This window comes from Bos indicus x Bos taurus, chromosome 2, assembly GCF_003369695.1.
Source record: "Bos indicus x Bos taurus breed Angus x Brahman F1 hybrid chromosome 2, Bos_hybrid_MaternalHap_v2.0, whole genome shotgun sequence".
In the NCBI taxonomy this organism is placed as follows: Eukaryota; Metazoa; Chordata; class Mammalia; order Artiodactyla; family Bovidae; genus Bos; species Bos indicus x Bos taurus.
Window position 1 is genome coordinate 8,628,822 of NC_040077.1, and position 121,896 is coordinate 8,750,717.

At 37.6% G+C, this 121,896-nt stretch overlaps 1 protein-coding gene, 1 long non-coding RNA gene and 1 pseudogene across 3 annotated transcripts; 1 reads left to right on the plus strand and 2 right to left on the minus strand.

Annotated features, from left to right (window-relative positions):
- Positions 1–5,529: 5,529 nt before the first annotated feature.
- Positions 5,530–13,326, minus strand: LOC113901441. Its single transcript, XR_003513443.1, has 3 exons — positions 12,850–13,326; positions 12,070–12,139; positions 5,530–6,141 (listed from the first exon to the last, which is right to left on the minus strand). It is a non-coding gene; the product is annotated as an uncharacterized LOC113901441 (long non-coding RNA).
- On the plus strand, positions 12,033–109,523 carry TFPI (tissue factor pathway inhibitor). Of its 2 annotated transcripts, XM_027555761.1 has the most exons (8): positions 12,033–12,260; positions 61,195–61,329; positions 72,544–72,741; positions 86,367–86,411; positions 89,601–89,777; positions 90,849–90,944; positions 108,315–108,494; positions 109,392–109,523. In XM_027555761.1, the coding sequence occupies exons 2-8, from the start codon at positions 61,221–61,223 to the stop codon at positions 109,499–109,501; spliced, it is 915 nt and encodes a 304-aa protein (XP_027411562.1). In that variant the 5' UTR covers positions 12,033–12,260; positions 61,195–61,220; the 3' UTR covers positions 109,502–109,523. The 2 variants fall into 2 exon arrangements, with proteins under 2 accessions (XP_027411562.1, XP_027411570.1); XM_027555769.1 differs by lacking the exon at positions 108,315–108,494 and having other exon boundaries at positions 12,086–12,260.
- On the minus strand, positions 69,127–70,088 carry LOC113901434 (annotated as a pseudogene).
- Positions 109,524–121,896: the final 12,373 nt, after the last annotated feature.

Genomic DNA, 121,896 nt, shown 5'->3' on the forward strand with positions numbered 1-121,896 from the left:
TCGGGGTCGTCAGGGGCCAGCTTGCCTGCCAATGGACCAGACCCAGCGGCCGCAACTGGGACCTTTTTGTCCCTGGTCTCCTCCTGACGCAGACAACTGGCCAGAGTGCCCCGATGAGTAAGGAACAAGAGACTTTATTGACCTCTCTCCCCTTCCCACTCTCTTTCCTCTCCTTAACCTTGCCTATCCTTTCCCATTTTTCTAGTCCCCCAGTCCTGGAAGGAGGAATCTGGTCAAAGGGCCTCAGCCTGAACTGAGCATTGGAGATTACCTCCTCTTGGCAGAGAAGTCGAATTCTGGTTCTGTTCTGGTCTGATTTCTGGTAGGGCCAAATTCCAGTCCTCCCTTCTCTGGAGGCTCAGGGTAAAGTCCCATAACATCTGGGTATCTGCAGGTGGCAGGAGACGTCTCTAAGGCCACACCTTTTGCCCCCCTCTCCCTCCTCCTCCCCCTTCTTCTTTCAACCTGGCTTCCTTTCTGCGCTTTGAAATGTTTGAAGACCTGAGATATTTTCATTTACTCTGTTAGTACTGGGATCTGAAATTCTGTGTCTTTATAGGAGGCTTTCTGAGAGAATGTATTCTTGTATTTAAGGGAGTGTCTGATGAGGACTGCCAGGTCTAGATGTGTGTTTTAGCTCTGTGTTCTGTGTTGTGATTTTTGATGGCCATTTGGCTTTGTCTGGCTACCATTTGACCTAGACCTGCCGCCATTCTGTTAGAACTTGCTTTTCTTTCCCTGTGCCTTGAGACCAGGGCTCTAGCTCTGTTCTCAGGAACACTTATCTAGACCATCTCTAACCCTTGAGACTGAGGAAAAATGGGGAAAAGCCTTTAAAAGATTTATTTATTCCAACTGTTTTTTATAAACTAGTAAATTTTATATTGTACTATCTAATTCATGACTAAAACTTAGAAAATGAAGCTAGATCTTGCACTGTGGCTGTCTAAATATGTCTTGGTATGTCTTTGTCTGTGGGTAATAGTTTTTAGGTTAATTTGTAAATGAGCTCTATTTAATTGGCTTTCAAAAAGGTAAGTGCTTACAAATCAAATAATTCTGAATTAAACAATAAATTCCCGGTTCATGTGAACTGGGAAATATTCAGTATTAAATACCTGATATTAATGTTTGTTTGTTGATCTATCTAATATAGACATGTCTTAGAGTAATTAACATTAAGTAGAATATTCTCACTGTACCTAGGTTTAATATAAGTTAAATATTATCATATCAGTTACAAGTTTGTCAACAAGGACATCACCTCCAGTGAAGAAACTTCTAAAAAAAATGTAGATGAGATGTGAGCTTTTAGATAAGCTCTATTAAGAATAATTATTCTTTAGGAATATCTGCCTAAAATAGTCTCTCCAGATTGGCATAACTTGAATTTCTAAGGGTTGTGCTAAGTGTGCTAAGTGTTAGAAGCCTATTGAATAGTTAGGTCACTTCCAAATAAAATAAGGTTTTGAAACATTTACTACTAAACACTAATTTCCTTTTACAGAGAAACAAAGAGATTTGGGACTATAAGTGAATAATGTTTGGCGCCATCCTAAAATGTTCTAAGAAAGCAAGATTTTTAGAAATTATCACTGGTATTTATGCTCACCAATCTATACAATGCTAATATAAAAGTTAGTTCTTGGTTACTAAAGGAAAGTAGGAAGTGTGTCTTCAGTTAAAAGAGAAAAAAAAGGTATTAAAGAATACTAAAAAAAGTTATGCATGATCAGGATTTTCCAAAATTGGATTATAATCAGTTAGTTAAATGGATTTTGTTAGGAATGACACAGCCATAAGAAAACTGGTTAGAGCCAATTAGGTCCAAGACGGCGGAGCTGACTTTCACTAGACCTTGAGCCTTGGTATTTACACCGGTTGTGACATATCAACAGGCGAAATGATACACCATTCAATGTCGACTAAATCTGACGAAATGTTCTAAACCCTTTTAATCGATCTTGTTGATAAAACTTCCTAAGTCGAATTCTTTTGAAGTGTTTTTGACCTCTAGTTAACTTTGAGGTGCTTCAGAGGGCCCCTAAAGCATCCCAAAGAGAGATATTAAACTGTGTTTATTTGGTTGGTTAAATTACATGAAAAAGATTATCAAATGAGTAATAAATCCGCTCATGTTATAAGGTATGGTAAAATTTCTAATACAGATATCCTAAAAATTATACGGAGTTCTTAACATTCTGATATGTCCCTGTATTCTAATGGAAAACCTGATGACTTCACAAAAGTTAACAAAGGACTGAAGGAACCAGCGAATATGGTTATAACTTTTATGGTTTCTGTCTGAAAAATTACAGGTTTGAATCTCATGTTTTCCGGGAGTAGGGAAAACCTTCCTCTCAAACTAATTTGCCAATACTTTGGTAAAATTATACATTAAAGCAAAACAATTATATTTTCTCTCTGACTCCTCCAGAAATTGGAAACTCTTAGGTTTCCAGTAAGTTTATCAAATGAATTAGGAAGGTTATCTAACAGGTAGAAAAATCTCAAGGAATTTTTGAGACCTTAAAAAGGAAAGAATTCACTTAGATTTGTTAGGCAAAATCTGTGATAAGCCTTTGGTGTGAGTTTCCCAGCCCTGCCTTATTTTAAAAGTTCAGTCTGAGACTCTATACATGTATCAGCAAAATAAAGAGTCTATGATCAATTATGGTTATATAAGTCATCAGACCAAAATTAGTGAGAACAGACCTATTTTGCAAACAAAGTAGCCTTAATTGGGTTATAGTTGATAAAAAATGAGGGTAATTTTAGGGAGAAAAAGATGTTTCAATAAATGTTAAACCCCAGTTTGTTAATGGAGGTCTGCATCTAGTAAGACTCATTTCTTGGATAGTTCTTTGCTGTTATGTGATATTAATGTAAAATTTAATTGAATTTTAAAGAACACCCTGTTTGTTTCTGAAGCTTATCTCAGTAATCTATCTTTGTGATGAAGATCAGATGCCTCATGACCTGCAATAAGGACTGGAAAAAGACATAATTTAAGGGACTGTCTCCAACCTGGAGGGAAAGACTTTTTATCAGGAAAAAACTACACTACACCAGGATGAGAAGACAGCGACATCAGAGGTAGACAGCTTGCCCAAGGTGTTGGACCTGGTTCGTATGATCGTTTATAATATTTTCTTGACTTCTCAGACCTTTGCATATAAATCAAATCTTTTTCTATCATAGGCCTGATCCCATGCTAGTTTTAGAAATTAATCCAATTTGGGTTTGTGGCCAAATACCTGTGTCTCGTTCTGGGTTACCTTGGTAAATTTCTCTACAAGACTTTATCTGGTTGGCCCTGAAAAAATTTACTTAAAAAAAAATATATAGTCATATTCAGGTCACTGTGATATAACTAGATGAGATCCCCTCACCAGGCCAATTAATAATGCCTGCTCTGACTCTGGCCATAAATTTGAGCTTTTTTCTATTACTTAAGCTCAGTCAGAGCAACAAGAAAAGTTTCAACAAAGGAGAAAAAAAATCTCCCACAATTATGAGATGGATATATACAGATAACACCAGGCCATGGTAATGTAGGTTTCAAGTCTCCTCTGTGTTGGAAAAGTTGGCTTACAGCTCAATATTCAGAAAACTAAAATCATGGCATCTGGTTCCATCACTTCATGGCAAATAGATGGGAAAACAGTGGAAACAGTGTCAGACTTTATTTTGGGGGGCTCCAAAATCACTGCAATGGTGACTGCAGCCATGAAATTAAAAGACGCTTACTGCTTGGAAGGAAATTTATGACCAACCTAGATGGCATATTAAAAAGCAGAGACATTACTTTGCCAAAAACGGTCCATCTAGTCAAGGCTATGATTTTTCCAGTAGTCATGTATGGATGTGAGAGTTGGACTTTGAAGAGAGCTGAGCACCAAAGAATTGATGCTTTTGGACTGTGGTGTTGGAAAAGACTCTTGAGTATCCCTGGGACCTCAAAGAGATCCAACCAATCCATTCTAAAGGAGATCAGTCCTGGGTGTTATTTGGAAGGAATGAGGCTAAAGCTGAAACTCCAGTACTTTGGCCACTTCATGTGAAGAGTTGACTCATTGGAAAATACTCTGATGCTGGGAGGGATTGGGGGCAGGAGGAGAAGGGCCCTCGAAGTGGTCCCCCTTCCTGCAACATTACTATACCGACAAAGGTCTGTCTTGTTAAAGTTATGGCTTTTCCAATAGTCATTTATGGATGTGAAATTTGGATCATAAAAAAACTGAGCATTGAAGAATTGATACTTTTGAACTGTGGTGTTGGAGAAGACTCTTGAGAGTCCCTTGGACTGCATGGAGATCCAACCAGTCTGTCCTAAAGGAAATCAGTCCTGAATATTCATTGGAAGGACTGATGCTGATGCAGAACCTCCAGTATTTTGGCCACCTGTTGTAAAGAACTGACTCATTGGAAAAGACCCTGATGCTGGGCAAGATTTATGGCAGGAGGAGAAGGGGTAGACAGAGGATGAGAAGGTTAGATTGCATCATCGACTCTTTGGACCTGAGTTTATGCAAACCCTGCGAGTTGGTGATGGACAGGGAAGCCTGTCGTGCTGCAGTTCATGGGGTCGCCAAAAGTTAGACATGTCTGAGCAACTGAACTGAACTGAAGTCCTTTATATGTATACTTATATGTATTAATATATATGTATTAATCTATTTACTACTTATCAATCCTTGGAACGTTTACTATTATTATATTAGGGGAAAAAAGAAACTGAGGCCCAAATAGTTTAAATAATTAAGTAAACTTGCAAAGTTAGTAAGTAGCTGAGGCAGGGTTTACAGCCTAGCAGTCTTTAATAGTCAGTTTCCCAGTCGTGTGTGTGTATGACTTTGTGACCCCATGGACTGTGGCCTGCCAGGCTCCTCTGTCCATGGAATTTTAAAGCTGCAATACTGGAGTTGGGTTGCCATTTCCTATTCCAAGGCATCTTCCTGACTCAAGGATGAAACCTGAGTTTCTTTTATCCCCTGCATTGACAAGCAGATTCTTTATCTCTGTGCCATTGTTGCAGTCACGTGTTCTGGGAAACAAACTCACTCAGAAGGACAATGCAGATAGTGGAGTGCAGTTTATTACACCAGGGGGTTCCAAGGCAGAGTCTCCTCTTAGCCAAGGACTCTGACCAGTGTTTCTGAAAACCTTATATACCCTAAGTGTACGTGCCCAAACCCACCTCCCCAAATTCCCTGAAACTAGTCTGAACAAAGGAAAAGAAAGATACAATCAAAATTAACCCATGATTCATATGCCTTAAGCCTAGGTAGTTAACAGTGGACAATTATCAATAGGCCTGTGGTCATACCCCCAATAAGCATAATAGAATTTATTATTCTATTCGGTTACACAGATAATTAGGGTATTCTTTTAGGAAACAGAGAGTCTGGGTACGAGCCCTGGGGCTCTTCCATCCAGGGGGCCTGGTTTTCCAGTTGGTATGTCATTTCCATAGATACTGGGCATCTAGCTCAAAGTCCACAGTCTGGCCCAAGATGGAGTCCTGCTTTCAAGATGGAGCCTGTTCTGTCTGTTTCCTCCTTCATTCCCCGCTCTTGATGCTCTTAACTCATAGTATGAGCAGCATTCATAGTGATATATTGCACCCTGACTCTCCGACCTCCAATTTGGGAAAACTACACCAACCTTTGTGTTACAAAGTTCATAATACATCGTAAAATAAAGGGTCCACAAAGCAGAACTATCAAGGCAACTATAACAATGGTTTATATGGTTTTCCATCAAACACCCTTCACCCAAGATAGGATTGAAGTCCAAAAAGGAGGATTATTATCAGACATAACTTTTACCTGACCTTTCATGTCATCTAGGGTGGCTGATATATAGCCAGATAAATTAGGAATATATATACAACATTCAACTTTAATCATAGCACAGGTCCCTCTTTGTATTGAAACTATGGTTAGTTTCAAGATGATACCAGCAAGTCCTTGTAGCAGCAGTTGATTGTAGAGCTTCATCTCTGTTTCTTCTTTAAGATGATCTTGCTTTCACGAGGATCAGTGGGGTCCTGTTGTGTAGTCTGCTCCGCGTCCTCTGGGTCTGCGTGGTATGCTCTCTTCACCCTCATGTGGTGGATCCAGGGAGTGACACCTGCAACTTTAAGTGCAGTAGGGCTGGTTAGAACAACAGTATATGGACCCTTCCAATGTGGGGCCAAAGAGTCGTATTTCCAGCCCTTGATCACACCTGATCCCTGAGCATAAATTTGTGAATCTGTTCCCCAAGAGGGAACGGCACCCTTTCTTATACAAACTTAGTTACCTGATTTATTACCTTACCCAGTTGTTCCATCTGCTGTGAAATCTCATCTCCCCTTATCTGAGGCAAATTTGTTGGCACCTGTTTTATTATGGGAGGGGGCCTCCCGTACACAATTTTGTACAGAGAAGAGCCATGGGACTGTGGGGTCATCCTGAGTCTGAGCAGAGCCATCAGAAACAAGTCCACCCAGGAACAGTCAGTCTCTAAGATCCACTTGGAGACTGTCTCTTTAAGTGTCCAGTTGGTTCCTTCCACCGTCCCAGAACTCTGGGGCCTATATGCTGTATGTAATTTCCACTTGATGTTTAAAGTTTTGCTTACTTGTTATGCTAAATCAGCTACTAAATCCGGGCCATTGTCCGATCCAATGCTGGTAGGAAATCCCAATCTGGGAACTATCTCCCTAAGCAGGCACCAGGCTACTTTTGATGCTCTTTCAGTGCGGGTAGGAAAAGCTTCCTCCCATCCCGAGAACGTATATACCATGACCAGCATGTAACGGTAGTGTCAGTGAGGTTTCATTTCAGTGAAGTCCACTTCCAGGCGTTCAAAAGGCAGCATGCCTTTTACCTGAATCCCTGGAGGTTTCTGTCTGTGCCGAGAGGCAGCATTGACCTGTGAGCAGGCAGTGCAGTTCTGAGATATTGTCCTGCATAGGGAAGAGAGGCGGGGAACCAAGAAATATTTTCAAATTAGCTCTTCCAGTTTCTCATGGCCTAGATGGGTCGCTTGGTGTGTTTGGCTTACCAGAGTGGGTGGCAGCTCCTCCGGTACCAAGAATTTGCCACTTGGCAATTCCCACCATCCCTTTTCAGTCTTGATGGCCCCTTCTGCTTTGGCTAGTCGCTTTTGGGCTGCAGTGTATTTTGGAGAGTCTAGCGTTAGCTCAGGTAGCTCCGCCAATATAAGAGCTTTAATAGGGGCTTCACTTGTCACCCCCAAGCCCTCGGCTGCTTGTTTAGTAGCCTTATCTGCCAGTCTGTTCCCTGAGCCCAGGGGGTATCCTCTTTTTGACGTCCTCAGCAGTGTATGACTGCAACCCTTTCTGGTTCCCAGGAAGCATCTAATAGTGTCTTAATTTCTTCCTTATTTTTAATATCTTTTTCAATAGCTGTCAAAGGCCTCTCTCCTTATACCGAGCCCTGTAGCGTGGCAAAAGCATACCTGGAGTCTATGTAAATGTTTGTCTTCTTACCTTGTGACAGCTGGAGGGCCTGGATTAGAGCATATAGTTTGGCCTGTTGAGCGGGCCAGTGTGATGACAGAGCTACCCTCAACGATGGTTTCTTCCATGACTACTGTATATCCTGCCAATCACTGTCCTTGTTTCACCAGGCTGGTGCCATTGGTGTACAGGACCCAGTCTGTGTCCAGGATTGGCTGGTCTCTCAAGTCAGGTCTGCTGGCATATTTCCTTGCAATCTTGTGAGGGCCCACCTTCTCCCACAAGAAATGAGTGGCCAGATTCAGGGCCTGACAAGGCTCAGTAGTAACATAGGGGTTCTCACATAACAGTCCCTGATATTGAGTAATCTGGGATGTCGACAGCCATTTATGGGGGTCCCCTCACAGGAGAGTGTTGAGCTCATGTGGGACTTTTACGAACAAATCTTGGCCCAAAGTCAGCTGGGTTGCCTCCCAGACCAGTAAGGCAACTGCAGTAACTGCCCATAAGCATCCCAGCCACCTAGTGGCAATATTGTCCAGCTGATTAGAGATAAGTCACTGGTCAGTCCCATGTCCCCATAATCTGGGACAATACTCCCATAGCTACCTTGTCCTTTTTAGTCACGTAAAGTGTAAACGGCTTAGCAAGGTCTGGCAGGCCCAGGGCAGGTGCTGATGTAATTGTACAGGGTTTGAGTTCTATTACCAGTGGGATTTGTTTTGCAAGCCTGGGTGCGAGGGTGGGGGGTGGGGGGTTGGTTGTCTTCTACACAGACGTGAAGGAATTATTGAGTTAACTCTCTCTCTCAACTGTTTAGCCTGTCCGGTTTCCCTTCCTGGAGATCGTGCAACCTGCATTCATCTTGAGGGGTTACTGAGGGGAAGAATAAATAGGTGGTTGGGCCCACTCAAACAGTGTGTCTTTCGTGGGGGGAAAGGTCACTTGTGCCCCCAATTTAGACAGAAAGTCCCTTCCTAACAAAGGTACTGGGCATTTAGGGATGTATAAAAATTCATGAGTCACTTGGTGTCCCCACATTTGATATTTTCAGGGTAGGCTAGAGACTGGCGACCCACTCCAGTACTCTTGCTTGGAAAATCCCATGGACAGAGGAGCCTGGTAGGCTGCAGTCCATGGGGTGGCTAAGAGTCGGACACAACTGAGCGATTTCACTTTCACTTTTCACTGTCATGAATTGGAGAAGGAAATGGCAACCCATTCCAGTATTCTTGCCTGGAGAATCCCAGGGATGGGGGAGCCTGGTGGGCTGCCGTCTATGGGGTCGCACAGAGTTGGACACGACTGAAGCAACTTAGCAGCAGCAGCAAGATAATCGTTACTTTAGCAGAGACACAAAGGCTGCATTTATCACCATCTGAGACCCAGCAGCCTCTGGCTGGGTCTATTGGCGTATAAAGTCTACAGGCCTTGAACAGTCTTTTGCAGAACTCAGAGGGTGATTCGCTTTCCCTTTGAATCACTTTGGAGGGTTTTGCAATACTCATAGCTTTTGGGGGACCCCCTCAAAATAGTCATCCGACTATTAGTCGGGTGTGGAGACTAATAGTCTAATAGACTAACAGTCAATCTCCAGGTGGCCCCTCTCTTCGGTGTACAGTCCCACTTGGGCCTCTCCTCTGGGGTGGCTCGTTCTGCCCACCGCTGCGGGTTTGCAGTACCCTCAGGTGCCATTTCTCTTAACCATTTTCTGGCCTCAGTTAGGATCCTGTGTCTTTCCTCAGTGCTGAAAAGGGAGACTAGTAGTTGGATTATGTCATCCTATACAGGATGGTGGGTTTGAAAAATAGTCACCGTTAGCCTAATCATGGCTTGTGGCTCCCCCGAGTACAGTGGAGCGTGTCTCTGCCAGTTTAATGTATCCATAGAGGAAAATGCCTGGCAATAATATAGGCTACAGGGGGCAGATGGTAGGGCCCCATGCGTCCTGAACTAGAGGCTGTTGTAGCTCTCTGAGGGGCATCTGTAGTGGGGTTCTTTCCCCCTGTTCCTTGGCGGAGCGCAGCCTCTGTCTAATTGCTGTGTTTTCTTCCCCCTTCCCATCAGTACTCATCGGGAGAGGGGCATACAATCTAGGCGGTCCAGCTGAGGTGGAATTCTGAGGGTATTGACCAGAGGTCTCCATTGCTGGGATTGGAGCCTGCCAAAAGGGCGGCTCTACGAACTCCGGGAGAGCTGGTGGAAGAGCAGTGGCTGCTGCAGGAACTTCACCTGGCCCTGGATTGGGCAGTAAGGCGGCCTCCGGTCCTGGTGGAGCACTGGGAGGCGGGCGCGTCATTATCCAGTATGGGGGAGGGGTCAGGTCATCCCCTTCCAAATCCTGTAGAATTTTCCTTTTGATCATCAGTCAAATTTTTGTGCCATTAATATTTTCCCTTTCCCTTCTGGATACAGAACCTTGTCCAAGTAGGAGGGTCTTGAGCTAACCCTAGCCGTGAATCAGTATATGGATATTGATCCAGGTGTCCCGGCTCTCTTACTGTATAGACTGCTTCCACTATTTGTAAGTTCATGGTGTCCTCTGGTGGCCATCCTACTCCCATAGGGGGCCATTCGACCTCACAGAGTATGTGGAGGCGGTTAGGCTTCATCTTCACCCCATAGTCTCCTCCAAATCCCTTCTTTAAATTTTTAATTATGCACTCCAATATAGTTACCTTAGATTCACTTCCCCCCATCTTGCTTACCTTCTCGGGCCTTCTACTTTTCCTTTTCGTTCTGTCTACGAAGGTCTCAGTACCCTATGTACGTCTGATATTTCCACTCAGTGACACTTAAATTGCCGTTCTGCCTCCTTCCTAATTGGGGTGAGAAGAGTTACCTGCCAGATCCCAGAGGGAGAAGGGGGACCAGCGTGTCTTCACCTGCCAGTCAGCACAGCCGAACCAGAACACCACGTGATCCAAGACTGTTTCTCCCTTAACTTTTAAAGTTCGTTCTGCCTTGGTGGGCTTGATCAAGTGCAGATGAAAATGCAGATGGGTTAAATATCTCATGTCCCAGGCCATCTCTGGAAAAGCCAATTTGTACTCACTTATGTATCCCCCTTCTTCTAGCCTGACAATTCCAAGAGGGTCAAGAATTTCATAGCAGATGGGACACCTCCTTGGGGAGGGCAGAATATAAGCACACAAAAACCAAGTTTCTTCTCCTAAAAATCCCCTGGCAATTGCTTGGTCATAAATTTCCCCAAGATGGCATGGACACCACCTCCTAAATGACCTTCACAAATTTCCTTCCTAAGCCCTAACACTCTTGTCAACCTGTGTACCAAGCAATCATTGCCACCTGCCTATTCCAGGCTCCTGTGGTCTGTGCCCCTTCTAATCCCTCCCAGGGGAGTGGTCAGGCCCCCTCTTCCACCCTGCTGGGTGGGTTCCTCCTCACTTGAATGCTCAGTTCCCCTGCTGCCGTCCACTACCTGCTAACGTGAAAAGTCCGGGCATTGAGAAGTAGAATCCTTCCAGAAGGGCGAGGCGCCTTCCCCCTTCTAGAAGATTCGAGTTGCAAGGCCTCAGAGTAGTCCCAAAGGGGACTTGTCTCCTCAAAGTGAGGAGTTTCCCAACCAATGCACCAATGTTGTAGCCATGCATTCTGGGAAACAAACTCACTCAGAAGAACAATGCAGATAGTGGAGTGCAGTTTATTGCACTGGCGGGCCCAAGGCAGAATCTCCTCTTAGCCAAGGACTCTGACCAGTTTTTCTGAAAACCTTATATACCTTAAGTGTATGTGCCCAAACTCACCTCCCCAAATTCCCTGAAACTAGTCTGAACAAAGGAAAAGAAAGATACAATCAAAGTTAACCCGTGATTCATATGCCTTAAGCCTAGGTAGTTAACAGTGGACACTTATCAATAGGCCTGTGGTCATACCCCAATAAGTATAATAGAAGTTATGATTCTATTCGGTTACACAGATAATTAGGGTATTATTTTAGGAAACAGAGAGTCTAGGTAGGAGCCCTGGGCTCTTCCATCCAGGGGGCCTGGTTTTCCAGTTGGTATGTCATTTCCATAGATACTGGGCATCTAGCTCAAAGTCCACAGTCACCCAGATGGAGTCCTGCTTTCAAGATGGAGCCTGTTCTGTTTCTTCCTTTACCACCTGGGAAGCCCATCAGTCTACAACTGACAATACATTACATCAGCTCTCTAATCAAAGGGAATTTCAGCAGCCCTCAGATTTTTCCATAAATATAATGAGAATGTAGATGAAATAACTAGAAGAGAAATAAAGTGCTAAAAAGGCTCGCTTTATTAAGTAACAATGTAATGACAAATACGTAAAATTTTAGAAATATATAGCACAAGGGGGGAAAAGTGGATTTTTAAAACTAATTACAAAAAGAATCTTGGAAATAAAAGAAATAGTAATTTTGAAATCTTAGTGTCAGCTGATTCCTTTGTTTCCTCCATAATAGAAAAGGCTTTTGAATAGTTTGGCGAAATTAGCTTAAAAAGAGTTGCAGTGACCTAAACAGGAAGCCTGGCTGTTTCCAGCTGCGGGTGTTCTCCGAGGCTCTTTGCTCCAATAGACGGGAGCGACTTTGGGCTGGATAAAAGTCAAATTCTTACCTCGCCCTTTCACTGCAGGCAGGATCAGATTGCATTTCTTTCATTATTCTCCACGCCCCAGTTTCTCCATCTGTTTAAAAGAAGAAGTAGACAAGATAAATTCTCTCTTCGTTGCCTGGAAGGGAAAACAAAATGAACTCAATTCTGCTTTGAAAAAATCTTTCTAAGAACTTTCTTCAGAGATATTACTCGTGAGTACCTGGCAATAAATAACCTTTATTTCTTTTTCTTGGAGGAAAAGCAGGGTGCTGAGAGGCAAAGAGTTGTAGGAGAGGACCATTGTCTATAACCCTACAATGAAAATTGACCCTTCTCTGTAAATAAGTTGATTGTAATGCAAAACTAAATTCTCAGCATTTTGCATTGAATTTTAAGCAAATATATTATTTTTTTTTAAGTTGGTGAGATGTACCATTGTTTATAATTTTAAGCCTGGGTTGGCAGTTCTTTGCTAATTGTGTTTTTATTGGAATTTTCTGAAGATTTCTTTTAACCTTTAAATATTATTTAATCGCATATAAATAAGCACAATAAGACACTGACAGTCTTATGTTTAAAGAAAGTTCTTTCATTGCCATCAATTGCTGATGTTTAAAATAAGGTATAAACAGAATTCCTGTTGTCTATTTCATTCTAGCATTAACTAATCTCAAAATATTAAGGAAATATTTTACAAGTCTCCAAAGACAAAAACTTATATTCTAAGATAGTAAAATAAGAATAAACAGGGTTGTACTATATAAAGTATAATTATGTGAATTAAAGCAATAGATTACATACCTAATATGATGTACTGTCGTATTCTGGTTGCTTATAAAATGATATTAAACTTAGCTTCTGGTAGTAGAGGAAAGCACATAATATAGAAAAACACAACCACAGAACTATAATGAAACAAGAAAATTATTTATGTAAAGTACTTATTTGTATGAGTATTAATGAAAAATGAAAGCCAAGAGCAGTACTGTTCAGGAAAAGAAAAGAAAAGATAAGCAACAGCCACACTGTGACTCAGTGCTCTGGAAATTAGTCACAAAATGACTTGTATGTTTGTGATAATGTAAATATACAGGGCAGAACCCAAGCAGGAAACACGCAGCCCAGAGAGTCATAGTTTATGTGTAAAAGCATAATATTTCTATCAGAGGTTAAAAGTTGTGTCCATTTTGAGATACTGCAGAATTTTTTAAGCTAGCAAAATCTTTCATAAAACAGTTTTAGAATATATATATATATATATATATATATATAATTCCAGTGCATGATAATTTTAAGATGTATAATCTATATTTGATCTAATCTTTAAACTGAAGGGCAAATAATCTCTGAAAATGTATTGGTGTGTGAAATTTTAATTAGGGGTATATGGGTTAATAAAATGATACAAAGTGTCCTTAGGCATCAACAGACACGGAATACTCTTAATATGAATACAGATACTTAACTCTGTAGATCTAAGAATATAATTAACTTTATAGATCTAAGAGTAAAAGTTTAAAATATATACTTTTAACTGGGTTAATAAAATGATACAAAGTGTCCTTAGGCATCAACAGAGACGGAATACTCTTAATATGAATACAGATACTTAACTCTGTAGATCTAAGAATATAATTAACTTTATAGATCTAAGAGTAAAAGTTTAAAATATATACTTTTAACAATTTGAACGGTTATATGGGGAAGCCAAATTTGTCTTATTCAGGTAACCATAAAGTCTTAACAGAGAGCTTTAATGATATGTCTACTATTAATAACTTGGTTCCTTTTTCTATTAGATATGCTCACTTGTGCAAGTTTTGTTTTTTTGTTTTTAATGTACAGTTTTATATCTTTAAGCTTTTGTTTTATCTCCAATATCTAGATCAAAACACCTTTGAGAAATGTGTCTTATTCAAATGCATTATGCCATCAGCTGATGCTTGCTTGTTCATAATTCTAGGCTTTATTTTCTTATTGGTTGTACAACAACTACTTTGCCAGAATATTCTAATATAAACAATATTGCTAAATTTAAAAATAATAATCTTTGAAATGGAAAATTGTTTTGTATCAAACTATAGTTTTCATAAAACTAATTTGCTTCTTCCTAAGAATTAATTACCTGATCTTAGTTATTTACACTATTCAAATTCAAAACATAATTGGACAGATGACAAACTACTAGAGGAAAAAAAGCCAAGATGAAAAGGCTTTATGAATTCCCAGAACACCTAGCAATCTAACCAAACAGCAGATGTACTATAGATTCTTTAGGAATGGTTGGTTTATTAAATTGAGTGTCACAAACTCTTAATACAGATTTCAACTGACATCTCTACTTAATAGAAGAAAAAAATGAAAATAAGCATTGTTGCCCACAAAAGGTGGGGTGGGGGAGGAGAGATAATATGAAAAGGAAAGGAAGGTACTCAGGATAGAGTTTTCAAAAAAATCTTGTTTGTTGGTATAAATTGAACAAATTCAATGATAATATTGATTAAAAATTAGTTAATTGTATCAGCTTATCTTTGCTAGTAGACCAGGTCTAAGAACTGTACTGCAGACCAAATCATCTTTTCTCAATAAAGGCTGTCTTCAGCCACCCTTTTTTTGTTTACCATCTAAAACATTTAACTCTGCTAATTAAATTTGCAGAGTTGTCTTTAAAAAAGTAAACTTTTAAATGTGTTATGTTTTTATAGAAATATTCCAGTACTATAATGATTTCTGATTCTTACCATGTGCATTTGGAGAAACCTGAATTCTAGACTTGAGATGACTATTGAAGTCCTATTTCTGCATATTAAGTCTCACCAAAATGAAGAAAGAATTCAAGCTATTCCAGAGAGTGCTCTTTCTGCTAGACTACCTCTCCTGGGCCTCTGTAACCCTCAATGAGTGCTTTCTTAGAGTGATGTATCATCTCTGTGAGCCCAGTCCTCCTATTACTCTTTTCTCCCTGTCTTCACTTCTCCAAGTAGCAGATGCTTTGTAGAACCAGAACCTAGGATTCAGCTACCAATAGGCTGAGGGCACTCTAGTCATTTCTACTTTTCTTCTTTTCAAAACCAATAAGAAAAACATTGGATGCATGTCAAATCTGCTATATTCATCTCTCCTGGCCTTCCTTTGGGATTCTATGTTCTTTCCTTAGTTGGAACAACAAAATTTTTAAATTATTTTAAAAACAAAAGAGGTCCATGTTCCATAGAAGAAGTCCCAATGCTGCAATATTTCTATCCCAAGTTTTTCTATCTGGTAGACCACTAGTCCTGGGGAGACAGTTCTCTCTGGACTGAATAAATATTTCATGTTATTTATTGGGTTATTTCAACATCAGGAATGTGGAAGTACCCATTAGTATAGCATGATATGATATGATATAATATATCATGATAATATAGCATGATGGTGTTTTTATTGCTAAGCATAGACTACCATTGATCCCCTTCTGTACCACACCCTCAGTGCTGCCACCACACTGCTGTTAACCTCATTTTCTCTCTCCTACTCATGTTTCTCACCAACATCTATCCCATCCTTGAATACTATAAAAACCTATTTTTAAGTAACACCTCATTCTTTACTTTGCAAGGCTTATAAATGGAATCAGTTCAGTTCAGTTCAGTTGCTCAGTCATGTCCAACTCTTTGTGACCCCATGAACTGCAGCACACCAGGCCTCCCTGTCCATCACCAACTCCCGGAGTCCACCCAAACCCATGTCCATCGAGTTGGTGATGCCATCAAACCATCTCATCATCTGTTGTCCCCTTGCCTCCTGCCCTCAATCTTTCCCAGCATCAGGGTCTTTTCCAATGAGTTAGCTCTTCGCATCAGGTGGCCAAAGTATTGGAGTTTCAGCTTTAACATCAGTCCTTCCAATGAATACCCAGGACTGATCTCCTTTAGGATGGACTGGTTGGATCTCCTTGCAGTCCAAGGGAGTCTCAGGAGTCTTCTCCAACACCACAGTTCAAAAGCATCAATTCTTTGGCCTTCAGCTTTCTTTATAGTCCAACTCTCATATCCATACATGACCACTGGAAAAACCATAGTCTTGACTAGACAGACCTTTGTTGGCAAAGTAATGCCTCTGCTTAATCTAGGTTGGTCATAACTTTCCTTCCAAGGAGCAAGCATCTTTTAATTTCATGGCTGCAATCACCATCTGCAGTGATTTTGGAGCCCCAAAAAATAAAGTCTGCCACTGTTCCCACTGTTTCCCTATCTATTTGCCATGAAGTGATGGGACCAGATGCCATGATCTTAGTTTTCTTTATGTTGAGCTTTAAGCCAACCTTTTCACTCTCCTCTTTCACTTTCATCAAGAGGCTCTGTAGTTCTTCACTTTCTGCCATAAGGGTGCTGTGACCTGCATGTCTGAGGTTATTGATATTTCTCCCGGCAATCTTGATTCCAGATTGTGCTTCTTCCAGTCCAGCGTTTCTCATGATGTACTCTGATATAAGTTAAATAAACAGGGTGACAATATACAGCCTTGACATACTCCTTTTCCTATTTGGAACCAGTCTGTTGTTCCACGTCCAGTTTTAATTGTTGCTTCCTGACCTGCATACAGATTTCTCAAGAGGCAGGTCAGGTGGTCCGATATGCCCATCTCTTTCAGAATTTTCCACAGTTTATTGTGATCCACACAGTCAAAGGCTTTGACATTGTCAATAAAGCAGAAATAGATATTTTTCTGGAACTCTCTTGCTTTTTGGATGATCCAGAATATGTTGGCAATTTGATCTCTGGTTCCTCTGCCTTTTCTAAAACCAGCTTGAACATCTGGAAGCTCACGGTTCACGTATTGCGGAAGCCTGGCTTGGAGAATTTTGAGCATTACTTTACTAGCATGTTAGATGAGTGCAATTGTGCGGTAGTTTGAGCATTCTTTAGCATTGCCTTTCTTTGGGAGTGGAATGAAAATTAACCTTTTCCAGTCCTGTAGCCACTGATGAGTTTTCCAAATTTGCTGGCATATTGAGTGTAGCACTTTCACAACATCGTCTTTTAGGATTTGAAATAGCTCAACTGGAATTCCATCACATCCACTAGCTTTGTTCATAGTGATGTTTCCTAAGGCCCACTTGACTTCACATTCCAGGATGTCTGGATCTAGGTGAGTGATCACACCATTGTGGTTATCTGGGTCATGAAATGGAATAAATAGCAGAAATTGGGTGAGTCTCCAGAATAGTGGTGTTTGTTGTAAAATACTGGTAATATTTTTAAAGTTCTTTTACACATAACCTTCAGAGTATCCCAGGAAATAAAGCAAAATGTTTATATTAAAATATCATATGGTGGCTCAGATGGTAAAGAATCCACCTGCAATGCAGGAGACTTGTGTTCAACCTCTGGGTCAGGAAGATCCCCTGGAGAAGGAAATGGCAACCCACTCTAGTGTTCTTGCCTGGAGAATTCCATGGACAGAAGAGATTGGCAGTCTATAGTCCGTGGCGTCTCAGAGTCAGATACAACTAAGCAACTAACACTCTACTGACTCTTTTATGTGCAACTGATTTTAAATATACAGGACTGTAAAATGAATGAACTTCTGATTCATGCTATGGTAATGAATTTGAAATCATTATACTAAGTGAAATAAGCCAGACATAAAAAAAGAACAAATGATGTATAATTCTACTTACAAGGAATTTATCTACAGTAGGCAAATTCATAGAAAAAAAAAAGTAGAATTGAGGTTAACAGAGTCTGGAGGAAGGAATGAATGGTAGGTTATTACTTAATGGATACAGAGTTTCTGCTTGAGGTGATGACTGCAAAAACATATAGGTGTAATTAGTGCCATGAAGTTGTACACTTAAAAATACTTAAAATTGAAAAATGAGTACAAGAAAAATAATATTTTGGTTTTTTTTTCCTGTTTTTCAATATACATAGTTTCTATCATTATGTCTTCAGATTTACTTGTCTTTTCTTCTACGTCCAATGTGTTTATAGTCCCTTCCAGTGTATTTTTCATCTCAAATATTGTTTTCATCTGTGGAAATTCAGTTTGAGTCTCTATCTTCTTTCTCTATTTAACACACTCAATATTTTCTTTAGTTTCTTGAACATATGAGTGTAACTAAAATTTTAGTTTAAATATTCTTGTCTGTTAATTCTATTTTCTGTGTCATTTTGAGCCTTCTAATTATATTTTACTGTTGTTTGTATGTCTTGTAATTTTTATTTGAATGGCTAATATTGTGAATATTATCTTCTTAAGTGCTGCATATGCTGTCTACCAGTAAATAATATTTAGTTTTGTTTTGAGTTACTGTTTAACTATTTGCAAACAGTCTGGTTTTTTGTTATCTCACTGTCAAGCTTTGTTAAGCAGAGTCAGAAAAATGTTTACTCTATGGTTAATTTTCTCCCAGTGCTGAGGAAAAAAAAAAAAAAAACCTTTCTGACTACTCAGTGCACCATGAAGAGGTTTTTGAAATTTAGGGACAAGAAATATTTGCAGCTTTACATGTGTTTTAAGTGTTATTCCCCTTTAACTCATTAAGGTGGTTCTTTACCCAGATTTAAGTGATATTCTCTCATGTGTTCAGTAATAGATATAAAGCTGAAGAGTTGAGGCCATCTGAAGATTTCTGGGTCTCTCTTCCTGTATAGCTCTCTACTCTGTTACTCTGCCATGAATACTCTAGCCACTGTGGCCCCTCCAGAGAATATGCTTTCTACTAAACTCAGGGAGACCACTGGGCAATTCCAGAGCCTCCTCTTCCTGTCTTTGAATGTAGAAATTCCCTTCAGTCAGCGTGCTGGAGCAGATCAGAATGTAGGGCTGAAATCTTGTTTCCCATCCTTATGGGATTACTGCTCTTCACTTACCAGTATTTAATTAGCTCAAATATTATTTAATACATTTTGACTGTTTAATTTTTTTAAGTTGTTTCAGGTGGGAGAATGGAGAAGGCAATGGCATCCCTCTCCAGTACTCTTTGCCTGGAAAATCCCATGGACAGAGGAGACTGGTAGTCTGCAGTCCAGGGGTTGCTAAGAGTTGGACACAACTGAGCGACTTCACTTTCACTTTTCACTTTCATGCATTGGAGAAGGAAATGGCAACCCACTCCAGTGTTCTTGCCTGGAGAATCCCAGGGACGGGGGAGCCTGGTGGGCTGCCCTCTATGGGGTCGCACAGAGTCAGACACGACTGAAGCAGTGCAGCAGCAGCAGCAGCAGATGGGAGAATAAATCCAATGTTAATCCATTATAGCTGAAAGTGGAAGAACTACTTTTCTTTAAATTTTTACTTTATATTGGCATATAGTTGATTTATAAAGTTATGTTTAAGGTATACAAAAAAGTGAATCAGTTATACATATATCTATTCTTTTCCAGATTCTTATCCTATATAGGTTATTACAGAGTATTGAGTAGAGTTACTTGTGCTGTAGAATAGGTTCTTGTTGATTATCTGTTTTCTATTTTATATATATATATACTAAGTGAGTGTCCGTGCTCAGTCATGTCTGATTCTTTGCAACCCCATGGACTATAGCCCACAAGGCTTCTCTGTCCATGGGATTTCCCAGGCAGGGATACTGTAGTGGGTTGCCATTTCCTCCTCCAGGGGATGCTCCCAACCCACGGATCAAATCTGCATCTTCTGTGGCTCCTGCATTGGCAGGTAGATTCTTTACAATTTAAGCCACCTGGGAAGATATATAGTAGAGTGTATATGTTAATCCCAACCTCTTAATTTTATCTCTCCCCCCGAACTTTCCCTTTTGGTAAACAAAAATTTGTTTTCTAAGTCTGTAAGTCTGTTTCTGTTTTGTAAATTAGTTGTATCAGTTTTTTAGATTCCACATATAAGTGATATCATATGATATTTTTCTTTCTGTGACTTACTTCACTTAGCATGATAATCTCTAGGCCCAACCATGTTGCTGCAAATGGTAGCATTTCATTATTTGTTATGACTAATATTGCGTTATATATGTGTACCACATCTTTATCCATTCATCTGTCGAGGGACATTTAGATTGCTTCCACATCCTGGCTATTGTAAATAGTACTGCAGTGAACATTGGAGCAGATGTATCTTTTCAAATTATAGTTTCCTCCAGATAAATGCCTAGGAGTGGGATTGCTGGATCATATGGTATCTCTATTTTTAGTTTTCCAAGGAACCTCTATACTGTTTTCCATAGTGGCTATACCAGTTTACATTCCCATCAGCACTATAGGAGGGTTCCCCACCCTCTCCAGCATTTATTGTTTGTAGATATTTTTGATGGCTGTTCTGACTGACATGAAGTCATACCTCATTGTAGCTTTGATTTGTTTTTCTCTAGTAATTAATATTGAGCATTTTTTCCTGTGCTTTTTGTCCATCTTCCTTGGAGAAATGTCTATTTATATTTTCTGATTGGGCTGTATTTTTTTATATTGAGCTGCATGAGCTCATATATATATATATATATATATATATATATACACATACATATATATGAGCTCTTTTTTATATTGAGCTGAATGAGCCATTTGTCTATTTTGAAGATTGATCCCTTCATGGTCATATCATTTGTAAATATTTTCTCCCATTATGTGGGTTATCTTTCCATTTTGTTCATGATTTCTTTTGCTGTGCAGTGTGGAAGAGCATTTTATTTTTAAATTTATTAATACTCTAAAAAACTAAAAACAAACATAAATAGACATATATTAAGAGCATGTAAACTGTAATTCATTGATTGTCCTGGATAAGGTAAATATTTTTTGCTTGCTATATCTTAGTAACTATGCTAAATGAGTAAATATATTTACATATTTATATAATGAATAAATTCACTATTTCTAAAAATTAATTATTTCATCTCAGATAAACAGTTTGTTTCATTATGATTTTCTGATAACAGTAGCTATTTGGGTGGCTAATATTTTACTCTCTTATTTTAGATGATAAATTAATCCTACTAGCTTAAAACCAATCAAATTGTCACTTGTTCAACAAGTATTTCCAAAGTTGAGTGCTGAGTGTTATTTACCTAGAGCTTCAAGAGTTTTGTAATGAATTTAAGAGTGGCTTTACTGATAGTTTCCTATCACAATTTCTCACAATTATCTTTCCTCCCCTGATTCCTGGATATGTGTACATATTGAAAGTTTGGAAAGTTCATTGACAGCACAAATTAAAACTTTTTTCTTTTTATGAAAGGAAACTTAGTTTCAAGTATTACTTGCTTAATTATATATACAAATTGAGATAAAAAGATAATCCCAAATGGCAAACATTGCAAACAAAGTATATTTAGCATTAGAATTTGTTTTTATAATTATTAACAGTGTGAACATTATTCAAGTTTCTATGCATCTTATTGGTTTTGGGTCTCTTTTGACATAGTTATTCTGTCTATGAGGAAAGGAAACAGGTACACAATAAAGCAATCATTATGGCATGTACATCCAGGCAGTAATGCAGGTTTATAAAAATGAAGAGATAAGCAATAAGCAGTAGAAACACTCAAGCTCTCCTTTCAGTGGCAATAATTTCTTTTCAAGTTTCAGATTTTATATGTTTTTCTCTTAAGGAATTGCTGAAAAATATGCCAGTGGAAGAAAAGTGTTTAACTAGAGAGAATTTAAATTAGCCTCAATTCACATGGCAAGAGAGGGTTCTTTTTTCTATTCGTGGTAAACTTTGGCTGAAATTCCTTTAAATCTATTTAAATTTATTAATTACAGCCCTAAAGAAAGTAAAAGTTTCCTTAGATACCAGTGATTGCCTGCCACTACTATGTCAACCTTGGTCTCCCATCCCCTCTTCCCTGCATTCCATATTACTGTCTCCTTATTCAGAGGACGAAGAGATACAAGTGACACCTATCCTTCTGAATAGAAGCTTCATCTGAAAAGATATGAGTGAATGAGCATTCATGAATGGTCCTCAAAAATGTGTGAGAAAAATATCTGAGCCATGTGTGTATTTGTTCCTTAGGATCTTACACATAACCATGAAAATTGTATCTGAACATGATAATATTCAAGGAAACCAGTAATAGCATTAGGATCAAAAAGAGTGTCAAGTAATAATATATCCTGAAGAAGGCAAGATAAAGATTTCAAAGGCAGATAAACTTGGCATAGGATGAATAAGGGTGGGGGAGAGATGCCTAAGTTATCCTCTGGGTAAGAAACTTTTGAGAAAAGATCTTTTATGAAAAGCCTAGGAGGAGATTAAATTTAAAGCCTCACTTCTATCATTACCATTGAATCAGTCTCTCAGTCATGTCCAACTCTTTGCTACCCCATGGACTGCAGCATGCCAGGCATCCCTGTCCAACACCAACTCCTGGAACTTGCTCAAACTCATGTCCATCAAGTCCAGTGATACCATCCACCCATCTCACCCTCGGTAATCCTCTTCTCTTCCTGCATTCAGTCTTTCCCAGGATCAGGGTCTTTTCAAATGAATCAGTTCTTCGCATCAGGTGGCCAAAGTACTGGAGCTTCAACTTAAGCATCAGGCCTTCCAATGAATATTCAGGATTGATTTCCTTTAGGATGGACTGGTTGGATCTCCTTGCAGTCCCAAGGGACTCTCAAGAGTCTTCTCCAACACCACAGTTCAAAAGCATCAATTACAATTCAAAATTACACTTGAATAAGCAGAATCAATTTTTAACATCTTCCAAGCTGAGCATTAACTGTATACTTCTTTTAATGTTTTTTTGACCAGTACACTGCTGTGTTTGTTTGTTTGTGGCTGCACTGGGTCTTCATTGCTGCATGCAGGCTTTGTCTAGTTGAGGAGGGTGGGGGCTATTCTCTGATAGTGGTGCATGGGCTTCTCATTGCAGTGGCTTTTCTTTTAGTGGAGCACAGGCTTTAGTAGTTGCAGCACACCGGTTTAGTAGTTTTGACTTGCTGGCTGTAGGGCATGTGAGCTGTAGAGCAAAGGCACAGTAGCTGTGGTACTCAAGCTTAGTTGCTCTGCAGCACATAGGGTCTCTACCGCCCAGGGATTGAACCTGTGTCCCCAGCACTGGCAGCAGGATCCTTATTCACTACACCACCATGAAAATCCTAACTATATACTTTTTATATATTAGATCTTTTGCAGGATTAAAAAAAAATGTGTACAGTGTGATAAATTTTAGTCATTTATAAATCAACCTAATTATTAGTATTGAAAGTAATGTAGTACAAAATTAAAACTCTGGTCTTCATTGCAAGAAAATTGCAATCAGTGAAATTAACTAGCCTTTTAACAAGAGCATACAATCGGATTCCTGGTTATGTGTTGGTAGAATTTGGATAGGGGAAAATGGAATGGCAATTTAGAGAAACTAGCTGATTTTTATAAAAATATAAAATAATGAACATTCAATGTGAGGAACCAAGAGAAAACACAACTCTTTATAGGATGCTATAAATAAAAAAATGAAGTGGCAACAGTTTCCTTTCATTCTCTTGAGTCCATAGTTCATTCTTTCATAGGTCTGACATTTTAGTCTGAATGGAAATGCTGAAGATCAACGTGTTAATGGTTCCTGGAAGAATGTGACTCAGCTGCCTGGAGCCCCCCCGTTCCTTTACAATGATGATTCAGAACGTTGAACTCAGGATGTCATCTTAACACATGGGTGTAGTCACCAACAGATGCAGTACGAGTTTTCACTAGAGCACAATCAGAAATTCTCAGGTTTTTCACATTAAGATTTATTTCACTCACAGTTGCACTCACTGAAGAGGGAGAAAATTGATCATTATTGGTTTAACATATTTATTGTACTTAAGTATAAAACTTTAGCTAATATTTGGAATCATAACACTTTCATAGTCAGACACAAAGTTACCTGATCATTTATCTGAAACCAAAATGTTGTAAATATCTAGCCTCGGGCATATTGAGTGTAAATTTTGCTTCTTTTTCCCTCAAGGAAGTGATAGCATGAGAATATTTTGTGGGAAATTCCCATACATGTACTAACATGTTGCTTTCTTTTTCTTATAATACAATTGATACTATCAAAAGCAGATAGTTGAGGAGTGTCCAATATATTTGTCTGAGCAGAGAAAATCTAGGATTGCAAGACTTTAAAAGGAAATGCGGAAGCAGACTTTATCTATTCATCTTTAAAATTTAAAAAAGGTAATATCAACTTGAATTATATGAGCTATGAATCAAGGTCTTAATTAAAACCCTGTTAGGAAGGTCTCAACTGTCTTTCTGTGTCTTTCCAAAATACATATACCTCCTGCTTAAGATGTTACAGTTCCGTCACTCAGTAGTGTCTGACTCTTTGCGACCACATGAACTGCAATACGCCAGGCTTCCCTGTCCATCCGCAACGCCCAGAGCTCGCTCAAACTCATGTCCATGGAGTCAGTGATGCCATCCAACCATCTCATCCTCTGTTGTCCCCTTCTCCCTCTGCCTCCAATATTTCCCAGCATCAAGGTCTTTTCCTATGAGTCAGTTCTTCACATCAGGTGGCCAAAGTATCGGGGTTTCAGCTTCAGCATCAGTCCTTCCAATGAATACACTCAGAATTAATTAATAGATTAATTATGATTAATTATGTAATCAAGAGATTGATGGATGGACATATAAGAGAAACAGTGGCCCTGAAATACCATTTTCTTTTTATTTTATTTTAAACTAATTTATTTATTTTAGTTGGAGGCTAATTACTTTACACCATTGCCATACATTGACATGAATGTGTCATGGGTGTACATGTGTCCCCCATCCTGAACCCCCCTCCCTTCCCATTCCATCCCTCAGGGTTGTCCCAGTGCAACGGCTTTGGGTGCCCTGTTTCATGCATCGAACTTGAACTGGTGATCTATTTCACATATGGTAATATACATGTTTCAATGTTATTCTCTCAAATCATCTCACCCTCGCCTTATCCCACAGAGTCCAAAAGTCTTTTCTTTATATCCGTATCTCTTTTGCTGTCTCGCATATAGGGTCATCGTTACCATCTTTCTAAATTCCATATATATGCATTAATATACTGTATTGGTAATTTTCTTTCTGACTTACTTCACTCTGTATAATAGGCTCCAGTTTCATCCACCTCATTAGAAAGGATTCAAATGTGTTTTTTTAATAGCTGAGTAATATTCCATTGTGTATATGTACCACTGCTTTCTTATCCATTCATCTGCTGATGGATATCTAGGTTGCTTCCATGTCCTGGCTATTAAACTGCTGCGATGAACATTGGGGTACACGTGTCTCTTTCAATTCTGATTTCCTCCTTGTGTATGCCCAGCAGTGGGATTGCTGGGTCCTATGGCATTTCTGCTTCCAATTTTTAAAGGAATCTCTGTGTTGTTCTTCATAGTGGCTATATGAGTTTGCGTTCGCACCAACAGTGTAAGAGGGTTCCCTTTTCTCCACATCCTCTCCAGCATTTATTGTTTGTAGACTTTTTGATAGCAGCCATTCTGACCAGGTGAGATGGTACCTCATTGTGGTTTTAATTTGTATTTCTCTCATAATGAGTGATGTTGAGCATCTTTTCATGTTTGTTAGCCTTCTATATATCTTCTTTGGAGAAATGTCTATTTAATTCTTTGGCCCATTTTTTTTATTGGGTCATTTATTTTTCTGGTATTGATCTGCATGAGCTGCATGTATATTTTTGAGATTAATTCTTTGTCAGTTGCTTAATTTGCTATTATTTTCTCCCATTCTGAAGGCTGTCTTTTCATCTTGCTTATAGTTTCTTTCATTGTGCAAAAGCTTTTAAATTTAATTAGGTTCCATTTGTTTATTTTTGCTTTTATTTCCTTTACTCTGGAGGGTGGGTCATAGAGGATCCTGCTGTGATGTATGTCAGAGAGTGTTTTGTCTATGTTTTCCTCTAGAAGTTTTGTAGTTTCTGGTCTTGCATTTAGATCTTTAATCTGTTTTGAGTTTATTTTTGTGTATGGTGTTAGAAAGTGTTCTAGTTTCATTCTTTCACAGGTGGTTGATCAGTTTTCCCAGCACCACTTGTTAAAGAGATTGTTTTCTCCATTGTATATTCTTGCCTCCTTTGTCACAGATAAGGTGTCCATAGGTTCATGGATTTATCTCTGGGCTTTTAATTTCTATTTATTTCCATTCTCTTATTTCCATTGATCTAAATTCCTGTCTTTGTGCCAGTACCATACTGTCTTGATGACTGTGGCTTTGTAATATAGCATGAAGTCAGGCAGGTTGATTCCTCCAGTTCAAGTCTTCTTTCTCAAGATTGCTTTGGCTATTTGAGGTTTTTTTGTATTTCCATACAAATTGTGAAATGATTTGTTCTAGTTCTGTGAAAAATACTGTTGGTAGCTTGATAGGGATTGCACTGAATATGTAGATTGCTTTGGGTAGTATACTCATTTTCACTATATTGATTCTCCAATCCATTAACATGGTATATTTTTCCATCTATTTATGTCACCTTTGATTTCTTTCACCAGTGTTTTATAGTTTTCTATATATAGGTCTTTTGTTTCTTTAGGTAGATTTATTCCTAATTATTTTATTCCTTTTGTCGCAGTGGTGAATGGAATTGTTTCCTTAATTTCTCTTTTTGTTTTCTCATTGTTAGTGTATAGGAATGCAAGGGATTTCTTTGTATTAATTTTATATCCTATAACTTTACTGTATTCATTGATTAGCTGTAGTAATTTTCTGGTGTTCTCTTTAGGGTTTTCCATGTAGAAGATCATGTCATCTGCAAACAGTGAAAATTTTACTTCTTATTTTCCAATCTGGATTCCTTTTATTTCTTTTTCTTCTCTGATTGCTGTGGCTAAAACTTCCAAAACTATGTTCAACAGTAGTGGTGAAAGTGAGTACCCTTGTCCTGTTCCTGAAAGCATTTAGGGGAAATGCTTTCAATTTTTCACCACTGAGGATAATGTTTGCTGTGGGTTTTTCATACATGGCTTTTATTATGTTGAGGTATATTCCTTCTATGGCTGTTTTCTGGAGGGCTTTTATCATAAATGGATGTTGAATTTTGTTAAAGGCTTTCTCTGCATCTATTGAGATAATCATATAGTTTTTATCTTTTAATTTGTTAATGTGGTGTATCACATTGATTTGTAAATATTGAAGAATCCTTGCATCCCTGTGATAAAGCCCTCTTGGTCATGATGTATGATGTTTTTAATATGTTGTTGGATTCTGTTTGCTAGAATTTTGTTGAGGATTTTTGCATCTATGTTCATCAGTGATATTGGCCTGTAATTTTCTTTTTTGTGGCATCTTTATCTGGTTTTGGTGAAATACCATTTTCTTACCCTACTAAATAATGAATGCCTAGAAAAGCAGAAACAAATGGGAGAAAAAATAGAAGTAGCCAAAGGTCTTATTGTATAATTTTCTTTCTTATTATGGACAGTAATGATAATAGAGAAAAACATAGTAAATATGTTCACAACTGTTCTTTCTTCTCTCACACCAAAATTCATTGTATTTCTTTGTATTTTTTCATTTCATTTGGAATTACTGGCATTAGTAGTTGAGCAGAATTGAATTCTCAGAAATCTCCAGTTTGGTTTAGACATATAATACCATGTTTTGTTTATCCCATCTATTTATTTATATTCCCACTTAAAGGAAAGAAATGAAAACAGCATACTATGAAGATCTTTGCTGTTAAGTAAACTGGATTAGGGGGATTCCCTGATAGCTCAGTTGGTAAATAATCACCTGCAATGCAGGAGACCCCAGTTCAATTCCTGGGTCAGGAAGATCTGCTGGAGAAGGGATAGGCTACCCATTTCGGTATTCTTGGGCTTCCCTGGTAGCTCAGCTGGTAAAGAATCCGTCTGCAATGCGGGAGACCTGGGTTTAATCGCTGGGTTGGGAAGATCCCTTGGGGAAGGGAAAGGCTACCCACTTCAGTATTCTGGCCTGGAGAATTCAGGCCAGAATATACAGTCCATGGGGTTGCAAAGAGTCAGGCACAGCTGAGCGACTTTCACTTTCAAACTTGATTAAATTAAGAGATCAAGTGGGCTTTATCCCAGGGATGCAAGGATTCTTCAATATCCGCAAATCAATCAATGTAATACACCACATTAACAAATTGAAAAATAAAAACCATATGATTATCTCAATAGATGCAGAGAAAGCCTTTGACAAAATTCAACATCCATTTATGATAAAAACTCTCCAGAAAGCAGGAATAGAAGGAACATACCTCAACATAATAAAAGCTATATATGACAAACCCACAGCAAACATTATCCTCAATGGTGAAAAATTGAAAGCATTTCCTCTAAAGTCAGGAACAAGACAAGGGTGCCCACTTTCACCATTACTATTCAACATAGTTTTGGAAGTTTTGGCCACAGCAATCAGAGCAGAAAAAGAAATAAAAGGAATCCAAATTGGAAAAGAAGAAGTAAAACTCTCACTATTTGCAGATGACATGATCCTCTACATAGAAAACCCTAAAGAATCCACCAGAAAATTACTAGAAATAATCAATGACTATAGTAAAGTTGCAGGATATAAAATCAACACACAGAAATCCCTTGCATTCCTATACATTAATAATGAGAAAACAGAAAGAGAAATTAAGGAAACAATTCCATTCACCATTGCAACGGAAAGAATAGAATACTTAGGAATATATCTACCTAAAGAAACTAAAGACCTATATATAGAAAACTATAAAACACTAGTGAAAGAAATCAAAGAGGACACTAATAGATGGAGAAATATACCATGTTCATGGATTGGAAGAATCAATATAGTGAAAACGAGTATACTACCCAAAGCAATCTATAGATTCAATGCAATCCCTATCAAGCTACCAACAGTATTCTTCACAGAGCTAGAACAAATAATTTCACAATTTGTATGGAAATACAAAAAACCTCGAATAGCCAAAGCGATCTTGAGAAAGAAGAATGGAACTGGAGGAATCAACCTACTGACTTCAGGCTCTACTACAAAGCCACAGTTATCAAGACAGTATGGTACTGGCACAAAGACAGAAATATTGATCAATGGAATAAAATAGAAAGCCCAGAGATAAATCCACGCACATATGGACACCTTATCTTTGACAAAGGAGGCAAGAATATACAATGGATTAAAGACAATCTCTTTAACAAGTGGTGCTGGGAAATCTGGTCAACCACTTGTAAAAGAATGAAACTAGACCACTTTCTAACACCAAACACAAAAATAAACTCAAAATGGATTAAAGATCTCAATGTAAGACCAGAAACTATAAAACTCCTAGAGGAGAACATAGGCAAAACACTCTCCGACATACATCACAGCAGGATCCTCTATGACCCACCTCCCAGAATATTGGAAATAAAAGCAAAAATAAACAAATGGGACCTAATTAACCTTAAAAGCTTCTGCACATCAAAGGAAACTATTAGCAAGGTGAAAAGACAGCCTTCAGAATGGGAGAAAATAATAGCAAATGAAGCAACCAACAAACAACTAATCTCCAAAATATACAAGCAACTCCTACAGCTCAACTCCAGAAAAATAAATGACCCAATCAAAAAATGGGCCAAAGAACTAAATAGACATTTCTCCAAAGAAGACATACAGATGGCTAACAAACACATGAAAAGATGCTCAACATCACTCATTATCAGAGAAATGCAAATCAAAACCACTATGAGGTACCATTTCACACCAGTCAGAATGGCTGCGATCCAAAAGTCTACAAATAATAAATGCTGGAGAGGGTGTGGAGAAAAGGGAACCCTCTTACACTGTTGGTGGGAATGCAAACTAGTACAGCCACTATGGAGAACAGTGTGGAGATTCCTTAAAAAACTGGAAATAGAACTGCCTTATGATCCAGCAATCCCACTGCTGGGCATACACACTGAGGAAACCAGAAGGGAAAGAGACACGTGTACCCCAATGTTCATTGCAGCACGTTTATAATAGCCAGGACATGGAAGCAACCTAGATGTCCATCAGCAGATGAATGGATAAGAAAGCAGTGGTACATATACACAATGGAGTATTACTCAGCCATTAAAAAGAATACATTTGAATCAGTTCTAATGAGGTGGATGAAACTGGAGCCTATTATACAGAGTGAAGTAAGCCAGAAGGAAAAACATAAATACAGTATACTAACGCATATATATGGAATTTAGAAAGATGGTAACAATAACCCGGTGTACGAGACAGCAAAAGAGACACTGATGTATAGAACAGTCTTATGGACTCTGTGGGAGAGGGAGAGGGTGGGAAGATTTGGGAGAGTGGCATTGAAATATGTAAAATATCATGTAGGATACGAGTTGCCAGCCCAGGTTCGATGCACAATGCTGGATGCTTGGGGCTGGTGCACTGGGACGACCCAGAGGGATGGTATGGGGAGGGAGGAGGGAGGAGGGTTCGGGATGGGGAACACATGTATACCTGTGGCGGATTCATTTTGATATTTGGCAAAACTAATACAATTATGTAAAGTTTAAAAATAAAATAAAATTAGAAAAAAAAAAAAAAAAGAGTTCCTGTGATGAGAAAAGATGAATTCATTCAAAGAAATGAATGCCTCCTTCTCTTGACAAAATGTCTTATAATATTGTTTATAATTTTATATATTTTGGCTATTGGATTTTCATTGCTGGGCAGGCTTTTCTCAAGTTGCAGGGAGCAGGGACCATTCTTTGGTGTGGTGCATGGTCTTCTCCTTGCATTGGCTTCTCTGTTGCAGAGTACAGGCTCTAGGCTCACAGGCTTCAGTAGCTGTAGCACAGGGGCTCAGTAGTTGTGCTTCTCGGGGTCTAGAGCACAGAATCTAGAACTATTTCTCAGTAGTTGTGGCACAGGGGCTCAATTGCTCTGTGGCATGCGGGATCTTCCCAGACCAGTGATAGAACCCATGTCTCATGCTTTAGCAGGAGAATTCTCTACCACTCAACCATCAGGGAAGCCTGATCTTGCAAATTTAACAGTTTATCTAGACAGAGAAACTTCCCACCTTCGTTCCTAAAGAGTTTTTAGTGGATATGGACAACTATATTTGGAAAATCTTTGACATTATTTCTTTTATTATGTATTTTTATTTCACTTTCCTTTATTCTTTATATTTTATAGTAAAATATTCACTACTCTTTTTGAATTGACTTACAAATTTCATAAATATTTTTACATGTATACATTTCCCCTGTTCTTAACTTTAGGGCTTCCCAGGTAGCACTAGTGGTAAAGAACCCACCTGCCAATGCAAGAGATGCTGGTTCAATCCCTGAATTGGGAAGATCCCCTAGAGGAGGGCATTGGAACCCACTCCAGTGTTCTTGCCTGGAGAATCCCAATAGACAGTGGAGCCTGGGGGGCTACAGTCCATAGGGTTGCAAAGTGTCTAACACAACTGAAGAAACTTAAAAGGCACATTCATAACTTTATCTCTGTACTCACTAGCTCTCTCTTATTTCTTCTCAATTTTCCTTATCCATATCCAGATCTCTCACTCTTTTCTCTAAACTACTAATAAGAATTAATATTCCGTCTTGCCATTTAGAGGGAGATTATTTTCCCTCTTAAAAATATAAACACAAAATTAAAAAATAATAATAATTGGTGAGTTTCTCGACTGACTTTACTTATAGGACTTTGGTCCAGAACAGAGACTAAAAATCCCCTACTATGATTTGATGAATTGCTAATTTCTAGAGAATGTAAATAATCTGAAATTCACTTCAGGGGGAGAAAAGGAAAATATTTGTGAAAATAGTGGGTCTTACTTCAGCTTCCCTGGTGGCTCAGATGGTAAAGAATCTGCTTGCAATACAGGAGACCCAGGTTTAATCCCTGGGTTGGGAAGATCCTCTGAAGAAGAAATGGCAACCCACTCCAGTTTTATTGCCTGGAGAATTCCATGGTCAGAGAATCCCAGCAGGCTACAGTCCAGAGTATTGCAAAAAGTCAGACATGATTGAGGGACTAATACTTGACTTGGGTCTTTCTTAGGCTTGCATTTGCCCTTTTGGGGGGCTGGTCAGAATTCCTGTATTTGAGTTGAAGCTCTGCCAATATGCAAATGAAATACTTGGGGGTGGAAATTAGTTTCTGGGATTCTGATTCCTCATTAAAAGGAAAAAAAAAAAAAAAAAAACCCAGCATATTTCAGATACTTATCCTTGTATTTTATCTCTAGCCATATATAATTCTGTAACCTTGCCTTTCATTTCTTTTTAAAATTTTTTAAAATAAATTTAGTTTACATATGTTGTATGTTATTTGGTCATTAGCATGGAGATATTCACATTTTTCTCCTGGCACTGCTATTTCTTTTCTCTGGTATTTTTTTTTTTTTTAAGTTTTAGTTCTCATAGTATTATAATTGACAAGAAATTAGGCATCCATAATAAACAGCTTTTTAACATATCATTCCTAGAGGAAATTTCCCTGATTTATAAAATCATACCTAACAACAATTTCATTATCCAAAAGATAGAAACTTGTTTTATCGGTGAAATTGTTACACTCTGAAATAAAGATAAATGTTATGATTTGGCCTATTAGCTAACATTAAGGAATCTCACATTGAGCAACTCTCCAGAATTACGACTTCCTTTGAATTACAATTTGATTTGAATTACGAGTCAAATCCAACCGATATTTCCTAAAGGATTGGTCAATCTTTTAGTAAAGATAAATGTTATGATTTGGCCTATTAGCTAACATTAAGGAATCTCACATTGAGCAACTCTCCAGAATTATGACTTCCTTTGAATTACGACTTGATTTGAATTACGAGTCAAATCCAACCGATGTTTCCTAAAGGATTGGTCAATCTTTTAGTAAACACGATTAGAGTCAATAGTCTGCAACTATTTAGGGAGGCTTGGTTTTTTGTTGTTTTGATTGTATTTTATTTTGTTTCCAATATTAATTTACTTAGCATGTTCAGAATGTTTTGATTCATTGTTGCCCATATTTTATCATGAGTTTGGGTATGTTTTTAAGATATAATCTGAAAATCTCACTCTTAAGTATGAAACATCAAGCATTATTTTAATGACAAAAAAATGTTAATGCTAATGGCACCCCACTCTAGTACTCTTGCCTGGAAAATCCCATGGGCAGAGGAGCCTGGTAGGCTGCAGTCCATGGGGTCCCTGAGGGTCGGACACGACTGAGAGACTTCACTTTCATTTTTCACTTTCCTGCATTGGAGAAGGAAATGGCAACCCACTCCAGTGTTCTTGCCTGGAGAATTCCAAGGATGGGGAAGCCTGGTGGGCTCTCGTCTATGGGGTTGCACAGAGTTGGACACGACTGAAGTGACTTAGCAGCAGCAAAAGGGATTTTGGCCTGAGCATTATAGTTATGAAATATTGATGTTATTTCCCCATCTTCCAAGCATCCTCCAATCAAAAACACTGAAAAAATAAAAATTGGTGAATAGCCAGTTTGTGAAAGCAGGAACAGCAAAATAATTGTCAGGTTACATTTGGCTGCCAGAAGGAAAAATCCGTAGCATGAGTAGCTTAAAAATGAGGCCATTTATTAGTTCACATTATACAAAGGACAGAAAATGCTTCAAGATTTGTTCATTCAAAATAGACCTAAGTGCTTTCCAACATTTTTTTTCCATCATTAACAACAGGTCATCTTTATCTTGGAATCATTCACCTCAACATTACAAGGTGGTTGCTCCAGTCATAGGCATCATATACAGACCAAACAAGGGATAGGCGCCAGCACCTGTCCCATATGGCTCCTTTTAGAACAAAGGTCTTTTTCAAAAGTTCCCCAGCCATGGAAGATAGCATGCTTCCTTTCTCATCTCATTGGTCAGAGATTTCTCATATAAAAATATCTAAACCAATGACTATAAGGGAAATGGAATTACCATGATTATGTGGGTTGTGTGTGTGTGTATGCTCAGTTGCTTAGTCATGTCCGACTCTTTGTGACTCCATGGATTGTAGCCCACCAGGAGAAGGAAATGCAACCCACTCCACTGTTCTTGCCTGGAGAATCCCAGGGACGGGGAAGCCTGGTAGGCTGCCGTTTATGGGGTCACACAGAGTCGGACACGACTGAAGCGACTTAGCAGGCTCTTCTGTACATGAATACTAGAATTGGTTGCATTTCCTTCTCCAGGAAATCATCCCTACCTATTCAGTTCAGTTCAGTTCAGTCGCTCAGTCGTGTCTGACTCTTTGCGACCCCATGAATCGCAGCACGCCAGGCCTCCCTGTCCATCACCAACTCCCGGAGTTCACTCAGACTCATGTCCATCGAGTCAGTGATGCCATCCAACCATCTCATCCTGTGTCGTCCCCTTCTCCTCCTGCCCCCAATCCCTCCAAGCATCGAAGTCTTTTCCAGTGAGTCAGCTCTTCGCATGAGGTGGCCAAAGTACTGGAGTTTCAGCTTCAGCATCATTCCCTCCAAAGAAATCCCAGGATTCATCTCCTTCAGAATGGACTGATTGGATCTCCTTGCAGTCCAAGGGACTCTCGAGATTCTTCTCCAACATATTGAATCTGTCTCTTGCATCTCCTGTACTGGCAGGAGGATTTTTTAACATTAGTGCCACCCGGGAAGCCTGAATGGGTTAATGAAGAGTTATTTATAAATTTAGTTCTTAGGTGGGCATGGGCTATCCTTCCCTGGGAACTGGACTTATGAACATACACATCTTACCTGCTATCAAGGAAAAGTGGCAGAGAACAGTTGTTGCATAAGTAAATTAGATGACTGAAACATCTTACAAAGTTGAAAAAAAAAAAAGACAAAAATATATCCATAATCTCACTGACTTAATTCCCTTATTGAAGCATATTTTTTTCTGTATAAACACCACTTTTTGGTTAGTTGATCTCAATGTATACATATATTTTTGTATACAGCTTTTAAAATTCACATTAACCATTATTAATCCCTACTTTGTCTTCTAGTCATTATCAGTACCAACTTAACTTTGTGTAGTATTACATCTGAAAGGTGGATGTGCTGCTGTCTCTGATAATTGTCATAATGTTGCATATCTGCATTGTTTAAAAATATAATATTATTTCCTATTCTAAAAAACAACTTGATTGTGCATTTAGTCATTTTCTTATTTTTAAATTCCCAAGTGTGATAGCACTACCTTAAAGTATCATTTTTTTAACAAAGAAAGTATCACATTTAGGAAAAAATATTAGTTGATGATTAAATAACAAGCCACTTATATACTCCTCTTGACAACATTCCTCAAAGTTCTACCTTTTTTATACTTTTGTTACTTTGTTGTTTGGTTTTTGTCCTTTTCCTCTGTCCAGTTGATAAAATCCAACTCTGAATCCTTCAAAAGCTTAATTTCTGAATCTAGAAGGAAGCGGCACTGAATTTTGAAGACACCAATTACTATGAATTCATAGTTTGGGATTCTAGCAGCTCATAGTCCTTTAAGATTTTCAATATGCCATTTTATTTTACCTAGAGAAAATGTCAAACCCTCACATTTTTAAAAAGTCTACCATTTTTGTTATTTTGAACAGAAAATCTCAACCTCTTCTTCACATAGAAAATTGAATCACAGCAAGAAAATCTTCAGCTTTCTGTCTGCTCTTCAACAACTCTATCACAAAACATATGTACACACACATACCTGAGAATGTATCCTGATTTCCTCCCCACCAAGAAAATCTCATTTTAATAGAAGTTCCTCTTTTCTTCAGGCCAGGGTTAGACCTTCTTCGCTTGTATCCAGGATCTCATTGTTTACAATTTTCTTTTTAGCTTTTGTCTGTGCCTCTCTAGTGGCAGAAATGTATTAAACTATGTTTTCCACAAAAGTTTCCACAAAAGTTTCAAACACCCTCTCTCACTTTTCAGCATAGATTTATAAAATGATATCTTTAATTGCTATGTTCACAGCCTATGTTCCAATTTCTTCCTCAGCTTTTATTCTGCAGTGTTGCAAAGGTAAAGACAATACCATATCACTAAACCCCATGCATGTTTTTTTTCTTTAAATCTTGTACTTGAACCCTCTGTGTTCCAGACATTGTCAACTTGTGACAATATGTTTGTAAAAGCTCTTAGAAAAACACCTGCTTCATATCAAATGCTACATAAGTACTTATGAATCACATCAATTGCATGCACTCCAGAAGTAATTATTTCTGTATTGTTTCTCACATTTATGTCTCCATGGAAATGTCTACCATGAGCTCCATGTCTACATGTTGAGCAACTTATTTCGTGGCTCCAATGAATGTCTCAAAATATTTAAAATACTTCTGCTCTGGATGAAAATATTTATTTAAATATATTATAATTAGTAATACATAGTCATAGTAAAATTTTGCCTAAGATTCATACTATTTTAGTAACACCAAGTAGAATGCTTACTTTTAAATTTTTATTGAGATATACTTTACATATAACATTGTGTAAATTTAAAGTGCATGATGTGTTGATTTGATGTATTTATATATTGCAATATGAATATTACCATAGCATTGACTAACACCTTTATCATGTCACATGATTATCATTTCTTTTTTGTGGTGGGAACAGCTAAGATTTATTCTCTTAGCAACTTTGATGTTTATAACCACTAAGCTGTGCATTAGATCTCCATGACTTATTTATCTACTGGCTAAAAGTTTGCACCCGTAAATAACATCTCCTCAATTTCCCCATCCCCCAGCCTCTACTAACCACCATAAAGTACCTAGTTTAGACTTATACAGATTTATCACTTAGATGAAAACCAAATTTTGTATTTTTTTCTAGATTGTATCAAACACAAATTAAATAGACCATTTCTGGATGGTTTTACTGTTAAAATGTTTATATATTTTTCTCATTGAATAGATGGAAAAAAATAAAACTTCTAAGGTACCTGGAACTTATAAGCTTATTGTAGTCTTGAAGTTATAAGAATATATGGTAGATATTTTTGGATGGAAAAATTAAATTGGTATCATAAAATTATAACTAAATTATTACCCAATACACATAAAATATTCTGTGAATACATTTACTTTACAGTTATTAATAAATATAAAAGACATTGACCGTTTTGTCAATTATGGTGATAAAATATATCACATTTTAATTATGTGTCATAAATAAAGATTCATTTAGACGAAGTAAACAACACATATAATAAGACCTCAAGGGCACAATTGGAATTCCTTGATGACTATGGAATACTTAGGAGAATATAGAGTCCTGAGCAAGGGCAGAGACTGGCCTGTAAACAACTAAGATTACTACTTCAACCCTTCTAATGAGCTCTTGCTATTTGACCTTTTCTGGAAGTCTACACCACACCTCTCTCTATAGACCAGCAGATCATCTGACTGTGTACAGGTATCTACCCCACGGCAAGTCAGCAGTGATCAGATGCTAATGTGACTTCTTTATTGACTAGGAATTTGGAGAGCAGACAATATGAGTAGAGAATATGCACAGGTTTTTTTTTTAGAATTAACGGTGGAGAAAAGAAGAAATAATTAGCTGAATACTGTCATCTTGAACAGAGGTTTAAGTTGTAATTGAAGTTCATTATGTTCCCTTTCATTCATACAGTTTCAATTAATTTTAGTTTATGTGTTTGTTTTAAATTTCTCCAGTGAGTTTTTACTTTAATTTTTGCAGAACCCTTAATTCATTGATTTGTTCCATAAACATTTATTGAGCTCCTATTAGGTACCAGAAAGAACGGATATAATGCTACATTTAAGGACAGAGAAAACAGAGAGTAAGCAAATAAATATATAATGTGTTCAGTTCAATTCAGTTCAATCGCTCAGTCATGTCCGACTCTTTGTGACCCCATGAATCGCAGCACGCCAGGCCTCCCTGTCCATCACCAACTCCCGGAGTTCACTCAAACTCACGTCCATCGAGTCTGTGATACCATCCAGCCATCTCATCCTCTGTCGTCCCCTTCTCCTCCTTCCCCCAATCCCTCCCAGAATCAGAGTCTTTTCCAATGAGTCAACTCTTCGCATGAGGTGGCCAAAGTATTGGAGTTTCAGCTTCAGCATCAGTCCTTCCAAAGAACACCCAGGACTGATCTCCTTTAGGATGGACTGGTTGGATCTCCTTGCAGTCCAAGGGTCTCTGAAGAGTCTTCTCCAACACCACAAGTCAAAAGCATCCATTCTTTGGCGCTCAGCTTTCTTAACAGTCCTACTCTCACATGCATACATGACCACTGGAAAAGCCACAGCCTTGACTAGACGGACCTTTGTTGGCAAAGTAACGTCTCTGCTTTTGAATATGCTATCTAGGTTAGTCATAACTTTCCTTCCGAGGAGTAAGTCTTTTAATTTCATGGCTGCAATCACCATCTGCAGTGATTTCGGAGCCCCCCAAAATAAAGTCTGCCACTGTTTCCACTGTTTCCCCATCTATTTCCCATGAAGTGATGGAACCGGATGCCATGACCTTCGTTTTCTGAATGATGAGCTTTAAGTCAACTTTTTCACGCTCCTCTTTCACTTTCATTAAGAAGCTTTTTAGTTCCTCTTCACTTTCCACCATAAGGGTGGGTGTCATCTGCATATCTGAGGTTATTGATATTTCTCCCGGCAATCTTGATTCCAGCTTTTGCTTCTTCCAGCCCAGCATTTCTCATGATGTACTCTGATATAAGTTAAATAAGCAGGGTGACAATATACAGCCTTGACGTACTCCTTTTCCTATTTGGAACCAGTCTGTTGTTCCATGTCCAGTTCTAACTGTTGCTTCCTGACCTGCATACAAATTTCTCAAGAGGCAGGTCAGGTGGTCTGGTATTCCCATCTCTTGAAGAATTTTCCACAGTTTATTGTGATCCACACAGTCAAAGGCTTTGGCATAGTCAATAAAGCAGAAACAGATGTTTTTCTGAAACTCTCTTGCTTTTTCCATGATCCAGCGGATGTTGGCACTTTGATCTCTGTAGTGGAAAATGCTGTCATTAAAAAAAAAAAAAAAGAAATGGAATAGAATATGTCATAGGGCTGTCTCAAGTGTTCAAGGCAGGATTATGTGATGATATCATTTGAGCAGAGATTTGATACAAAATCAACATACCTATAGATTTATGAGATTGAGTCAGAGCATCATTCCAGCGGTGGAGAGGTAAGGAAATCCTGTGATAGGGATTTACCACAGAATTTCCTCTCTGCTGAAGTCAGGAATGTCTCTACATCTTTTTCTATAGTAGTAATTGTAACTTCTCATTATCCTGAAATCTTGCAGAAATGCTACATCTTAGTTTTCAGACCCCTAGGATAATTTAATAAACTGTATTATGCAAAATTATGAAAAAATTCAATTTTAAAACTCTCAGTAATTTCATACTTAGCCCCCAAAATGACTGGCTGAGGGAACATTATTCTCTAATTTCAAGTTACAAGGAACACATGATTTGCTATTACAGTTGAGGAATGAAGCAGAGAGGGGATTAGGCAAAGCAGTGAGAGTCTGTTTTACCTGCCAAGTCTTTCCTTCTTGTGAACTTTGATACTTTCTTCCTAAAAGAGATTATAGAGAACAGTTTTCCCAAAACACATATCCCCTCTTTGTAAATAACAATAAACATCCAACAAAAACAAATAATTTGGGAGAACTGGGTACTAAGCATCCTTCTTATGTAGGAATGTGGAAGGTCATAGCCAGTACTGTGTCAGTCTTCATTTTAAACAACAAGAAATAGAACATGGTGGCCCGTAATTGTGCAGAAAGGAAAGAACTGGCTTATACATTAGAAACCAAACTCCAGGACTGCTGTATCTCTTCCCACAGTCTAATGCCAAAAGGGAAGTTACCCTTCTTCTGAAACAGATTTACTCACCAAATTTAGAGATACTTAAGAAACTAGGAGGACTCCTGCTATGAACTGAATCGTGTTCCTCCCACGTCAAATTCGTATGTTGAAGCCATAACACCCAATATTATTATATTTGAAAATAGGACTCTTAGGAGATGGTGGCGATGGTGGTTTAGTCGCTAAGTCATGTCTGACTCTTGTGGCCCCATGGACTGTAGCTCACCAGGCTACTCTGTCCATGGGATTTCCAAGGCAAGAACTCTGGATGGGTTGCCATTTCCTTCTCCATTTTATGAGATAATTAATGTTAAATTGAGGTCATAAAAGTGGTGTCCTAATCTGATAGAATTGATGACTATATAAGAAGAAAGAGAGAGTTATTTCTCTCTCGACATACACATAGAGGAAAACCATGTAAGGCCATAGAAGGCAGTTTCTTTAAGCCAAGGAGAGAGCTCTCCCAAGAACCTGATAATACCAATGCCTTGGTCTTGGACTTACCAGCCTCCAGAAGTGTGAGAAATTTGTTTCTCTTGTTGAAGTGGTCTATTGGGTTGGTTAAAAAGCTCATTTGTGTTTTACCATAAAATCTTATGGGAAAACATGAATGAATATTTTGGCCAACTGAGTAGTTCATGATATTGTCTTATGGTAGCCCAGTAGACTAAGATAGCTGCTGTGAGCATTATCCACAAAATCACTTGTATCCTTACCTAACAAAGATCTATCCAAGCCTTTTTGGTTGGTTTGAAGTGATAGCAAAGAAAAACTACCTTGAATTAGGTCTAATTCAGCAATCTTCGGGGCTTTCTTGGTGGCTCAGGTGGTAAAGAATCTGCCTACAGTGCAGAAAACTTGGGTTTGATCCTTAGGTTGGAAAGATCCCCTGCCCTGGAGAATTACATGGACAGAGGAACCTGGTGGGCTCCAGTCCATGGGGTTGCAAAGCATCAGACACAACTAAGCAACTATCATATAGCATTTTTGCCAGACCTCAGACCTGGACTAGGTCATTGATGGTTACTTACCTTAAACACTGAGGCTCTTTTATTCTTTTTTTTTTTTTTTTTAACCAGCTGTCATATGAACATAAACTTGATGTAATAATATTATGATAATAATAATATAATATTGCATGTTCAGAGTTCCCAAAAACCTACAACCACCGACATGGTTTGGAGCATGAGTCCATTGTAAGATGGTAACTGCCTTAAATCAAATGTGCAGTGTCTTTTTGAAATCTTTATTTACTGTTTTTATTACAACAAAGTACACTAATCCACAGAGGGATGTACAAATATAACCTTCACTAATATTTAAATTTTTTTACCAAACCTTTTTTTTTTTTAATCTGACAGTATAAAGTGATAACTAAGGAATTTGCTTTAGACTTAATACATCTACACAACCATTTACAAGCTGTTTTCTTAAAAAAGTTATTTTATCATTTTGAACCACCATTTATTTTCTCTATCAAATGAGGATAAATTAACAACATTCTCCTAGAGGGAGTGTGAAATATAAATGAGAAAGAAACAATAATTAAGGCTCGTTGGAAACTGCTTTTTGTGTTATGATTTAAAGTGACAAACTGTAATTTATCCACCCCCTGGGGAAAAAAGTAGCTTAAAAGTAGGCATCTAGAAAGGAATTCTAAACAAAGACATAATCTACAATGTGAAAATTAATCCCAAATAACTCAAGAGCTGACTATAATTACATGTTTGAAATGAGACTTAAATAAAACAGGAATTTGCTCTTTTCAACTCTGATCTTTAGCCAAGATTTTTAAAATGAATGTATATGTGGTTTATCTTTCTTCTAAAGTTTGGGAACAAAGAGAAAATATGATACTAACAGATTTTCCAAGTACCTCCTTTAGATGATCCTTTGTGTAGGCTTGTTCTAATCTACTTATTCAGGCTTTGACCGATGGGTGAACCTGTGTCCTTTTCCCAGGTATGAGAGGCAGGCCCCTAGTTTTTTCTAAGGTTTATCACATATTCCCTTCTGTATGGTTTGCTAAAGCTTGGGCCAAAAGCCCCTACCCATATATATGGATAGAGTGATGTGGAGATATTTACATAATAATAAGTATAAGCACTAATGAACTGTAGCATTAAAGCTAGTAATAAAAAACATTTAGGCAACATACTGAATCAAAAATTACGACAGTGATCACAGTAAAAACTTGAATTCATCAATTAATTGTACTTGTGGGATTAGCAAAAAAGATAAATCAGGTTTTGTGTTTTTTTTTTTTTTTTTTTGAGAAATCAATTTTTATCCTGCAATTCCCATTGGCGATACTGTCTACTCATTCTTCAGGTCATAATAAAGGTATATTTTAAAAAGAAATAAACGTAGACTAAGTAATTAATACATTTTTAGTTTCCTACATTTCACTCAGTCTTTGTTCCACAAATCTTGCTTATTTAAAGGGTGCTTTGGGACCCTGCCCTGCCTCTGTCACTTACTTGCCACCTAGGTATATGAGGCTGGAAAGCAAATCATGGTATTTCTAACATAAATTCAATATACCTGCCCCATTGGCTGCACATCAATATTGTCAAGGTATAGTAACCTAGTAAATAAGAAACCACTTGAAAAAATAATACATCATTCAGTTCAGTTCAGTCGTTCAGTCGTGTCCGACTCTTTGCGACCCCATGAATTGCAGCACGCCAGGTCTCCCTGTCCATCACCATCTCCCGGAGTTTACTCAAACTCATGTCCATCGAGTTGGTGATGCCATCTAGCCATCTTATCCTCTGTTGTTCCCTTCTCCTGCCCCTGAATAGCTCTCAGAATCAGAGTCTTTTCCAATGAGTCACCTCTTTGCATGAGATGGCTAAAGTATTGGAGTTTCAGCTTCAGCATCAGTCCTTTCAAAGAACACCCAGGACTGATCTCCTTTAGAATGGATTGGTTGGATCTCCTTGCAGTCCAAGGGCCTCTCAAGAGTCTTCTCCAACACCACAGTTGAAAAGCAGCAATTCTTCGGCACTCAGATTTCTTCACAGTCCAACTCTCACATCCATACATGACCACTGGAAAAACCATAGCCTTGACTAGATGGACCTTTGTTGGCAAAGTAATGTCTCTGCTTTTCAATATGTTATCTAGGTTGGTCATAACTTTCCTTCTAAAGAGTAAGCGTCTTTTAATTTCATGGCTGCAGTCACCATCTGCAGTGATTTTGGAGCCCAAAAAATAGTGTGCCACTGTTTCCCCATCTATTTCCCATGAAGTGATGGGACCAGATGCCATGATCTTTGTTTTCTGAATGTTGAGTTTTAAGCCAACCTTTTCACTCTCCTCTTTCACTTTCATCAAGAGGCTTTTTAGTTCCTCTTCACTTTCTGCCATAGGGTGGTGTCATCTGTATATCTGAGGTTATTGATATTTCTCCCAGCAATCTTGGTTCCAGCTTGTGCTTCTTCCAGCCCAGTGTTTCTCATGATGTACTCTGCATATACGTTAAATAAGCAGGGTGACAATATACAGTCTTGATGGACTCCTTTTCCTATTTGGAACCAGTCTGTTGTTCCATGTCCGGTTCTAATTCTTGCTTCCTGACCTCCATATAGGTTTCTCACTGGTATGCCCATCTCTTTCAGAATTTTCCACAGTTTATTGTGATCCACACAGTCAAAGACTTTGGCCTACTGAATAAGGTAGAAATAGATGTTTTTCTGGAACTCTTTTGCTTTTTTGATGATCCAGTGGATGTTGGCAATTTGATCTCTGGTTCCTCTGCCTTTTCTAAAGCCAGCTTGAACAACTGGAAGTTCACGGTTCACATATTGCTGAAGCCTGGCTTGGAGAATTATGAGCATTACTTTACTAGCATGTGAGATTAGTGCAATTGTGTGGTAGTTTGAGCATTCTTTGGCATTGCCTTTCTTTGGGATTAGAATGAAAACTGACCTTTTCCAGTCCTGTGGCCACTGCTGAGTTTTCCAAATTTGCTGGCATATTGAATGCAGCACTTTCACAGCATCATCTTTCAGGATTTGAAATAGCTCAAATGGAATTCCATCACCTCCACTAGCTTTGTTTCGTGGTGATGCTTTCTAAGGCCCACTTGACTTCACATTAAAGGATGTCTGGCTCTAGGTGAGTGATCACACCATCGTGATTATCTGGGTCAGAAGATCTTTTTTGTACAGTTCTTCTGTGTATTCTTGCCACCTCTTCTTAATATCTTCTGCTTCTGTTAGGTCCATACCATTTCCGTCCTTTATTGAGCCCATCTTTGCATGAAGTGTTCCCTTGGTATCTCTAATTTTCTTGAAGAGATCTCTGCTGCTGCTAAGTCACTTCAGTCATGTCTGACTCTGTGCGACCCCACAGACAGCAGCCCACCAGGCTCCCCTGTCCCTGGGATTCTCCAGGCAAGAATACTGGAGTGGGTTGCCATTTCCTCCTCCAGTGAATGAAAGTGAAAAGTGCAAGTGCAGTCACTCAGTCGTGTCCAACTCAGCAATCCCATGGACCGCAGCCTACCAGGCTCCTCTGTCCATGGGATCTTCCAGGCAAGAGTACTGGAGTGGGTTGCCATTGTCTTTCCCATTCTGTTGTTTTCCTCTATTTCTTTGCATTGATCGCTGAGGAAGGCTTTCTTATCTCTCCGTGCTATTCTTTGGAACTCTGCATTCAGATGCTTATATCGTTCCTTTCCTCCTTTGCTTTTTGTTTCTCTTCTTTTCACAGCAATTTGAAAGGCCTCCCCAGACAGCCATTTTGCTTGTTTGCATTTCTTTTCTATGGAAATAGTCTTGATCCCTGTCTCCTGTACAATGTCACTAACCTCTGTCCATAGTTCATCAGGCACTCTATCAGATCTAGTCCCTTAAATCTATTTCTAACTTCCACTGCATAATCATAAGGGTCAGGAGGTGTGGCTGTGAGGAGATAGCCCTCATCCAAGGTAAGGAGTAGCAGCTGCGCTTTACTGGAGCAGCCATGAGGAGATACCCCACGTCCAAGGTAAGAGAAACCCAAGTAGACAGTAAGTGCTGTGAGAGGGCATTAGAGGGAAGACACCCTGAAACCAAATCACAGACAACTAGTCAATCTAATCACATGGACCACAATGTTGTCTAACTCAATGAAACTAAGCCATGGCGTATGGGGCCACCCAAGATGGGCGACTCATGGTGGAGAGATCTGACAGACTGTGACCCACTAGAGAAGGAAAAGGCAAAACACTTCAGTATTCTTGCCTTGAGAATGCCATGAACAGTATGAAAAGGCAAAATGATAGGATACTGAAAGAGGAACTCCCCAGGTCGGTAGGTGCCCAATATGCTACTGGAGATCAGTGGAGAAATAACTTCAGAAAGAATGAAGGGATGGAGCCAAAGCAAAAACAATACCCAGCTGTGGATGTGACTGGTGATAGAAACAAGGTCCGATGCTGTAAAGAGCAATATTGCATAGGAATCTGGAATGTCAGGTCCATGAATCAAGGCAAATTGGAAGTGGTCAAATAAGAGATGGCAAAAGTGAATGTCGACATTCTAGGAATCAGCGAACTGAAAAGGACTGGAATGGGTGAATTTAACTCAGATGACCATTATATCTACTACTGCAGGCAGGAATCCCTCAGAAGAAATGGAGTGGCCATCATGGTCAACAAACGAGTCTGAAATGCAGTACTTGGATGCAATCTCAAAAAAGACAGAATGATCTCTGTTCGTTTCCAAGGCAAACCATTCAATATCACAGTAATCCAAGTCTAGGCCCCAACCAGTAACACTGAAGAAGCTGAAGTTGAACGGTTCTATGAAGACCTACAAGACCTTTTAGAAGTAACACCCAAAAAAGATGTCCTTTTCCTTATAGGGACTGGAATGCAAAAGTAGGAAGTCAAGAAACACCTGGAGTAACAGGCAAATTTGGCCTCGGAATACGGAATGAAGCAGGGCAAAGACTGATAGAGTTTTGCCAAGAAAATGCACTGGTCATAACAAACACCCTCTTCCAACAACACAAGAGAAGACTCTATACATGGACATCACCAGATGGTCAACACCGAAATCAGATGGATTACATTCTTTGCAGACAAAGATGGAGAAGCTCCATAAAGTCAGCAAAAACAAGACCAGGAGCTGACTGTGGCTCACACCATGAACTCCTTATTGCCAAATTCAGACCTAAATTGAAGAAAGTAGGGAAAACCACTAGACCATTCAGGTATGACCTAAATCAAATCCCTTGTGATTATACAGTGGAAGTGAGAAATAGATTTAAGGGCCTAGATCTTATAGATAGAGTGCCTGATGAGCTATGGAATGAGGTTCGTGACATTGTACAGGAGACAGGGATCAAGACCATTCCCATAGAAAAGATATGCAAAAAAGCAAAATGGCTGTCTGGGGAGGCCTTACAAATAGCTGTGAAAAGAAGAGAAGTGAAAAGCAAAGGAGAAAAGGAAAGATAAAAACATCTGAATGCAGAGTTCCAAAGAATAGCAAGAAGAGATAAGAAAGCCTTCTTCAGCGATCAATGCAAAGAAATAGAGGAAAGCAACAGAATGGGAAAGACTAGGGATCTCTTCAAGAAAATCAGAGATACCAAAGGAACATTTCAGGCAAAGATGAGCTCGATAAAGGACAGAAATGGTATGGATCAAACAGAAGCAGAATATATTAAGAAGAGATGGCAGGAATACACAGAAGAACTGTACAAAAAAGATCTTCACGACCCAGATAATCACGATAGTGTGATCACTGACCTAGAGCCAGACATCCTGGAATGTGAAGTCAAGTAGGCCTTAGAAAGCATCACTATGAACAAAGCTAGTGGAGCTGATGGAATTCCAGTTGAACTGTTCCAAATCCTGAAAGATGATGCCGTGAAAGTGCTGCATGCAATATGCCAGCAAATTTGGAAAACTCAGCAGTGGCCACAGGACTGGAAAAGATCAGTTTTCATTCCAGTCCCAAAGAAAGGCAATGCCAAAGAATGCTCAAACTACCACACAATTGCACTCATCTCACACGCTAGTAAAGTAATGCTCAAAATTCTCCAAGCCAGGCTTCAGCAATATGTGAACCGTGAAATTCCTGATGTTCAAGCTTATTTTAGAAAAGGCAGAGGAACCAGAGATCAAATTGCCAACATCCGCTGGATCATGGAAAAAGCAAGAGAGTTCCAGAAAAAAACATCTATTTCTACTTTATTGAGTATGCCAAAGCCTTTGACTGTGTGGATCACAATAAACTGTGGAGAATTCTGAAAGAGATGGGAATACCAGACCACCTGACCTGCCTCTTGAGAAATTTGTATGCAGGTCAGGAAGCAACACTTAGAACTGGACATGGAACAACAGACTGGTTCCAAATAGGAAAAGGAGTTCGTCAAGGCTGTATATTGTCACCCTCTTTATTTAACGTATATGCAGAGTACATCATGAGAAATGCTGGACTGGAAGAAACACAAACTGGAATCAAGATTGCCGGGAGAAATATCAATAACCTCATATATGCAGATGACACCACCCTTATGGCAGAAAGTGAAGAGGAACTCAAAAGCCTCTTGATGAAAGTGAAAGTGGAGAGTGAAAATGTTGGCTTAAAGCTCAACATTCAGAAAATGAAGATCATGGCATCCGGTTCGACCACTTCATGGGAAATAGATGGGGAAACATTGGAAACAGTGTCAGATGTTATTTTTCTGGGCTCCAAAATCACTACAGATGGTGACTGCAGCCATGAAATTAAAAGACACTTACTCCTTGGAAGGAAAGTTATGACCAACCTAGATAGTGTATTCAAAAGCAGAGACATTACTTTGCCAACAAAGGTTCGTCTAGTCAAGGTTTTGGTTTTTCTTGTGGTCATGTATGGATGTGAGAGTTGGACTGTGAAGAAGGCTGAGCGCCAAAGAATTGATGCTTTTGAACTGTGGTGTTGGAGAAGACTCTTGAGAGTCCCTTGGACTGCAAGGAGATCCAACCAGTCCATTCTGAAGGAGATCAGCCCTGGGATTTCTTTGGAAGGAAGGAATCTAAAGCTGAAACTCCAGTACTTTGGCCACCTCATGCGAAGAGTTGACTCATTGGAAAAGACTTTGATGCTGGGAAGGATTGGGGGCAGGAGGAGCAGGGGACGACAGAGGATGAGATGGCTCGATGGCATCGCTGACTCGATGGACGTGAGTCTGAGTGAACTGCGGGAGTTGGTTATGGACAGGGAGGCCTGCCGTGCTGCGATTCATGGGGTCGCAAAGAGTCGAACACGACTGAGCGACTGATCTGATCTGATCTGACCATTATATCTACTACTGCGGGCAGGAATCCCTCAGAAGAAATGGAGTGGCCATCATGGTCAACAAATGAGTCTGAAATGCAGTACTTGGATACAGCCTCAAAAATGACAGAATGATCTCTGTTCATATCCAAGGCAAACCATTCAATATCACAGTAATCCAAGTCTAGGCCCCAACCAGGAATGCTGAAGAAGCTGAAGTTGAACGGTTCTATGAAGACCTACAAAACCTTTAAGAAATAACACCCAAAAAAGATGTCCTTTTCATTATAGTGGACTGGAATGCAAAAGTAGGAAGTCAAGAAACACCTGGGGTAACAGGCAGATTTGGCCTTGGAGTATGGAATGAAGCAGAGCAAACTAATAGAGTTTTGCCAAGAGAACATACTGGTCATAGCAAACACCCTCTTCCCACAACACAAGAGAAGACTCTGTACATGGACATCACCAGATGGTCAACACCGAAATCAGATTGATGATATCCTTTGCAGCCAAAGATGGAGAAGCTCAATATAGTCAGCAAAAACAAGACCGGGAGCTGACTGTGGCTCAGACCATGAACTCCTTATTGCCAAATTCAGACTTAAATTGAAGAAAGTAGGGAAAACCACTAGACCATTCAGGTATGACCTAAATAAATCATTACAAAATGCAAATACTTTGTAATGATATAGCTTTGTACTCTGATGCTGGGAGGGATTGGGGGCAGGAGGAGAAGGGGATGACAGAGGATGAGATGGCTGGATGGCATCACTGACTTCATGGACGTGAGTCTGAGTGAACTCCAGGAGTTGGTGATGGACAGGAAGGCCTGGCGTTCTGTAATTCATGGGGTCACAGAGTCGGACACAACTGAGCGACTGAACTGAACTGAACTGAGTTTTGTTATTCTATTATCACTCTTGAACGTAGTGAATATACCATACTGCCAGAGCCTCAGGAAATTTGATCTTAATTTTAATTGTGGGTCATAAAAAAAAAAATCCTGATGCCAAAATATCCCTTATAGTGATGACTCAATGCCTCAGGCATGTGGAATTTGAGGGGTGGGTAGTTAATAAAGAGACAAAGAAGACTCCGTACTGACTTGTTAAAATTTGGTATCTGGCAAATGTGCAGTTACACAGCCTTAGATCTCTCTTGGGAAACTGCCCAAACATTTGCATTTTCACAGTGTATTTATTTAGAAAATACTTTTTTCCAGAGAAATATCTGGCTCTCAAACCTCTCACTGAGATTATGCAAGTTCAGTAACTATCAGGAACAAGAGTTGGAAGTCTAGTGAGAAATGTATTTAACAAAAATTCATTTATAGACTCTAATTGTTATGAATAGTTTGGAATTTTCAGTTGAAAATACTACTTATAAAAAGTAAATTCAAAACATAAGAAAAGAAATAGAAAACTGTTAGAATCTCAACCGGACTTTTTTCTTCCTCCCCTTACTATAGATTTATGCCTATGTTTCCTTCCTTCATTCATTATCCTTGGTACTAGGGTTCTGCAAATTCACCCAAAATTAGAAACACTCGAGAAAACACAAAGGTTAGAGATAAAAACAGGCTCTAGGTTTTTGTGGGCAGCCCCCCAGGGATCAGCCAAACTGAGTGGACAGAAGCACTAAACATCAAGAAGATACTGACATTAGCCACTGCTGAGTAGAAAATTGGAATTATTTTTCAAGTTACAGTTTTTTATATTTTCCTGGTTGTCATGTTTTGTCTCCCTGTCTTTTCATTAGTGTCAGTTCAGTTCAGTCGCTCAGTTGTGTCCAACTCTTTGCGACCTCATAATCGCAGCACGCCAGGCCTCCCTGTCTATCACCATCTCCCGGAGTTCACTCAAACTCACGTCCATCGAGTCGGTCATGCCATCGAGCCATCTTATCCTCTGTCGGCCCCTCATCCCTCTGCCCCCAATCCCTCCCAGCATCAGGGTCTTTTCCAATGAGTCAACTCTTCACATCAGGTGGCCAAAGTACTGGAGCTTCAGCTTTAGCATCATTCCTTCCAAAGAAATCCCAGGGCTGATCTTTAGAATGGACTGGTTGGATCTCCTTGCAGTCTAAGGGACTCTCAAGAGTCTTTTCCAACACCACAGTTCAAAAGCATCAATTCTTCGGCACTCAGCTTTCTTCACAGTACATCTCTCACATCCATACATGACCACTGGAAAAACCATAGCCTTGACTACAAGGACATTTGTTGGCAAAATAACGTCTCTGCTTTTGAATATGCTATCTAGGTTAGTCATAACTTTCCTTCCGAGGAGTAAGTCTTTTAATTTCATGGCTGTAGTCACCAACTGCAGTGATTTTGGAGCTCCAAAAAATAAAGTCTACCACTGTTTCCACTGTTTCCCCATCTATTTCCCATGAAGTGATGGGACCGGATGCCATGACCTTCGTTTTGTGAATGTTGAGGTTTAAGCCAACTTTTTCACTCTCCTCTTTCACTTTCATCAAGAGGCTTTTGAGTTCCTCTTCACTTTCTGCCGTAAGGGTGGTGTCATCTGCATATCTGAGGTTATTGATATTTCTCCCAGCAATCTTGATTCCAGCTTGTGCTTCTTCCAGCCCAGCGTTTCTCATGATGTACTCTGCATATAAGTTAAATAAGCAGGGTGACTATATACAGCCTTGACATACCCCTTTCCCTGTTTGGAACCAGTCTGTTGTTCCATGTCCAGTTCTAACTGTTGCTTCCTGACCTGCATATAGGTTTCTCAAGAGGCAGGTCAGGTGGTCTGGTATTCCCATCTCTTGAAGAATTTTCCACAGTTTATTGTGATCCACACAGTCAAAGGCTTTGGCATAGTCAATAAAGCAGAAAGAGACGTTTTTCTGGAACTGTCTTGCTTTTTCCATGATCCAGCGGATGTTGGCAATTTGATCTCTGGTTCCTCTGCCTTTTCTAAAACCAGCTTGAACATCTGGAAGTTCACTAGTATACTGCATTAGTTCATTAGTATATTGCAAGAAATAAGCAGCCAAAATGAAATTTCTTTCAGACATGGCCAAGTACTCATTTGCTTAATTTTAAGAGTAAAATTTTTAAAAAGAAGTTCAATGATATGTGATAAAGAAAATCTAAACTTAAAAGTTTAAATTATATAAGAAGCATGATGATAGTATATATGTAAACACGTGATTTTTCCCAGATAAATTTATAAGATGAGAAAATAACAAGACTGTACTCCAAACTAATGTTAGAATAGAATAACTGCCTCCATGTTGTTATATACTTTTCCCAAAATGATGTAGTGAAAATTTAATGCAGCCCTTCCAGCTTACTATGTTCTTCCATTCTTTTTTGAGCTTTTTTGCACTTTGACTCCTGCCTCAAGTTCTCATCTCATTACCATTTCCTTTGAGATGTGCTCGGCCAGTCACCAAAGCTAAATTGCCAACATATTTCTAGCTCCAAAAGACTTTAATTCTTACAGAAACACTCACTTTAGATTAAGATTTGTATGTCTAACCTTTGAACTATTATCAGTCAGTTCAGTCGCTCAATCATGTCTGACTCTTTGCGACTGCATCAACTGCAGCGCGCCAGGCCTCCCTGTCCATCACCAGCTCCCAAAGCTTACTCAACTAATGTCCATCGAGTTAGTGATGCCCTCCACCATTGCATCCTCTGTTTTCCCATTCTACTCCCACCCTTAATCTTTTCCAGCATCAAAGTCTTTTCAAATGAGTCAGCTCTTCACATCAGGTGGCCAAAGTATTGGGGTTACAGCTTCAGCATCAGTCCTTTCAATGAATATTCGAGACTGATATCCTTTAGGATGGATTGACTGGAACTCCTTGCAGTACAAGGCACACTCAAGAGTCTCCTCAAACACCACAGTTCAAAAGCATCAATTCTTCCACACTCAGCCTTCTTTATAGTCCAACTCTCGCATCCATATATGACTACCTGAAAAATCGTAGCCTTGTCTAGATGGACCTTTGTTGGCAAAGTAACGTCTCTGCTTTTTAATATGCTGTCTAGGTTGATCATCTTTTCTTCCAAGGAGCAAGCGTCGTATAATTTCATGTCTGCAGTCACCCTCTGCAGTGATTTTGGAGTTTTGGAGCCCCTGAAAATAGTCTGTCATTGTTTCCATTGTTTCCTCATCTGTTTGCCATGAAGTGATGAGACCAGATGCCATGATGTTAGTTTTCTGAATGTTGAGTTTTAAGCCAACATTTTCACTCTCCTCTTTCAGTTTCATTAAGAGGCTCCGTAGTTCTTCTTTACTTTCTGCCCTTTGGTTGGTGTCATCTGCATATTTGAGGTTATTGATACTTCTCCCAGCTATCTTGATTCCAGCTTGTGCTTCTTCCAGCCCAGCATTTCTCCTGAAGTACTCTGCATATAATTTAAATAAACAGGGTGACAATATACAGCCTTGACGTACTCCTTTTCCTATTTGGAACAAGTCTGTTGATCCATGTCCAGTTCTAACTGTTGCTTCCTGACATGCATACAGATTTATCAGGAGGCAGGTTAGGTGGTCTGGTATTCCCATCTCTTGAAGAATTTTCCACAGTTTATTGTGATCCACACCGTCAAAGGCTTTGGCATAGTCAATAAAGCAGAAATAGATGCTTTTCTGGAACTCTCTTGCTTTTCCCATGATCCAGTGGATGTTGGCAATTTGATCTCTGGTTCCTCTGCCTTTTCTAAAACCAGCTTGAACATCAGGAAGTTCACAGTTCATGTATTGCTGAAGCCTGGCTTGGAGAATTTTGAGCATTACTTTACTAGAGTGTGAGATGAGTACAATTGTGTGGTAGTTTGAGCATTCTTTGGCATTGCCTTTCTTTGGGATTGGAATGAAGACCAACCTTTTCCAATCCTGTGGCCAAGACTGAGTTTTCCAAATTTGCTGGCATATTGAGTGCAGCACTTTCACGGCATCATTCAGGATTTGAAATAGCTCCACTGGAATTCCATCACCTCCACCAGTTTTGTTCGTAGTGATGCTTCCTAAGTCCCACTTGACTTCACACTCCAGGATGTCTGGCTCTAGGTGAATGATCACACCATTGTGATTATCTGGGTTGTGGAGATGTTTTTCTGTACAGCTCTTCTGTGTATTCTTGCTACCTCTTGTTAATAACTTCTGCTTCTGTTAGGTCCACACAGTTTCTGTCCTTTATTGTGCCCATCTTTGCATGAAATGTTCCCTTTGTATCTCTAATTTTCTTGAAGAGATCTCTAGTCATTCCCATTATATTGTTTTCCTCTATTTCTTTGCAGTGATCACTGAGGAAGGCTTTCTTATCTCTTCTTGCTATTCTTTGGAACTCTGCATTCAGATGGATATATCTTTCCTTTTCTCCCTTGCCTTTTATCTCTCTTCTTTTCACAGCAATTTGTAAGGCCTCCTCAGACAACCATTTTGCCTTTTTGGACTTCTTTTTCTTGGGGATTCTCTTGATCACTGCCTCCTGTACAGTGTCACAAACCTCCCTCCATAGTTCTTCAGGCACTCTGTCTATCAGATCTAATCACTTGAATCTATTTGTCACTTCTACTGTATAATTGTAAGGAATTTGATTTAGGTCATACCTGAATGGTTTAGTGGTTTTCCCTACTTTTTTCAATTTAAGTCTGAATTTGGCAATAAGGAGTTCATGATCTGAGCCACAGTCAACTCTCAGTCTTGTTTTTGCTGACTGTATAGAGCTTCTCCATCTTTGGCTGCAAAGAATATCATCAGTCTGATCTTGGTATTGACAATCTGGTGATGTCCATGTGTAGAGTCTTCTCGCGTTGTTGGAAAGGATGTTTGCTATGACCAGTGTGTTCTCTTGGGAAATCTCTATTAGCTTTTGCCCTGCTTCATTCTATACTCCATTGCCAAATTTGCCTGTTACTCCAGGTATTTCTTTACTTCCTAATTTTGCAATTCAGTCCACTATAATGAAAAGGACATCTTTTTTGGATGTTAGTCTAGAAGGTCTGTAGGTCTTCATAGAACCGTTCAACTTCAGCTTCTTCAGCATTCCTGGTTGGGGCATAGACTTGGATACCTATGGTATTGAATGGCTTGCCTTGGAAAAGAACAGTGATCATTCTGTTGCTTTTGAGATTGCATCCAAGTACTGCATTTTGGACTCTTTTATTGACTATGAGTTCTACTCCATTCTTCTAAGGGATTCTTGCCCACAGTAGTAGATATAATGGTCACCTGAGTTAAATTCACCTGTTCCACTCCATTTTAGTTCTCTGATTCCTAAAATGTCGATGTTCACTCTTGCAGTCTCCTGTTTGACCACTTCCAATTTGCCTTGATTCATGAACCCAACATTCCAGGTTCCTATGCAATATTGCTCTTTACAGGATTGAACTTTACTTCCATCAATGGTCACATCCACAACTGGGTGTTGTTTTTGCTTTGGCTGCGTCTCTTCATTCTTTCTGGAGTTATTTCTCCACTGATCTCCATTAGCATATTGGGCACCTACCGACCTGGGGAGTTCATCTCTCAGTGTCCTATATTTTTCCTTTTCATACTGTTCATGGGGTTCTCAAGGCAAGAATAGTGAAGTGGTTTGCTATTCCCTTCTCTAGAAGAAGAAGGGAGAAGAAGCTCAAGAATCAACAGCTTCACATTTTGTCAGAACTCTCCATCATGACAACTACCATTCCTAATCAAATTAGAACAAAAACATCTCTCAGTTTGGGCCTAAGGTCTTTACAAATCAATGCTGTATTTTCAATTTTTAGACTTTCAAAGAGCCTGAGATGGTATTTTCAGTAAAGAATAAGGTCCATGAATATTGTCCTTCCATTTTTACAGTATACCCAAAATGATGTCAAGGATTATTTAGAATGATTATGATAGCTAACAGCTGGAATTAGTTATAATTCTAATGACTCTTCCATTTAATCCTCACACCCTATGAAATAGGTTTTAGTAAAATACCCAGTCTATAAATTAGTAAATAGAGAGAAAGTAATAATAAACATATTGTCAAATTTACATAATTAGTAAGTCATACAACTGGTATTTGAAGCTTTATAGTCTGTGCTGGGTTACTAGAGCTGCCATGAAAAAACTATGACAAAGTGGGTGGCTTAAACAACAGAAATGTATTTTCTCACTGTTCCGGAGGCAATAGAGTTTGAGATCAAGGTATCACTTGCATTGATTTCTTCCAAGGCCTCTCTCCTTTGTTTATTTGTAGTCAGCCTTTCTCGGTGTGTCTGTGTTCTCATCTTTTTTTGTAAAGACACCAGTCATATTGAATTAGGACCCACTCAAAGGACCTCATTTATCCTTAATTATCTCCTCAAAGGCCTTATATCTCCAAATACAGTCACATTCTGAGGCACTACGAGTTAAGATATCAACATATGAATGTGGAGAGGACACAGCTCTGCTCATATTACAGAGCTGGCAAAGAACTTGTGTCCATAATATATAAAGAACTCCTACAACTCAATAATGAAGAGAAAAAGAATCTTAAAAGAAAAAAAAAAAAAAAAAACTCAAGTTATTTGGACAGTAACAGAGGAACTGGTAGTTGTTACTTTTAAAATACGGTACTCAAAGAAGATCTTTTGGAGAGAGGATATCTGACAAGTGTCCTGACTAAAAGGACAGAGCCTTTCATTCTGGAATCTTGTAGAAGAGTATTCCCATGACAAGAAATAAAAAATTTAAAGTACTAAATCTAGAATCAGTATGGTTTGCTCAAGAATCAACAGCTTCAGTTGAACCAAAGGATTAATAGGCAGTTTCCATAAAGTCAAATGATTACCAAAAAAAAAAAAACCTGACAGGAGATAAAGTTCAAAGAGGAGCTGGGAATGACTTACCAGACTCCTTTTCCCTTGTTGAAATGATCTTACCTCATGATGATGGTGGGAATACTGCAAAACATTTCCCAGCTTCTGCTTTGTGTCTTTAACTGCCCTTAATATTGTTCCACTTAGAAAACAATCTCAAATGTACTCTGTCCTGACCAAATTTGCCCCTAATATGCACACTGATCAATACTTACATTAATTCACTAAGTCGTATGACTAGCACAACAGATCACTCAGGATGTAATTGAATCCTCTGTCCACATTCTGTGTATTCAATGACTCAGTTTTATCAATAGTAATTCAAGATATCTGCCCCTTTATCTATAATTCCACTGATAACCCTCTGTTTATAATTTCAATCTGATTTGCAACATTCTAGATATTAATTCCAATTATAATTTTGTCCTCTCAACATCTCTCCATTTTTGTGGATTTTGTTAGTAGAAAAATCATATAATGTTTTTTAAATTTTTCTGGTTTAGAAAATCTGAATTTTTCTTTTCTGTAACATTATCTCTCAAGATATTTTCTAAAAATATTTTATGGGAAAATAGATACTTGACAAGTAAATTTAGAAATGCAGTTCTGTATCTCCCACAGAGGACACCATTGCACATTACCATATTAAGTGTTTGTTGAAAGTCCTATAGTTGAGAAACCTATATAAAAAGTTAAACTTAGATATAAATATATATTGACCTATGAAAACTCTTTTTAATGTAACAACTAATAACATTCTTGCTGAACTGGTATTCTAAGAACATACCTTGACTAAAATGATAAAAATAGATGCTACAAATTATCATTAAAGAGACTATAAAATGTAAGTTATGCAATATAACTATAAGTTATTCTGCAAAGTAAGTAAAATGTGTTAATTCAAATGCATACATTTTTAGAACTGAAATGGAAGTTAAGGACAATCTATTTCAAGTCCTGCATTTTATGAATCAGGTTCATAAACATAAATTTATTTTAAAGGTTACTTAGATTGCTGGCAGTGCTGAACTTAGAACTTCTAGTTTATTGCCCCAGTATATAAATACTGTTTTTATTCCAGGTAAATAATTACATTTATTGTCCACTACTATGTGCCTAGTGTATGCAAAGATATTCTCACAATTTATCTTGGCACTTAACGTTACTTGTGTATAGAATTCAATTGATTGAGCATAAATTCCTTAAGAGTCAAGGCTTTCTATAGTTTTTTGAATATCCCTTAGTGTCTAACATATTATTATATACAACTAGTTACTGACTCAACACATATATGCAATATACTCTTGCTTAAATAACTTCTGATGTCAGATTACAAATTAAATGGGATTTATTAAGAGTGAAGATCCTATTCCTGGTTCACAGCTGATGCCTTCTTGCTGTGACTTTACATGATGGAAGGTACAAGGGATCTCTGTGGGATTTCTTTATAAAAACACTAATCCCTTCCATCATGACCTAATTACCTCTGAAATGCTTCCTAATACCAAAACCTATGAGAGTTAGAATTCTATATCAAGATTTGGGGAAACACAGTCAGACCATAGCATAATCCAACCAACAATGGAATGTTCACATCCTAACCAACAATTTGTATTATCAGTTTTTATTCATCTTAGTTGTAGTATCCCCCACAATAGTGCTAATTTGTATTTTTTGATGAGTAATAATGTTGAGCATCTTCTACTATGCTTATTGGCTATATATATATATAATCTATTGAAAAGTTCCTATACAGTCTTGTTTTGCTGATGTTTTACTTTTATTTTAGGTTTAAGGGCTCATTAACAAAAGAAACCACTTATCACACACAATAATTTTGATATTTAATAGATTGTTTGACGTAATTTCAGTGTGTGTGTATGCTAAGTTGCTTCAGTCATGTCTGACTCTTTGTAACCCTGTGGACCGTAGCCCACCAGGCTCCTCTGTCGATGGGATTCTCCTGGCAAGAAGAGTGGAGTGGGCTGCCATGCTGTTCTTTAGATCTTCTTGACCCAAGGATGAGACTTGTATCTCTTATATCTCCTTCATTGGCAGCAGGTTCTTTATCATTAATGCCACCTGGGAAGCCCAACTTAATTTCAGTATACAATTATTAAAAGAGGAAATGTAGAGACAATAGAGAAAAGTAACAGCACGTACATCCTCAAATTCCGCCATCCAATATCCAGACTTGAACAGTCCTGGGAAGTCCCTTGTTCACACTAATCTGGAGTCCCAGTTGGGAAAATGTTCCAGGCAGTGCATCCACCCCATTGGCAAGACTTCAAATTGCTGTTTGGGGGTTTGCAATGGCTTGTACCCCAGGGCACAACCTGATACTGTCATCAGTTTGCACGCAAAAATGCAGCTCTGGTTTAATTTTAACTTTTACAATGCTGTTTCTCTCACCTTATAAGTCGTAAGACTTCTTAGACCTGCAGGTAGAGGGGGCCGGGAGGAGCTGGCCAGGCCCTGGGGCGTTAAAAGATTCCAAGACCCCCCCCATTTCTTATCTAAAGTGCTGCCTGACTTGCTGTGCTTGCCAGCAGGCTCAGAATGCAGGCAGTGTCCAGGCAGGTCAGAAGCAGGTCAGAGGCCTGATATTGCTGTCCTGTTTCTGAAGCCTGAATAAGACTTCCTCCATTTTAATTTCCTTAACAAATCTTTAATCCATTTTTAATTGCATATTTATTTGTAGTTCTTTATACATTTTCAATATATAATCTTAAGATATATGAATTTCAAATACTTCCTCACAACTTGCCTTTTCAATATCTTAATGATATTTCCTTTGATGAACAGAATGTCTTGATTTTAATGAAATACAGTTATCACTGTTTTATTGTATTTAACCGGTGCTGTCTATATCCTGATTCAAAAATGCTTGCCAACTTCACCATAAATATATTCTCCTGTGTTTTTTCTCCTAGCATTTAATGTTTTACCTTTCACATTTAAATGGTTGAATTCTCTTGAGTAAATTTTTGTGTATGATACTAGATTGGGTAATACATATTTTTAACAGGGCCAGCTAGTAAGACAGTAGAGTGCAGAAAGGTACAAGGATGTATAAGAAGTGAGTCAATTAGTACACAGCTTCAGTTTGGGTTTGTTATTTATCTTGTCACTTTGCAATGTAATGCATCTTGAAATTTAAAAAATAAGTAAATTACAATAACATATAATTAAATCAGTTCTCTCTGATCACCACAAATTGCAATTTTATGAATGTTATAACTTGTCGTACTATATCTTTTCAGTGGTGCACCCAAATCAATCTTCTACATTGCTCTTAGAAATTGTATTATTTAATGCTTTTGGTCACTTTTCAGAAGCAATATTATGGAGAAGAAAGCACTGAAGTAGCAGTTTGCTCACTTGAATTTAAGATCTGTATCAGTCATTAATTAGCTATGGCTTCTTAAATAGCATACTCATAGTTTTTTCTGTTCAACTCCCTTTTTTTCTAGAAGCAATAACCCACTTCTCCTGGGAGCTACACCTATCCACTCCACCCTTAAACTCAGATATTTACATTAATATATGCAGTGTTTTGACATATTCATATTTCCTGACCCTTTTATAGAATCCACCAAATACTTGCTAATCTCCTGTAGCTTTTGACCTCAAGCATATTGGTTAAGCTGTGGGACACTTCCCTATCATTTCTGAGCTCAAGCTTTGTGAACCTAGTCCAGGAAGAAAAGAAGTCATACTGTTTTGACTAGGCCCTTCTTATGCAAATTCCTTCATGTTCATGTTTCCTGTATATTAGCAGTTCCAAGTCCAAAAATTCAAGCAACCATAGATCAGGTAGTACTATAGCATTTACTATTGAAAAAGATCCACATATAAGTGAATCCACATAGTTCAAATCCATATTGGTCAAAGGCCAATGGTGCATATGTATATTTGTGCATACATTTAAATACATATATATATATATGTGTGTGTGTGTGTGTGTGTGTGTGGATTCAAGTACTTTATGATATGATTTAGAAGATATATAGCACTGCTACCAAATATAATTTTTAAATGTGTTAATATTTGCAGTGTCGTGAGAAAATAGATTATCCATTTCACTGGTGATTTTAACGAAGTTTAATGCAAATTGTCATTTATCACTTTACTTATTACTTAAGACTACACTTTAATGATGTATACTGTAGCTGTGATCCACTATAGACATAAACAAAATACTAAATTGTTTTTGATGGAGTATCGGTTCCTGCATTTGTGAACATGTACTGATAACATTGCTGTTTCCTTCCTGATTCCGATGGCAGCAGCGACTGAGAATGTGCATGCATTCTCTTCTTTTCTCTGCCCATGCTGCATGAACATTACACATTTCCTTCCACTTTTGAATACAAAGGAAAAATAGCCTTTAAGTGTGCTTTTCCATTATTTTTTGCTATGGATCTTAAACAATTTTGAAACAGGAAGTCTCACTCTTCTCCTGCAATCTGTTTCCTATAGGCTGTAAATGTGTTGATTTATAACTTAAAGTCACTTTTCTGTGAAACTCTTTTGCATGAGATAACTCCCTAAATTGATGGAGAAAAATTGGGGCAAACAACTGGCTATAATGTTAAGACATTTCTTTTTCAACAGTTCTGTTTGCAATCTCATAGAAAATCTGGTTAGGAAATTGTATAAAAACAGAAATATATTTTAAAGGAAACAAAGATGAACATTTGGAGAAGGCAACGGCACCCCACTCCAGTACTCTTGCCTGGAAAATCCCATGGATGGAGGAGCCTGGTAGGCTGCCATCTATGGGGTTGCACAGAGTCGGACATGAGTGAAGTGACTTAGCAGCAGCAGCAAGATGAACATTTGGAAATGTATTTCTTTTTTGAACATGGTAGTAAAGGGAAAGAGGAATCAGAAATTGAAAGTTTTATTCAAGAAATGATAGAAGATTTCAAATAAAATTAGTTCTGACTCAGAAAAGAATAGTTATGAAAAAGATGTGGCAAATAGAATTACATATGAAATGGATTTTAATACACACTTAGTCATGTTGATTAGCATTACCCATGTCTCAATTATTGCTATTTAAGTGTGTATTTTCAAGACTGAACCATGACCTGTGTATTTGAATATTATTAGCTATATGCTCTGAAAATATGTGTGTCTACAATACTGAATGCTAATCCACATGTTTTAAATATGACTTAAGGAATTTGTGAACAGAGATGTATGAGAATACACATTAAGTGTCATAGAATGTCATAAATGTCAAAGCTATGCTTAAGATTCCTAAGTTGATGTGTATAAATCCACATCAACTCTCTATTCATTAGGTATATCTATGTTTTATATTTCAGACATCTCTGAAATCTTCATTAACATAATGAAGAAAGAACAGATTTTGGGGGTTTCTGTATGTCTGCTGCTTAGCTGTGCTTCTGCCCCTCTCAATGCTGTTCCTGAGGAAGGTGAAGAATATACAAACATTACAGGTAAAATGTTAGAAGCATTCATCCTTTTAATCCAAAAATTAATATATTTTTCTTCATCTTGAAAGAAAAGAAGTTTTATTGAAATGATATTTTTCCAAAACCTTAGTACAAAAAAAAGTCACGTTAGGGAAGAAGACCTCTCATTTCTCAGATTGTATATTAAAACCTGAAGTATCTCTGGAAAATTGCAAGTAAAATGAAATGATATAGATACAGCTCTCTATGAACCTTGATGTCACCTTTGACTGTGAAAAGTGTGAGAAGGAAAAGGAAACAGCAGGCATTGAAGGTTTCAGTTTTTCTCTCCTTCCTGTCTTTATATTCCTCAAACAAGAACTTCTCAGATGAGTCCAATGTGAGAATACAGCCAAGCTGGATACCAGGAGATGGGGATAACAGAAGACAGTTCTACTCCCATAAAGTTCTGTGCTTAAAAATAAAATACAGCTGACTCTTGAGCGATGCAGGAGCTGGTGCACCATCAGTGAAGTAGAGCATCCACGTGTAACTCATATTTAGCCCTCTGTATCCACAATTCCTTTATGTCTGGCGTTCTGCATGCAGATTCAGCCAACCACAGATCATGCACTACTGCAGTACTGACTGTTGAAAAAAAAATCTGTAAAAGTGGGCCAACGCAGATCAAACCTGTGTTGCTCAAGGGTCAGCTGTTCTAACAATAAAGCAATAGAACAAGGAGGAGACTGTGTAGTGATCATTATTATAGATTTATTTCTTTCTTAAAAGCAATATTTTGTGGCAAATTAGTAAATTATTGATAGAAACGTCAACTCATTGTTAATAATGAGAGGCTGAACAAAATGAAAGCTTCTATTCATATGTGTGTTTGTGATGTACAAACGATTTCCACAAATACCTTTTTTATTTCATATCACTTACAGTTGTTTAGTGTGATTTTGTTCAGTGTACTTCCTTTTGATACAGATTGAATAAACACATCTTATGTGCCTGAAACTCTGGTAGATGCTAGGGAATACCTGATGACTGAGACTGGGTTCTCCAAAATGTCATGATTTCACAAGGAAGACAGGTTATTTCAGTACAGTGTAGTAAGTGAAATGATAGAGGCATTCATAGGGTACTGCTGTTGATACAAAGAAGAGGGGGCCTCATCTATACTTGGCTGTCTGAGCGCTTGACCTGGGGAAGTCCAGATGTCCATGCTACACCACTTCAGCCCGCACCCAAGAAGCAGACACTGGGAGCAGACTTGAAGGTCTGCCCCAGCTGGACCCACAGCTTGAACTCCACCCACCCAAGCAAGCCCAGCCTACAGCAGCCCCAGCGGACTGGTAGATGAGAAGCAAACCCAGCTGGGATCAAAAGGGTCGGTCACGTCCTATCCATGTGTGAAAAGCAAAGGCTTATTGTTATATGCCACTAAAAAAAAATATATATTGTTGGGAAAATTTCCTAAAGATGGAATGTTATTTGATAAAGTTAAAAACCATTATGTGTCTTATTAAAGTAGGAATGCCATCACTATGAGATGAGATCTAATCCTTCATTCTGCTCATTTCTCAAAAAAGGGATGGCTAAAATTTTAATATTATGGAGGTAGATAGAGAAGGAATACGGAGATTAAAGTAAATCCTAATAGGAGAAAAGCAGGCAATCCCATTTTAGGAAGTGGGAGGAGAAAGAGTCCACGTGTTCCCAGTATTCACCTAGCCCAAGAAGTTCTCTCAATTAGGCTGAGAAAGTGAATGCCAGTTAATCAGGAGGTTCCTGAAGTTGTTGCTACTGCCACAGTCAGTGAAGAAAACAGAATTAACCCATCAATGTTTAAACCCAAGTTTAAAATCTCTGGGTAAATACAGACCAAATCCAGCTGGATAAGGAAAAACCTTGGTTGTAAAGCCAGATGTGAAGACCACTTAGCTGACTGGCTGCACAGACTTATGCAGTCTTGTTTTTGTTTTATTTTCAATTAATCCTGTGTTAGCAGGATACTTTGTCTGTCTCTGGGCTTCCCTGGTAGCTCAGCTGGTAAAGAATTCACCCTCAATTCCAGAGACCCTGGTTCGATTCCTGGACCAGGAAGTTCCCCTGGAGAAGGGATAGGCTACCCACTCCAGTATTCTTGGGCTTCCCTAGTGGCTCAGCTGGTAAAGAATCTGCCCACAATGTGGGAGACCTGGGTTCGTTCCCTGGGTTGAGAAGATCCCCTGAAGGAGGGCATGGCAACCCACTCCAGTATTCTTTCCTGGAGAGTCTCCATGGACAGAGGAGCCTGCTGGGCTAGAGTCCATGGAGTCCCAAAGAGTCAGACACAACTGAGTGATTAAACACAGTGTCTGTCTCAATTTAATTTTGGAGATATCATCTACATTATGCCATGGTCATGCCATCATTTTATAGAAGTTCAGTGAAATAATGCACTAGTATTTTATTGAAAAACATTACGAGATTTTATGGCTTCTGTCATAAGTCAATAGTAGCCATTTTAAAATTAAGTCAACCAGCAGGGAGGATGAAATAGAAAAACTTCTTGATAAAAAAAAATGACAAAAAAATTGTGGTGAAAACTTTCTTTAAAAAAAAATCCCTTCGGACTAGGAGAGACAAAATTATCAGGGAACATTTAGAGAAAAGCAAGTCTATTTCATAACACTTAGAATCAGATGGGCCTAAGTATGCATTTGTAGTTTGTCATATGGCAGCTTTGCAAAATTAGATGAGTTTATATAAACTCTCTGACTCCCAGTATCCTAATCTATAAATAAGTGATGTAAATAACTACATTCAGATGGCTGTTATGTAAATTGCATAAAAGCAGCTGGCACATTTCCTAGCACAGAGAAGGCAGAATACATGTCTGTGTTCTATCTTTCCAGAGAAACCAGTCTTTTAGTGAGAGAGTCAAGTAGCATGTAGACTCCCAGGCAGTACGTTATCTTAAAGCTCTAGGTTTCCAGACAAATCCCAGGAGGAGGAGGACTCTAACAACCAAGGACTTGACACATCCCTAAATATTACCCTGAGCCCTCCCCTCAGTACCCCGGACCAGGGGGAGGAAGAGTGAAATTGTAATCCTCAGACTCTGAAAAATAAAATGCAAGGAATCAATTATGAACATGATTAAATATGAACCATAATTCTGTTTATTTCATCAAATTAAATTCCTATTACATTGCCCTGTATGTGTTTTCCAGTTGTATGGCCTTAGGTAGATCCTTGTCATAGTCAATGCTTTCTTCAAGTTTCAGGAAGGAAAGTTACTGCTGACCCCCTCAGAGCAGCTTAAGTATCTTATTAAACATGGTCACAGCATCTTGAAGTTCTTTAATATTTATATAAGTAAGTCTGAGTGTCTGCATGAGCCATGAAGTTGGGGCATGGGGTGGAGATCACTGACACTTAATCTTCCGTCACATCTGCCATGACAGCACGGTGCCTGACATATATGATCAGCACACAGTTGTTAACTTTTGAAAAGGTTTATCTAAAGTAAAAAGTGAAAACAAGACAGACTTTCATCCAGTTTTAGTAGTGGCATGGCCTTGTGTTTAAAGGAGCCACGTGATCACTCCCCCAATCAGGAATGATGTTGCTCAAGTGGGAGGTCGCAAGTTCACTGCACAAAAGAATAAAGAATATTCTAATGCAGGATTTGTGTAAGAAATACCATAAAATTTGAATGGTAAAAATGAATAATTAGATAATAATTAGTAAAATATGTTAATCAAATTAATTCTTAGTGCTTTCTTTAAGAAATTGTTATAAAAGCATTACCTGCTTTCATCGTTGAAACCTTTTACAAAGTTATGTGGCAGCCTGGGAGGGAGGGGAGTTTGGGAGAGAATGGATACATGTATATGTATAGGTTGAGTCCCTTTGCTGTCCACCTGAAACTATCAGAACATTGTTAATTGGCCATATCCCAATACAAAATAAAAATTTTTTAGAAAAAGGAAAAACAAGAAAAAAAAAACTATTCTAATTTTTATAAAGTAAAATTTAGAAAAATTTATTGAGTAGAAATTGTAAAACTCAATCTACGTTCTTGATTTAAATATCAATTAAGGAATCTCAGTCACACAGATCTGTGACTGTATCACTCAGTTATTAAGAAGATGTGAGATATCTGATATAAAATTATCTGGGGGTCAGATCTAAAGCCATCACTTAGAGTGTGAACTGAGAAGTTAATTTTTGCAGTATTATTTTATAATTTGCACAGTGGAGATAAAAATGCCTTGTGATTATTAAATAACATAATTGCAAAATGTCCGGCGCACAGTAATCTCCGTGAACCGTTTGCAGTCTTTCCTACCCAGACTCTGCTACTACTGCAGAGCAGTTACCTTTTGTGTGTGTGTGGTGCTCTGCCGCCACCTGGTGGCGCGATTACTAAATAACACGTTGAAAATAGGCTGGTATTTCTATCCTTAAACCATAAAATGTAAACTAAAAATTTGGCATGATGATAAAGAATATCACATATATGAAAAGTCAAAAATATTGGCAATTATCAATGAGAAAAATCTGATAAAAATTATTATAAGAAATAGTTCTCCTACATATACAGTGTATGGCAACTCTGGCGATGCTTTCCACATTGTACAAGCATCCTCTTTAAAGGTGCTTGTCTGAAGCACTGCTGCAATGATTTGGTGTCTGTAAAGTTCCACAATAACTGTAACTTGGGAATCAGGACTATCATATTATATCAGAAGTGCTATAATGTGTTGTGCTGTGCTTAGTCACTCAGTTGTGTCCGACTCTTTGTTACCCCATGGGTACAGCCTGTCAGGCTTCTCTGTCCCTGGGGATTCTCCAGGAAAGAATACTGGAGTGGGTTGCCATGCCCTCCTCCAGGGGATCTTCCCAACCTAGGGATCGAACCCAAGTTTCCTGCATTGTGGGTGGATTCTTTATCATCTGAGACACCGGGGAAGCCCAAGAATACTGGAGTGGGTAGCATATCACTTCTCCAGGGGATCTTCCTGACCCACGAATCAAATCAGGATCTCTTGCATTGCAGGCGGATTCTTTATCAACTGAGCTACCGAGGAAGCCCTAGGAATTTCTGAAATCATGGAATATACCTATACAATTCAAAATGTCAGAATGTTTGTATTCTAGCTCACTTCTCAAAATTATTCACATGGCTTTTGAGATCTGATTATAAGATCAGATCAGATCAGTCTCTCAGTTGTGTCTGACTCTTTGCGACCCCATGAATCGCAGCAGGCCACACCTCCCTGTCCATCACCAACTCCCGGAGTTCACTCAGATTCATGTCCATCGAGTCAGTGACGACATCCAGCCATCTCATCCTCTGTCGTCCCCTTCTCCTTCTGCCCCCAATCCCTCCCAGCATCAGAGTCTTTTCCAATGAGTCAACTCGTTGCATGAGGTGGCCAAAGTACTGGAGTTTCAGCTTTAGCATCATTCCCTCCAAAGAAATCCCAGGGCTGATCTCCTTCAAAATGGACTGGTTGGATCTCCTTGCAGTCCAAGGGACTCTCAAGAGTCTTCTCCAACACCACAGTTCAAAAGCATCAATTCTTCAGCTCTCAGGCTTCTTCACAGTCCAACTCTCACATCCATACATGACCACATGAAAAACCATAGCCTTGACTAGACGAACCTTTGTTGGCAAAGTAATGTCTCTGCTTTTGAACATGCTATCTAGGTTGGTCATAACTTTCCTTCCAAGGAGTAAGTGTCTTTTAATTTCATGGCTGCAGTCACCATCCACAGTGATTTTGGAGCCCCCCAAAATAAAGTCTGACACTGTTTCCACTGTTTCCCCATCTATTTCCCATGAAGTGATGGGACCAGATGCCATGACCTTCGTTTTCTGAATGTTGAGCTTTAAGCCAACTTTTTCACTCTCCACTTTCACCTTCATCAAGAGGCTTTTTAGTTCCTCTTCATTTTCTGCCAATGAGGGTGGTATCATCTGCATATCTGAGGTCACTGATATTTCTCCCGGCAATCTTGATTCCAGCTTGTGTTTCTTCCAGTCCAGCGTTTCTCATAATGTACTCTGCATATAAGTTAAAGAAACAGGGCGACAATATACAGCCTTGACGAACTCCCTTTCCTATTTGGAAACAGTCTGTTGTTCCATGTCCAGTTCTAACTGTTGCTTTCTGACATGCATACAAATTGCTCAAGAGGCAAATCAGGTGGTCTGGTATTCCCATCTCTTTCAGAATTTTCCACAGTTTATTGTGATCCACACAGTCAAAGGCTTTGGCATAGTCAATAAAGCAGAAATAAATGCTTTTCTGGAACTCTCTTGCTTTTCCCATGATCCAGCAGATGTTGGCAATTTGATCTCTGGTTCCTCTGCCTTTTCTAAAACCAGCTTGAACATCAGGAAGTTCACGGTTCACATATTGCTGAAGCCTGGCTTAGAGAATTTTAAGCATTACCTTACTAGCATGTGTGATGAGTGCAATTGTGTGGTAGTTTGAGCATTCTTTGGCATTGCCTTTCTTTGGGATTGGAATGAAAACTGATCTTTTCCAGTCCTGTGGCCACTGCTGAGTTTTCCAAATTTGCTGGCATATTGAGTGCAGCACTTTCACAGCATCATCTTTCAGGATTTGGAACAGCTCAACTGAAATTCTGTCACCTCCACTAGCTTTGTTCATAGTGATGCTTTCTAAGGCCCACTTAGACTTCACATTCCAGGATGTCTGGCTCTAGGTCAGTGATCACACCATCGTGATTATCTGGGTCGTGAAGATCTTTTTTGTATAGTTCTTCTGTGTATTCTTGCCATCTCTTCTTAATATCTTCTGCTTCTGTTAGGTCCATGCCATTTCTGTCCTTTATCGAGCCCATCTTTGCATGAAATCTTCCCTTGGTATCTCTAATTTTCTTGAAGAGATCTCTAGTCTTTCCCATTCTGTTGTTTTCCTCTATTTCTTTGCATTGATCGCTGAAGAAGGCTTTCTTATCTCTTCTTGCTATTCTTTGGAACTCTGCATTCAGATGTTTATATCTTTCCTTTTCTCCTTTGCTTTTTGCTTCTCTTCTTTTCACAGCTATTTGTAAGACCTCCCCAGACAGCCATTTTGCTTTTTTGCATTTCTTTTCCATGGGGATGGTCTTGATCCCTGTCTCCTGTACAATGTCATGAACCTCATTCCATAGCTCATCAGGCACTCTATCTATCAGATCTAGGCTCTTAAATCTATTTCTCACTTCCACTGTATAATCATAAGGGATTTGATTTAGGTCATACCTGAATGGTCTAGTGGTTTTCCCTACTTTCTTCATTTTTTTTTTTTTATTTCAACCATCAATGGCATTTTATTTTGGAAGTTTCTATTCATTCCATAGGTATTAACTTCCTTTCCCTCACTACTCCCTCCTTAAAAAAAATTACAAAGATTAAAAATATATATATATAAACTCTCTTACCTAATTTCTCTTAAGTCTTAGTTTAAAAAAACTTAAGTGGTGCTTCTCCTTTATGAGAACACTGTTTTTTTAAGGAGAACTCACAGTCTGCCTTTATGCTCACTACAGATTTCTACTCCTTCCTGGAGAAAAAATGGTCAGTGCGTCTGCTTCTTTTTAATAAATTCATTTCTCGATTATTACATATTATCATTCCCCACTTGACACCTTCTTAGAAACTTGATTGTTGGATGCATTTTTCATTTGGCAAAAATTCAATGTGGCTTTGTGTGGGATGTCTAAGTGTCAGAAACAGCAGTGTTCATGTTCTGAGAGGAAAAATATATACAGAGATGCATGCAATCCCTGGAAGAACAAATGCAAGAGACTGAAATAGGGGGCGCACACAGTTAAGAGGGCTGATAGACACTACTTGATTTTGAATTCTATGGCTGTCAGCCACTAAAGACTGCAGTGTAGGCCAGAATATAAATTTCTACAAGAGGTTGTTAGGCACTGCGAAATGACAGAGTTGGCTTCACTTTGTTTTAAGTACATAAAGCAGACACACACGAGAAGGAGCAGTGTGGGTCATGTGCAGTGAGCAGCTATCTGTGAAATATCGTGTAAGAACATTTCTGCAAATGCTCAGTCAATGTAGGCACTGGGGAAGAGAAAAGAAGCATCTGATCAAAATACACTTTCATCTCTAACTCACCCAAGACCCCAGACCTCCTCAGTGCCTCAGATTTGCAAGGCCAAAATGAAGTTTAGAGTTATGAGTCATTCTAGGTCATCTGCAAACTGGTTTGTTGGGGCCATCTCCGAAGACCAGGGTGTGGCCGAGAGAGCAGCAAGTCTACCCGGAAGGGTATGCCTTAATGATCTTCACATCGTCCACGGGGCAGTCCTGGGAGTTTGTTTCCACCATTCCAACTCGATTCACCATGCCTGTACCCTGACACACAAGGCCAAAAATGGTATGCTTGCCATCAAGCCGCTGGGTGGGAGCCAGGGTCACAAAGAACCGGCTGCCGTTGGTGTCAGGCCCTGCATTGGCCATTGCGAGAATTCCAGCCCCTGTGAATTTCAAGTCTGGATAAAGTTCATCTTCAAACTGCTTGCCATAGATAGACGCACCACCTCGACCTGTCCCTGTTGGGTCACCTCCCTGGATCATAAAGTCTTTGATGATTCTGTGGAATTTGGTGCCATTGTAGTAACCTCGATGAGCCAATTCAGCGAAGTTCTTACAGGTCTTTGGAGCATCCTTCCAGTACAGCTCCAGCACGATGATCCCCATGCTGGTCTCCAGGTACACGTTGGGCGGCTGCCAAGAGTCTGGAGGAATCGCCGCCATGGCGAGGCTGGCGGAAAACCTACTTTCTTCAATTTAAGTCTGAATTTGGCAATAAGGAGTTCATGGTCTGAGCCACAGTCAGCTCCTGGTCTTGTTTTTGTTGACTGTATAGAGCTTCTCTATCTTTGGCTGCAAATCAATCTGATTTCGGTGTTGACCATCTGGTGATGTCCATGTATAGAGTCTTCTCTTGTGTTGTTGGAAGAGGGTGTTTGTCATGACCAGTGCATTTTCTTGGCAAAACTCTATCAGTCTTTGCCCTGCTTCATTCCATATTCCAAGGCCAAATTTGCCTGTTACTCCAAGTGTTTCTTGACTTCCTACTTTTGCATTCCAGTCCCCTATAATGAAAAGGACATCTTTTTTGGGTGTTAGTTCTAAAAGGTCTTGGAGGTCTTCATAGAACCGTTCAACTTCAGCTTCTTCAGTGTTACTGGTTGGGGCATAGACTTGGATTACTGTGATATTGAATGGTTTGCCTTGGAAATGAACAGCGATCATTCTGTCATTTTTGAGATTGCATCCAAGTACTGCATTTCAGACTCGTTTGTTGACCATGATGGCTACTCCATTTCTTCTGAGGGATTCCTGCCCACAGTAGTAGATATAATGGTCATCTGAGTTAAATTCACCCATTCCAGTCCATTTCAGTTCACTGATTCCTAGAATGTCAACATTCACTCTTGACATCTCTTGTTTGACCACTTCCAATTTGCTTTGATTCATGGACCTGACATTCCAGGTTCCTATGCAATATTGCTCTTTACAGCATCGGACCTTGCTTCTATTACCAGTCACATCCACAGCTGGGCATTGTTTTTGCTTTGGCTCCATCCCTTCATTCTTTCTGGAGTTATTTCTCCACTGATCTCCAGTAGCATATTGGGCACCTACTGACCTGGGGAGTTTCTCTTTCAGGTATCCTATCATTTTGCCTTTTCATACTGTTCATGGGGTTCTCACGGCAATAATACTGAAGTGGTTTGCCATTCCCTTCTCCAGAGGACCACATTCTGTCAGATCTCTCCACCATGACCTGCCCATTTTGGGTTGCCCCACGGGCATGGCTTAGTTTTGTTGAGTTAGACAAGGCTGTGGTCCTAGTGTGATTTCATTGACTAGTTTTCTGTGAGTATGGTTTCAGTGTGTCTGCCCTCTGATGCCCTCTTGCAACACCTACCATCTTACTTGGGTTTCTCTTACCTTGGGCGTGGGTTATCTCTTCAAGGCTGCTCCAGCAAAGCTCAGCCGCTGCTCCTTACCTTGGACGAGGGGTATCTCCTTACCGCCGTCCTTCCTGACCTTCAACGTGGGATAGCTCCTCTATCAGATACTTATAAAACTGATAAGTCAAAATTTGGTCAGCCCTATCTAGAGTAGATAAACATAAAATGATAATTCAGTGACACATGGTGAGCCATCTCTCAGTCAGATGTACCACATAGTGTCTTTGATGCAAAGCCTTCTAACTTCTCACATCTTTCTAACAACTTGGAATGTCAAGTATAAAATTATCAGTCTTTAAGTAAACATAGGAATATAAATAGCATTCACAATTTTGCAAAAATGTATTACTCAGAAAATGCTTTCACTTATTTTTGCATTTGAATGACAATTGTAACTTCAGTGGTAAAGGGAAACTATATATTTTTTATAAGTCATTTTTGTTTATATACAGTTATATATAATACTCTAAAATGCTATTATATATTGATTTCTGTAGAAAGAAGTTCTTGTGCGTATAGTGTAAAAGTGAAAGTCACTCAGTTGTGTCCAACTCTTTGGGACCCCATGGACTATACAGTCCATGGAATTCTCTAGGCCAGAATACTGGAGTGGGTAGCATTTCCCTTTTCCAGGGGATCTTCCCAATCCAGGAATCAAACCAGGGTCTCCCGCATTGCAGGTGGATTCTTTACCAACTGAGCTACCAGGGAAGCCCTTGTGTGTTTACTTTAAGAAAATAAATTATTTGGAATTTATAAGTTACATAAATTTTCCTAATTAGGAAATAGTTTAATGTAGTAAGATATATACACACATATATGAACATAGATACCGTTAATTTTTTTCATAAGACATGAAGTCATGTATCAGCTCTAATATTGTTGCTTTTAAAGACTTGTTTTATATGTAAAGAATGATGCAGCTGTTGATTAGGGAGACATCTCTATGACTCAGTTACATATTGGTCAACTGGTACAAGTTTAAGCAATAATAAGAACCTATTACAAATGTCAACATTTTTCCCTAATAGTTGGTTAATAATCAACAAAGTTTAATAAAGTTGGTAAGATCTGTCTCATTTGGTGAGTTTATATATTTATCTACCTTTTGGATAATTTTCATAGTTTCTTATATCAGCCTGTTTTATTATTGTTGTACTTTTCCTTAAAATTAAAATGTATTGAAAAGGATTACAGTGTTGATGAAGGATTATATGTTGTTCTTTTATTTTTACCTTGTAGATGCTGAGTTGCCTCCACTGAAACCTGTGCATTCATTTTGTGCCATGAGAGTAGATGATGGCCCATGCAAAGCAATGATAAAGAGATTTTTTTTCAATATTCATACTCAACAATGTGAAGAATTTATATATGGAGGATGTAAAGGAAATCAGAATCGATTTGAAACTCTGGAAGAGTGCAAACAAAAATGTACAAGAGGTAGGTTTTTGGAGACACTATCATCCTGAAACCTTTCATAGATTTGATAATTTTAGAAAAAAAAGTTAAACTATTTTAATATTAGAAGGAATCATTTGTTTTACTTTTTCAGCTTTAACAATGACTGTTTTTCATTTTTTGTATCAGTTATTATAAAATACATTAAGCTTATTGTCCTATACACCACTCCATGATGAAGAGGGAAGAAAACCCTTAGGTGTGCAGAACAGACTTTATATCTGCAACACATTAAGTGTAATCCCACCTCTTTAGGGAGCTATGAGTTCACAAGAAATAAATCAGTATTCACAGTGACTTAGACTTTCCTTTTTCAACACGATGATGTCATAGTTGTTTCCATGTCAAGATAATGAATTAATCCATTTTGAGGTTCTCAGTAGTTACTAATCAGAAAATTATAGAAATATATATATATATATATATATATATGTATATATCTCTCTCTCTCTCTAAGAGTTAAATCCTTCTCTTTGGAACCTTGGAATAATGTAGAAAATGTTATCTCCAATGGCTTATTAAGACCTTACTGAACCTGACTTTTCTTTTCATATTTTACTAAGTTATAAGTTTTAAAAGCACATCACATTCTGTTATTAAACTTAATTTAATGCTTTTATTCAATTATATTAAAACTTTTTAAATTCTACAAATTACAATGTTTGATGTGGTTTTCTCTCTTTAGACTAAATTCTGAACAATGACTTGTCCAATTTTATCTCAACTTTATTCTTCTGAATTGAGAGCTACTTGAGAGATAGAAAATCCTGAGTTAGCCTTAATTTCCACAGTTTCTAGACCAGATTTCTGCCTTGCATGTTCTTAGAGTTGACTTACAGTGTAAGTCTATAGATGGTTTCTTTGCTTAACACTGGTGTCTTGTTTTTTGCAAAGCAGGTGGCTTAGCATTTTCACACAGATAATGCTTTCCCAAATCGCTTTTACAAAGCAGCCTTGGCATCGTGATGCTTTTGGCTTGTGGGAAGAATCTCACTTGTCGTGAAAAGAAAGAGCTTTTCTCCCCTGTGATTATTGTATGCTCCTGAGCTGACAGAAAACAAATGATGTGAATGTATTTCTTTATTTCAGAGAGCTTATTTTCCTCTTCTTCTGCATAAATGTGCTGGAAAATGTTGCTAACACAGATTAGGCAGTTAGGTGTTTCTCTGTACACCATACATTTGGGTTTATGATTGCCTGGTCATTGTCCATCCATCACAAAATTCTATACCTTTTCCTCTTCCATACCTACCAAGCATCCTTTTGTATCGAGTATCACTCAAGTTCAGTACCTTGGCTAGAGGTCAGGTTGCCTCATTCTTTGTAATCCTCACTTTCCCATGTAGCAGCCTACTTATTTTCATCAACAGGCCTTTTTCCAGAAATACATATCTATTTAGCTTTTATAATTTAAAAATCACTTATTTCACCATTGTGACAAGTTACCCTTTTTTTTTTTCAGAAATTAATCTAATATAATCATTTTGTTCTTCAGTGAGTGTCCTCCTATAATATTTTCTCAAATACCATAGTAATATAACTATAATAGTTATATTACTATTATATACTATAATAGTTATATTACTATATAATGGTTATATTACTATTATAGTTATATTACTATATAATAGTTAATTACTACCATAGGAATATAACTATATGTCATATGCCCCCATCTCCTTATTATTTCTTCAAATGTCATTGAAATTATTGCTTGAATATCTGAGTAGTTTATATAATAAGCTAAAGTTAAGAATATAGCTGACATATAGAAAAAGAATTACTAAACTTTAAAGAAATTACCTAAGGAGAATATTCCATCTTCAGCTATGATGGAGTAACTGGAGATGAATTTCTCTCCTAATGTAAATAACTAAAAACTGGGAAAAAATGTATGAAGTAATTTTTTTACAGACAGTTATCAAAATGCAGTACATGATTGTGATCTCTGAGAGAAGGGAAACAAGTGAGGTGAGGCTTCCAGTCTCCCCAGTGTTCTCCATGAAGGTACTTCTGCAAAAAACCAAAATGGCTGTCTGAGGAGGACTTACAAATAGCTGTGAAAAGAAGGGAAGCGAAAGCAAAGGAAAAAAGGAAAGATATACTCACTTGAATGCAGAGTTCCAAAGGGAAATGGAAATATTTTACCGGAAGATGCAGTATCTATCATGTACCGCACACACCTTTGCAACTATTCAGGATGAAATCATTAGACATCAGTGTAGAAATGTGTAAGGGGACCCACGAGTTTTCCAAAGTCAGGAGGTCTCTGAGCATAACATTTTAAGAAGACTGATCCAGGGCCACCAAGGGTGAGTTTTATTTGGACTTAAGAAGGATGGATAAAGGGGGCTCTAGTTCTTTTAATTTCTAGAAGTGTAGATGAACTTTCCAAATAGGTGATATCCAGCTTTTTGGAGACAACCCTAAAAGCTATATTCTTACCAACAGAAAGCTGATCATTAGATTAAGAAATAAGCAGAATTATAAAACTGGCATTTGAAAACTACTCACTGATTTTGTGTTAGGCTTTTCATTCTCAAAATATTTTCTTCCTGAAGAACCAGTTCCATGGTGATCCTGTCTCAGAAATGTCCATACTTATTTCTCAATAGGCTTTAAAAAGCTGCACTTGTAAACGTGTGTTTATTATTAAAGCTTAATTTATTTTTTATATAAATAGTGTGTGCTTGTGTGTAGACAGAGAATCATGTGAATGTATCACATAAATGTTGGCTGTTGTTAATGTGAGAATTAAATGGCTGTATCACAGTTTAAAAAAAATAAAACTTTATCTCATTCAATAGAAAAAAAGAGATAAGAAAGCCTTCCTCAGAGATCAGTGCGAACAAACAGAGGAAAACAATAGAATGGGAAAGACTAGGGATCTCTTCAAGAAAATTAGAGATACCAAGGGAACATTACATGCAAAGAAGGGCTCAATAAAGGACAGAAATGTTATGGACCTAACAGAAGCAGAAGATATTAAGAAGAGGTGGCAAGAATACACAGAAGAACTGTACAAAAAAAGATCTTCATGACCCAGATAATCATGATGGTGTGATCACTGACCTAGAGCCAGACATCCTGGAATGTGAAGTCAAGTGGGCCTTAGAAAGCATCACTATGAACAAAGCTAGTGGAGGTGATGGAATTCCAGCTGAGCTACTTCAAATCCTAAAAGATGATGCTGTGAAAGTGCTGCACTCAATATGCCAGCAAATTTGGAAAACTCAGCAGTGGCCACAGGACTGGAAAAGGTCAGTTTTCATTCCAATCCCAAAGAAAGGCAATGCCAAAGAATGCTCAAACTACCGCACAACTGTACTCATCTCACACGCTAGTAAAGTAATGCTCAAAATTCTCCAAGACAGGCTTCAGCAATACATGAACTGTGAACTTCCTGATGTTCAAGGTGGATTTAGAAAAGGCAGAGGAACCAGAGATCAAATTGCAAACATACAATGGATCATAGAAAAAGCAAGAGAGTTCCAGAAAAACATCTATTTATGCTTTATGGATTATGCCAAAGCCTTTGATTGTGTGGATCACAATAAACTGTAGAAAATTCTGAAAGAGCTAGGAATACCAGACCACCTGACCTGCCTCTTGAGAAACCTGTATGCAGGTCAGGAAGCAACAAATAGAACTGGACATGGAACAACAGACTAGTTCCAAATAGGGAAAGGAGTACATCAAGGCTGTATATTGTCACCCTGCTTATTTAACTTCTATGCAGAGTACATCATGAGAAACACTGGGATAGAGGAAGCACAGGCTGGAATCAAGATTGCTGGGAGAAATATTAATAACCTCAAATATCCAGATGACACCACCCTTATGGCAGAAAGTGAAGAACTGAAGAGCCTCTTGATGAAAGTGAAAAAGGAGAGTGAAAAAGTTGGCTTAAAGCTCAACATTCAGAAAACGAAGATCATGGCATCCAGTCCCATCACTTCATGGGAAATAGATGGGGAAACAGTGGAAACAGTGTCAGACTTTATTTTTGGGGGCTCCAAAATCACTGCAGATGGTGATTACAGCCATGAAATTGAAAGACGCTTACTCCTTGAAGGAAAGTTATGACCAACCTAGATAGCATATTGAAAAGCAGAGACATTACTTTGTCAACAAAGGTCCATCTTGTCAAGGCTATGGTTTTTCCAGTGGTCATGTATGGATGTGAGAGCTGGACTATGAAAAAAGCTGAGTGCCAAAGAACTGATGCTTTTGAATTGTGGTGCTGGAGAAGACTCTTGAGAGTCCCTTGGACTGCAAGGAGATCCAACCAGTCCATCCTAAAGGAAATCAGTCCTGAATATTCATTGGAAGGACTGATATTGAAGCTGAAACTCCAATACTTTGGCCACCTGATGCAAAGAGCTGACTCATTTGAGAAGAGCCTGATGCTGGGAAAGATTGAGGGCAGGAGGAGAAGGGGACAGACAGAGGATGAGATGGTTAGATGGCATCACTGACTCAATGGACATAGGTTTGGGTGAACTCCAGAGGCCTGGTGTGCTGTGATTCCTGGAGTCACAAAGAGTTGGACACAACTGAGTGACTGAACTGAACTGATCTTCTGGACCATAGTTAAAAGAGGGAAGTACAAGCATAGCCCACTAATCTCCCTGGTGAAGGATGTGGAGATTGGAGACTGATGTGGTTAGGTTCTGAGGGGGACAGTATGTGAAACAGAATGGACATACAAAGTGAAAAAGCTAAAAATTCTCGATAAGGGTCCCATTGAGTTTGTTGCTGAATAATAAAGCTGCATGTATTTGATGAAATTCCAAGAACTGAGAATGTAATTAAAGGGATTTATAAGTGGAACACCTCCCAGAGCTCCCACAATTAAGAGAAATTTTGCATTTAATTTAGTACTGGAATGAAATTAGACCTAGAGTAAAAGCTACTTTACACTTGCCATAGTGAAGCTTAAACCAAGCCTTTAAAATTCATAATTAACTACTTGCCCAAAAAGCACGTCTTTAATTGCTGTGCTCTGCTGCTCATTTGTGTCCTACCCTTTGCGACCCTATAGACGGCAGTACACCAGGCTTCCCTGTGTTTCACTGGCTCCCGGAACTTGCTCAAACTCTTGTCCATCAAGTCAGTGATGCCATCCAACCATCTCATCCTCTGTGGTCCCCTTCTCCTCCTGACTTCAATTTTTCCCAGCATCAGCTTGTTTTCCAGTGAGTCAACTCTTCACATTGGGTGGCCAAAGTATTGGAGTTTCAGCTTCAGCGTCAGTCCTTCCAATGAATATTCGGGGCTGATTTCCTTTAGGATGGACTGATTTGATATCCTTGCAGTCCTAGAGACTATCAAGAGTCTGCTGCTGTTGCTGTGGCATCACAAATAAAAAGTATCAATTCTTCAGCACTCAGCCTTCTTTGTGGTCAAATTCTCACATCCGTATATGACTAATTAAAAAACCATATGATTTTTTGACAATAAGAACCTTTGTTGGCAAAGTAATGTCTCTGCTTTTTAATATTCTGTCTGGGTTTGTCATAGCTTTTCTTCCAAGCAGCAAGCATCTTTTAATTCCATGGCAACAGTCATCTTCTACAGTGATTTTGGAGCCCAAGAAAACGAAATCTGCCACTGTTTCCATTGTTTCCCCATCTATTTGCCATGATCTTAGTTTTTTGAATGTTGAGTCAGGTTTTTTCACTCCTCTTTCACCTTCATCATGAGGCTCTTTTAGTTCCTCTTTGCTTTCTACCATGAGGGTGGTGTCATCTGCATATCTGAGGTTATTGATATTTCTTCTAGCAATCTTGATCCCAGCTTGTGCTTCATCCAGCCCAGCATTCCATATGATGCACTCTGCATCTACGTTAAATAAGCAGGATGACCATATACAGCATTGACGTACTTCTTTCCCAATTTGCAACCAGCCCGTTATTCGTGCCTGGTTCTAACTGTTGCTTCTTAATCTGCATACAGGTTTCTCAGGAGGCAGTTAAGGCGGTCTGGTATTCTCATCTTTTTAAGAATTTTCCATTCAGTTGTGATCCACACAAAGTGTTTAGCACAGTCAGTGAAGCAGAAGTAGATGTTTTTCTGGAATTTCCTTGCTTTTTTCTACAAACCAACTAATGTTGGCAATTTGACCTTTGGTTCCTCTGCCTTTTCTAAATTCAGCTTTATATCTGGAAGTTCTTGGTTCAGTAGTATGGAAGCCTGGCTTGAAGGTTTTTGAGCATAACCTTGCTAGCATATGATGTGAGTGCAATCGGGCAGTAGTTTGAATATTGTTTGGCATGCTCTTCTTTGGTATTGAAGTGAAAACTGACCTTATCCAGTCCTGTGGCCATTGCTGAGTTTTCCAAATTTGCTGAGATATTGAGTGCATCACTTTAACAGCATCATCTTTGGGGATTTGAAATAGCTCAGCTTGAATTCCATCACCTCTACTAACAGTGTTTGTAGCAATGCTTCCTAAGGCCCACTTGACTTCACACTCCAGAACGTCTGGCTCTAGATGAATGACCACACCATTGTGGCTATCCAGGTTATTAAGACCTTTTTTGTATAGCTCTTCTGTGTATTCTTTCCACCTCTTCTTAATTTCTTCTGCTCTGGTAGGTCCATACCATTTCTGTCCTTTATTGTGCCCATCTTTACTTGAAATATTCCCTTGGTGTCTAATTTTATTGAAGAGATCTCTTGTCTTTCCCATTCTGTTGTTTCCTCCAATTTCTCTGCATTGTTCACTTAAGAAGGCTTTCTTATCTCTCCTTGCTATACTCTGGAACTCTGCATTTAGATGGGTATATCTTTCCTTTTCTCCTTTGCCTTTCTCTTCTCTCCTTTTCTCAGCTATTTTTAAGCCCTCCTCAGAAAACCATTTTGCCTTCTTGCGTTTCTGTTTTCTTGGGGATGCTTTTGATCACCACCTCCTGTACAATGTTATGAACCTCCATCTATAGTTCTTCAGGCACTCTGTCTATCAGATATAATCCCTTGAATCTATTCATCACTTCCACTGTATAATCATAAGGGATTTGATTTAGGTCATACCTGAATGGCCTAGTGGTTTTCCCTACTTCCTTCAATTTGAACCTGAATTTTGCAGTAAGGAGCTGATGATCTGAGCCACAGTCAGCTCCAGGTCTTGTTGTTACTGATTGTATAGAGCTTCTCCATCTTCGGCTGCAAGGAATATAAACAATCTACTTTCAATATTGACCTTTTGATGTGTCTACGTGCAGAGTAGCCTCTTGTGTTGTTGGAGGAGGGTGTTTGCTGTGACTGACAGTAAAACATTCTTTGATGGAAGAAAATAAAATCCAGCAGCCAACAGCATAATATTCAAAAATATCTATATTCCCCCCTTCCCAGAATACTAAGCATTCAAAGATGAAGCAAATTTGATCCATAATTAGGAAAAAAGTACTCAATTCTAACAGACAAAGATGACGTTACTCAACAAGAAATTTAAAATAGCTCTTATAAATATGGTAAAGGAGTTAAAGAAAACAGGAACATAACAAGGAGAAAAGTAGAATATATAAAAGTGAAGTAAATGCACTTTTTTGGTTTGGGAGTGAAAACTGACCATTTTCAGTCCTGTGGCCACTGCTGAGTTTTCCAAATCTGCTAACATATTGAGTGTATCGCTTTGACAGCATTATCTTTTAGGATATGAAATAGCTCAGCTTGAATTCCATCACCTCTACTAACATTGTTTGTATTAATGCTTCCTAAGGCCCACTTGACTTCACACTCCAGGATGTCTGAAAAATACAATGTATAAATAAGAAATCCAAGTCATAGTTCTCAGTCCAGTTGTCACTCAGTCATGTCCAACTCCTTGAAACCCCATGGACCAAAGCACGCCAGGCTTCCCTGTCCATCACCAACTTCCAGAGTTTACTCAAACTCATGCCCATTGAGTCAGTGATGCCATCCAACCATCTCATCCTGTCATCCCTTCTCCTCCCGACTTCAATCTTTCAAAGCATCAGGGTCTTTTCAAATGAGTCAGTTCTTCGCAGCAGGTGGCCAAAGTATTGGAGTTTCAGCTTCAGCATCAGTCCTTCCATTGAGCACCCAGGACTGATCTCCTTTAGGATGGACTGGTTGGATCTCTTTGCAGTCCAAGGGACCCTCAAGAGTCTTCTCCAACACCACAGTTCAAAAGCATCAGTTCTTTTGCACTCAGCTTTCTTTATAATCCAACTCTCACAGCCATACATGACTACTGGAAAAACCATAGCTTTGACTATATGGACCTTTGCTGGCAAAGTAATGTCTCTGCTTTTTAATATACTGTCTAGGTTTCAATGGTCTCCTAAATAAAACAAAATTTCAGCTTCAAAAACTTGAAATATAAGACATAAATCATATTTCTTCTTCAACTTCTATCAATTGTTTCTCTGAAAATTGTCAGGTTCTATGGTTGAATTTCTGCAGTTGAGGTTCTACAGTTGAATTTCTTATAAAATAAGAATTTCACCAGATATACTTAAAGCACATTAGATATTACAGAAGAAAAGATCAGTAAACTTGAGGACAGAACAATAGTAACTTCAAGATGAAGCACACCAAGTGTGAAACCAGCAAGCAACAAACAATATTGCCCAGTAACCCATGAAGCAGAGTCAAGGAGCCCATCAAAGTGTATAATTGGAGTTCTGGCAGTTGGGACAGAAAATATGCAAACAAGAAATTGGCAAAGAATTATCCACATTTTTATGATATCCACATTTCATTTGATGAAAACTTTAACTTTCAGAACTAAGAGCCTTGACAAAATCAATAAAAGAATGAATACAAAGAAAAATAAAGCCATGTCAATGAATCACATTGCTGAAAATTGTGGCTAAAAAGTAAATCATAAAAAAATAAAAATTGTACAATGCTGCAACAAAGACCAAGAGAACACCAATTTCTCATGAAGAAAAAATTCACAAGAGAATAAAATGGAACATCTTTTTTAAAGAGCTAAAGGAAAAAGTAAATTGCCAACTGGTAATTTAGATCTACTAAAAATACTCTTATGATGGAGATAAATAATTTTTTCAGATTATCAATATTTGAGAAAATTCATTGCTAGCAGACTTGCACTATGAGTAATTTTAGAGAACAAAAACAGGAGGGTGAACACAGGAGATTATTGTTGTATGGTTCTGATACTACAGGTGAAAGTAGTATAAATTATTTGAAGTCAAATTGCCAAGAATTAAAGATGCATATTAAAAGTCCCAGAACAGTCACTAAAAATAAAACAAAGAGATATAGAAAACTGACCAGCAGTTAAGGTAAAATTGTTATTAAAATATTCAACCCATTCTAAAAAATACCCAGAAAAACAGGAACTGAATACAGATGTAAAGTAGAAAACAAAGACCTAAGCGTTTTTATGCAAGCATAATGATAACTACATTAAATTTAACAGTATTATCACTCCAAGAAAAGGCTTATAGTAGACAATGTAAAAAAACTAATCATGAACTAACTACATGTTGTCTACAGGAAAGACATTTTATTTTTTTTAATTAAATTTATTTATTTTAATTAGAGGCTAATTACTTTACAATATTGTATTGGTTTTGACATACATCAACATGACTCCACCAGGGGTGTACATGTGTTCCCAATCCTGAACCCCCCTCCCACCTCCCTCCCCATAAAAATATGGACACAGAGGTTAAAAGTTAAAAGATGAAAAAAGATACACCTTGCAAACACAGATCATAAGAATGATTAGTAGAAGTAAACTATAGGACTAGGAATACTGGCAGGAGAAAGGGAAGATATTTTATAGGAATGAGGGTCAATTAATCAAAAAGTCATAACACTCACTGTCTATGTGTATGCTTCAACCTGAAAACTTTCAAAGAAAAAATTGATAGAAGTTAAAGGAGAAATATGATTTATATCTTATATTTATATATGATATATGATTTATATCTTTGAAGCTGAAATTTTGTTTTATTTGGGAGACCATTGAAAATTATGACTTGTAAATTGCCATGCCTGAGAATAAATTCAAGCCAAATATTTCAGAGAATAGGAATTATAAATGTGTTCAGTTTGATATGTATCCTCAGCTGTCCTTTTGCAGATAAAGGTGGTTTATCAGTTGTTTCCAAATATGTATAGTTTTGTGTGGTGCATTTACCAGTGTAATAATAGAGACATAGTAACAAAGTTAATAAGGTAGAAAAAGTTGAAACATAGTTTGCAAATGGTTTCAAAATGGCTTTTGAAATGTTTGTCTTTTGGTTTAGTTGCTTTTTGCCCCATAGCCTGAACAAAACAGTCTCCCCTAGGGACTCAGTGGTAAGAATCCACCTGCCAATACAGAAGACATGGATTCAATCCCTGGGTCAGGAAGATCTCCTAGAGAAGGAAATGGCACCCCACTCCAGGATTCTTATCTGGGAAATCCCATGGACAGAGGAGCCTGGTGGGCTACAGTACAAAATAGTCAGATAAGACTTAGTGACTAAACAACAACAACTAAAATGACATTGAATTTGATTATTAGTTTTTTAAAAAATAAGTGTATTAAGTGTGGAAATTAAAAGAAATAGATGAAATAGATCAAAGTCCCATTTAACTTTTTAGCCAGTCCACCTCTGCAGCAGGGTTGACTGTTTACAATTAAATCATAGACTATAAATTCCTAAAACATCTTTAAAGGCTCTAGTAAGTCTGCTGTTTATACTTATACCAGGGGGGTTTCCCTGGTAGCTCAGCTGGTAAAGAATCTGCCTGCAATGCAGGAGACCTGGATTCAGTCCCTGGGTTGGGAAGATCCACTGGAGGAAGGCATGGCAACCTTAATATTCTTGCTTGGAGAATCCCCATGGAGAGAGGAGCCTGGTGGGCTAGAATCCATGGGGTCGCAAAGAGTCAGAAACGACTTAGCGACTAAGCACAGGTATGCTGTTTATATTAATTACTATTTTATTGGCTAGGCTAACTATGACTTGTGGTTTTTCTTGGGGATTTACATGGGAATTTTCTCCACAGGGAATTAAAGAGTATGTAAATACATTTTCCATTCTCTTAATTTTTAATTTTGTTATTTTATGTTTTATTTCTTTGGAATAGTGAAGACCTACCAAGTAACAAGAATATTCTGTCCATAGAGTCTTTTCCTGTCTAGTTAGAAAATTTCTAGGCTGACTTCAACAAATAAGAAACATTAAAAGTTAGTGTTCAGATTTTACCCTTCCCATTCCCAACAGAAAAGAAAAAGATGAAGACAGAATAGGGCAAAAAATATTTTTTTTTACAGTTGTTAAAATGTATACAATAATTATAGCAGGCTTCCCTTGATAGCTCAGTTGGTAAAGAATCTGGCTGCAATGCAAGACACCCCAGTTCGATTCCTGGGTCTGGAAGATCCACTGGAGAAGTGATGGTCTACCCACTCCAGTATTTATGGGCTTCCCTTGTGGCTCGGCTGGTAAAGAATCAGATAATTGTGAATTAATGTTAATATTCCTAATGAAAAGTTAAAATGTAAATTCATATATATTGGAATTCAAGGAATTACTAAAATAATTAGTAAAACATACTGCTATTACTTCTTACACCATCATTAATAAATGTTATGTTCTGTATACATCTAGGAAAATATCTTTGATAATTAGCTGTAAACCTTATCTATGTTTTCAGGCTACAAGTGGCATAAAAATAAATTGTATGTTCATGGCTGTTCTCAGAATTCTTGAGGATAATTTAAATATACCTATAATACGAATGTGCTAAAACACATTATTTGAATCAGTTACACATATACCAGATGAATTACTCTGACTTAGGATGAAACCAGCGATAACAAGTTCTCTTTTAATATTGTATGAACATTGAGTTCAAGCATCTCTATGACTCTTGTAGCACTCTATATTCTTTCCCTCCTTTCATAAATTAAAAATATGACACAATAGTTGCACATTATATTTTAATGTAAGCTTATTGTGACAATCCACTATCTAAAAACATTAACTAGAGGTTGGTTATTTACAATAAAAAAATTAGATTTTAACATTTAAAATACAATTAGAATTTCACACACACACACACCTTTTTAAAAAAGAGTATTGAATAAAACATAGTAAAGCTCAGAAAAGAGATGAGCCACATCACCTTATCACTCATAGACATTTTACTCTCCAGAGAATAACCTGACTGATCACTGGCTGAAAGGGGTATTTAACCAACTCATACTCATATTCTCTGTCTCTGACCTCTTTTTCCCCCCGACCTTTTATGTCTCTGCTGGTGCTAAGTCACGTCAGTCGTGTCTGACTCCTAGCGACCCCATGGACTGCAGCCCACCAGGCTCCTCCATCCATCTGGCCATCCAAATAGTGATAAACTGCCTTATCCAAAGCTTTTCTGTATAAAACAAATGATTATACAAAAAAACAGTTTCCTAATGTTTATATGAACAAATTAAAACTATATATATCAATTTGAATTTCATTAGCTATCATTTAAACTAGAATTTGGATTCCATACTTGAAATGCAGTGGGTTAAAGACAAATAGCATATTGAAAAGCAGAGACATTACTTTGCCAACAAAGGTCCGTCTAGTCAAGGCTATGATTTTTCCTGTGGTCGTGTATGGATGTGAGAGTTGGACTGTGAAGAAAGCTGAGCGCCGAAAAATTGATGCTTTTGAACTGTGGTGTTGGAGAAGACTCTTGAGAGTCCCTTGGACTGCAAGGAGATCCAATCGGTCCATTCTAAAGGAGATCAGCCCTGGGTGTTCTTTGGAAGGAACGATGCTAAAGCTGAAACTCCAGTACTTTGGCCACCTCATGCGAAGAGTTGACTCATTGGAAAAGACTCTGATGCTGGGAGGGATTGGGGGCGGGAGGAGAAGGGGACGACAGAGGATGAGATGGCTGGATGGCATCACTGACTCGGTGGACGTGAGTCTGGGTGAACTCCGGGAGTTGGTGATGGACAGGGAGGCCTGATGTGCTGTGATTCATGGGGTCACAAAGAATCGGACACGACTGAGCGACTGAACTGAACTGAAAGACAAATAGCAGTGGAGCAATTCCAATTATTCTGTGAGATTAAAACAAAAATGACATCACAGGTATCTTTTGCTTCATTCCTCCTCTGTATTTGGAAATAATAATGAAACTTGTAATTGGATTAAGATAACTGTCAGGAGAAGGAATCAGGAAAGGAGGTAATTCTGGTTCCATTCACCTCTACTCCCATTCCTCTGTAGAAATGAACTGTTTTTACAGGCCAAGTAGGCTGTTTGAATTACTTTCATATTTCACATTATTTTAATAAAGATATATTTTAACCACAGATATTTTGAATAGCAAACTTAATTCACCATGAATTATTATTTTTGTAAATGGGTTAGAATGTTTTAAAATAGTTTTTAAGACATTATTATATTAAAACATAGATGACTTCATGATTATACTGTAATAATTTAACTAATTTAATATCTAGAGAAAATAAAAGGAAATTTATTCATTGACATTCTGTATAAGAATAATTTTCATAGTAATAAATACATCATCCTAGTTGATAAATGGAAAGTCATAACTTTATATAATAAATTGTGATAATTGATACACATATATTGTTTTTCTTGCAGATTATCCAAAGAACACGCGAAAGATGAAAACAACACTGCAAAAAGGTGAATGTTCATTTGTGTGCTCGTTAGTAGCATTTATATAAGGTACTTGGAAATTCAATTCTCAGCTTTCTCTGATAAGAGATTCATCATAAATCCACGTGATTTTTGAAATGGAGTTTTTGTTCAGTGGATATAATAAAAAAAGTAGAAACAATATGCATGATAGTTCATAAGGGAAGACTTAAGCTCTGTGTTTACTCATTCTCATGTGGTGTGCTGTCTGGTATGAGATCAGTAACAATCCGGAGCCACGCATCTGCTATTCTAACATCTCCCAAATAGTGGTTTAGATGTTGCTGTTCCTTCTTTAGTTCTCAGATGTCTCATCCTTTGATAACCTCAGCGCTGTGTGGCTCTAGCAAGTTTCTTTCAGTATTCTCCTGAGTGGATATGCCTTTGAGTTGTCAAAATCTACATGCAAAAAATATGTGGAGATATTTAACAATAAATAATTGCTTCTGTCAACATTATTTAGTGTTTACATATTTTTAATTTGGGGATTTAAGTAATTTTACTTACAGTTTTTAACTAAAAATAATTAAGTTTTGGTGAATATGTTGTAACAAGAAAGACATGCTTCTTTTTAATAAAGGTCTAGAAAATGACTTTGCTCAATTACCATTCACAGCATTTACATAGGAATGAGAAAATATTGAACAAAAAGATGAAATTATTTAACTCATGACATGAAAATGAAAGAAAGTGAGCCACCAGGGAAGCCCTAAGACATGAAAGAGATACACAATTCAAAGTGAATTTTAGTTTTACTGACTTTGACTTAATTATGTGAGAAAGAGCTGAAGAATTATACAACTCATTAATAAGCTTAAAATAGTTTATGGTCCAGAATTACAATCAAAATTTATAAAATAAATTCAGCAGCAAAGTTTGTATAACCAACATAAGTAAATGTATTTATTTACAAGGTAAAATAACTTTCTATAAATATTGAATTAATTTTTGCAAAAGTGTTCACTACCTCAATTAAATGAAATTCTTCCTATCTGTAATATCATATTTATAACTAGGCTTTTTTGTCGATCAAGTAAGAGATGATATCTTTGATATTTAAATGTTAGGATTTTTTTTTTTCAAAAATGTAGAATTAGGAAAAAATTATATGCAGGGAAAAGTTACTAGAAAATTATGCTACTTAATTTATATTTAATGATTCAGAATTGATTCTATTTTGATCCTACATATGAAAGAGAATAAAGCTATCAATTCTATTCACATTTAAAAATGGTCAGATGCTGAAATTAATCAATAATGAAGACCTTTAAACATACTGATTTGAAGTTAACTTTGTTATATACCTCGTAGCATCACCATCAGAACAGTTACAGAGGCAATGGAGATTCTCTACAACCCACCTTGTTTGCTTCAGATAGTTACCAAGTTTGCAGCTTGGAACAAAAGTTAGGAGTGAGAATCATGTGGCTTATGGAAGTTGGTATATAGCTTAAAGCTTGCATTCTAGGTTTTAACTGAGCATCAATTTAGAGCAACAACTGTATATACAGATTCAATACAAATATTAAAACTTTATTTATCTGAGGAATACTGGAATGAATTTCTTAATTTTTAATCATAAATATTTTAAGCTGTAGGCCTAAGCAGAATAATTTTACAAGTATGCAATATCAATTAATAAAATAAAATCTGTCCTACAATGGGGTCTCATATAAATGATAGCAACTTCCAGTTGTATAATTCCTTAATTACATTTCAGGATAATTTATTACCATTTTCTCATCTTTATAGTCAATATTTTTTTACCTACTCCCTTTTGTTAAGCATAGAATTCTTATATTGTTTGTTAATATGATTTAAAGTTTTATAAGAAGTACATACTAAGACCTAAACAAATCAACTTAGTGATCAAATGTATTTTTCTTTCTCTTATTGTATATTAAAAAAATTTAAGGAATAGGATTTTTCCTTTTTTCATATATCATACTTAACCACAAATTGTTACCATGGAAATAATAGTAACAGTCAACTTAAGAAACAAGAGGAAGTAAACAGGGAACTAAATAATTTTCAAATTGGTACTTTGAGAAGTCATAGTAATAGATACTTTACTCTATATTAAAATATTATATTTTACTTAATAAAATAATTTTTTCATGCAGATTGATTTTTCTACTGTTTCAGAAATCATTAACATTATTAAATACATGTTCTTTTTAAAATAAACACTCATGAATATTGTTTCCTTGAGATGGATACAACATGCTTTAAGATGTGAAAAGATTGTGCGGTTCATTTTTGCCTTTATGGGCAGCAGCACAGAGGGCAGAAAATGGGGAAGCTGGAGCTTTCCCCTGAAAATTCAAGCACAATATATCTTGCAATCATAATTTTGAAAATAATTTGAAGCTCTTCTTTCTGAGTATGCATGTAAACAAGGCTTGTAAGGTAAACCACAGTGGCATAACTTTTATGACAGCTGTGTTTAGCCTGGATTGGAGCACTATCAAAGATTGGGTATTAGGCTTTTTCAAAAGCCTCTCCAATCCCTGAACATGTATTTCCTTTCTGCCTCTGCACTATTGGAGTCATTCCAATGCCTGGAAGAAAAATAAGAGACACAGTGGTGGAGGATGTCATACCTAATACAGATATTGATTTCAGCATAAGAATTTAGGAGCTTCTAAGTATAGCCATGAAAGCCTCCACCCCGCCTCAAAACTTCTCTGTTTATAAAAATTGAAGCCATTCATAATGAAGCAGCACAGTATACTTTAAAATTAGATTACACATCTGAAAATTATGAAATTTGTGGATCTTTCCTAAATGTAGATGCACATAAGGTTAACAAAAATAAATAAACCAAATTTTTGCCATAATACTTTACACTTCCAAACCAAGGGTAATCAAACCCCAATATCTTTTATTCTCTCAATATATGAAAAAGTATATAGTTAATGTGCTAACTATGAGAAATTTAGAACTCCAATAGAAATTCCAATAGACTCAATGTATGATCGTTGTACATACATAGTTCTAAATGTCAAAGTGGATAAAATACAGTTACGGATAATGTTATATTTTACCTTTTATCTTTATCTTTTCATATGTACTCCTTAAATAACTTCAACTTAACCAGTTGTTTATATTTTTAATTAACATAATTAAATTACTCAAAAAAAGAATACTACTTTCTTATGTTTTAATAATTTCTAGAAAAGCCAGATTACTGCTTTTTGGAAGAAGATACTGGAATCTGTCGTGGTTATATCATTAGGTATTTTTATAACAATCAATCAAAGCAGTGTGAACGTTTCACATATGGTGGGTGTCTCGGGAATCTCAACAACTTTGAATCACTAGAAGAATGCAAGAACACCTGTGAAGACACATGTATGTTTATTTCTCATCTCCTTTTACTTCATTTTATAGGCATTCTTTTTAAAATAAGACATCTTAAAGGATGTTCAGGTTTACCCAGATTTTGCTGCAGCCATGCAAGTGAAGATCCCTTGTATTCACTCTAAATCTGATATAAATTAGTCACTATCTTAATTTTTTTTTAAGAAATAGAGAATTAACAAATTTATGTGTGCTAAATTCTTTGTCATGTCCAATTCTTTGTGACCCTATGAACTGTAAACCCCAGGCTCCTCCGTCCGTGGGGAGTGGGTTGCCATGCCCTCCTCCAGAGGATCTTCCCAACCAGGGGTCAAACCCGTGTCTCTTATGTCTACTACATTGGCAGGTGGGTTCTTTACCAGTAGCGCCACCTGGGAAGCCCCAAGAAATTTATAGTGGAAATTATTTTCATCGAAAAAAAAATTTGTAGGTTAGATTATTTAATTTTCCTTTCTGAGAATACTGTAGTAAAATTTAGGCACAAGAGTAGGACTGCTATAATCCCTTAGGTTTATAACAATTTGAGGGAAAATGGTTCTTTGGAAACTACCACTGAAGATCAGTTTTATCTAGCTATAAAATTAATTAAAGGAGTGACTTAAACATTAACTGTTACCCCCTTTTGTTTTGACAAAGAACATCAAAGATACTCATGGAAATGTTATAAGATATATGTATAGATAGGTTTAAAGATTCACCACTGTTCACCACTTCCCAGGTGGCTCTGGGTAAGAATCCAGTTGCCAGTGCAGGAGACGCAGGAGACTCAGGTTTGATCCCTGGGTCAGGAAGATCCCCTGAAAAAGGAAATGGCAACCCACTCCAGTATCTTTGCCTGGAAAAATCCCATGGGTAGAGGAGCCTGGCAGACTACAGTTCATAGGGTCTCAAAAGTCAGATGTGACTGAGCGAATGAGCATGCAGCACAATTTAACAAAGCAATGTAAATAAAATTTCTAGACATTTACTTTTCTAAACACAACTTCTGTGCTTTGTTTTATGTGTACAGTTATGAGCTTGTGACAATGTCCTCTATTTTAATTGGCTATATATGTTTTCCAGTGAATGATTTCCAGGTAGATGATCATAAAATCCAGGATAATGCTATGAATAATGCCTCCTTGACTCCCCAGCCTAGCAAGGAACCCAGCTCCTTTGGTAAGACTCTGTTTCAATTACTGCCAGAAAAATATTATCATGGTAACAATAGAAGAATGTGTATGAAAACTATGTTTTTTAGAAAATTATACCTCTTGTTCTTTAATTATAGATCTGATGAAATACTGAGTATTTCAGTATTTATTTCAGTATTTATACTGAATATTTCAGTATTTGTATCAGTCCTATTATTTCAGAAATAATAGTAGATGAAATACTGAGATTCAAAACTGCTTAAGATCTTTAGTCCCAGAAAAATGATAATTTTCCTAGTCTATTTTAAAGTATGCTTTGAAGTAAGTTTTTGATTACATATCACATGAAAACTTTTACATGATACTTAACTCTATGCTAAATTTATCTTGTAACATAATAGCTAGGGGTTATCAGCTTCAGTGCCTAATTGTAAATGTTTGCAATGGCAGCCTAGGATGGTCTTAAATTGAGCCTAGCGTTGGCCTAGGTCTCTGGTGTCAGTCACAGGAGAGATTAGGAATTTGGTGACTAACCATCCCTAAGGTTAAGTCACTCTGAGGGACTTTTCTTTTGGAAGTATGCAGAACTGTTTTTCTGGACTCTATCCTGTCAACATATTTGTAGAATTTAAAGAAACATACAGGAAATATGCCCGCAAAAATGCAGAACTGTGAAAATTCTGGGAAACATAACCAGACACAACAAATATCTAGACAGAAACCACCCAAAAAGTTGGAAGTTAATGGGACGAATGTAAGGTCCTTACTAAATTTAAAAAGTCACATGTGCTCTTTCAGAAACTGAAGATTTTGCTTAGAAGCAGTCCATATAAAATTGTTAAATGTAAAGTTTGCATTGTTCAAAGAGTTCTGTGACATTAAAATTGCAACTTTAAGGTGAAAAGAGACATACTGTCTCCACCCCAGTCATGCGTCAGAAACAGATGGGGTTCCGAATGTCTTTGAGCATCTTTCTTTACAAAAAACAAATAAGCAAGCAAAACTTCTGCCCAGCTGGATTTAAGAGACTGTAATACTGACTGATTTGTCTAGAATGAGGGATATAGACCTACATTGACCTGATTGTGTCTATGGACTTGTTTCAGCCCTGAAGGCAATGCATTAGAAGTCCCCACACTGTGACTTAGAAGGACTGGAAAGAGTAAGATGTGAGACCTAAGAGAGAACGTTATGTATGCTCTTGGTGCTTGAAACACTGTCCTGTGAAAGGAGAACTAAATTCTGTACGTGCCTCACTCAGCCCTCTCTATTTCAGTCTTCCCTATTCACATACCAGGACGTGGTTCTTTATCTCCCTCAACCCAGCCAAAGAATCAGGTTTATTGAATGAAATCTAAAGCACAGATCTCTTTCTATAAAAGTGTTTCTTTTTAATGTGAGGTCTTCAAAAATGGATGAGTGCTTCAGGGACTAACGTCCCCAAATTGTAGGCACTGACGCAGTGTTCCAGCAGCACTTGAGATGTCATAGGAAAGGAAAGGAAAGTGAAGTCGCTCAGTCGTATCCGACTCTTTGCGACCCAGTGGACTCTAGCCCACCAGGCTCCTCCATCCATGGGATTCTCCAGGCAAGAATACTGGAGTGGGTTGCCATTTCCTTCTCCAGGGGATCTTCCCGACCCAGGGATCGAACCCAGGTCTCCTGCATTGCAGGCAGACACTTTAACCTCTGAACCACCAGGGAAGCTCTTGAGATGTCATAAAAGGTATGCAAAATTTCAGAGGGAATTAGACCCTATGGTACATTCAAAATGCTTTCAGGTCCTTAGATTTTATAATTAGAGCAGTGAGTTCAATACCAAATGAAAAGAGTCTAATTTTTAAATACTACTTTGTAATAATGATAATCCTAAGTATCTTTGTACTTCTAATTTTTTATCTGTGAAGTTACTTAGAAGTACAAAGATACTTAGGATTATCATTATTACACATTGTTTCTTTGTGTCCTTCCAGCCCTGTGTCTTTCAGTGACATTTTATTTTATCCAATTAAATATCCCATGATGAAAAGCACACTAACTCTTATTGCTGTGAAAGATGTGAAAGTTAACAACAAATATATTATTGAATGTAAAGGTACGTGTGATAAATATATCTACATGTGAAATTAGTTTTTAATGTGTTTCAATTATTTTTGTTTGGGTTACTTTACTAATTCAAATAGAGATCATTAGTTATTTACCATTAAAGTGAATAGAGTAGGTTAGGAGATGGTTTTGCCTTGGAGTAAATACTTGATTTTTAGCAGGCATACTAGAAAAACAAAAAGGGGAAAATACAGAAAAATGAGAAAATAATGTTTTAAATACTGTCTACTAAATGCCCTCCCTAAGTTTTTATGTAGATGCACATTAAAAAGTATATTAAACAAATTAATAGTTTTAAAAGCATATCATTAACTAAGGAAGCAGTAACATTCACACCATAAATTTAAAGCGAAACAATGTTAAAAGAGATTTTTTTAATTTCAAATAATAGACATTTAATTTCAAATAATAGACATTTGAGGGATAGTTCTTTCATAGTAACTGCATTTAAAATTAGGGCACATGGTCTCCCTTTTTGTTTAGAGAACTATTTTATTTTTGGGGGTTTGTATTTGCTTCAAAATCTAAATTCCTCTAGCTATTTTGACCCCTAACCCTCTTTTCCTGGGAGCATTCTCTTATTCTTTTGTTTTGTAGCATTCCTAATTTAAAACATGAAACAATGTTGCAATAACTTCTCTCTGGTGGCTTAAACATGTAAAGGATAACAATGAAGCTCTGCCTCTAATCTTCCTAAAACCTACATGATCCCATGTCTGCTCCGTCCAAGATGAGGCAGGTGGAGATGCAGCTGTTCCTTTCCATCATCTAAGACCTAGATGATCCCTCCTCCATCCCATCCAGCAGCAGACTGTAGGAAGGCAATTGTGCCCCCACCCTTTCAAAACCTAGATTATCCCTCCCTCGACCCTTCAAAAGGCTTTGTGGAGGTCTATAAAGACACTCTTGATATTCCAAATCAAAAAGTATTACATCCATCACTGCTTGCAATTACATTAATACATGTTACAATAATTTAAGAAACTACAGTTCAATGTTTACAGTAAAACCTTGCTCAAGGTTTTAGCAAATGTAAAAGGTTCTCTGTAGTGTTAGATTCTTTTGAAAAGATGTAAATCCTTTAAGATTTTGATTCAGCATACAGCAATAGAACATGCCCCACAGTACAGATAGAATAGCATTCATTTAAAATTTTTGTCATTGAAAACAATCCTTGGGTATTTGAATATTCCAAAAATACAGTGAGATTGTGTTATTGTTAAGTGAAATATTTGCAAATATAATTTTAATGTTTCTCTTTCTGATGATGATAGAAAAACACTTAGAAATATTGTTGAATGTTACTAGAAAATGATTTGGTAATTCTTAAAACTGCTATTCTCAACCACAATGTTGCAAATTAGCATGAGAATATGTTTTTTCCAGTGAACCTTCTTGACTTAAGATATTTGAATGCTTATTAAGCACAAGTGTTAGTCGCTCAGTTGTGTCCGACTCTTTGCGACCCCATGGACTGTAGCCCGCCAGGCACCTCTCCAGGCGAGAGTACTGGAGTGGGTTGCCATTTCTTTCTCCATATTAAGCACAACTGAGGTTTAATTTTCTCCTTTCATTTCTGTATTTCAATATTAATAGGCTCCTACATTGCAAGCAGAGTCTTTACTGTCTGAGCCACCAGGAAAGCCCAATAGGCTACACGGGTGACCTCAAAGATTGAAACATGCTCTTCCTTAAAGAGGATTTTATAAATGTTTTGTAAGCATGCCCCTGTGCACAAGTGAGAGAAAATTATTTGAGTTTGATTTATTGTTCTGAATTATGAGGATCTCCTTGTAGTTACAAGAAATGTATCCTCCATACATGCAGGAGAGAAATAATTCTAACACAATATCTCTAAATGTATGCAGTTCTGTGTATGATCTTCAGGATGAAAGACTGTCACAACTGCTTCTTGACTTTCTTGGTGTGATTGGCACTATAATAGAGTGGATAAGAGAAATGACTCTGCGTCTGAAGACTTGGGCTCAGATCCCATTTCTTCCACTTACCGCCTGTGCAACCTTAAAATAATTCTTAACCTCTCTGAACCTTACTTTTTCCTACTACAAAATGAGGATGGTAGTAATATAGTGCTTACCTCATAGGCTTTATTGTGAGGTGAAATCATTCAATATACATAGCTTGCTTAGGACAGTGGCTGATACCTCTTCAGTGCTACATAAATATGATTCATCATTTTTAACCCATATGATTCAGAGCAATACAAGCCTTAGTTCCCAGGCCTTAGTTTCTCACCTCTAAAACAACTCTTTGTAAGTTCCCATTTGCAGGAAAAGGTGATACTTCAGCCACTTATAAAATCTCTAATTATTCAGATAAAGTGCTTCAGCACATATACTATATATAAATGATAATCAACTTTTATTTTTTTAATTATGTTTTTAATTTATTTATTTTAATTGGAGGCTAATTACTTTACAATATTATATTGGTTTTGCCATACATCAGCATGAATCCACCACAGGTTTTAAAAGAGAATTCACAGTAGAGCTAAATTAATACTTATATGGAAACTTAAACAGTTCAAATGTGTTTCCTAGAAACAAATTAAAGAATACTGGTATGAAGTATTGTGGGGCCTTGGGACAAAAGAATTTTGAGTAATTTTTCTTTACATTTTATAATATTTCCAACTTTATAGATTTTCAGAGTTCTGCCGCCGTTTTCCCACTTATTAAAGACTGAGCATTTGGTAATCACTTTTGATCACTTCTCTCCAGCCATTAAATTTTATTACTTTCTCTGATGAAATGTCCATTCTCATCTTTTCCATTTTCAATCTTACCTGTTTTGTTCAGTCTATTGTTCCTTGATGTTTAGATTACCTCAACAATCATATGTCATCCAAACTGGGATGCTAATGAAAGTAGGATGCTAAAAATCATTTATTTATTTACAGTATATATTTACAGATAGAAAATTAAGATTGTGATTTTGGCAGATAAATAACAGTTTTATTTTAAAGTGTATTACAATTTTTCAAAAATCATATATATGTTGGAATATGATATACCAAAAAAATAAGTATGAACCAGTGCTAGCTCAGGCAAACCAGACGTTACAGACCATTCAGTTCAGTTCAGTTCAGTCGCTCAGTGGTTTCTGACTCTTTGTGACCCCATGAACCGCAGCACACCAGGCTTCCCTGTCCATCACCAACACGCGGAGCTTGCTCAAACTCATGCCCATTGAGTCGGTGATGACACCCAACCATCTCATCCTCCCTCTGTCGTCCCCTTTTCCTCCCACCTTCAGTTTTTTCCCCTTCCATAAGAAAGACTTCTTCCTCTCTCTCCCCCTTGGCTTTTTATTTTGATTCATTTAATAATTAAATTGATTTTTGTGTCAGCTCTGACTTACTGACTAGATGGCAAGTTTTTTTAAAGGAAGGAACAATGGATTTTGTATTTTGTAGACTCCCCTCCTCCAGTGTTTATCCCACTGTTAGGCACCAGAGAAATGACTTATATATTTTTATTTATTAATTTTGTAATCCACAGTTATAACAGAAAGAACAAATGATGGTTAGAAGAATGCTGATCACACTTGCTGATGTGTTTTTGAACATCGTTGGCATTCATGGTCCATGCTCATTCTAGGATTATATACCAAATTTTATGCATATGCTAATAATTGTGCTTTTGATATTTCTTTAATATTTATATGGCATGTGTACAGATGGCTTCCATTCTGTACCGTTAATAACATTTGAATAACATTTAATATTTATACAGAGAGAGTTAATATATTCCTCTCCATATATCTCTTTGGTAAATGTCTAAATAGCAAAGAAAAACTAATGTTTTCAAGTATTCATATTGGTTCTGAACTTTTAGCGTAGACCTGACTCATTCATGAAAAAAGTGAGTTATTCCACTTCTCATAACTGACATTCTTCTGTATATCAACTGCAAATAGCTGTCTTGGGACTACTCCAGTTACATGATATTTTGGAAAAAAAAAAAAAAAACAATCTTTGAATATATTTAAAAGACTATTGCCAACCCAGTCTGATACTTGTTGTCTGGCTGAGAAAAGGAACATCTCTATACCTGACCTAGTCCTGTGTTGCTTCCTGGCAGCCTCCAGTCAAGGGAGAGTGACTGGGTGGTATTCTGAAGGCCATTTGGGTACCTGGAACTCTGTCTTTCTCCTGACTGTATTCAATGTATGACATAGTGCCAGATTCCATATATATATGTATATATATACATATTATATATATATATATATATATATATACACACACACATCTGTGAAAAAATGGGTAGAAAAAAACACACAACACACAGATCTTTTAAATTTTTTTTGCTTCTCATTAGCCTTCTGGAAGAGGTATTACACTCACAAATTACCTACCTGACACCAAACACCATTACTGATATAGTCGATTTAATATTTGAAAGATAATTTTGTCACCTATTTGGCCTCTTGTTGAAAATTTGATTATATAAAGAAAAATATTACAACCACACTTTGGAAAGAAAATAATCCCCATCAAGTAAAGAGTTATGCACGTAGCTGTATACCACAGTTAATCACTAAGCACTGTCAACAACTCTTGAAAACCCCAATCAACAACTTATATCCATAGTCCCCCAAAATATCTTATTTTTCATATGGTGTTCTCAGATCAAAAGACACAGAAACTTCCCTCATAATCTAAACATGTCTATATGATGAATCTGGTGCCATTGAGCTGGCTTTACAAAAATAGATAAAAACTTGTGGTAAGTATCCATCAGATCTCCTGCTTCCTGGCAGGAGTGAGGTGAGAAATAAAAATGTAGCACTGCATCTCTGCCAAGATGGCGGCCATCCAAACACAGTCACCCTAGGTGACCACTGACTACGTTTTGCCAATCCTTTTCTTCCTGGCCCATCTCTGGTTTTAACAAGGATAAATTTTTTTTTTTTACCATAAGATTCTGTTTAAGATTCCTCCAGAGAAGTGTTACAGATGCCTTTAAAAGAGAAAATTCACAGACCTCCATTTTGTGAGTATTAATTTTATATGAACAAGTAAAATGGTAGGAATAAACTTCTTAGGCATGTGACCATTATACAACTCTCAGTCAAGCTTCAGTTCAGTTCAGTTGCTCAGTTGTGTCTGACTCTTTGTGACCCCATGGACTGCAGCTCACCAACTCCCATTGCTTACTTGTTGTCCATCACCAACTCCCATTGCTTACTCACACTCATGTCCATCATGTTGGTGATGTCATCCAACCGTCTCACACTCTGTTGTCCCATTCTTCCCCTGCCTTCAGTCTTTCCCAGCATCAGGGTCTTTTCAAGTGAGTCATTTCTTGGCATCAAGTGGCCAAAGTATTGGAGTTTCAGCTTCAGCATCAGTTCTTCCAATGAATATTCAGGGCTGATTTCCTTTAGGATTGAGTGGTTGGATCTCCTTGCAGTCCAAGGGACTCTCAAGAGTCTTCTCCAACACCACAGATCAAAAGCATCAATTTTTCAGCACTCAGCTTTCTTTATAGTCCAACTCTCACATCCATACATGACTACTGGAAAAACCATAGCTTTGACTAGAAAGACCTTTGTTGTCAAAGTAATGTCTCTGCTTTTTAATATACTGTCTAGGTTGACCATTGCTTTTCTTCCAAGGAGCAAGTGTCTTTTAATTACATGGCTGCAGTCACCATCTGCAGTGATTTTGGAGCCCAAAAAAGGTAAAGTCTGTCACTGTTTCCATTATTTCCCCATCTATCTGCCATGAAGTGATGGGACCAGATGCCTTGATCTTAGTTCTCTGAATGTTGAGCTTTAAGCCAACTTTTTCACTTTCCTCTTTCACTTTCATCAATAAGCTCTTTAGTTCTTCACTTTCTGCCATAAGGATGATGTCATCTGTGTATCTGAGGTTATCGATATTTCTCCTGGCAGTCTTGATTCCAGCTTGTGCTTCATCCAGCTCAGCATTTCTCATGATGTACTCTGCATATAAGTTAAATAAACAGGATGACAGTATACAGCCTTGATGTACTTCTTTCCTGATTTGGAACCATTTTATTGTTCCATGTCCAGATCTAACTGTCGCTTCTTGACCTGCATACAGATGTCTAAAGAGGCAGGTCAGGTGGTCTGATATTCCCATCTCTTTCAGAATTTTCCACAGTTCATTGTGATCTACACATTCAAAGGCGCTGGTATAGTCAATAAAGCAAGGGTAGATGTTTTTCTGGAACTCTCTTGCTTTTTTGATGATCCAGTGGATGTTGGCACTTTGGTCTCTGGTTCCTCTGCCTTTTCTAAAACCAGCTTGAACATCTGGAAGTTCATCCACATATAAATACAATACAAACTACAAATAAATTGATAATGATAATAAACAATAAAACACAAATTAATAATACTAATTGATTTATTTAATGGCACATGTTTTTTGCTAACAGGGAAAAGTCTCTATAACATGATTTTGGTATGGACTGCTATAGGATAGGTTAGGAATGAGATAGGAACAGGTTAGAAAAGCTTGTGCCATTCTATGTTGTGTGTAATTCTTTTACTGCCCTTTTTCTATTTGAATGCTGGATAATCTTTACAGGAATGAGCTTGAAAAGCATTGATATAACATGTGTAGTGTAGGCGAATCTCAAATTTATCTTTCCTATGGAGAAGGCAATGGCAACCCACTCCAGTACTCTTGCCTGGAAAATCCCATGGATGGAGGAGCCCGGTGGACTGCAGTCCATGGTGTCGCTAAGAGTCAGACAGGACTGAGAGACTTCACTTTCACTTTTCACTTTCATGCATTGGAGAAGGAAATGGCAACCCACTCCAGTGTTCCTGCCTGGAGAATCCCAGGGATGGCGGAGCCTGGTGGCCTGCCGTCTATGGGGTCGCACAGAGTTGGACATGACTGAAGCAACTTAGCAGCTTAGCAGCAGGGACTCAGAAGAATGAGCTTTCTAGTTTATCACTTATTAATTCTACTAAATAAATCTGACTGACTAGTGCAGATATGATCAGAGAGGGCATAAAATCCTAAAACTTTGGTCTATTTCTAGAATCTGCCCAGGTTGAACATCAGAACCCAATAATTCTTGCCCTTCAAATATTTGAGCTCTCTGTATGCTGTTTGACTCGGACTGTTACTTCCAAAACTTTTTAGCCTTCTTGTTCGATAAACCTGCTTTGTTAGGTATCTTTCTCCTGTTCAGACTTATTAAATTCCAATTCCACTCATATAACTGAGGGTAAGAAGCATCTAAGATACTCTGAATCTGAGCTTCAAAGAAGACAGACTTTGAGACTCAAATATAAAGGGGAACTTGTGACTACTTTCATTTTACCTGAAAATAATTAAAATATCTTTGCTTAATTATTTTTATTTTCTAGTTAGTTTTTAGAGTTTTTCTATGACATACCATAACCATTAAGCCCATTGGCTTTATGGGCAGAAAACTGTGGGTTTAAATTCCAATTCTGCTATTTGCAGACTCTGCCTCTGGCCTTGAAAAAAATTATACCACTCTCAGCCTCAAGTTCCTCATTTGTTATATGTGAAGAGTAATATCTCATAAAGTTTTTATGAAGATTATGATGATTAAACTCAGTATTTAGCACAAATAACTCAAAGGTATTAATATTTAAGTTTTTTATGTTAATGGTATCCATGATTATCCATAATGGTATTATGATTATCTGGATAATCAACAGAGGTTTATAGCAGGAAAAAAATAAAATAATCAGGGGTACCATTTGTATACATTATACTACATTTGTATTACATTTTATAATACAACTAAAGTATGTAACCTTGATTTGAAGTTTCTTCATTTAATATACTTAATACTATGATTACCTGAAATAACATAAACCATTTGTAAAATTCAAACATAATTATAAAACACCAATATATGTTTTATGTCTTTGGGTCTTATTTCTAATCAAAGGAATATCAAACCTGTGTTTCCAACTTAATCTTATGACTTGAGGTACGGATTTGTTATACTCTTAAATTTTGGTTCAGTTCAACATACTGAGTGTCTCCTATATGAGGATTTGTCACGCAGGCTGGGAGTCTAATAATTATAAACAGAAGGTGGTTTTGTCCTTTATCAGCATGCATGGGATATAGGGGCATATATAGATGTTTTCAGTGTCTACTATATGCTCAGACAGAGACCTGAACAAGTGTTAAGGGAGGACAAAGTCTTGATGTTGTACTTCCATTGAAGAATGTCAAAATTAAAATTTTCTGTCTTCTCAAAACTTGGGTTTTATCTTCTAACATCTTGGACTTGTTTGCCTAGATGCTAGCTAATCCACAGGCATAGCTCACAATTCCATCTTCGTTCAGAGAAATTTTCTGAAGTATGATGTTCAGTTGCTCAGCCATGTCAGAGTCTTTGTGACTCCATGGACTGTAGACTGGCCGCCTCCTCTGCCCATGGGATTTTCAGGCAAGAATACTGGAGTGGGTTTCCATTTCTTCCTCCGGGGGATCTTCCCGACCCAGGGGTTGAATCTGTGTCTGCTGAGTCTCCTGCATTAGCAGGCAGATTCTTTTAACACTATGCCACCTGGGAAGCCATTTTCTAAAGTAAAGCCACATTGAAATAAAGCCATGATTACAAAATTATAGATTTGGAAGCTATTGACTATATTTTATAATATAATTACATTTCAAAATACATTAGAAAACATTCCATCTTCTAAGTCAACTAATCTAGAAATAATAGAATTTGCCTTCTCTCTATCTGTCTCCCAACCCACATTCACTCTGGTGCTTAATTTTAGCCATTGCTGCTCTAACTGCAGTAGTTAGGGTTCTCTTATACTCTGCTCTTTTCATGTCTCCTATTGGATTCAGCTGACACATACCTGGTTGAATTTGTTTTATGTATAAAGATAGATAATAATTGCCTCTTTTATCTTTTTATATGTTCAGTCATTTATTAAGGTCTACATCATAAAATCAAATATGTTAGTATGCAAGGACCTTCTAATTTGGTCTGAATTTGCTGATAAAAGGAAGGATTTGGTACTCAGCTCCCTGAAACAATCTCAGAAGACAAAAAGCAATTTCTTCAACAAGTGATGAGGTGGTTCCTAAAACCTAAGTTGGTTGGTAAAATAGAAGCCTCAATATAGGCATGTAAAATAGTATACATGGACATCACCAGATGGTGAACACCGAAATCAGATCGATGATATTCTTTGCAGACAAAGACGGAGAAGCTCTATACAGTCAGCAAAAACAAGACCAGGAGCTGACTCTGGCTCAGATCATGAACTTCTTATTGCCAAATTCAGACTTAAATTGAAGAAAGTGGGGAAAGCCACTAGACTATTCAGGTATGACCTAAATCGAATCCCTTATGACTGTACAGTGGAAGTGAGAAATAGATCTAAGGGACTATATCTGATAGAATACCTGATGAATTATGGACAGAGGTGCGTGACATTGTACAGGAGACAGGAATCAAAACCATCCCCATGGAAAAGAAATGCAAAAAAGCAAAATGGCTGTCTGAGGATACCTTGAAATAGCTGTGAAAAGAAGGGAAGCAAAAAACAAAGGAGAAAAGGAAAGATATACCCATCTGAATGCAGAGTTCCAAAGAATAGCAAGGAGAGATAAGAAAGCCTTCCTCAGTGATCAATGCAAAGAAATAGAAGAAAACAAATGAATAGGAAAGACCAGAGATCTCTTCAAGAAAATTAGAGATAGCAAGGGAACATTTTATGCAAAGTTGGGCTCAATAAAGGACAGAAATGGTATGGACCTAACAGAAGCAGAAGATATTAAGAAGAGGTGGCAAGAATACACAGAAGAACTGTACAAAAAAGACCTTCACGGCCCAGATAATCACGATGGCGTGATCACTGACCTAGAGCCAGACATCCTGGAATGTGAAGTCAAGTGGGCCTTAGAAAGCATCACTACAAACAAAGATAGTGGAGGTGATGGAATTCCAGTTGAGCTGTTTCAAATCCTGAAAGATGATGCTGTGAAAGTGCTGCACTCAATATGCCAGCAAATTTGGAAAACTCAGCAGTGGCCACAGGACTGGAAAAGGTCAGTTTTCATTCCAATCCCAAAGAAAGGTAATGCCAAAGAATGCTCAAACTACCACACAGTATACTCATTTCACGCGCTAGTAAAGTAATGCTCAAAATTCTCCAAGCCAGGCTTAAGCAGTAAATGAACTGTGAACTTCCTGATGTTCAAGCTGGTTTTAGAAAAGGCAGAGGAACCAGAGATCAAATGGCCAACATCCGCTGGATCATGGGAAAAGCAAGAGAGTTCCAGAAAAGCATCTATTTCTGCTTTATTGACTATGCCAAAGCCTTTGACTGTGTGGATCACAATAAACTGTGGAAAATTCTGAAAGAGATGGGAATACCAGACCACCTGATCTGCCTCTTGAGAAACCTGTATGCAGGTAAGGAAGCAACAGTTAGAACTGGACATGGAACAACAGACTGGTTCCAAATAGGAAAAGGAGTCCAACAAGGCTGTGTATTGTCACCCTGATTATTTACCTTATATGCAGAGTACATCATGAGAAACACTGGGCTGGAGGAAGCACAAGCTGGGATCACGATTGCTGGGAGAAATATGAATAACCTCAGATATGCAGATGACAGCACCCTTATGGCAGAAAGTGAAGAGGAACTAAAAAGCCTCTTGATGAAAGTGAAAGAGGAGAGTGAAAAAGTTGGCTTAAAGTTCAACATTTAGAAAACTAAGATCATGGCATCTGGTCCCATCACTTCAATACAAATAGATGGGGAAACAGTGGAAACAGTGTCAGACTTTATTTTTCTGGGCTCCAAAATCACTGCAGATGGTATTGCAGCCATGAAGTTAAAAGACGCTTACTCCTTGAAAGGAAAGTTATGACCAACCTAGACAGCATATTAAAAAGCAGAGACATTACTTTGTCAACAAAGTTCCGTCTAGTCGAGGGTATCGTTTTTCCAGTAATCATGTATGGATGTGAGAGATGGACTATAAAGAAAGCTGAGCTCCGAAGAATTGATGCTTTTGAACTGTGGTGTTGGAGAAGACTCTTGAGAGTCCCTTGGACTGCAAGGAGATCCAACCAGTCCATCCTAAAGGAGATCAGTCCTGGGTATACATTGGAAGGATTAATGTTGAAGCTGAAACTCCAATACTTTGCCAAGAGCTGACTGATTGGGAAAAACCCTGATGCTGGGAAAGATTGAGGGCACGGGGAGAAGGGGATGTCAGAGGATGAGATGGTTGGATGGCATCACTGACTCAGTGGACATGGGTTTGGGTGGACTCTGGAGTTGGTGATGGACACGGACGCCTGGCGTGCTGCAGTTCATGGGGTCACAAAGAGTGGGACATGATTGAACAACTGAACTGAACTTAATACAGAATCAGAGACACCACATAAAGATTCAATGTAAGTACAAAATTAAAGGTTTACTGTATAAATTTTAAAGCTATTACATAAGCCAGTTTACATATAAAACTGGCTTTTGGAGCATCATCTTATAGTTTAGCAGTCATACTATATCAACTGCTATTCCTGGCAGAATATGAACTGATTCTGAATTCTGACATCTATCATAGACCCTCTAAATGGAAGCTAGCCAACTTGTTATTAATGGTGAAGTCAAGACAGTGCATTTGGTTATTAAATTCCCTTTGAAAATGAACAGAAGTCAGGTTAGTGTCTTTTATTCATCTTAAATTTCCACAAATTATAATCTAGACTAAAATATCACATTGTGCAACTACTTCAAAACCTTTATATTTTATTTCATTGTAGATATCAAAGTTTGGATTTTGAATAGGTAAGTGCCTTGTATTTATCTAGAATAAATATGTTAATTAAAAATAGTCCAGTTTATCTCCTGAAAGGGAGCAAAAAATTTCTATTTCTTCACCTTTAGAGATTGAATGAGATGATACTCAAGGACTCAATAAATCTGGAGCTATAATATCCTTGAGAAACCATCTGCTTCATTATTTTAATTCTGTTTTTTATACTAGCTTAATTCAATGATAGTCTTAACTGCTTCAAGCAGTTAATGACTTTAGGAGAAATGACTAAATGACTTTAGGAGAAATAATTTATGTAGTGGGTATAATTCATGTTTCTGAAGAGTAATGTCCTTTAAAATCTTCCCAACTGATGGTAATTTATTGCATTATTAGAACATAATTTTTTAAAATTTGAAATATTGAGTTGGCCAAAAAGTTCATTTGAGGCTTTTCATAAGATGTTATACAAAAACCCAAATGAAAAAGAAAAAGAAATCTTTGGCTTACCCAATACAGCCTTTTTCAAGGCTTAATTTCAAGCTATAACTCCCTATCAAAATGTTATTATCTCTCTATATTAACGGGTCAAATGTGAGTTGAGTCTGATGATCTGTTTAGGTAGTGATTAAAATAGGACAAACAAATGAAATAGTCATCAGATCAGTCATGGAGAAATACTTTCTGAGTGGGAGCTGCTATGTGCTAAGAGAGACAGTTAAGTCTGCACACCAGATCCCAGACTGTGAGAAGCAGCATTCCACATATCCTCTGATCCAGAAGTCACAAAGAGTTTCAGGCAGAGGTAATCTGATGCTTGAGGCAGTTCAGCAGGTAGTGAAACTCTGATGAACCTGTACTGTCAACTGTCTGCTTGCTTTCAAACTTATCCCCTGCATTATTCTTGCTCTTTCCCTTGGTTTCTGAGTAGTTTGGTCAGTGGCAAACTGTTGGAAGACTGGGTGACTAAAGGAAAACAGAGAAGTACGTCTCTCCACCAAAACTGTGGAATATTCTCCATGGTTTCAGATGAGACCAGGCGTGTTCTGGGTGGTATGGCCATAGACGCTCCATGGTTTCGGATCCCAGTGGAGAGACTGTTTTGGTTCTAGCTTTCAAGTGATGTTCCAGGCTCCTGGTATGATAGCAGAGGCACATTCCTTGTTACCCTTAATCTAGGAACTATAGCCCCAGATATACTATGCCAATTTGTCCTCACTTTGAAATAACACTGATTTTGTTATGGGGCCAGTTTTAATTTAGGTTGTGTGTTTGGCAAAAAGAGATGATTTGTTCCCTGTAATCAGAAATTTCTGTCTGTCCTGGAATAAGAAGTTTTAGAGCACTGCTATTAAGACATAATAAGTAACATTTGTGAAGATGTATACTACAAGGATATCTATAATATATGTATATATTATTATTTTCAACTTATTGTGAGCTAATATATTTTGTGTAAAAATGCTAAAGTGAAATAGATGTATAAATCATACCATGACACTTACACATCTACTATGAGGCATCTGTGGCTGCTTTTTGAGAATAATATTTAAAAGAAGAATAATTTCTTCTGTTTTCTCTGTTTCTCAAATCAGGCTAATTGCTTGTGGGGTATTTCATTTGTTTCTGAGCATGGGTGATAATTTTAGAAGGTCATGGAATTAGAAGCAATGGCAATTGATAACTATGTTATATTTTTGGCTATGGACTGATGAGAATCCACAACTTACCCACTGGAAAAGCTTTCACACAATATTGGGCTCAATTACAGCATATCTCTCCTAGGTTGTTATAAAATTCCTCTTACATTAACCATTTTTGGAGAAAAAAGACCTCAACATTTTCAGAAAATTAAGCACACATTCTCACCAAGTACATTTTAATTTTGTTTTAAGATGGCAGTAATAATGCTCTATAATCCCTAAATGAGGTGAGGCAAAACATAAATTAGACTACATGATTTTTAGTCAAGTTTTTTTACAAAATCCCAGGAGTTTCTTTTAAATCAGTGTCTATACACCTACTTAAAGATTAAGTAATACAATTTTAATGTGATTTCAGTTCTTGGAATTTGACACAAAATGTCACCTTTCTAAAGTGTTTATCATAAATTCTTCCCATAATATTTTCAATACTTCTCTTATATTTTCAAGAATTTCTCTTTTACATGAGACATTATATCTAGATACTCTAATCTTTATTTACATATCTAGAAGGTAGGAGGTTATAAAATTTTGTTTATCAATTTAAGATGTTTTTCACTTTTTTTCTCAGATTATTTTATTTATTTTTTAGTCTGTTTACCTGGGGTTCACTTGCCTTCAAACCAGTTCTTGCTTTTTGTACAAACTCTTTGCCTTCATTGCTACTGAATTCTTCAAAGTTCTATTTTCTGCCAATATTGTACATTCAGCATATCCTCTTCATCTGCATTTGCTGTACCATGTCTTGCTATATTGATTCCTGGCCTTCCACCAAATTATCTTCAGTTTTGGTTTACTAATAATATCAAGCAGTTTAGCTCTACAACGAAAAAGACTACCATCTTCCCCTCACTGACAGGAATTCCAGAAGGAGCTGAAAACTATCATCAGGCTGAAACCATTTTTATGCTTTGTCATAAGGAAATGAGCGATCCTTTCATTACCCTAGTTGTATTTTTTTCCTTCTATTTTTGAAAGTGGTTGGTCCCATTGACAGACTAGCCCATCTGTCTGGTTTAAACCTGTAAATGTGTGATCTTACCTGCCTTTAGCAATAGTCCTTCCTTTGCAAAAATGTCTAACTCATCTAGAACTGCTGGTTTAATTCACACACACAGAAAAAAAACTTACTACTAAGCCAAATAAATCATCTGGGTTCACTTTCCAAAGCTTAAGGTTAGAATTTGCTATACCTGAATCCCTGTGCTTTAAAATGTCATATGTTATGTCATTCAGAACTTTGGTCAGGGAATGACCTCTTCCTTATCTTCTGTTTGTTTCATACAGTGAGTAAATTTTTTGCTCATCAAGACTTTATTTGTGAAGTTGAATACTCATGAACAAATGATATATAAGCAATGATAATTTTTTAAAATGGATATGGTTAATAAATTTTCTTAAATTGTTGAATAGTGGTTGTTTACAGTGTTCTTGCTTGGAGAATCCCAGGGACAGGGGAGCCTGGTGGGCTGCCGTCTATGGTGTCACACAGAGTCGGACACGACTGAAGTGACTTAGCAATATTATGTAAAACTAGTTTCGTCAGATGAAGAGTAATCCTGGCACTTTTCTTTAACAGATGCACCTACTTTCATATTTACTGGAGAAAGGTCTCAGTATAGTGAACGCTTGGAGACTGGCTAAGCATTTTCCTGGAATTGAAATATATGAATTTTATGTTATTCATTCAGATTACTGTTTCACATAAACATGCCTAATAAGACTAATCTACAAACAATAAATATGAAAGTTTCAGACTAACTATTATATATGACTTACTATGTTTTCTTTATCTTTTTAGAATTTAATGGCCCCTCCTGGTGTCTGACCCCAGCAGATAGGGGATTGTGTCAAGCCAATGTGACCAGATTCTACTACAATTCAGTCATTGGGAATTGCCTCCCATTTAAGTACAGTGGATGTGGAGGGAATGAGAACAATTTTACCTCTAGAAAAGCATGTGTTAGGGCTTGTAAAAAAGGTATAGAGGGCATTCTCCCATTAATTCACTACTGTTTAAGATAATAATTGCATTGAAATCATGAATGAATTTTAATCTGGGAAAGTATGAAATTAGTTCTATTTATGATAAGAAATAATATTTTCATTTAACTGTGTCTTCTCAACTACATTTTAATAATATTGCCAGATACGTTAACTGCAGTTCCTTTCAATGTATCTTCCTCCCCCAGAAAAATTTAAACAAAAGATTTTATTTTTTTAATGTTTATATACTAAGCTTTCATTTTAAAGGATTATACCAAAATATCTCTAAGCTTTCTAATGCATAGAAATTTAATGTATTTATTTTCTTCTGAAAATAAAAATGATCCATATTTATAGAATGTGTGCATGCTAAATCACTTTAGTCATGTCCAACTCTTCATGACCCATGGACCATAGCCACCAGGCTCCTCTGTCCATGGGATTTTCCAGACAAGAATACTGGAATGGGTTGCTATGCCCTCCTCCAGGGGATCTTCACAACCCAGGGATCAAATCAAGTTTCTTAAGTCTCCTGCATTGGCAGGTAGACTCTTTACTACTAACGTCACCTGGGAAGCCCATTTATAGAGTGTTAATATGTAAATAAAAATCATCTATAACTCCACTCAGTCATGTTACAGCCACATGTCCACTTTAATAAAATAAGCATTAATTTCTAACTGAAGATGAATAATAAAAATCAATAATGTTTACCCATTTATGCAAACTGACATCCTTAGAAAGAGGATGTTTACACAAAGAAATAGACAAATGACTGTTAAACCAATTACACTTTTTTGATTTAAAACACTAAAAGATAATTTGAAGAAATTTTAGATTATGTTTTGTTGTTAGTTTATCATGTATAAATTTATTTATCTTCCTTTTCTAGGTTTCATCCAAAGAATATCAAAAGAAGGATTAATTAAAACCAAAAGAAAAAGAAAGATGCAGCGAGTGAAATTAGAATATAAATTTGTTACATTACAACATTATTCCTAATAAACATTTTGGACAAACATTTTCATTGTGATTCTTATTGTTTCTCTCCTGAAATCTTTTTAATGAAAATCTCATGAATCTTCTATGCATATATTACCTGCTATTAATACATTTACATCAGAGTTCCTTTTCTAATCTAATCAAATTGCTTATTCTGTGGCTATAACTTATTAACTGTCTACCATGAATTTATTATTCTCTTGATTCCTTTCTAACTATCTGCCATTTAACTACAATTTATCATACTGTTGGCCCCATCGAGTCAGTCTGTTTTACCATCTGGTGGTTATCTGTTTGAGAATATGTCATCACTTATTTGTTTTTATCACATATACAATTATATTCTTTATAGCCTATGTTCAGATTAACAAATATAACTATTAAAGATCAAGTGGTTTGGGGTTTAACATTTAAAATGGTGGCAAGCATGTTTTTCTGATTAAGATCACTCAATATTACATTAGAAAGAGCTAGTAACAACAGAATTCTACCAGATGATTCACTCCCTAGACATACTTTGCTCCTTTTACACTAACCAGCGCTTCAAACAATCCTAAGCCAAATCATATCTGAACAAAGAGAGTCAACTCTGTGTCATGTGCCTGCCTGATTTTGATTGATGTAACTTTTGTGTGCTTCTGGCCCATCTTATCAGTAAAGAGGGTTGAACAGTTGTGTGTTAAATACAGATCATGATAAGAAAAGTCCTGGTGGAAAAGAGAAGTTTTTAATGACAACCTGAAAGAAATTATTTATGTACTTTCTAATTTTATTGTTTGACAAAATTTTCTCTTCCCAAAATGGCAAGAATATATAAACCTCCCGAAACCTATTCATTTATAATTAGGCTTTGCACACAATGCAACCAGTAATTCATGCTTTAATAAATGTCATACTATTTCTGTAAAAAAGGAAGACAAAATTATCAGGAAGGAAAAGTCTCCTAGAAAAATGCGTATTATTCACTCTCAAGCTTTTAACATTTATCTGGAGTTAATTCAGTTTATCTAGATCCATACCTTTCCTTCTCTGCTGAGTCATGTATAGTTTGAGATCTCAAGAGCCTTGTTCACTGCAAATTTCACATTTAAATTTGAACTTGTCATCTAGAAACAACTAACCACTTTGTCCATTTAGTTTAGCTTAACGACTTCTCTCTAGTAATAGCAAATAAATTCTGCTTGTTCCTCAGTCTTGAAAGTTTGAACCCAATTTTGATTTCTTCTTTTCCCTCATATACAGCTTATAATCAGTCTCTAAACACTGTTGATTGTTTTGTCATAAAGTTCATCTAACTCCCAGTCTTTTTATCTCTACTTCATTCTTCACATCATTACTGATTTAATTCTTAAGAATTAACTTGTGTGTTTCACTACTACTCAGAATCCTTCAATGATTCATTAATTGGTACTTAACTTCACCCTATCCTCCCAATTTAATTTTGATATATGTATGTATTTGTACTTACCTACACTACTCGTTCATGACCATCTCAGTTTAATTAAAATGGTACTCATAGATCACTGAAAGTATATCTCATTACTTAGTTTATTCATGCTGATTTCATATTTTTAAAATGTGATCCCTTCCAGATCATTCATGTGAAATCAGACAAGCTGATGTGAACTATAAAATCACTATCTTTTGAGGCATAATATGAAGAATCCTAATATACATCCTATGTCATAAAAATTGTATCAGTACAAAATAATGTCAATTTTTTCACGTGAGAAAATTTTTATATCTTGTTTTCAAATATTCAGTACATAAGCACATAAATAACTGCCTTAAATTGAGTCTTTTATGGAATTTGAAAGGTTTTGAAATCAAAATCTCTTGTGAAATATGTCTATTGTCTTTTATACATGGATAGCAACACCTTTAAGTAAATGTAAACTCTTCTTAGGTCAAGTGGCAAGTTGCCACCAAGGACATACAAATAGCATATTGGTGACTTGATGATTTTCCCCAACAACTATTCATAACTTCATTACTTAGTCAAAAGACATACACTGAGAGATGGTTTGCAATGTTTAATGCATGTGAATATGTTTACTGTGTTTTTAAATAAGATTGTCTCTGGTGGTTTTGTCTTCCCATATTTTGCATAATCAAATGCATCTAACTGTGAATTTTATATAGAATTACATTATATAGCATCTGATGCTTATTTACCAACTTTGTTTATTTTGTTTAAAATTAACAGGTTATACTGAAAATTGATAAAATGTTTTTATTTTTTACTGTATAAGCAATAAAATATATTATCCTAAATAATAAAGTGTGACTGTTATACTTACATTAGACTTAAAAAAATAAAAATTAATGATCTTCAGTTATTGCAAAGGTAAAGAGTTCTAAGACAAAGAAACAAATCATTCCACAAGCTGCACTCTACTTGTCTCCATCTATATATTCTACATTTATTCTATTCCATATGTATTTCTACCAGTCATCTAATTATATAAATATAATATATTCAAATATATATTATATGACAACACATTATATAAATGACTTCCAATCTTGACTAGCCTGTCCAGTTTTCATACCAGAGGAAAGAAAATGACATTAAAATAACCAACCATTTAAGGAACTTTCTGATTTTTTCACCTTCTTTCTCAAGAACTTGAGCAAAAACATGTCTTAGTTGACTTCCCTGCAGTTTCCTGTGCTTAGGAAACCTTGATTCTTATCAGCCCTTCAGGCCCAACCTCTGAACTATTCTAATCACATAGCTGAAGTATTGGCTAGAACACCACTTTTAAATTAAAAAGTAGTATTTATACCACTTTAAAAATACACAATGATTCATCTTACCAAAGAAAGACAAATGTACAGACATTTAATTGTATAATGTAACAATAAGTTAGGACAATGAATATGGTCTCCTCATCACTTTTCTTAAAAATGAGAAAAATTCTGACTCACATAGTCAGAAAAAATTATGGATATTTTTTGTCAAAATTGAAAAAGTCAAAGGTATTTGACTTCAGTATTGATGGATTCAGAACCTCATGTTATCAAAACTCAGTCTCTCTTCACTTCTAATTCTGCTGCCAAACATTTTTTTTTTTTGCTTTTATTTTCTAGCCTCAAAGATTTCAAGATGACTTCCAGAATTTAAGTCCCTTTAAGCTCAGAGTAAAGTTTTCTAGAAAAGTTTGAACTCTCTTACCTCAAAAAATTGAATTAAAATTCTGGCCTCAGGCATGACCAATGAAAGAAATAATTGATAAGCTAGACTTCATTAAAATTAAAAGATTCTGCTCTACAAAAGACAGTATCAAGAGCTTAGAAGACAAGCTACAGCCTAGGAGAAAATGCAGAAACACGTTGGATAAAGGACTGCTATTGAAAATATACAAAAAACTCTTAAATCTCAAGAATAAGAAAACAATCCTATTAAAAATAGATCAAAGACCTTAACGGACATCTAAAAAAACCTATGGAGATGGCAAACAAGTTTATGAAAAGATGTTCCATGTCATATGTCATCATGGAAATGTAAATTAAGACAACAATGAGTTACTGTACACACTCATTAGGATGGTTAAAATAAGATGCATGATACCACCAAAATCTGGAAAAGATGTGGTAAAGCAAGAGCAACTCATTCTTTGCTGCTAGGAATGTAAGACAGTACAGCTACTTTGGAAGGCAGTTTGACAACTTCTTTTTATACTGCTCATGGGGTTCTCAAGGCAAAAATACTAACGTGGTTTGCCATTCCCTTCTCCAGATCAAATTGCCAACATCTGTTGGATCATAGAAAAAGCAAGAGTTACAGAAAAACCTCTACTTCTGCTTTATTGACTATGCCAAAATCTTTGACTGTGTTGATCATAACAAACTGTGAAAAATTTTCAAGAGATGGGAATATCAGACTACATTACCTGCCTCCTGAGGCATCTGTATGCAGTTCAAGAAGCAACAGTTAGAACTAGACATGAAACAATGAACTGGTTCCAAATTGGGAAAGGAGTACATGAGGGCTGTATATTGCCACCCTGCTTATTTAACTGACATGCAGAGCACATTATGCAAAACCAGGCTGGATGAAGCACAAGCTGTAATCAAGATTACTGGGAGAAACATTAATAACCGCAGATATGCAGATGACACCGCACTTATGGTAGAAAGCCATAAGAGGAAGAGGACTGGAGAGCCTCTTGATGAAAGTGAAAGAGGAGAGCGAAAAAGTTGGCTTAAAACTCAACATTCAAAAAACTAAGATCATGACATCTGGTCCCATCACTTCATGGCAGATAGATGGAGAGACAATGGAAATAGTGAGAGACTTTATTTTCTTGGGCTCCAAAATCACTGCAGATGGTGACTGCAGCCATGAAATTAAAGGTGCTTGCTCCTTGGAAGCAACCTAGGCAGCATTTTAAAAAGCAGAGACATCACTTTGCCAAGTCCATCTAGTCAAACGTCCATCTAGTCAAAGCTATGGTTTTTCTAGTAGTCATGTATGCATGTGAGAGTTGGACTATAAAGAAAGCTGAGCGCCAAAGAATTGATGCTTTTGAACTGTGGTGTTGGAGAAGACTCTTGAGAGTCCCTTAGATTGCAAGGAGATCCAACCAGTCGATCCTAAAGGAAATCAGTCCTGGATATTCATTGGAAGGACTGATGCTGATGCAGAAGCTCTAATACTTTGGCCACCTGATGTGAAGAACTGACTCACTTGAAAAGACCCTGATTCTGGGAAAGATTGAAGGCATGAAGAGAAAGGGACGACAGAGGATGAGGTGGTTGGATGGCATCACCAACTGAAAGGAAATGAGTTTGAGTAAGCTCCGGGAGTTGGTGATGGACAGGGAAGCCTGGTGTGCTGCTGTCCATGGGGTCACAAAGACGCAGACACGACTGAGTGACTAACACTTTCACTTTCGGAGATGAAAAGAAAATTCTAAAGGACAGGGGAAAATGTGAAGGAATAGGTCACATATAGATAAGGAGGAATAAAAAAGGTATTGTGCATCTCAATGACAAGAATGGAAGGAAGCCAGAATAAAGTTGGATGTGGAAGTCTGAGGGATGAGGAATCACTGTTTACTTTATTACATACATTTAGTGCTAACTGATCTTTCAGTTACATGCCTAGAGTGCTTTGCTGAAAAATAGAAGTTAATTAAAATGAACATAAAGTTGTTCAAGGTTTTCACTTTCCATCAGGGGCTGTGGGGAAATTTTCTGAATTGTGAACTAGGAGATATTGTTTCTTGTATTAAGACTGACACTACCTCGTGGATGAATTTGTCATCTGATTTGTTTACCACACATTGACCCATCTTTAGAAACAGTGTTTTGGATTTGACTGCTTATAAGGATTCTTCTAGTTTGGCACTTTAGTATTTTATGAAAATGCTCTCTATTTAAAAGCTAAACAAATGTAAAGATATTCTGTGCTTAGAAAACAAAAGTCAAGATCGTCTAGGCTCTTCTCTTAGTAGTAACCACATCCCTTGTAAGGTAAAGAGATTATTTACATCCAGTCATCTGCTATACTTCTGCAAAGCTTGCCTTATTCAAACTGACTCCACCTGTTGCAGATTTCTTTTTCAGTGCCTTCTCAGTGCTAAGTCATGTCCAACTCTTTGCGACCCCAAGGGCTGTACCCTGCCAAGTTCCTCTGTCCATGGAATTTACTAGGCAAGAGTACTGAAGTGGGTAGCCATTCCCTTCTCCAGGGGATTTTCCCAAGCCAGGGATCAAACCTAGGTCTCCCGCATTGCAGGCAGATTCTTTACTGTCTGAACCACAAGAAAGTCCCAAGAATCTGGGAACAAGCTGCCATTTCTTCCTCCAAGGGATCTTCCAGGCCCAGGGATTAAGCCCGCGTCTCCTGTTCTTTACCACTGAGCCACCTGGGAAGCCCATTCAATGCCTGATTAGTCCCTAAACAACAAAAGGTCTTTATTTTGTTTTATGAGAAGCTTCCAAAAGTACTATTTTACAAAGTAAAGTGTTTCCCCAACAAAGTAGGGGCCCTACTTTGGAAGATTCTAAACGCCTTAATATGTGACTTTCACTTCTGCTAAAAAAATTTCTGAACCATCAATTTTTCCCCTCTTAAGATTGTATACAATCTAGAGAAAATAATGTATATCCTTCTGATTGATAGTGTTTGAGGCATTTTAAGTTCATAAAACATTTTGAAACAATTTTGGAAACACTTGTCTCTTTTAATAATCATTCTTAAAAGAGCTACCAAATTTAATGAAGAGTAAATTATTTCTAGTACCAAATATTTTATTTCAATCTACAGTTTATTCTAATAAGCTTTAAGAAAATCCCATTGGACCAAAGTTAACCCATTCTTGTCAACATAACTTTTTCATTTGCTCTTCTTACAATGAAGTAACATCAGCTAAGTCAGTTATGAACCTGGGTGTCTTTGGGATTTTAACCCATATTTGATCTGTATTTTCATAAAGAGTTTAATTTCAACTTGCTGACCTCTCTCTTAAGCTGCAGGTGCTCTCAAATTACAAGCCAGAGGAAACTGCTACTTCCTTCTTAGTCAATTATTGGAATCAGAAAGCAAGAATTTTGACTTTCAAAAATGAATTTAACATATTCCCCATTCTCAACAGAATGTTCTACAAAATTTATAAATCACTCTAGGGAGATTTCCAGAGAGTTTCAAAATGTGAACAGCTGTGAGCTACCTAAATGACCCATTTTGCCAAGAAGTTTCTACTCCAGAGATGAAGTAATAAACCGTTACCAGTTTTTACTTAAACTATCTGCCACTGTTCAATGAGAAAGTTTGTAGAGTTATAAAGCGATGTATATGTTAGGACAATTTTTATTTAATATTTTGCTTTTTCTCCTCCACAAGCGATACACATACATAATCACTTAATCAGGAAGAAAAATCTTTACAATCCATTAAATCCCACAGCTTCCCTTATCTATGTATTCTATGTGCAAAGTTGCTTCAGTTGTGTCCAACTCTGTGCAACCCCATGTGCTGTAGCTGCCAGGCTTCTCTGTCCATGGGATCCTCCAGGCAAGAATACTGGAGTGGGTTGCCTATGCCCTCCTCCAGGGGATCTTCTTGACTCAGGGGTTGAACCCATGTCTCTTATATCTCCTACATTAGCAGATGGGCTCTTTACGACTGGTGGCTCAGAGGTTAAAGCATCTGCCTGCAATGTGGGAGACCTGGGTTCGATCCCTGGGTCGGGAATTTCCCCTGGAGAAGGGCATAGGCAACCCACTCCAGTATTCTTGCCTGGAGAATCCCATGGACGGAGGAGTCTGGTGGGATACAGTCCAAGGGATCGCAAAGGGTCGGACACAACTGAGTGACTTCACTTCACTTCACTTATTTACGACTAGCGCCACCTGGGAAGCCCATCTCTTATCTATACTGGCTGCCAATAAACTGTCAGACATAAATGAGAAAATGTAAATATTATGCAAGAAAAACATGAAATACCAATCATATGCAATAATAATGAGTATAGGATTTGGATTCGAATCAATTTGGATTTGCACTCAATTAGCCTTACCTCCGGAGAGGGCAATGGCACCCCACTCCAGTACTCTTGCCTGGAAAATCCCATGGACGGAGAAGCCTGGTGGGCTGCAGTCCATGGGATCGCTAAGAGTCGGACAAGACTCAGCGACTTCACTTTCACTTTTCACTTTCCTGCATTGGAGAAGGAAATGGCAACCCACTCCAGTGTTCTTGCCTGGAGAATCCCAGGGACGGGGGAGCCTGGTGGGCTGCCGTCTAGGGGGTCGCACAGAGTCGGACACGACTGAAGCGACTTAGCAGCAGCAGCAGCAGCAGCCTGACCTCACTTTGCCAACAAAAGTCAAGGCTGTGGTTTTTCCAGTGGTCATGTATGGATGTGAGAGTTGGACTGTGAAGAAAGCTGAGTGCCAAAGAATTGATGCTTTTGAACTGTGGTGTTGAAGAAGACTCTTGAGAGGCCCTTGGACTGCAAGGAGATCCAACCAGTCCATTCTGAAGGAGATCAGCCCTGGGATTTCTTTGGAAGGAATGATGCTAAAGCTGAAACTCCAGTACTTTGGCCACCTCATGCAAAGAGTTGACTCACTGGAAAAGACTCTGATGCTGGGAGGGATTGGGGGCAGGAGGAGAAGGGGACGACAGAAGATGAAATGGCTGGATGGCATCACTGACTCCATGGATGTGAGTCTGAGTGAACTGTGGGAGTTGGTGATGGACAGGGAGGCCTGGCGTGCTGCGATTCATGGGGTTGCAAAGAGTCGGACACGACTGAGCGACTGAACTGAACTGAACTGAGCCTGAGCCTTCTTTGTCTGTGAAACGATTACCAGGGTCAATGGGAGCACACATGCATCGTATAGTGCTTGCTACATTGTAAGGTTTGATATTACAACTTGTAAGATGGTTATTATTTCCAAGAGTTTTAGAATATAGTTTCAGTTTCAGTTTCCTCTGTCGTCCCCTTCTCCTCCTGCCCCCAATCCCTCCCACCATCAGAGTCTTTTCCAGTGAGTCAACTCTTTGCATGAGGTGGCCAAAGTACTTTAAGCTGCAACAATTATTCAAATAACTTAGACAATTAAAAGAGTAGGAAATTTTAGGTAATTTTTTTTTTTTACCAAAGCAACAACTTTATAAAATGGGATTACTATAAGTAATTTTACTGTTAACAATATTAGTAGCAGAAAATTGTATATTTAAAAAATTTTTTTAAAGTTTAATTGTTTTTGAGATAACTGCCTAAGAGGTGCTAATAATATTTTTAATATGGAACATGGATAAAAGGGGTACAAACTAGTGAATGTTCTTTTAATTTTTCTAATGAACTTTTGTAAAACTCATCCTAAAATACTCAAATATATCTTATGTTGCTAAGAAATGTTGTTTAAAAAATGACGATCATTATTCCTTGTGTTATCCTTCCAAATATTCAGAAACTTATACTATATTATTCACATGTGAATAATATGGGAAATGTGTGCTCTGAATGGAAACCAGATTATGAATTGATCTGAATGGAAAAATAATCAACTTTCCTTTCTGAATGCTGTGCTGTTTTTCTATATTGCTAATACTCATTATTTAATATTTCTCACTTTGCCACACCTAACTGAAACTCTAGTAACCAGTATCATTTGACTTATAGTCCATATAATTTTATTCAAGAAATACCTGAAGTAGTTTGCCAGATTAAATATTTTGCTCATAATGTTGTGATGAAGGAGGACTGATTCCAAAACTAAACACCTTAATTTCCAAGTTCCAGTTCTCCCAATTTCCAGTTGTGACAACTTGCTAAGATTCTATTCTCTCATCTGAAATTAAAAATAAAATCTTATTCAGAGTTAAAGAAAATATCTAAAGCACATAGCATATTTCTGGGAAAATGCCAGTCATCAACAATATTACACTTCCTCAATTTATCCTGAAACAGAAGGAAGTTTCCAGAAGCACTACTAAGTACTTACAGATACACTAATTAGTAACCATGCAAAGTTGAATTTGTTTTTATGCTTCTTTACAATTAACCCCCCAAAAGAGGGTCCTCCAACCATAGTATTTTTAATTTTCTGAATAGTGACATATAACCATGAGAATGCAAATCAAGGACACCATATATAAGGAAACATAGTTAACACTGTGAACATTAACTTTGCAGAAAAGGCATAGAAACATTTCCCAGGGAAAGATTTTCATACTTGCTTCCTTACGCCATCCCACCACCGCAGCCTCACCCAGACACACAGAATAAAGCATAAAACTTGATTTGAGTGCATGACCCATTGCCAAAAGATTAAAATACAAATTCCTTATCACAGTCTATGTGATCCTACTTACAATGTCCTGATATACTTGGGTGGAATTCTCTTCTTGTTCACAGGTCTCTGGACTCTAGGAACTATTAAGGTCCTGCACCTGAACAGGTTTTGCTTACTTGTGCTAGTATTCCTAGTAAACTCTGCTTTGGTGCCCTTCCCCCAACCCACAATGAGCTGGTGCATTCATCTCCCTGTTGCTGGGAGAACTGGCTGCTAATAGCTCTCACGGGCATCATTGTCCCCAGCTGACAGTAGTTACTTCCCCTAGATATTATGCTCCCCAGAGTGGCTCATGCTGCTGCTGCTGCTAAGTCACTTCAGTCGTGTCCGACTCTGTGCGACCCCCTAGACGGCAGCCCACCAGGCTCCCCCGTCCCTGGGATTCTCCAGGCAGGAACACTGGAGTGGGTTGCCATTTCCTTCTCCAATGCATGAAAGTGAAAAGTGAAAGTGAAGTCGCTCAGTCGTGCCCGACTCTTAGCAACCCCATGGACTACAACCTTCCAGGCTCCTCCGTCCATGGGATTTTCCAGGCAAGAGTACTGGAGTAGGGTGCCATTGCCTTCTCTGAGAGTGGCTCATACAAGGACTGAAAAGAAGCTATGAAAGACAAACTCCTGTGCATCAAGAGAGGACAAATCTTACATGCAATTTACACTCCAAAGCCCTTGTCCTATGCATTAGGCCAAATCCAGATTTTACCTGAGACCGCATGCTTGCTCACCTCCTTCTTCTTCCAATCCTGCTTCATTCCCTTCTTTAATGCTTTTCAGTAAGTTTGCGACCCCATGGACTGTAGCATACTAGGCTTCTCAGTCCATGGGATTTTCCAGGCAAGAGTACTGGAGTGGGTTGCCATTTCCTTCTCCATTTCAGTAAGTTATGGAAGCTCAAATCCCTCCCTCAAGATCTGTTCTTGGACCCTATGGAGAACAGACTCCTTTCTAATTTGTGGAATAGCTCCTATTTCTTGAATTTTAGGTTCCAGAGTAATTATTACCTTCAGAAAACGCTCTTCTACAAAAAATATGTCCACCGTCTATCCCTCCCTTCCTATCTACTCAGCCCTGGGTCTCTTTCAGTCATTGAACATACTGCCTTTTACCAATCTGAGTAGCTGAGCAATATGAATAAAAATAAGTGTTTTTCTATTAATAACTGTCTACCTGAAGATACAAAGTAAATTCTTGAGAGCAGAGACCATGTCCCTATTATCAAGCTTTGTACTCCCAGTATCTATCCAAATGCTGGGCACATAGCAGATGATCAGTTAATATGAAAATCAATTAGCATCCAAATGGATGGCTCTACTTCGGAAACTTTGCTTTCTGATGACATAACTGTTTAGAGAGATATATCTCAGGGGTAATTAATATGCTCCCAAACACTGTGTCTCAAATGTCAGCTGAATTAAGCCAGAGTAGGTTTATAATCAATTAATTGCTGATGTTTTTTTCCTAACACATAGTGGTAAAACAAAGATTTTTTATGCTTAAATATAGTGAGGTCCTTGTTTATCAAATGTGACACTTGTTACTCTGTTTTGAGATTTTGAAAATGTGATTTGTATTCCTGATCAGATAGGAGTTAATCCACTTTAACCTAGCCATAGGTTCAGAGCTGTCTAGCTTTAGATCATTTCAAATGTTTAAATATATATATATGTCACGTGTATGTGGTACGTACATTCATTGGAAGACAAAAGGTAGTGGGTCGTTTTAATTTGAAATATTTCATTTATATTGTTTCAACGTTTAATGATTCTTTTGCCTTTGCATCTAAATAGTGTATGAAGGACATATTCTTTTCACTGTATATAAAATGATACCTTAATTGTATAGTACACACTAAGTACCTACCCATTATAACTCTAGCCATCATGTGCATCAGAATGTTTTCTTAGGAATATTCCCTTGTTATTGAGATTTTGATTTCAAGAAAAAAGCCAATAATAATTTCATTTTTTTTTATTTCACTGAGAGCAACTTTAGCAATTTGAGGATGCTTAACACTAGATGGCAGGATAAGACTGTAGATTCCCAACTCCTCAACACTATTAAAAAACAATACTTTCTCAAAGGTGCTAAGAATTCTTAGGCAAATACACTATATTCTTCTTTAATATATGCATTATATATAGTTCTGGGCTTCCCTGTTTATTCAGACGGTAAAGAATCTGCCTGCAATGCAGGAGACCTGGGTTCGATCCCTGGGTTGTGACGATCCCCTGGAGGAGGGCATGGCAACCCATTCCAGTATTCTTGCCTGGAAAATTCTATGGATGGAGGAGCCTCGTGGGCTACAGTCCATAGGGTGGCAAGAGCTGGACACGACTAAGTGACTAAGCACAGCACAACATATAGTTCTACATTCCTTTATATTTAAGAGTTTTCACTGTACATAATATAGTGATATTAAACATGAATAAATTATTGAAAAGAAAATATAACTTGCTAATAATTTTAGAAGTTATATAAATATGATAATAGCTGAATAAAATAATCTGTGCTGGGAAAACCTTCATTGTATTTGGCATTCTTAGAACTTGATTAAATTTTTAACCAAACTATAAAGATGTG

What these genes read in the sequence shown, in the direction of transcription:
- TFPI (XM_027555761.1), top strand. Translation starts at nt 61,221, where the DNA reads ATGAAGAAAGAACAGATTTTGGGGGTTTCTGTATGTCTGCTGCTTAGC. An exon ending in CAAACAAAAATGTACAAGAG is followed by an intron (nt 72,742 to 86,366) that starts GTAGGTTTTTGG and finishes TTTTTCTTGCAG; the next exon opens with ATTATCCAAAGAACACGCGA. An exon ending in TGTTAGGGCTTGTAAAAAAG is followed by an intron (nt 108,495 to 109,391) that starts GTATAGAGGGCA and finishes TTCCTTTTCTAG; the next exon opens with GTTTCATCCAAAGAATATCA.